This window comes from Seriola dumerili, unplaced genomic scaffold (genome assembly GCF_002260705.1).
Source record: "Seriola dumerili isolate Sdu_G_001 unplaced genomic scaffold, Sdu_1.0 BDQW01000161.1, whole genome shotgun sequence".
NCBI classification, from domain to species: domain Eukaryota; kingdom Metazoa; phylum Chordata; class Actinopteri; order Carangiformes; family Carangidae; genus Seriola; species Seriola dumerili.
This window is the reverse complement of record NW_019174416.1, coordinates 1,333,684-1,468,938: the sequence shown is the minus strand read 5'-3', so window position 1 is coordinate 1,468,938 and position 135,255 is coordinate 1,333,684. Positions and strand designations below refer to the sequence as shown.

Below are 135,255 nucleotides of genomic sequence, written 5' to 3'. Positions count from 1 at the left end.
TATTATTGGCAGCCTAAAAGGCAGTCAGTGCTTATTTGGGATGACATTTTGTTGTCACACAACTTGGTGTCAAATCAAAATGTTGGCAAGCTGATTATTTGCTAAAACCCTCCCCCAATCGCTGATTGTCCAGTCAGAGCTCAGCCGCTGTCTAGGCGCTGCAGATCTGTTCAGGTTGGGATTTCTCTACGTTTAGCTGGAGTGTGTCGAGCTGTAATGAGAGCAATGCTCGGCATCTTGACTTTGGAGGGAGGTGTCTTATTTCTAATCTTTCCAAAACCAAAAACACAAGATCAAAAGTGCAAGAAATGGATTAAACAGTGAGATTATCCACTCAAACATATGAGGAACAAATGTTAGCATATCCGCTAGCTATCTTACCGCAGTAGCCTCAAGATTCAATTTAATTATCATTCAATTATCATTATGCAGCACAAGATTGTATAACGAAATAACAGATGTTGTTCCCTTATGCTACTCACAAAAAACAAAAGGTAGATAAATTAATTAATACATAATCGAGTCATAAATATTATGAGTATTTATTCATTGATAACCCAACACCACTTATGGCTGAGTAGCATTTCAGTAGCTAACTACATGAGGATGCACATTATTAAAAAAAAAAAGGGGGGGGGGACTGTTCATAATAGCACATCCACTGTGTAATATTTCCCTCCTGCAAGCTGGTCCTGAATGCTACTCTATCATCATATAACAATAGAGGCCCTTTAAACAGGGTTATATTAGAATAAAATACCAGTCTGATTATATGATTTTTTTTTCTACAATAGTTATAATGCAAGGACAGGTCATAGCTAGTGTATAGCTCTATACTGCAATACAGGAACACATGGTAAGATAGTGATAAAATCTGTGAGCAACAGTTGTAATTTCAGCTGACAAAATGAAATGGGAAACCAGCTTTTTTCGTAATCTTTCTGAAACCAGTTGTTTATAAAATTACTGAGAATTTTGGATCTGCCACTGTTATCATGGGAATGAGAATGGGAAGCGTGACAGGCAATGGTAACTAAGGGGGGCAGTCAGTTTATTCAAACAATATTCAAACAAATATTCAAAGTGACAAACTTAAACAGATGTCAAGTTCTACCTGACAAGTAAGATTTTCTCTGGGGGAATTTCCGGTTATTACCTGAAAATCCAACATTTATGCTGAAGTAATGGATGGAGCTTAAGTTGTCAGAAGCAGATGGAAAGTCAATGCAGGCTAATAAAGATGCGCAAAAAAATCTAAAAATAATAAATCTCTGCCTGCACATTTCAGTGCAGACACACACACACAGACACACGCACACACACACAAACACGCTTTTTGCTTCCTGTTATGCCAGCTGTAGGTTTCAGTGTGTATTTCCACTGCTGTTTATTCCTTCATCCCTCTCACTTATCTAACGCCTTTCACTGCAGATGGTGCAACAAACAAACTGCAACCGTTTGAGTCATGTTTCATAAAGGCAAGCTAATTATTGAAAACATATTCTTTCACCCATTTGCTGTGAATGACTTAAATTAACGTGTTTTGGAGCCTAATTCACTTTGCATCATAGAAATTTCTGTCTCAGGGTCCAATTTGCAACTGGGAGTGCCGATGCAAGACTTTTAGGCTTCCTTGCCGCAGTAGGAGGGTGGTATCATGATTAATTTAGGCTTGTTTTGTCAGCGCAGGAAGCCACAAAGAAGCTCATTACAATCAGCTGGGTTTTGTCACAGTCCGGGCTGCCTCTAATCTCCCATAGAGAAGCAGAACGATGCAGCCACTCTGAATATGCATTGATGATGATTGCATGATTTATGCATGAGTCATGGCACCTTAAGACTATCCCGCCCAATAGAAGCCCTTGACGTTCTGAAATTAGAGCTTTTGTCACTGTTCTCAAAATGTTTGTTTTAGGCACTCGACCACATCACTCACAGGACCATTCTTGAATGCGTCAGAAACACAACTGTATGAGTGTTTAATGTGGAAGCATAAGATAACAGTGGCTTGTTTGTTTGAATATTTACCGAATGCTTGTACAAAGCCATTACGAAAAACATGTTGTCAGCTGTCATGTTTCCTTTCGGACTACACTCACTTTTCAGTTTGTTGCATGTCTCTGTTTGACTTTGGGCTTTCACTGACATTACCTGCAATTAGGCTGTCAGTAATTGCTCGACTTGTCAGTGACAGACTTGAATTAGGACGGTGATTGATGGTTATATGAGAGTCACAGGAGTGATGTGTGCATTGACCTTCCAGTGAGCTCATCTCTTGTGGGTGTTGACCCTGCGATAAACACAGACGAGGCCTCCCAGACAGCCCCGGTGTGTGCGGCTGTTGCAATGTGCACCAGAGTTTCCCTGTTAGCTCTGATAGATGATGATGCACTGGTCTGTTTTATCCACGTGTTGCTTTTTACTAGGAGAAGGATTCAGACCTTGTATTTAAAGTAGTAATACCACAGTGTCAAAGTTATTACAAATCCAATCTAATATTCAAAATTCTACCTGAATTAAAGCAATGTCACAATAAGCAAAAGCAAAAGTAATCATTTTGTCCACCATAGTAATAAGTAGTCAAGGTGCTATTGTAACAATTTTCTATACATTTGTGAAGTGTAACATATCTTTATTTTCAAAGTAACTATAATAGTGATAATATCTGCCAAATCTGAAGTATAGAAGAGTAGGCACAGTATAGAGGAGCACAAAATGGAAATACTTCAAGTAAAAGTGATGGATGTGGAAGGCTGTGACATCTCACCAGTTTTCCTATTAGTCTTGTTGCACCCGTTTGGATACAGATAAGTTACACTGCCATCATTCTTGTTGATTCGTTGATTAATCCCAGCTCCACAGCTACTACACCAGGGCAGGGGTGAAGAGGAATCACCTGTGTGAGTGTACAGGGCCTGTAAGTACAGTAGATAAGTAAATGCACTGTTCGTTTGTTAGTTAGTAAGTAAGGTTTTTGTCACTGTGTGTGTGTGTGTGTGTGTGTGTGTGTGTGTGTGTGTGTGTGTGTGTGTGTGTGTGTGTGTGTGTGGGTGTGTGAGCGAGAGAGAGAGAGAGAGAGAAGGAGAGAAAGAGCAAAAGAGAGAAAGAGAGAGAGAGAGAGAGAGAGAGAGAGAGACAGAGCTCTTGGTCTTTGGTCTAAATTGATATGTCTTAAATACTATTGGATTGACTGTCATGACATTTATGTCCCCCCTCAGGATGAATTGAATGACTTTGGTAATGCCTCGACTTTTCATCTAAACTCCTAAAATTTTAATTAGTGCGCAATTTAATTTATCTGCAAAACTAATTAAACTAACATTCACTAACTAAACTTTCACATCAGTCTCAGCTGTTTGTTGTGTTTAGTACTAATTAGCAAATGTTAGCATGCTTAGAATCTAAAGTAAGAGGGTGAACATGGTAAGCATTACACCTGCTAAACATCAGTATGTTAGAATTGCCAGCTTTTAGCTCAAAGCCCTGTGCCTACATAGTCATTTTAAAAAAATGAAAGAAGAGGCCTTATAACTAGATGTAGTACAAGCTATGTGGCTTGCAAGGCCTGTATGTTGCTGTCTTCTTCTTTTTTCTTTTTTTACCAGAACAAGTCTTTTGCTTTCAAGTCTCAAGTAAGTCAGGTTTCAAGCCTAATTCTCATTCTTATAACTAAAGTCTGACCAAGTTCAAGTTTCACGTGTCAGGTCTACAGCTCTGGTGAGAGTGTACACCTATTGGCTTCTGTCCGCTCTCTGTGGATGATTAAACCAGCAGACTCAGGTGGACAGACATATAAGTCACTGACAAATTACTGAATGTTGACTACAGCAATTGACATCTCACTCCCACGTCAGGATGAAAGATGAAGAGAGGCTTTCCTAACATCTTTAAGAAAGTTCTCTGGTAGTTTTCCCTCCATCATGAAGGAGGAGGCTGGTGTGTGCGCCGTTAGCCGATTAGCAGCAACACTATAAAAGTACAAACCAATCTTGAGCCTTTGATGTTCGTTTGCATATAGTTACTCTCACTCGCCTCTCACCGCAGACTTGTATTTTCCCTCTTGCCCGTTTATCCCCTCCCACTCTCACTTTGCTCTCCAACTTTCTTCTCTCCTCACTCTCTCATCTCCCTCTGTTGAGCCAGATCTCTTCCATATTCCTTTTGCTCAGGTCCGCAGGCTGATACAGACTTATTTTAACAAGCGCCTGGCAGGCTGGGCGGTGGATGTGGCAGCTGTTGAGAAGAGGCTGATGTGGCCCTCTCTACCACAGGAGAGTGAATCCCAGGCAGGGAGTCTCCAGATGGGCTCGGTTTGAAGCAGTTCACCCTTGGTTCCCCTAGGTGAGCTCCATACGGGATAAAACTGCATATCTGAATACTAAATGCAGATTGAGTGTAATTAATTACCTGACTGCATTTAGGTCTTTAATTACATACTGCATCTGATACTTAAAACATTTTTTTTTTTTTATATAGTTTCTTCTTCAGAAAGTGCAGTATTTAAACTACATTTCTCATACTCTACGCAACACCATTGCATAAAGTATGAGTGTGTTTTTTTATATTAATGCACACAAGAAACTGACCTTTGTCACCGTGCATTCACAATGTGTGACAGATGCTTTGATCTATTCCTGCTTCAATGCTTCTCTCTCCTCTGACTTGTACAGGCTGCTGGTATTCTCCCTGCGTGCCTCTGTGCTGACACTGCTTTCCTCTGCATCCCATTGATTCAGGAGCCCTGAGTGATAGATGGGTTTAATAAAGCAAGGTGCAGTCCCCCCAAATAAATGAGCAAACGCAGGATTTATTACCAACATCTGCATTTTAAGGGGAGTAAACAGGGCCTAAGCTGGGAAACACAGTTTCATGATACTCCCACAACCCAAAGTCTGGGCCAGAAACATTCATGCACATGCACAGCTGTGCACATAGACACAGATATGCTAACATGTCTATTACACACACACACACACACACACACATTGATCGCACACTTCCAATCACGGCCTTTTCTCATTCCGACTTTCATGCTCTCTGTCACTTAATTCTCACATCTTTTGCCATTCATCTTTCTCCTTCAACAAAAGGAGACCTTGGTTTGCTGAAGCTCCTTTTGGCATCGCTCTTCTTCTCAGTTACTCATGTTCGTCAGCATTTTCCTTTTTTTTAAAATTTTGTGTCCTCCACTTGTATTCTGACAGACATTCCTTCTTTTTGGAGCAGCAGAGAGGTTTCTCTTTGACCCAAAGTGCTCACTAGTTTGTCATCATATACAGTATAATAGTCTTTTTGTCATAAACAGCAGCGCATTTTATTTGCCCTCTCTTTTTTCTGCCGTGGCTGTGCTACAGGCTGCTTATTGGTGGTGATTTATCCATGTGCAGTGCCAGTGGAGCTAAATCTCTACTCCCCTTGGCACTGAAACAGTAGTATGCATGGTTTAATTTCAGGACTGAAAGAATGTCGTGCTGCACTGATAACGCAGGCCTGTTTGCCAGTGATTGGACTAATTAATAGGCTCACAGATGATCCGCGGCTGTCTTACCCAGTCACAGTGGAGGAGTGGAAAAAAAGGAGAGGGTAAAATAAAAAGTAGCTTGGCCTGTGAACTTTGGAGCCCCTTTAGAAACATCAAGTTCATCCATTTCATTTGCACGGAAAAAGAGACATAGGCTATAAAAAGCCACAGAATGGCAATCACAGGACCGCAATGTTTCCAAACAGAGTTTTTCTTATTAATGACAACATTTTGACAACTCAGTTGATAATTACAGACACATTTAACATCTCTTCCACAGGGCTCAAACACTTTTTCATTTTCCCCTGTGTACACCCCACTGCTACCTGCAAATCTGACACCCTGACAGGTTTGTCTAGGACTTTATCCCCCCTGCTCTCCCTTCTCCATCTCATTGCAGATGACCCACTAAAGCTTTATTCAGTGAGTGCTGTGTAATTACTGACTGAGCTGGGACTAAATGAAAGAAATGGTGTGTTTATCACACATGCATTAATGTTTCACAAGGGAGGAGTGCTATTTGTGCACAGATTGACTGCTGACAATGATGAATAACTATATGTTTTGGCAGTTTGTCCCCAAACCTTAAGTCAAGAATTTAAGTGCCAGCATAAATTTAACAGACACACACACACACACACACACACAAACACACTTTGAAACCTTTAACAAACGCGACACACTTGTCCTTGTTTGTCACACACATGCTCCCTGTCTGTTCTCATATGTGAAGCTCTGTACATCAAGTGCATAATAAAAACAGAAATGCATTTACTTCAAAGAATTACTATTTAAACAAAGCCAGCAGTGGGGTGATAGTGTTTTAACAGAGGGCGCCATACTGCAGCGAGAGAGATCCTGAAATGTGTGCTGCAAAGTGCTTCACACTCATTTGATTAACCCGGTTTATCTAGTGTAAAGGCTCAGCATGGTGCCAATGTGCAACAATGCAAGTACAGATGTATTCAATTTAAGCTTGGCTCGTGAGACACGTGTATCTCTGCAGTGCCTGGTGATGGTAGCAGATTTGTGAGGAGCATTTGCAGACTGGCTTTGGTAGTTGTTTTTTTTTTTTAGCAAGGCAGTGCTCACCTGACATACTGCACAAATTTAAGGAGGTCCTGGCCTGTATCTCCACAGGTACAGCCACTGGACTATTAATGAAGCTGTTTGCATAAATCATTACTGACCCCGCTGCCTCTTACTCGTGTTTTACTGCTATCTGTATTAGACGGGGCCATCTGTGTTTTAAATGAAATCCTCTCTATCCTGTTAGATCAAAAAAAGCTTCTCTATGTTCACAACTTACAATGAGGTCAGTCTAAAATTGAAACATTTTATTTTTTGTGAGGGTGAGGTGGGCCATTTTCATGCAATAATAATTTAACATATCTGTCTCATGCCTGAATAAACCCTAAAGTCACTTTTAGGAAGTCCTGACGGTTATCTTACTAGGTTGTACCAGGTAACACTTACAACATGGCTTAAATTTGAAGCCAATGAAGTCACCTTAACATCATCAAAACTGTTGAACACACTGTGACCAGAATACTTGGCCATGTTGCCTCTTTAACTTCTAAATTTTTCCTCAGCTGCGCTCCACAATAAGTAGCCTTTTGTAGCCTTTAGCTGCATATAGCGTTTCTATGTCTGAGCACAGTCACATTATGTTCTCCTTTATTTCTCTGCAGTTTTTCATCTAGTCAACTGCTAATGTCTTTCAGAAGTCTTTGCAGCTAGCGTAGCTCACTAAAAACAGTCATTGAGAGAAATGTCTTGAATAGCAATAACATTTAGAGAAATTTCCCTCTAACCACAGAGCACGCTCCGTCTTTTCCAGCGTACACTACATAAACCGCAGCTCTTTACATACCAGTCTTGTCATGTCTGATAAAAGCCATAACAATTACATAAATGTCACTCATGTGTGAATTACAAAAAGCAATCTCTTTAACAGACAGATGATGATGTTACATATTTCATATATGAAAGGTGTTAATGATAAATTTGAGCTTTCCGTCACTATACACCTTAATTTGGCAAATGTTTAACAAAAGGTAAACTTCCAAGCTGGTGACGCTGTGTCATGCAAGTACACATGGGAAATTCACAATTGTAAGTAACTCAAGCTTACTCAAATAAAACATATTACAAACACTGAAAAATATATCAAATGTAGTGAAAGAGAAGGAAATATTGAATAGGCAAAGCAGATCACTATGAAATTAGTTTCCAGATTTTCCAGTTTTGATAGCAATATTAAATTTGTTAATTAGGATTGTATTTGAATTTTGTCTTCCACAGTATTAGTATGTTCATTTTCTGTCTAACAAAGAAAAACATGGACATTTTTTGGAGTATTTTTTCAAACAGGATTTTCTCATCTTTGTTTTTACCTCTAACTCTCAAAAGGTCTCAGTCCATTTCCTGGGTTCACAAAGCACATCTGTAACAAGACCACCAAAGAACTTGCCGTGCATCTGTCCCAACCAACCGAGCCTAAACCAGGTCCTAAGCACCATCAGGAGATGAAGAGTGCAGTCAGCCCCAGCCCAACACTAAGCCCTCCCTATGGGGTGAACAGTGTGTAATGCTGCCTTAACTACATAACATTGCTTCTCTGCATGGACCTCAGGGGTCAAAATCATTGTGTATTCCTGAGCTGCTGGTTCAGGGTTGCTTGGGGGACTCTGAGAGCACAGCGGTGTGTTAGCAAGCTGTTGGAGCAAGGCTGTAAATGATTCATATTGTACAGACAGACACGTTCATGCAAGGGCTGATTTTAAAGCAGCAGCTGAATGATGTCCTCTAACTCAAGGTCTGGGGTCCCTGAGTGGATATTACGCCTCAGGTTAGTCCTAGTAATGAGGAGGAAGTGATTTCCCCCCCTCTCTTTAATGTTTTTCACATATGTTTCGGGAGACTTTTGATGAAATGTGGCATTGGAGGGTCTTTAGCCCAGGCATGCTCAAGTCACTGCAAAGCTGATGGTTATCTGCTCTGGGACAATCTGTGCAGGCACCATTCCCCCAGTGGAAATGTGTCAGTCTGCAAGCAGTGAAATTAACACCTCTCATACTTAACACTCCTCTCTTTCTGTCTTCTCTGGGGGCTCATTCTCTTGTCTGCCACTAATCTCAATCTCCCTTTCTTTCTTTCTTTCTTTCTTTCTTCTGCCTCCTTTCCCTCCATGAGCTTGTATTTTACCTCTGTCAATCCCCAAGAAGATGAAGAGGCACGATAAGGTCGCGGCATCTGTAAAGGCTCTCATTGGGGCATAATGAATACCATTAATTCAATCGGGGGAACTTGTTGGGATGGCCATGGCCTTTGTCCAGTCATGATTAAGCGATGCTATCAGTTATCAATCGTAATGAGCTTTTGTGGCCGTGGGAGACGGGCGCCGGCTGGTGAAATAATAACATCTTGGTTCTGATGATATAACAAGTAAGGCCAGACACCTATCTCATCCAGACCTAATGATATGATATGATGGCGTGTATGCGGGAAGTGGTATGGCTGTACAGTATCTTATGGCTTGATGGAAACATCAGCTCACTGATGCCTTTTGTAATGAGATAATGATTATGATATTTGATTTGACAGTCTTTCTTGTTGAAATCATCTGTGAGTTAATTTCCTTAAGGGGGCCATAATCAGTATTTATATGAAAAGTGGATCAAATGACAATGTGTATGTGACAGAGAAAGAGAATTAACACCCAGCCTTGCACTTCTCCTCATCTACCGAGCATTAGCGTGTCTTATAGCTCACTGGTTTGGTTTTAGGGCCTGCAGCTGTTTCGGTTTGCTCTCATGGCTCTCATCAGTGTCGCTTACATACTCAGCAGGTAACAATCTTAAAAGCTCTAAAAACCCACTGAACACTAGTTAGCAGCTAGCTGGTTGCTAACTTTGTTGCTAATGTTGTCTGTCTGAATGTAGTGGAGCATATGGTAGCTAAAGATCCAGATATTTCCCTCAGGAGTTGGTAGAGATCAAAAACCGAACTAAAAGAGAATGAATATTAGACTTTAGACACAAATGAATGCTAATGTTCCTCCATTACTGCTGAATGTGTATATAAGCAAGTTCATCATTTCATCTCAATATATCAATGTTGTGTTCATAGAGTATTTCATTTAGTTTTTACTTGTTTCATATTTTATGGTTAAAGTCTGTGTCATTTAATATAAGCCAATATAAAGGCAACAAGCTAACTGTTCCTGCTGACTTAGTTGCAACGATTGATACCACTCATGTCTGTATAACTAAATATGAAGGTCCTGCCATAAGCTCGTTAGCTTACCTTAGCGCAAAGACTGGAAACGGGGGAAACAGCTTGTATCTTATTTGGTTAATTTATAATATGAAATGTAAATGTGCTGGTTTTAGGGGGGTTTACATTTAGATAATACATGTAATTAAGCTTTAGAGGTTCTGGTAGGTGGATTTTGTTACCTTGCTGGATATAAGGCAAACTAAATAGCTTCATATTTACCTTACAGACATGAGAGTGGTATCAGTCTGTCCAAAGGTGTAAAAACTCTACCAGCACACTAATTATAAAAAGCTTACTAATTAACACATTAAATCTTATTTAATAAACTGTACAAGAGACACAGTGTAAAATAGGCCTAATGGAAAATTGTGGCTGGACTCCATCCTTTGTCTTCAAGCTGATTGTCTAATGGCTGGTAAATAGAGGGGTGGTATTGATCTTCTCATCTAACTCTTGGCAAGAAAGCGAATAAGCTTATTTCCCAAAATGTCAAGTAAGTACACAGTGGCATGAAGCATGTCCTAACTATATGTTTGAATTCTGTTTTAACAGTATCCTAGACTTCCAAAAACAGATTTAGCTCAATTTTAATATCCTAAACATTTTTTCACCTTTAACACAAAATCTTAACTAGGTTTTGACTGATCATTTCTGTAATTGCTGCATGCTTGTCATGTCAGCAATGATGTTCATGTCCACACATACTCATTGAGAATTCAGCATCTGTATGGTCTTTGGCCTCCAAATTTAAATAATTCACACAAAGCACAATCTCCATTCAGTTTTTATGAGCCCCCAGTGGCAGTTCAAGGCAGTTCCAGCCTGTTTATATCACAGTCTCCCTTATGTGCCCTCAAACCAGCCTTTTTTAATTTTGCATTTGGTTGCAGCCTGTGAAGCCTATAACCTTTATGTTCTCTTCTGGTTTTTAATAACAAACCCCACAACTATTATAAGGATTCTGTAGCCTCTACAAAGAACTACTGTGTTTCTAAACACTCAACACCACAATGATTCATGGCATTGGTTATTTAAGTGCACATATGACTTTAAAGCTAAACCCAAGGGCAAATTCCTCGATGGCTTATGGAAGCCTACCGACAAACAAAAACAAACAACCCATCATGCACAGGCACCAACAGCAATGGGAAGAGCCTATTGTACAGGACGGCAGAGTGTAGCCGCACCAGGCCTAGAGTGATGCACTATTCTCATCTCTCTCATAACGTTATTAAAAGTTTGAGCCTGGAGGCCATGAAGGTTTAGCAGAGGATTATTATTTCAAGCTCCCTGCAAAATAAATCAATCCTTTATCAAAGTCCGCAGTACCCATGAACTGCGTAATCAAATTGAACAGTGTTCTAGGCAAGTATCCCGTTACTGTTCTATTAAATTGAGCTATTGCTGAGGGAGATGGCTCAAATATAGCCTTCCACAAAAGACATGGGTGTTATGCGCAGACAATTGAAAAATCCCCTAAATTTGGCACTGTAAAACATTTTTTCCTAAAGGATTCTTTCTTTGAAGTTTTTCTTGATTACCTCTAGAGTGCAGAAAATGTTTTGTGTTAAGGAAGAGTCCACAAGGATAGCTGTAGTGGCTGTATGCGTTTATAATATGAGAGAGAATATGAATATATTTTACTCCATGTACTAGTGAAATCCTCATCTCTTCAAAACTCTTAACTTTGCATGAGCTAACCAAGAATGCCTTTCTGACATTTACAGAGTTGGAGAGAATATATTGGCCAGACCTGTTCCCATTGTTATATCACATATTCCTGTGATGCAATTTCTGAACAACAATGTCCCTCCCGCTGCTTTAGCTCTCTCTGTCTCTCTGTCTTTCTCTCTCTCTCTCTCTCTCTCTCAGCTCTCAGGCTGGTACACCTGTCTGCTCCCTGTGATTGGACGAGGCCTGTCTTGCAGGCTTCTTTCTATTCAGCTGGTCCCTGTTGAATAGCGCCCGTAAAGCGGCGGAGCAGATTAAGTGTTTTTGCTGTTACGGTCAATGAAGGAAATGACAGTGAATTTGAAAATATGCTGATGACTTCACTTGAAATAGCGATTCCTGTGAATTTAGAAGAGGCAGTGTTTCCATCACAGCCCCCACTGTTTCCCTCACATGGTTTCCCATAATTTTGGCAAGGATTTCACCTTGGACATGCGACAATGGATACAATGTCTGTCTGAGACCACACTACAGTAGTGTTTTTCAAACAAGACTGAATTTCAGGTTTTTTTTGTTTGTTCCAGTCAGTCCTCGACACAACAACAGAATACATAAACATTTGGATATAAATATTTTATGGAACAACAACATAATGTTCTTGTGTCAGCAACTGAACTGTACAGACTGAACCAGTTCTGAGGCTGAAAGAAAACCAAGTCATGCACATTTCCTGGCAAACACTGTCATCCTGACCTTATGGCTCCTTTGAGATATAAAACTATTATGCTTGTTTTTAGAGTTAAGAGCCACTTAACACCTTTACCTGTTAAAATTTTAGAATAAAACAGCACCTCATTACTTTTCAATTTAAAACGAGACAAATTTCAACATTATGCAACATCAGCGTTCACGCACGGCTAAAATATCTCATTATAAAACTACTAGTGTTCTTACAGTGCTGGAATAGTTTTGTAATGGTAGCAAAATAGATTCTTGAAACATATATATGTAGAAATTCTTTGTAAAAGATCTTTTTTTCCATGTGTGTGCTTGCAATGAGATTCATTAGTCACTGCTTTTTATGCAAAACACGCAGCACAGATGGCATTTGCACTTTACATCTCATCCAACCGCAACCTAGTGTGTGTCGTTCAAAGGGAGTGTAGAAAAGCAATTTAAAGTGAAGCTTTGATTGAACTTTTGAAGATTGCTCAAAGGTGTTTTGAGGTACATCCTCACTACATACCTGGACGACAAGAAAGAGCAGCTCTGCCTTTGGAGCTCTAATTAGGTTCTAGAGGAGCGACTGTGACAGGAACATCACTTCCTGTTCAAAGACCTGGACTATGTCGCTCATCCACTGTACATACGCGTTGTCTTTCCAGCAGTAATGAGCCGGGCACATCCTTTCTGTTTGCTTCATGCAGGTTTTGTTTTTACCACTCTCACATTCAGAGGGTACATCTTATTTATTTGCTGAAGGGCTTGTCAAATTTAAAAAGCACTTCTATTATCTTGTAACTGCTGTCAATTATGAAGAGAAACATCAAACAACCAGAATATTACCACATCTTTTCATCTACCTCTTACTCTCACTCGCAGACACACAAACGCACTCTGTTTTTGTCTTCTGATGCTTCAGTGAATGAATGAAATGACTTCTCTGGCTCTGCTCGTCCTTGTTATTCAAGTAATGTCTCTGGCTGTACCTCATTCGACTTTGTTGCCGGAGTTGTAGTGGAAGTCTGGTATTTTAAAACAATGATGGGACTTCATGCACTGTCAGCTACTGACAAAACCTTTTGCTTTTGATACACTGAGCTCCTAATGGACTGGCCCAACTCTAATACTGAGGAGAAGAGTCTGTATTAACAACGTCTAAGAGTGTGAAAATGTGCTTTGATCTCCTTATGGTAATGTTTAGAGTGCTTACTCACTAATTAAAATTCTGTATCAATACTTTCTCCTGCAGGAACCATAATGAAAAATTTAAAAAGGGATGTTATGAATAACAAGGGTCTCCAGAATTATTATGCTAGCTCAAATCATTCATAAGAAATATAATGGAATTTAATGTAATCTTATTTAAACATAAGACAGAGCAACAGTAAGACTGTTGTCCCTATCTTGGTCAGTCAGACACAGATAAGTCATCAGGAAGTGTAAGAGTATTTCTGCCTGAATGTCTCTCTGAATATGGTCATGCAGGATTTTTCCCTCAATTTACCACGATCTAATCAAATCAGTTATCGATTGAGTATCTTAAAGGAAATGTTTGGCATTTTTGGATATACGCTTATTTGCTTTATTGCATTATGCTATTCTTTTTAACTTTGGAGAAAGCCAAACGACTAGGCTTTATGCTAGGCAAGATTAACAATCTCATCTCTTGGCTCCAGCTTCATACTGAACCCACAAAGAGTGGTATCAACCTTCTCATTTAAAGGATTTCTATGCAAAGTACTTACATCTACTACCACAATGTCAGTTTAAGTTTAAGTTATCTCAACAGCATTTTGCTCCATGAAACTAAAGTTAAGATTGATGCCACAGAATTTGAATATGTCTTAGAGCTGTGCCTGTTATTGAAAATATATGCGCCACTGGACAAAGGAGAGCCTAGCCTAGAGCCGTTAGGAGGGTTTATGGCCTCTGGTTTGGTGAAGAAGATGAATCTAGTCTACAGTCATAAAATCCACAGAGGCATTGGCAAACCAACAGCTGTTCGAATTTTAAATAATATGAATAGTCACAGGGTAGGGTAGGCTACATATGGTAGATACGTACAGTTTATGTCAGTGGCATACGGTGACTTTTACAGACAAGCACAGCCTAACTCCCCACTCCCCCTCCTCACACACTTTGATTAACAGAAAGGAAAAGACGCCACACGTTTACCAAGGGTGATTAGTAAGACCAGAGCCAGTCCCGACCTCCCTGGGGCCTAAAGCCAAATTCTGCTTAGGGGCCCTCCTACCTGACCTGTGGGCCATATAAACCATTTGCCATTGCCACAGTCAAACCTGACGCCCCAGTGCTCCCACTACAACCCTCCCTCCTTTAGATTAGTTCCATCTGTTGATCTAGACCTACACAGAATGATATAAACAAACAATATTTACTGAAGAGAATATTTTCTATAGAATGTTAAGATAAGTGAATATTAACATTAACATAAATGAAAATTGTAGAAAACATAATATAGGCTAGAAAAATAATAAAATATAACACTGAGCTTTGGCTCTGCTGCCTGGTCATCAGTCCAGTCCTCACAATATTCTACAATTAGCATTGGCCTTACCATGATACAAACATAGGCCTAAAGGCTATGGCTGCAGCTTTTAAAATAAAAGCTATACAGATGTGTGATTAGCTTTGACTATACAATGTAAACAAAAATTTCATTTTGTGCATGTGCATATCAATGCATCTTCATGTACGTTGGCATTTATCAAACATAATGAATAGCTGTATTTTACTCTTACTTTTGTCAGGCACGAAGTCATAGAACAGCCCTGGTAAGCAAGACACAAACACACCAAGAGATGCTCTGCCCAGCTTGGTTAGCGAGACTGACAGACTCAGCCAGAGATGCACATCACATTATTTGCTGACATCAATCTTGGAGGAGAGCTGCCTGGCTCTGGGTAAGAGAAATTAAATTATTATTATTCATTATTTATTTAACTCCCCCCCTCCCCTCCTTTCATGCTCTCAGTCAGCAAGTTGTTTTGGAGCACAGTGCAACTAAACACTAAACACACAACAAGAAGCACAACTGAATGAAGTTACCGTGTACACGAGAACCAAAAACAACAACCAGTAGCCCACGCTTGCATTGCCGTGATATGCTCCACAGCAATGGTGACAGTTAGCCAGCCAGCAATAGCAGCATTTGCCTTACAAATTCAAAATAAGGGTAACAGCAAATTAGCTAACATTATCATGCATACTATAGCTGCACAAATGAAAAAAAAGACATGTAACATTATTTAGCCATCAAGTTACTTACACATGGAGGAGAAGAACAGCTAGTTCTGAGTCAAGCTGGAGCCGTTTAGCAGCTCATAGGGCTCTCCATCTTGGTAAAGCAAGACTAGTATTGGCTCCACAGTTGTGCTGGGGAAGAAATGCAGCCTTGGACTTATCTGCTGGGACTGCAGTCATATGAATGACGGAACTGGTAAAGACAGTGATGGAGCCAGTAAAGACATTGACAGAGCCGGTAAAAACGTTTTGGTTGTTTTGACAGTCCACCAGCCAAACGGTGCTCTGGTCATATCTCTTTATTTGTTGGAGGGCTTGTTAGCCAAAAAAGTGGTTTCTTCAGTGGAGGAAATTCTGGAAAGTTGCCGTGGAGTACTCGCTGTGTACTCTGTGACATCTCACGTGTGGGTGGTGCCTGGTGGTTTATAAATGTGGGGAGGACCAACATTTAACAGACTCACATGCATGAACATGCACATGTACGTGCACTGACATGCATGCTGTACCAGACTGGCTACCAAAACAAACAGAGAAGCTCAGACTTTGTTCTCTGGTCATTACTCCACTATACCTAACATAGAAAATAGTTGTTTGCTGCTATATTATTGTTTTGAATCTTATTTACAGAACTTTTAACGCTCAGCGTGAAAGCACATAAATGTATCTTCCAAAACACTGAACTGTTCCTTCAAGGCCGGGATAATCTTGGTATAATTGTAAGTCTATGTGCTACCATCATCTAAGCTTCAAGATGCTTTTGGGAAACTCAGATCAGTCTCAAGTATTATTGGATATGACTCAGGGATGAGTCAACAAATTATGTATTGACCTTTCTATGGGCTGATCTGTTTATTTATGAAAATGTGAGACGTTATCATTCCCCACAGTTAAGTAAATTCCATTACATAGTGTCCCAACAGGACAAACAGTGTGATTTAGAAAATGCTGCTGTTGAGCAACAATATACAATTGAACTTTCATCAAAAGCCAATCAGTGGTTTCTAAAGGGATGGACCACAGCTGACTCATATTCCCTTTTGCTTTTGTGGGGAGCAATTATAACATCATAGAACTGTTATGATGTTTGGATCACACATTACACTGTAAAATCCAAAGCTGAAGACCAGTGACTGGCACAACCCTTAACAGTTAACAAAGCAATTTCCTTTTGTGAGAAATAAAACAGCTTGCTGCGTGTGACAGCTGATGACTGATGACCATATCTCTTCATAAATGTAGACTGAACTATGCAATATATTTAGGTCAACATGCAGTCAGCATTCAGCTGCATGCCAAATCTTTTTACTGAATAAAAGCCTACACAGAGCAGAAGAGTAGTGAAGAAGTGCTATGTCCAGATGTGAAATCACACTGAGCTACTTGTCAGTTCTAATGGGCCGTATTAATGAAGCTCTGCAGGAGATTAGCTCCTGCTACTTTTTGTTCATTCCTTTCTGATACAGTATTGCCAACCCTTTCAGTACCATCCTCTGCTCTCCACAGATTAAGTGACACTACAAAATTGCATAAATGAACACCCAAATCTGCTATAAATCAATGCAATATTCTTGATACCTCTGGTAAACTTTTCCGGTACGTGGTTTTACCATTAGAACCTCTGAATTCATCAAGATATGTATTCAGCAAGCTGCTAGAAATGCTCCACAGGGATTTTGGTCCATGCTGATTTGCAGCTGTCATGCAGTACCTGCAGATTTTTTTCTTTCCCTTGTAAAACCATAACGTTTTCATGCTTTGGTTTTGTGTGTAGCTTATTATGATAGAATTTATTCAAGAACCCCTTCCAATGAAAATCAAATTTTTAACCTTGTTAAAATGTCCATATGATGTATTTTATATAATAGAAGACATATCATGAGCGAAATAAGCAGTCAACGCCATGACGCCATGCGCATTTCCACCTTGGAACTGCAGTGAACCACTGAGTCTCAAAAAAACGGATTCAGACAGCTAGGGATTCATGCATCACATAACTAAGGAACCAATCCCATCAACCAGTGGAGAGGGGGCGGGCCAAATCAACCCGAAAGTACAGAGAGCAACAGTTTGCATTAGCACAACCACTAACACTGTGTCAGCCACTGCAGTTGTGAGCTAACAAACAGCATAAACAAATAAAAGATGCTAAGTGCGATAGATATTTAAAAATATTTCTTAACTCTCCATGACAACTGAGCAAACTCCATGAAAGCCAAGAGATGTGGCTGAAAGCTCCGGGAAAAAAAAATCAGAGAACTCAAGAGTAAACCTTCGAGCCTCATGTCCTCAAAAGTGTGGAACACATTTATGAACAGTTTTAAACCTACCTGTTAATGAGTTGCACCTGTGAATAGTGTTAAAGGGGATATTTGTAAGTTTCCTCTGTTGCCAAACGTGGTTTCTTGGGGGTGATAGTTACTTGATAAGCGCTTCGGTCATCATTGCATGATTGCATTGCAAGACAAGAGGTTATAATATGCCCTCTGAGCAGCACTACGTCTTCAGGGCAGATTGGAGGCTAGGTAGTTGCTATGGGAACGTGACGAGACGGGCAGAAGCTAGCTGGTTAGCATGCTAACTTCAGTAGAAGAAAAGGAGTGAGAGACAAACGTTAGCAGAAGTTTGATGCTGAACTTTGATGTTTTCTCAAGACTGGTTAGTAGGAATAGCTGTTAATGCTAACACTGGCTATGTAGCAGTAGCAAAATTTACAAATAGCCCCAAATAGTTTAAGGATAAGTGGCAAATTTAGATGATAGGACCTGACAGTACAGCTACAATAGTGTTTAACATAAGCATCATGTTTTAGTGTCTGTCCCTCAGAATCAAAGAATGCTTCTTATACTCAATATGTTGCACCAGTACTGAGAAATATCATCAGTGTAGAGGAAGAGACACCAATTTCTCCACAAAGCGTCAACAATCAATAATGTAATGCTGCCGCAAGGTATTTTGTGTTTTGAGCAAGGGGTTTAACATCTCCTAGGCCTATAAAGCTTCCCTGAGCATGTTTCCCTTTTCTGGATGGAAATGAGAGAAAAGTAGGAAATCATGACCTGGGGTATCATTAAGGCTTTTTAAAAGACAGTGAAGAGTCTTGAATGTGGGCTTTTTGTTTAGTCCACTGATACATTTATGAACATAGAGATACTGTGTGCTTTGTGACAAGGCACTGATTCTGTTATTTTTTTTATTTATTTTTTTTACAGTTTTAGGAACACAGTGTCTACACAATGTTCAAGTGTACACAACTGTATGGCAAATTTTAATGCTTTATCCAGCCATTGGCATGTTGCAGCAGGACGCTGTATTTGTTGTACATTCTGAACTGTTACTTGTATACACATGGCCTGCTCTGCCACCCTCACCTTTGAGGTTTTCCTGCTTTCCGAACTGCAGTTGACTGTATGTGTTTTGTATATCACAGCATTCATTCTCTATTAACTCTTAGACCCAGAGTCTGAAGTGCAAAAAAAATTCCCATGAGGGCAGCTGTCTCTGCAGATGCTGGAACTGGCGCATCTATTGCCAGCAATCACACTGTGTTCAAAGTCATCACCCTCTTGCTATCTGCATGGTTTCTATGAGTCACACCTGTATCATTCACTGTCTGGAGAAGTGAGATTTTGCATAAACAAAACATGGCAAACGTAAATCTTTTATGTATCTGTTATCATGATGAACTGTGTAAATCATGATCTATTACTCAGTGCAGGATGCTAATGGTGTTTCTGTGCTAATATTTGTTTTTTTCATATCTCATTGTTTCAGTCAAGCCCTGCAGGCTTCGCATATGAATTCCATGTGTCATATCTCTACATCTCTGTTGTCTTTGTATCATTAAAATGCGCTTCAAAGAGCATGATCAACAGCTAAATGAGTTTTGAAATGTTCTAAAAAGCAGATGAGGGAAGTATGACAAACAGATTAAATAGCTATAAATGTGAAAAACTGCTTATGACAAAAGTCAGTCCAAAAAAATTGCTTTATTTGTAATAATGCCTTTGAACTATTTTTTTTTAATAATAGGATATATGTTTGGGAAGCTGATCAATGTCAACTGAGCTTTAATTCAAGTGCAGGTCTCTTCAAGTGCATTTAAGATAGCTGAAGAGCTAAAGTGGAGAAAAGAAGGAAATGGAACAACTGAGTTGGAATGTGATTTATTCATTGTGTCCTTGGAGAGAGAGAGACAGGGAGAAAGACTGCAGTACACTGCAAAGTGAGGGAGCTAGTGAACCAGAAAGTTTTTTTTTTTCTCTGTGGCGGTAATCAAAGTATCTTCCCCATGACACGTCCTCCTTCAGCTGTCTGAGTATCCTCTTCTCTCTCTCTTTCTCACACGCACACTCTTTCTCTTCTTCTCTCACGCACACACACATATAACCTCCTTCCCCTCAGTGACAGAGCCCATGTTAGATCAGATTAACTTTCACAGCCACAGGCCCAAAGAGGCAGCAAGCACGAGAAGACAGCCCTATAGTCACACAGCTCAACACATGCAAGAAGTGTGCTGCGACACAGAGGGGGGTGATTAGCTGTCCTCTGCTGGAAAGGAAAATGTGCTCCCCTGCTCCTGTGATTAGACAGTTCTGTTCCCCGTGTCACTGTCTGAATGAAAGGCCTCATCCTAATTGCTTGTTGCCTCTTGTTTTTCTCCCATTCTTTGCAGGACAAACGCTGCCACTGTGACGCCCTCTTTGATAGGTGAGTAAACTAATTCCAGACAATGGTCTCATGAGCATCATGTACTGCAGTGCAGTACAATCCTCGCGCACCACTCCCCCATATTGTCTTGTTCCTGTTTGAAAGTCCAGGCATAACAAAGAATAAAAAAAAACAAAGGAGAGGCAGTGAAGCAAAGGAAGAACAAAAAAGCAATATCCTTTCATGCTTTGTCAGAAATGGGTTGTTTGGATCGTACAGTAGCATTTCATACAGACTGAGTCTGTTCCACAGGACTGGCGCAGTGAATAAATCCTGAATCATAGTGTCTGCATCCAAAAATGAAAGAAAAAAAAAAAAAAAAACCACACTGGTCTTTTGCCATGTTTGTTGGATTTGTTATTTGAGCTGTGGCAGGCTGGATCTCTGGAAGGAGGAATTCATTTAACCACACAATGCAGACCCAGAGACCAGTAAAATGACACAGGCTGTCTGGGCAATCTATTGAGCATTGTGCTGATTTACTGTATATGTGAGAATTTACACTGTGGGAATAGGGTTTAAATGATTAATTGTCTCTTTTATTTGTGCAGATCCTGATGAAAATGTCCTCCCTAAAATACAGTTTTTTAGCTCAAAACCACGGCAAAACAACATCCGTGTGCAGTTTGCTTTGTAAGCAGTTGCTGGTTATAATAATACATTATTGATTGTGTCACAAAGCATCTTATAAAGAGAGAGCGGGAGAAAGATCACATGCCAGATAAAGCTGTCAATGGAGCCCTCAATCAGTGGATGCACAGCAGGAGAGCGAGAGTGAAGCAGATGGTGCTTACTATTGATCCAAAACATGCACACATACTTCCACAGACTAACGGCTCAATATTGGACTATTACAGGGAAAAATTTTCTCTTTGTGCATTTGTCTGCAGGGGGCTGCTCAGGCTACAGATACTCCATTGGCAACATACTGGAGTAAAAGTATGCAGTGTGTTTAACCTGAGCTGAGATGAGCTCCTGAAATTCCTGCAGGCCACAAAAAAAAAAAAAAAAAGTAGTAGAAATGACATTAACACAGACACAGGACCCTTTCTGTACATTTTATTTACAAAATGTATTAAAATTCTCTGTACAGCGCCTCACTAATGAGGTTCAGCAAATTATGCATGCATCTCTTGCTCTTTTGTACCCACTACTATGCCCGGCGATTTTTGTCTTTGCAGAAGGTGAGGTGTACAAAAAAGAAGGAGGTGAAACGGAGTTACAAAAGAAGAACCAGGGCTGGATTTCTAACATTAAACCTAAGGTCAGTTTGTGAGTAGCAGAGCTCATCAAGCATCACTGATTTCACATGCAATTTCTTAGAAAAAAACCCAAAACCAAAACCAAAACAAAAACAAACAAAAAAAAGAAGAAAAAGGGGAAACCAATCTTTCATCATGTAATATAAATAGTTCTCATTTATCTAAATGTACACATTTCTCAAGTTATTCTTTCTTTTTCTTCACATATCAGTTTCTTTTTTCATATAAAACTATCTGCCCATAGTTTCAGGTGATTAGATAAGTATCTTCCTAAATCCTATGGAATCACAGTCTTTTTGAAAGAAAAGAAATTATTACAGCAATATGGAAATGTGCTAAGCTTCAGGTCTTTCCCTGGTATAACCTTGTATAAATCTATTTTCTGTTGTATTCATATATTTTTCATTTTCATTTACTAAGTGAAGTCACCAAACACGGTAATGCTCATTAAAGGAAATCAAATTAAAAGCAAACCACAGCTCATCGTAAAATGTGCAATTGTGAAAGAAAACAGTAAGGTAATCCAAAATACTACAGTTTAAAAGCCATTACTGTTATCCTTTAATTGGATTGCAGTTAATCTACAATTGAATTACCCTTTTTGTTTGGTTTTACTTTCATGTACAGAAGACTTGAATGACTCTAAACTCCAGGGAAAGACTGTTTGGAGCAGCAAACCTTCGCGAGTCAGTGCTCCTTTGATATTTTACAAACTGTAAATCACAAACAGTGTTTTTTTTTCTTTTTTTTTTTTCTTTTTTTTTTAAATCAAGCATGAATTCTTTGCTTTACACACTTTTTGTCATACAAAACACACTCTTGGCAGTATTGGAAGTGCGAATTATGACCTGGTTCTGTAGTGCGTAGGAGCCAAACCAGATCATCTTCTCATCTTCTCGAGTCCCATCAAACGTTCAGAAGACAGTGGCAGCAGCACCAGAGTTTAGAGTACAAACATCACACTCATCATTGTTTTGGGCTGAATGGCATTTTACTCCAATAAGATCAATCTGTCTTTTAAAACAAGTCCAAGGTCACCATAAGTGACTTACAGCAGTATAAAAGCTATTCTCTAATAACCAGTGTCTTACACTGCACAGCGTAGATCTAATAAACTTATTTGAACACATAGAACCAGTGAAAACCTGGCAGAAGAAGGATGAAGAGTAATCTGATCATACTGATTACAAGAAAACCAATTAGACACTTGTCATATAAGATTTGTCGTCTGTCTGGCACTTCAAAATGTGCTTAGGGTTGCAAATGATGGCTTTAGTTCTCTCATTCATTGTAACATGTCAAATGTATTATATGTAGAGATATATATTCTTTTTTTTATCACTGCACCATTCTTCTGTTTTGTATGAGTTTCAAGCAAAAAGCAATATCATTGTGAATGAGTTGCATTGATTGGACTCAGAGTTCCATAAGGCACTGAGAGGAGGGAACCGCATCGGTTCTTCCCATGACCAGTCCAGTTCAGTCGTGTCGTCTTTGCAGATTATCGTGCCGTGTCCGCGCCAGAGGATTTGGCTTGGAGCTCAATCCCCGTGATCCTGTCTTTTCATAGTCACAGTTGTAAGGGACAATGCAAATGTTTCCTAAACCTGTGTCAACATACAGAGCAAAAGCAAACACGGGAAGAATTGAGGTTTATGCGACTGCCAGGAAGAACTCACATCTTCATACTGGGTGATTCATGTCGGGTGAAAATATGTGACTGTGAATTAAAAAAGTCAGTGTAAAAACGAATAAAGAACAGTGAATGTGGTGATTCTGTTCGGCTTAAGTTGAGGGACAACATATTTTTACTCTTTTATCTTTTTAAAGTGCCTGAAAGCATGGTCTCAAATCTTGACTTTTTCTAAGTAACACAATTATTTAAGATTAAATTCGCAACAATCAAATTAACGTTCAGTACTGTATTTAATAAAAGTTTAACACGCAAAAACTCAGCTAATCTGCTTCATCAGAACTGTGTGGGTGTGATTTGATTAGATTTGATTGATAGCAACATAAGCAAACAACCAACCCACTGTCATCAGATTCTGACTATTTATGTGACATTACTTTTTTCCAACCGCGCCCCGCCCACTTCAAACCCGTGAGAAGAGCACAAATAACACAAACACAGAAGTCTCTCATGTCAATAATAAAAACTTTTCTACTTTGGCACAAAATCGCGTGTCAGAAGTTAATTGAGAAAATATGTTTTCAGGGCCTTTAAATTCTATTGCTGTTGTACAGCTGTACTTCTGTAAACAGACTTGTCGCACTTTGAGTTTAACGGGAAGCAGCAGCACAAACATGCAATCAATCCAATCAAACACAAGACTAGCAGTTTATTTATTGATGGTATGCGCCCCTTTGTGTAGTGCAAAGTTGTAGTAGAATTGCTGTATAAAGCTATTTTGCGAATTCCCAGTTAACTAGTGGTATTAAGTGGTAAATGAGCTTCCTGTGGAACTACTACAGAATAAATAGTCCCTGGGCTCTGTAGCAATGCTGTGTTTACAGCTTGTTCCGCTGCCACCAAGCGGCCACAAAAAAAACAAAACAAAAAACAAAAAACAAAATTAATGCTGCTTAAAATGTCACTTTTAATGAGGTGAGCACCACTGAATTCTTTCTTTTATAATTTGGGAGAGCAGACCTTTTAAAAAGTCTTATTTTACACAACATGCTAAATGCTAAATTCTTCCGCTATATAAAATAGCCCTGCACAGCAGTTTGTTGACACTGCACAAAGCAAGAGCTTCAAGATCAAGCGTTCTTGCCCTCATGTAGCCTGAAGCACTATCCATGAAGCCATACCTTACAAGGCACAAACAACATCTCCTAGTTTTGTGTTTGAGTGGGCATGCGTGTTCTGTTGAGTCCAACATGACAACCATAAACAATTTCACAAGCAACAGCCGCTACGCAGCAACACATACAAATGAATAATTTACTCTTTAACTGATATGACAGGAAGCTAAATGATTAATCTCTCGCGGTGCTCGGGGAATTGTGTGGACAGAAGAAGAGAAGCGCCGTACCTCTAGATCTTAACACTCTCGGTTCCGTATACGTTGTAGCCTTCTCTGTATGTGGCAAAGTTCTGGGTGTTGGTCGGGGGAGCCGGCTTAAAATTCTGGGCATTCTTGGCCAATTTCAGCCGTTTGGTTTCTTGTCGTGATTTATAACAGAACTCTATCAGAGCCACCATCATGGCCAGCCCCAGCCCTCCAACCAGAATATAGAAGACACCAGCCACATTGCTTAGGCTGAGAGCACTTGTCTTGTCCTGGGGGAAAGTGAATAACATAGTTAAGAGTTTTGCAGTGGAGGAAGGACAACAGAACAAAATGCAGCCTGTATCCTTCAAACTGAGCCTTACATAGCCTTGACGTTCAACAGTATAACTGCTTTAGTAAATCATCATACTCTATCTTACTGAGGCTATAGGTTATGGATACTAACAGCTACAAGCAACGAAAAAAATTTACGATGTCATGAGTTGCTAAGGCTATAATTTTGACTGAACTGATTTTCCTATGGTTGTCACAAAGTTACGAGGAACTTCAGACTGCCATAGTCAAACCATTCTCCACTAAGGAGAAAGAAGCCAACTCTTAATGCTCTATCTGCTGGTGAATGTAGAGGTTAACGCTTCCCTACGCTACATCTATGTCAAATGGCTTCTGCTCTTGACCATGTTAGGAAGCTGGTCAGTATCGCATAGGTCGACAGCTCTGAAAGTCCCTATCTTTTTTCATCCTCTTAGAGACATGTACGTATAACTCTCATGGCAACATTGTCATACAGTACAGTCAAATTCATAGTAGATGAATGATAGCTCCATTAAAGTTAAAAAAAGCACTAAAGATCAAACCATTTTGCTGCTGCTTACCTACCAAACATATTCATTAAAAATTTGTTCATTAGAGTTTTACTATTTGCAGTTTAACCCTATGAGCATGGCGATATCATAAAGCTATCTACGACCCTAACCTGTGATCTGAGGCTTTGACTATATCTCAGAGGGTTAAATAGTGGGTTTATTACATTCCTCAACTTCTTGTAATGTGCAAACAGAGCCTCTAACCTCAACTCCGAGCAGCCACAAGATTTGGAGGACACCCTACGGCGCTCTCGCCGCTTAGAGAAGTTGAATTTGAGTAACTCATCACAATAAGAGGCTTTGCTTGTTCGTCACACCACAGGAGGCCAAAGAATCTAATAGACACATCTTGATGCAAACTAGTAACAACACAAATAAATCAAATTTTCATTAACAGTTTGGTAAATAGAAACAGCAGCATAATGGTCAGAGTATCATGAATGTCAAGAGTGAAAATGAGCAAAAATAGCATTTATCAACAACTGTTAACTGCTGTGATTCAGCTGAAATTGTGTAACTGAAAGGCACTTTGGCAATTTCCCCTCAGCATTATCATTACAGTTGTCACAAAAAAGAGTTTCTACATTTTATATTGCATTAAAAAGTGACTCATTTCTATGGCATAAAAGAAAAAAAATGAATTTGGGGAAGCAGTGCCATGTGTTAACGCCACATAGAAACTGTGTTACAGTCGGTGGCAGAAAAACTCAAATACTAAAAAAAGAAAAAATATGTGTAGCAAATAAACAAAATGTACACTATAGATGTTAGAGAAGTTTTGTCTTGCATATGAACAGTACGTCAAAATGCAATTTGGAATCAGTACAAAAGACCTGCAGCGACTGACCTTACTTCCAGAGTCCTTGGTTCCACATTCACCCTTATCGTACCACCATTTGTTTTTCAGCTTGTCTAAGATGCCTTGTTCACTGAGTTTCAATACTGCAAGGTTTACAGGAGTTCTTCACGTGGGAAATAACATAAATAACATTATATTATGTTATTTTATGTTATTCAACTTTTAAACTACTACATACTTTACAAAGCGATAAAGCAGGGCTCCTGGCTATGTCAACATCACAGAGAGCAGGCATTCTACCTATTACCTTTATAACCCCTAGTCTAAAGCCAGGGCCTACCCATATCGCTTTGAGTAATCGGCAGACGCTGTTAGCAGGGCGACGAGCAGGTACTCAAAAGTACAATCTGCAAGTCTATCAACACCAAAAGGTACAGGTTACATTGGTTTGGGGGCAGGTACTGGATCACAGGGGCGTTCCGAACAGCATTTAACAAGTTCAGTCCAACAGGAGCTTCGTCTTAACAAACAGAAAACACTACCTTTAAGTTTCCACAATATCAGCTTAATCCTGCGATTGCTAATACTTCTGGCACTACAATGACAACAATGAATTTTTGGAGGCATTAGAACCAATTTCATATTTGCCCAAAAGTGAGAGTGTAATTAATTCCTAAGTGTTCTATCCCGACATATTGCTAAGAAAACCTTATCTCCCAATTATGCCAGATTAGTGTCAGATGAGTGTGTCCAAACCAAACTGCACAGAGCTGCAGGACTGAGCTCAAAAGTATCAGCGGAATAATTCCTCTCATATTTGCCCCTCGTTGCACAACCAAGTCTGACACAGCTGTTTCCTTCTGTTTGATATGTGTAAGAGTTATATCACGACCTCCAAATACTGCATGTCAACATAAATGATCATAATATTCTATTGCACTACATTACTTCAAAAAGAAAAAAGAAAAAAAAGAAAGAAACACAATTGTAAAGCTGGACAAAGATGATTCGTAGTCATAATGTAATAGTGGATCATTTGCGGTTCAGGTCAATCCCTCTGTGAAAGTGAAAAGCAAATTGGAAGCAAAGAAAAATAGAGCATCAATAAATGAGTGACCTGACTACTCCCTAGGAACAATGTCCCCCAAGGGGATCCATGCAATGCATAATGCACTGAGAGAAGATTACACCACTGTATATCCCTCATAGCCAATCTGGAGAAACGGACTGTGAAGACCAGACCATTGTCTTGGCTCAGAGAGACATTGATTAACAATGCAATTACCCTGTAACATGCTCTGTGTCTGAAACTCAATCTGGGCTGCACTGTGTTGTGCCTGGGGGCAAGAAAGAGCTGTGTTAACTGTGTGTGAGTGGGTGTGTATGCAGCCATGTGCATGATAATGTGCATCTCCTGTTGTCTGTTGGAGCATGGAGCTGTGAGCCGGACGGGGCCAAGTGATGCACTGTTTGGAACAAGAGCGCTCCAGGCAGCTTTAGTCCACCAAATCGGGCCTTTCCACTGAGTCCTGGAGAGCCAAGACAAGCCAGGAAACAGACAGACAGTACATACCTGTGCGTGATGGCAGCACAAGAGACAGATACTTTCAAATGGCTCCTGAGCATGCTCTGAGTAGCACAGGGAGGCCTCCTGAACTCAGTGTCTACAGAACATGGACAATGTTAGCAATGCAAACAGAAAAAAATTCCTTTTAAGAAATGAACCCCAGGCATTTAGTGGGACATTATTTGGTCTGTGCCTCGTGTAGCCTCTCATGGTGATGCTATTTTAACAAAGTCACTGCAGCTTAACTGTTCACTGTGATCCAGGCCAATCTATGACAAATGACACTAAGGGTGTAATTATATAATCTGCGGTCCACGGGACCTTGCAGCTTGTGTGTAATCTAGCCAGTTATCTGACCTATATCATCACATGTGTGCTGACAGCGTCATTTGTCATTAAACTGACCTGCAATGTAAAGAATATAATGCTACTGCCTTATACGTTCTTTAGTGAAAATAGCACAATGCTTCATGTCACATAATCTAAGTAACATTACACTAAGTTGTCACGGGTGAGTGGGGTTTCACACTCGGAACCATTAGCTCCCATAATGGAAAAATCATTCATCATCTAACCAGAGAAGAAGAGGGAGAGATCTGGTCAAAAGGGTCACAGCAGGGTTATTAATGGGGTAGGAAGTGCATGTAGTGGAATCAAACCACAGGTGGTTTATCAGATGACCCATTATAAATGAATCATGAGTCTTTTGTTTAATTAGAATTCTCACGTTTGCCTGCAATGCTTAGTCCCCTCAAGACGCCGCTGTTCCCCTTGCTTTCCTGTCGGCCTCGGCTGAGCAGCCATTTTGAGGTTATTGCCGTTAAGGAGAATTTATCGTGTTGGCTTTAGAGCTCATGGGTTCTGGGCCAGTGTCATGGATGTGAAGCAGCTGTGCGGCGAAGTACTGCAAAGCCATCTCTTACAGGATTAGCAAACTTCACCTTCATGAGGGACGGCTGGAGGTTTTCGGTCTTTTCCATGCATGAAACATTCTCTGCCAAACTACGTTGAATCACATGTGTGTGACTTTATTAAGTAATATCTCACACTACCAAAGGTGCCTTACAACTGAGACTAGGTGATCTGCCCTACAGGTGTGTAAGGATGGATAAACAAAGCTCAACCTTTCACAACTGCAGGGCAGCCACATTCCCTTTACCATCAAACACTAAAAAAAAACTCCCTTATTAATTCTTATTTGCACTAAATCTACGTCTATGAACATTACAATCTCTATAACCACAAATAATAGTTTTCTGTTGGCTAAGCGAGGGCTCCTTAGTTCGATCTGAGCTGTTAAACCGTCTGGTCGGACTATCAGTTAATTTGGTAATCTGCCTTGAGGCAGCAGCAGGTTGGCTGGGACGGACAGTTGGTTTGGTTATGGTTGGGTTGTTGTAACAGCCTTGCCGATTACTCTGCACTATGGTACCCGATTGTGGTGACATCGAGGCTGACCTTGGAGTCACCTCCCCCGCTGCCGCACTCTCCCTTGTCGTACCACCATTTGTTTTTCAATTTGTCCAAGAGGCCTTGCTCATTCAGTTTTAAAACTGCCAGGTTAACAGCATTTCTTGAAACGATAAAACATAACTTGTAAGAAAATGCACAGGTCCGTGAGAAATCTAATGCAAAGTAATAATTATACTAAGCATCATAATGATAGGTAATGGTAGTGAGACTACCACTGTCAAAGCAGGGGCTTATGCACAGAATACTATCTGTTAATCAGAATGGTCCAGGAAAGGACAAATTGTTTAAGAATTTAAGGAATATGGAGAGATAAGAAAGGCTCATATAAGGTAAAGACAGTGTTAAATCTTGGAAAAGGTGGCATGAAGGGTTACGTAGTTTAGAACTGAAGTGTGCGGGATGGGGACACTTGTCATTGAGAAGAAAAGTAACAACAACAAACATCATGCAATTAACATTCGTCACAAGTGACAGCGCAGCTTTTAAAGGCTAAATTGAAAAACCATTGAACTGTTAAATTAAAAGTGACAACACAACAGTCAGGTAGGACAGCACACGGGACAGAAGGAGAGATCGAAGGAGAGAGAGAAGCAACAGTAAGAGAGACATAAATATGAAATGATTGTTAGCTTTAGCCTTATTATCTGGATTTGATTCCTCTACTGTAAAAATAGCAACTCTTAACACATATATAAAAATATTTCTAAAAACATGAACTATCATTATATAACCTTGGTATCCAAGTGCACTGAAAGGCATACTACCGTTACCTCTGTGTCCATTAAAAAAAAACAAGAAGAGGAAGAGAAGAGAATGACAACAGGGGGACATCAGGGTAGGTGGAATACTATAACAACATGGAGGATATTGTTATATTATTCCACCCACCTTAATGCTGAGCCTTTGGGCGTCGCCACACCGTAGCCTTTCGAGTCGAGGTTCCCGCCCACTTTCATGGTGTCGCACGGCTTCCGTTGCTCGATGTACTCGTTCATGGTGGACTCGAGGAGAAAGGCGAACTTGCCCTTTGACTTTCGTACCCGGGCTACGCCATCGGGTGTGGTCTTAACAAACACTGAGGGTTCAGCGGATTTCATGTATGACCACATCTTCTCATATACTGCTATTTTGGATCGCTGTGCAGAGAAGAAAAAGAGAGAAGTAGTTTAGTAACCCAAATGTTATAATTGTTCAATGGAGTCTGTAGGATTTTTGTGCTTAATGATCACTTCATTTAAATTGGCATCATGAAGTATTTATAGACATCTTCGGAAGCAGTACTGTGATATCTTTAAATACTTCCACAAAATATAGCTGGTGGACTTTTATAAGATCATGAAGTACAAGAATTTACAAAATCCATTTCTCTTCATCAGTATAAATGTGCACTTTGAATATTATGTTGCAGCTTGAAGCTCAAATTCAGTGTAAATGAGGATCACACATCACCTATACAGCAAGTAATGCCATGCAAACTGGATTTTAGCAGAAATACTGGCATTTGTGGACTTGATTATGCAAAAATATGTTCAATAATTTAACTTCAGTGACAGTGAATTGCAGGTAATGGCATTTACAGGGAAAAAGTTTTGGATCGGTTTGTTGAAAATTCAGTCTCAGTGAATTTGAGCCTTGGTTTATAGGCCTAATTTAACTTGTAGAACTTATTACAGACATTCATTTCAACAACACTGTCCTTAATGTAACATCTCAACTGAGACTCAGAGGCAATGTGCAGAAGAAGCAATAGAAGTGAACAAGAAAGCGGGTTACACATCCACAAGGCGACGCATCACAAAGTGACACAGATGAGCATTTTCCCAGCGCCTGGGGTCAGGCTTAGTCAGCCTGTGAAATCAGGGGGAGTTGAGCCCTATCTATAATAAGCATCAATTAAATTATTCAATGCCGCTGGATTTATTTTGGCATAGGCATTTCATACTCTGAACAGATCCTGGTCCAAGCAGTGATGAGCCAGTTCCTGAGTGGCACTGTGCGGACTACTGAAGACTGGATCCCACATAAAAAAAAATATGCTTCCTTTTAGTAAAGGCCAGAGAAAGACGAAGGGGTTGGATGGTTTTCAAGAACCGGCTGAATCAAAAGATCTACTGTCAGGCAAAGGGTTTGTGAATGGAATATGGACGAGCTGTTGATATACCAACATCTGTCTGAGATACTTCCCTATGGCTTCTTTTTTTTAATCTCACATGGTCACAAGTCATGTAGCAATAGTGCTGAAATGATTGTTTGATACAACTTTGATGTTCAAATAATTGTTTGAGCCATTTATCAGGCAACAAGACTGTCTACAGCCCTGCTAGTGGCTCTGTAAGGCTTTACTTAGTGGTGCTTTGAGTTAAATGCTGATGGCAGCACGCTAAGATAATAATGTTTAGAAGGTATAATGTACTATTTTTTACCATCTTAGAATGTCACTCATTTGGCAGGTATTTGTTCATAACTCAAGTATTGGAAAAAAATAAAAATTTAACCTGCTTTTTAGTCACACCACTGGTATTTTTAGCTAGCGAGTGTGGCTAAAATTTGGTGCCTTCAGCTTCTCAGATGTTTTCTCTGTGATTCTCCATATCATAACAGAGTACATGTTATGTCTCTGGATTTTGTGGATGTTTGTTGGTTTGTTGGTAGCTTGGCCTCTGGAAAATTGGAATGGTTATTTTTCACCGTGTTCTGACATTTTATAAATTGTGTTCAAGTATAAATATAAATGCCGAGCCCTGTGGCTTTGAATGTCCAAACATACTGATTAGTAAACAGACTCATCACTCCCTTGAATGGGTGAAAGCCCCCTCAATAAGAACATATCCATCTCTAATGCTTTTCTATTAATATACAAATGAATTAACCTTGACCTAGTGAAAGTGCTTCACTGGCTTTATGTAATCATATACAATTTGTTGGTAGGCATCTGTCACAGAGCATCAGGCCAAGGGTGAGGATGAGATAAGACAGCTGCATAAAAAAATTAAAAAGTCTGCATGATGAATGTTCCCGGCTCAGATGAAAAATCCTTGAAGTTGGGGCGATGGTTGTTCCATTTTAATGCTAATACAACGGACAGGATGGAGGAAGGGGACAGTTAGAGATAGATGTGATGTTTTTGTTTACAATCTTGTTAAATGTGTTCATCATGGAAAGGACACTAGTTTGGAGGACAATTCCCCTAAAGGCCTGTGGCTCATCTGCTCGGCTGTGGGAAAGCTCTAGACGCCTCCTCAAATGAAGAGAAAAGAATGGATCTGGGCATTGATTACTGACGACAGAGTGTGCTGCCTCAGTGCTTTATGAAGTCAATTGATCAATATCAGAGCGGGGACGAAGTGCGACCAAAACCTAAATAGGCCGATTCTAGTGCAACTAAAGTCACCGGCGAGATGCTTAAAGCAGATTCTGACAAAGAGAGAGAAAAAAACAAGATACAGAGAGAAAGCCCAGCAGGGGAAAAGATATATTTGATTATTGACCGCCAGCACACAAATGTGCATACTCACAGAAATACAGACACACACACGCCTACAGTACACACACACGGACACCCCATAATGTATTGAAAGTCTACTCTCATCTCTTTTAAAATGTAATCATTCACATTCTGGTCTGTGGTGGTCATTTAAAATTCAATTACGGAATAATGACTGGGAAAGTCCATCATCAATGAAAAGACAATTTGTTGAGTGATTATATACTGCCATAAACACAGCTTCATACATGTGGCTCTCCTTCACACCATATAACGGCCCTGTTAGCACAGGCTGCTGTATTCTAAATGAGCTTCCAGACAATTATCAAGGAGCAGTTTCATTTATAAAAGGCAAACACGACTTTATGCTGGGGAACTTGAAAACGGCATAGCCCTCCTCCTCTAAGTGTCTTCACATTATACTAAAGCAGTCATAATGTTGCTCTATTCATAATGAAGTACCCAAATAGCTGATCTCAGCCAAGCCTCCTACCTAGGCGACACAGTTACATCATCTGTGTAGGTGTTCCTCCTGCAAATCTGTCTGAAGCAGAGAGCTTCCTGCTGTCTCGTAATAGTCATAAAGACAAACACAGGTCTCTTGTTCCAGCCTGGTGACCTAAGATGAGGAATGAAGAGAACAGGACTTGCCTTCAGCAAGAGGACGTTTACGCCAGAGGAAAACTGGTGGGGGTTTATTATTCTTCCAGGGAGAAGTCTTTGAATCACCACATCCAAATCACACGCAGATATGAATAGACGTGCACTCAGGCACACTAATGCGCGAAGATACAGATGAAGGTTCCCTTAGAGCAGGGGTCAGTTGGAGAAACCTGCAACAACTGATTTTCTTTTGGCTACTTGGGGCAGCATACTGTAAACTCGCTGTGAACACAACTCTGACATATTATTTATCACCTTTAAAATTGATATGGCTAACGTGTTAGCTAACAGTGGGCTATTTAAACATCCAGCAGACATGGAGCAGCATTATAGAGTGTATTTTATTATCAATATGAGTTTAATATTCACTCTCTTTTAGCTCTGCTTAAGTCTCCACCAACTCCTGAGGGAAACATTGCGCTCTTTAGCTGTGAAATGAAATGTGTTACCACCCCACCAGCTAGAAGCTAATCTTTTGTTAGAGCTTTTGCCCTGAAAACAGCTGCCTGCAGCCGTTGAAAATGACACTATGAGAGTAAAATTTATTTATACAAGTATTAGGATTCTGTGTGCGGGCAGATGTCATCCGTCACAGTAGAATTTAAGCGCCAACGCTCGCGATTTACTTGCTAGCTTACCAAAGACACAATTAGTCGTGGTCTGCTTTAGTTATGTTTTTTTTTTTTGTTAAGCCTCGGAACAAAAAAATGATCAGCATGTCATTTCTTTTAGACTGACACCTACAGTATTTGTGTTGTGAGGCACAAATCTGTTATCGTCAAATATGCTAAAGCCATGAAATTTAAAGAGTTTGAACTCAGCTACTGGCTACTGCTGCCTTAGCATTACTCTCTGACAGGCAACCTCTGGCATGCAGGCGATCTATCGGCAATCTAAAGATGAAATGCTTATATTAAAATTATTAATCTTGTGAGACACTAATGGGGATAGAAGGAGATGGACATGAGGGATTTGCTTGTGTATTTTCAAAGATCATTAGTAAATGTATCGTTTGGAGATTTTGTTGTTCCAGTAATCAACAACGCCATTAAAATGTCTGAGAAGGGACAAGTGATTAAAGTCCAAAGTCAAAGAAATTGCCCTCTCCATTCTAAATAACCACTTAATCCGTATTGATTCAGAGTTGCGCAGCATTTCTAGGCCTCTGTCCACTGCCCTTCGAACTGCAGTCTGTTTTTTTTTTTTTTTATTCTTCCTTTGGCATCATGGGCTGCTTTCATTATGGCCGCTCCACTGCTTGTACATCTAAATGCCATCTCCAAACACCCACCACTACATTTCCTTCCTTCCTTTACTTCCCTTGCATTTTGTTTGTGGACATCACCACTTTCCCCCCCAATATCCTGTATGCCAGGGCTACCTGTATCTCAAGTATGCAGAAATGAAAGTTGAGGCTCTGTGGGTGTACTTTGTCATTGAAGTGTCACATGCTACGCCCTGCATACCAATTGCTCCTCTTTGATGCTTTTGCTGGACTCCAATAGCTCCTCTCGCACCTGCTGTTGCTACTCATCTAAAGTTCGACAAGGCCCTCTGAGGACAGTGCTTTCCCTCAGAGGTTACGCCTATCTCGCACAATTCTATCATCACTTTTGTCAGCTTTCCCTTTTATGCAAACAGGCTCTAATCTTTATAGGAGCCTCCCCTTCGCACAGCACTGTACCGAAACACAAAGTGACAAGAGCTCGGGGAGTTGTGCCACAATGTGTTGCATATGATTGCAGGGCGACCTAAAGATTTCTTGTATAAATCTCCTTGCTGCCCCCTCTTCGTGCTACCCTGGCTAAATGCAGGTCTTCTCCGCATAAAAAAAGCTACTTAATAAACCTTGTGCTGGACCATGCCGAAGCTATAGAGTGTCTGAGCCGCAATAGCTGAGACATGAAATTGATTTTCATGCATAGTAAAATGCACTGGTGACTGCACTCAAGCTGTTGTTCCGAGTCTCCACCACACCTGCAGATCACTAAGATGCATGATGTTTGCTGCTGAGGCTCTGGGTAATGTATAATCTTCTGAGGGGAAGAGAAAACAATGCTGTGGTCTCATTTCTCTGCGCAATTATCATTCCTTCATTGTTACGCTGTTAAATGAGGTGCATGAAGGGACAGCAGTGTGGTTGTCTTTGATGGTCTCACCCCAGTCTTTACACGTAATTAAACAGCCACATCAGCCCATTTTATCATCTCAGCCATTATTATGATCCGACTTCTCCTTCGATGTATATTCTAAAATGTAACTGAGCCAAGCCTTTTGATGGAATAAAACCTCATCAAGAGGATAAACATGGCCTCTCTGGTTCAACTCATCATTTTCTAATCATACAAAACACAAATATTCAACTGACTGCGTGAAAAGATCCATGACAGGTATTAAAATGATGAAACAAACCACAGTGGTGCAGTGGTGCATGACAGCTGCTATGCTGAGGAAGAGCAACACAAAGCTTGAAGCTATCCCACATTGTCTCAAGGTAAAGCAACAGACAGGCTGGAGACAGAGGAGAGAAGAGGGTGCCCAAACAAGCAGGGTAGTCTGGGGAAGAGGAGCCAAGAGCGGGCAGAGCCGCACTGCCAAGCGCCTAGAGCCATACAGGCTTCCGCTGGGCACGTCAACGGGCTCCCAGGCCAGCTGTCCTAGTTGGTTGTGAACAGCAGATTCGGGGCTTTCTGAGGGATTTGAACTAACACCACTGTCTTTGAAAATTCCTCTACAGCTTCTCTTCATTCCCACCCCCAAATGAAGACACACATGGTGATGTGAATACTGTCACTGTCAGGTAATAAGCCATATGTCCAAACTGTCAGTTTTTTCAGCAGAGAAGAAAAACAGCCTCGGAAGAATGTCTTCACAGAAGACAATCAGATAATTTACCCGATTTCAAAACATGAAAACCAAGGTGAGGGTTTTGTAGCTCATTATTACAAGCCTTAGACTTTATCTTATTTTTTCCCCGTCTGTGCAGAAAGGGAGCAAAACCTTTTTTTTTTTTCCAAATGCACATCCTTACTGAGCTTGTTCTTCTTGTCAGGTAGCTTTGTAAAATAAACCAGGTGAAATCATGAAAAATTAAAGACCAAGGGTGTCAGAGATGATGGCATATGTCTTGTCTGAAACATTGGACTTGATTTAAAATTTCCAGCTGGCTGATGCCGTATGGGTCTAATTAAGCCTGAATGTATTTCCTGAAAAACAGATCTGAAATAGAACTTGAACTCCTATTAATCAGTGTGTTTTTTTCCTTGTCAGCCCTCTACAGCTTTAATTAAAAGTCCCTTGGAATAGCGGTTCACACATGTCATTTCCTATTTGAAGACTTGGGGATGTAAGTAGGACACTCATTACACAGAATACAGGAAAACTGAGACTCCCTGACCACCTCTTAGATTGTTCTACCAGCAGACCTTAGGTGGCTCCTTTGTCAGACTGGAAACCTGGAAATCTGTAATTGGCATCCATCATGTCTGTGACACAAAGATATACACTGTATATATACCTGCGCAGCAACTCTGATGAAAGGGAAAGTGATGACAGGCTTTGTGAGGTGTTCTATGGAGAAGAGAAGTGTTGCTGTCATGTGTCATGTGCCATGTTTCCCGGGATGTATGATCCTCTCAGTATACAGCCTTTTACAACCAGCTCCTAACAGTTTACAGACTTCGAAACAAAAGGGTTTTTAATATCAAGCTTTGAAGACACTATCTTGTCCTTCTTTGTCTAAAAAAAACATGGATTTGATTTTGCGTTTTGTTGTTCTGAGCGACTCAACCCAGGGGTAATACAAATGAATTGCTCTTTCTGCCAACAGGCTGCAGCTGTGAAACATATGAATTGTTTCTCTCCTGCTGATGAGTAATGAGGGAGCGTAAGATAAAAAGACTGTCATATTGCCTTTTCGTCATCACAGGCAGAGTGCAGTTTCATTAATTTCTTTTTCAACTTATTGCTCTGCAAATGCAAAGGATTGGACTGTCGATGTATCCACGCCACAAGCCGCATTTCACAGCGGAAGGTTGATCTGCATTAAAGATATGCAGCGCTGTTTAACTCCTGCATGCGGTCGCCTTTCAGAGACTAATATACTTTCGCTTCAGATTTTAGTTAATTTATGACTTAATTGCCAAGCTAGTCCCTCATGCCGACGGACATATTGCATATTCCATCTGAACCATCTTTCAGACTGCTCTGTTTGACCTACAGGGCTCTTCCTCATCAGGTCCAATTTGCCAGCTATGGCCGGCTAGCTAATTATATTTCATGAGCTGACCCTTCTGAGTTTGAGCCTGATGTGGGCGCTTTGATTAGCCTCCTGTTTTTATCACCTCTGAGTCTTCCACGTTGTTATCGCACTTTCTGCTGACAGCCCCGGTGCCTCAAGGTTGCACACTGCAGTACTGCAGCATAAATTTCACGTTCATGTCATAAGAGTTCAAGATCTGCTTCTCTGTCAACATGCCTCATTTGGAGCAATCTTGTGCAGGTCAGGAGTGCTGCACTAAAGGTACACAATGGAAAAGCTGCAAGGCGGAGTTTATCAAGGACACAGAGCGGTTCTTATGATTCAACATGCCTGAGTGCAAAAATGTTTAGGCTTTTGCATTGTTTGCCATTTGAACTGAAAGCACAGGAGCCACTGGCTGATTAGTCAGGTTGCTGAGTGTGTGAAACAGTATGTTGGCACCACTCACCCTAAAAAACTCTTTTGTGGAGCCTGAGTCCAGAGTGCCATATGCTATCTCTGTCTGCTTGGCCAGGTCTTCGGCACTTTCTATAGGAGAGACCATCCTCTCCACTGTCAAGAAGGCAGCCAGGTTGGCTGTGTAGGAGGAGATGATGATGAGGGTGAAGAACCACCACACACCACCGACGATACGGCCCGACAGAGACCTGCCAGAAAGACGTTGATGACAGGGAAAACGCAGAATGTAATTACACAGTGACATGTGGCGCCTATCAAACCGCTAAGATCTACCAGTTGTGTTTACCTAATTGCATCAGTCATCAGAATTTCCTTGTAAATCGTTAAAACAACCTGATACTGTGTCAGCACTCTCAAACAGCTCATTTCCGAGGAAAATAGCAGCAGTTGTTTAAAATGTACTCTAACCCAAGTCTGTAATTGGCTGTGAAACAATGAGGGTCAAAGATCATTTCATAGCCTGAAGATAGTATTGATGAAACCATTTTGTTGATGATAATTTCAGCATTGAAACTGACAAACTCAATTACACATACAATATAATAGCTGCACTAAATGTGAAATGATTATAGCTTCAAATAACGAACACCTAAAGGAAGAGGATAATTAATGTTGCTTGAGTGATTGAGTGAATCTGTGTACTTTTAACTTCATCTCATCAAATCTCTTTCTATTAATTCAGTATTAACTTCTTTCTCTGTTCTGCTCTGCTGTCCAATCCTGGTTTCTATTGGAGCTGACCCACCTGGGGGAGATGTCACAGCCCTGCTGCATGAAGGCGCCCAGTGAGAACCAGAGGGAATTGAAGATGCCAAAGTCATTGGGAGGATCGGGGGGAGTCTGGGGGTCTTTGGTCTCGTCCTGTTCCTCGAGATTCCACTCGTAAGGACTGAACCGACTGACCAGGAACAGGACCACGCTCACCCCAATATAGGCAAACACTATACACATCCAGATCTCATAGGCCAGCGGGTCCAGGAAGGAGAAAACGCCGGGCTTGGACTTTTGGGGCTTCTTTATCATAATGGAGATGCCCAAGCTCATAAATGGCTTGGAAAAGTCTATCACCTCCTCTCGAACCAGAGTAATGGTGAGAGGTGCAACAGCTATATCTGCTCTCTGGAAACAGGGACATGCACAGTGAGCATTAGTTACGACCTGCATTAAGAAAAAGTCATTTTAAATGTATGTGTGAATAACTGGAGCTGGAGAGGGAGCTTAAAACAATGTTATCATCACACATTTTACATATGATCATAAGAAATAAGCCTCTGACTATGATGCTTGAGGGCAGCCTGAAAAGAAAACACACACGCAGGAAAAAAGCAGAGTAGCATTTGCACAGTGTTATGACCTGGGATGGCAGCTAATACATCTGAGATTCACACAGTAAAATTAATCGGATTTTCCAGTGGAACGTGGCCACATTGGGAGGTAAGGAGGAGGAGAAAGCTCACGAGGGCACTGTGAGACTTTGAGAGAGACAGCTTGGAAAAAATCCACCGAGGCAGATGGGAGTTTGAGTCATGTTTGACCAAATGCTTCCTTAATCAGGACCAAAGGAGACACAGTGAGGGAAAAAAAAAAACTTTTCAGTTGTCCAAGTTTACATTAAAAACTGCAAAGTAAGGAGTTGTCTGACTCAGCCATTCAATAAATGCCTTGTAACTTAAAGCTGGGGTAGGAACCAATTTTTTGGCATCAATGGGCAAAAATTTCATAATCACCTTTCAGCATATTGTAACTGAAGCGGTCTGAGAGCAAACAAGACGTTTGCAACTCCCCTTGGCTCCGTTTTCAGATTTCAGAAAACCTAGGCCGTGACAGGAGACTTTGGCCAATCACAGGTCTTTTCAGTGTCAATGTGTCAGTATGTGTGAAGCATTTCAGAGACGGAGAGAACTTGTTGTTCTTCACCTGGACAGGTAACGGGCTTCTAACTTCACTTTCCTGTAATATCTAAATGTGTTGCAGTAGTTGGTTGTGTCGGTAGATTCACCATGAAAGCAGGTGATAAGTGGCTATGTTGAATGTTGCTAATAGCTTAGCCCTCTGCTACCAGCTGTGGCTCGGTTGCTTGTGTTTCATGCACGTATGAAGTGTGTGCATATGCTCGTCAGGGGAGAGCTGCAAGAGGGCGGTTGTATTTCAAAACTTTTTTTTCCTTTCTTTTCTAGATTTCTGCCTACCCCAGCTTTAAACTTCAGAAGAAAAAAAAACAAAAAAACAAGCAAGCCCTGGCTGTGTGAACTTCATCACATGCCATTCAGTAGGCTGGATTTCCCAAACACAGCTTATTCTGGCATTAGCGTTCGTTTTAATTTTTTTTTCTCAAGCTGTTTCTCTTTATCTCCCTCCTTTGCTCTGCTGCTTCAATCACATTATGTTATCAAAACACATCCATGGAGGTGGTGCTGCCTTTTTAGAAATCACAATGGGTTTCTTTGTAAAAGCAGAAGAAAATAATTAATCACATTAGACAGTGTTACTGCAGCCAGTGTGTTGATGTGATTAATTAAATAACTGCTCCTCTTCAAAGGAGCCACTCTGTAAAGGACAGTTCTTTAGATTGTGCTGCATTGTCGTTTTTTATGTCCAAAATCCAGAAAACACTGGATTGAAGCAGCACGAGGCAGAAAATGTTTCTTACAAGGTCAAACTAGGAGCAACACAAATAGACCCAATAAACACGACTGTTTTCTTTGCGCTGTCAACAAAACATTGTGAAGGGCTATAACCATTTAATCCTCGTGCAGGCGTAAGCAGCGCTCAATCAATGGTGAGGGAAACAAAGCAATAAAGAGCGGCCTCGGGCCTAACCTTTAAAAGACAACTAAAATCAAATTAATTTACTGATCAAAAGGTCAAAATGTACAAAACTATTAGTCCCGGCCCACCTGCTGTAAAATTACAGGCCTGGAAAGACTTGACAGCGACATGATTGGGGTATTTTTTTCATCTTCCATCTGCAGGGAGTGGACTTTTCCCATTTGAAAGATAATTTGGTGGCGATAGCACATCAAACCAGGCAATCTCTCAGGCTGATAGTTGGGAAATTGAACAGATGAGGAAGCCTTACCCTCATGCATTTTGTATTTGGCCCCTGTTCAACTATTGTGGCCTCAGAGAAAGGCGAGAAAGGAGTTGAGGGGAGGGCGGCGTGGGGGGTGGGGGCGGGGTTAATTTTGGAATGCTTGAGGTGTTGCGAGAGCCCGAGAGCTCTGTCAGATGTAAAACACGGCATGACCCTCCGCTAATGTGAGAGGTTCAACCTTTATGGAGCACAACACATATGGATCTTGTTGTTGCAAACCGCAAACCACCATTTAGCTGTTGATTCTAAAGCAGATTTTCTCAGCTGTGAATTTACAATGTGGCATATTCATCATACACATCAAACATTGAACATAATTACACAATCACTTCAAAGGCATACAATCTTTCATTCATCAAAGTGATTACAGTGTGTTTGCCATATGGACTCATTGTTTTCATGTACCTACCTCTGTTTCGACTGTAAGAGAGAGAGAGAGAGAGAGAGAGAGAGAGAGCTTTCTAGGCTAAGCAAGGAGGATTAATTGCAATGAACAGCACTGAGAAATGATTTCATTTTCTCCGTCTCAAGATGATCATCAACTCCCCAATGCTTGAGGCTGCATTTGACAAATTCACTCACAGCTGTGCTTCCTGAGACAGCATTAGACTTTGAACTGTGGGCAAGAGCTGATGAGTTCACAATGGGTTGGTGATAACCTTAAGACAGAAAAATGAGATCTCCTCTCATGTTGAAGTTCCTTGCAAACTGTCATGTAATCAGCGAAATCAAGGCTCCCAGTACTCACCCCATAGACCAGTTCACCCACCATCCCGTTCCACGTCTTGGTCTCGGGGTCTCGGGCTCCGTACTTCCCATCCATTACTATAGACAGTTTGTACTTAATTCCAACATGTTTGGCAATCTCAGATGCTAAATCGACGCAGTAGCCTTCATATCTGTCATTCCCCTCCAGATGCATATAATTTTTCTTGTACATCACATAAGGAGCTTCCTGTTGATTCAAACACACGCTGGTTTATTCACTCCCATGCCCTAGCACACATTCAGTTATACAGAAATATGCATACATGCACTCATATGTGCCCGTGCACGCGCACACACGCACGCACGCACGCACACACACACACACACACACACACACACACACACACACACACACACACACACACACACACACACACACACACACGCGCGCTCATCCACACCCACACCCACACAAAAAGATTCAACATATTATAAGCTGCTATAACCACACCCATGCAGTCATGCGTACAAAGATGATGCCCTGCGAATGCACAAATATGCACTGATAACAGCAGCATGATCATATGGTCACCCTGCTTTCATCAAGCCGTGGCAGCCAGCAGACACCAAGCCCAATGCACCCAACCCATTTTTAGCCCAAGGGTGCAACTCTGTGGCATAATAAAGGAAGGTTAGAGGAGGGGAGAACAAAGTTTTTCATTTGTGTAGGAGAAAACAGAAGGCCAGAATGAGTTTTAGTAGGGCTGGGAGTCATTGACAGGCAAGGTGTGGGTCAGCTCAGAGGTGGGTGGGGATGGGAATGGGAATGGGTTTCATAAGTAAATGCCAGTGACAGGAGAGGGATCAGAGAGTGCCCATAGTATCTCAACATATTCAAGCACATTGCACCAATGCGCAGTTAAAGGCTGTTTCATTCCAAAAAATAAAAAATAAAATAAAATAAAATGATATAAAATAAATAAATAAATAAAAAACGAGCCGTTATTTGCTATCCAGAAAAATGCAAAAAATACTCCATAAATAAAATAATTACATCAGGAGATCAGGAGCGTGCTAGTTTTCCTCTCCTTTTCAAAACGCTGGTGCAGCTCGTCTTTTCTCTTACTGAGCACATCATCATTATCAAACAATAGGACTGCTCAGGAGAGCAGGCATCGTCATTACAGCCACACACAATTAGAGTGCAAGTAGGAGAGCAATGGTTTGTTTGTTCTGTGCTGAACGTATCCCCTCACCTCGGATTCCACTGAGTGTTTCCCTCCAGTTAACACGTGTTTACCTCCTGACTGTATTTCTCATCCAGAGATGTTAAATGTTTCCGCTTGCTATTGAGTGACACTCCCTTACGCCTTGGAATATAAATGAAATCTAACAGTGGATAAACACCAAAGATCCTTATCGTTTTCCAAACATTTTTCTTTATCATTTTAGCATGTTTGCTTCCGGAGAATCTGGATCTGCATCAGTTAATTATACAGTCAGTAAATACATTTGCAACTAAAAAAACGTTTAGTTGAGTACATACATTTAAAAGTAAATAAATCTATAAGATTTACATGTTTAGCATATTTTGGTCTGGGAAAATGCCCAGAAAAATATCCTTGTCTATAGCGCTGAATGGAAGTTATACTTCAACACAGAACACATGGAGGGGCAATACAAAATAGATTGAAGAGGTGATAACAAGGGAAAATACCGCACCTTCTTATTCCTACTCCAATACTGTTTATTTTGCTTTGCCCAGCTTGAAAAACCATTGCAGTATCGTCCTCTAGTCATTCTTCGGCCAGTCTATCCCAAGTGTCATTGAACATTTACTTGATGAGGACAGACAGGTCTACTTACGTATGCGTTTGTATGCGTTTTATAATTGATGGAGTCAACCATTATCATATATACCATTATTGTGATGTCACTGCTACGACAGGCCACTGAAGTATGGAAAATCAAAATGCTTTGACACCCACACGGATACAGTTGAAACACTCCCCCGTTTCGGATCGACTGTTTCAACATGTAGTGAGTGGATGGAAAGCAACGCAAAAAAGATGTGGTTCTACCCGCCCAGGACAGAATGTATCACTCATTGGAATCAACACCATGACCTTGAGTGGCAGAATACGTGAAACATTTAAAACTGCATGGAAAGTGTACCATAATAGTAGTGACCACAATCGTTCGGTTTTCCACTGAGGAGTCGTTGGAGACCTGCGGGTCCATAATATTTACAAATCGCGTGTACTCGTTCCAGTACCCAATCTGCAAAGAGAAAACAGTGGTTAGTGGTGCATTCCAACTTGCTGACAACACTGATGTCAGTGAACATACAGCAGGCACACTTCAATGCATTGCAGGGAACTGCCATGATGCAGGGGCTCATTAAAGCAACACTGCATTTCCCAGAGGCCTGCTGCTTCTGCGCTAAAGTTTGAGCAACGTAGCAGCAGCCAGTGAGCAGAATACTAAAACGGCAATCCGCTCATGGAATATAGAAAGAGTTTATACTATATTATTCTGCATTCAACAGGCAGTAAGGCCCATGATCAAAGATACTATGAGAATATGCTACGGGTTTTTATGATCGCCAGTTCAAGTAGCCAAACATGCAGGAACGGAGCTGCGTGAGCATTCGGCAGACAACTTCAATCCCTCCTACCTTCAGCTTCTCAGGTTTTATGGTAAATAATTGATATTCAGGCCTATGAACTGCATACATGTTTAATAATTTAGCATAATATCCCAGTGGCTCTTACAGTTTCTTCTACACAGTCTTGCCATTGCAGTTACTCTGTATTCTGCTGTACAGATGCTTAAGTCAAACCAATGTCAAGTGTTTGTTTGCCCATCTGAAATAATGGCTGCTCTGGCTCACGATGAAACGTGTTGCATATGTTGCTGCCAATAGTCTAACTGTTGCTGGCTAGGATTTTCCCCTTCACATCTGGTCCACATTTCTTTTTTCTTTTTTCTTTTTTTTTTTTTTGCCTCAGATCTTTAAATGTTTGGGCCAGACAGGTGTACAACAGTGCAGAGTTTTTAAACACCAAATGGAGGCGCTAGAAAGCAGCAAACTTCTCAAACTTGACTTCCAAACTGTGGTTACAGTTGCGGTTGTAGTTGTTGCACTTGCCAGACAGGAGAAAGCCCCAAATGTTTATTCCCAGCTCTTGTTCGACAGTGATATTTGAGAAACGCTTCTCGGGGGATGAGACTGTGGGGAGCTGTGTCATGGAGTGCCGATCCAGAGGCAAAGTCCTGATCTCACCCTGAGCAGCTGGGACAGATATCAGCCCATACATCACTGGTGACAGTCACAGCTAAGACCCTTCATCCTCTAACTGTCACCGGGGTGACTGGGGGCTCCAGGTCCTGACAAACTGCTGCCCGGCTTGTCTCATCTTCCCTCTCTCCCTCACTCTCTCCCCCTGACCTCCTTTCTCCCACTCGCTCCATCCCTCGCACCGCTCTCTCCTCCTCTGTCTGACTGTGCGGGGATGGCTGTAAGGGCTGTGTGATGCTAATTGAAGTGTGGGAGGCATGCGGCATAATCACATGTCATATCAGACTGAGCCCACACTTATCCAGCTAACGAGAAATTCACAGCTGTCTCTTGGAACCCGGTGAGGTTATGAAATAAAACCAGAGGTCATCATATGGTACCGCTTATAATGTGAATGTACCGCTGGGAATTACCGTTTTGAAGAGGAGCCAGAGGAATTCTTGGATCCCCTTTGCAGTAATTGGTTATTTGAATGGTAATTACTGTCAGGAGAGGACCAAAAATCATTTCTGCACTATCCCACGGCACAGAAATAGTCTTATATCATTCTTTTGATAGGACAGTTTTAGCTATCAGATCGGAGGCTGTGTGTGATTTGTGGGGCTTGTAATGCTTGGCATAGCTCATCAGTGCTGCTACCTAACAGAGGCAGGGAAAGGCAATCAGCATTACTCTACACTGTCCTTTCAGCCCTGCTGGTCCCACATGACTGAAGAAGCCCTCAGTGCTTTAATAAATGGAGGAAGAGGCTTGTCTGAAAATCTTTCCTACTGTCACACAGTCACACACTTCCTTCAAAATGGTTGAAACTGATCGCACGGCATGGTTTTTTGGCACGCCTAAACATGTGGCTAACATTCAAGGAGTTTTGTTCTCGAGCACAGATGATCAATAAATCATTTAATATTACAAGTTGGCCAAATTCCACGGTTTTGACAAGTAATGAACCAAACTTTGATCTGTGCCAGCTGTTAGCTGTGTTTTGATAAAGACTGAAATTTTTGGTTTGTTTTTTTTTTTTTTTAAATCCTGTCTGGATTTGACAGTTGATGGATGAGAGCTGATAGAGGTCACCGCTCCGTCTTACCTTCCTCGGCCCACCTGTTTTCATCTCATAAACATCTATAGTGTAGTTGGTCCTGCGGCCGTAGTTGTCAAACTGGATGTTCCCGGTCATACCCTGCACTTGGACCTGCCATGAGGGACAGACAGACACAGGGGGATGTGTAATAGCCATCACTTTGCATATATAGCTGGTATTAAGGTGCTCGTGTCCATGGAGCAACTGGAGTGTGCACAGCCTGTTAATCAAATGATGAACTGGATACGCTTTAATAAAAGATGTAGTTTTATGGTAATGAGGGCCTGGATTTGAGTGAGCTCTGTGCAGAGATATCTGGAGGCAGAGGGAGGAGAACAGCTCTGCGCTCTCTTCCCTTCTCTCTGTCACTTTCCATCTTTATCACAGTCTCAGTCCCTATCTCTGCCTTACTTCTTCTAGCCTTTTCTTTAGTTATCTGCTTGCCACTCTCTCCCTCTCTTTTTTCCCCCTTCTCCCTCCCTACCGTTTTGAGAGCTCTCTCGATGTCGATGCCTTGGCTCCAAGGAACAGCGGGATTGGCTAGACAGTCTCCAGCGCTGCCCCGGCGAGACACATCCACACGTTGGCGCCGCAGGTACCTGAAGGCCTCTGCTATCACCAGGATGGCATCGTGGGTCAGAGCTGAAGTGTACTGTACAAAACCAAAAAAAAAAACAAACAAAAAAACAGCAGAACACAGGAAAACATGGTGGGAGGCAGAAGATAAGATTACTATTTCTGTAGTGAAGCCTTTACAGGTAAATATATAACTTTATACTGTCCAGTGACTACGTAATGCTCTGTAAGACTAAACATAAGTAGTTTAAACCACTATGGATGGAGTGTTTATATGAATACATCATCTTTTCAAATGAATCTGTTCACAGCAGTGTTTGTTTGCAGTAAAAACAACCGCAGAGAAAATTGGGGCAGCCTATTATGTCGCTTTTAGCCCATGCATCTCAGTGCCACCAGGTCAGATCAGTGTGGGTGGGTTGGGTGTAAACTCTCATTCCCGGCTTATGATAAAAATAGTTTGATCAGACAGATCTGATAAGAAAAGCCAGGATGAGTCTGATGGATCATGGACCGCTTTCAAAACTTTTAGTGCAGAGTTGGAGAGAGACAAGAGCATTAATGTGTGATTTTATCTCCCACGCACTTCCCCTCCAACTTCACATGACCTTTTCACCACTGTGGGTTGAGCCACTTGTTTGTTGACCACTGCACCATGACAAAATCTAATTAAATGCCATTCAAAATCAATTTCTTTCTTGATCATTGTTTAATTAGATGTAAATTGAAGCTGCGATATAACCTTGCCTTGCACCGCCTATCAATATATCGATCGCTGGGAGGGATGCAAAGCAAAGAGGAGGAAGCGAGGGGCGGGAGGAAGACAGAATGACAAAGGCAAACAGAGGATGAGAGGTGGAGAGGAACCGATAGAGAGCACTTCAGATGGGATGATCGTTGTATTCTGCATGCGCAATGAAAGGCCTTGTAAGGGAAGTACCTTCAGAGGAGTGTTTCGGGCTTCTGGGAATTCTCTTTCATCTAGCCGCTCCCAGCGCTGCATAAACTGCTGCACAATCGGGTTCTCAGGGTTGACTATCTGAAACCCTGAAATGTTGGCTCCACCGGCGAAGACTTTGTCCAGGCTCACATTAGAGAATCCCTGAGAGGAGAGCAAGAGAAGGGAGGAAGGAAAAGAGTCATCCACCTTGTTTTTCTTGGAGGGTTTTTTTTTCTTTTTTCTTTTTTTCCTTTTTTTTTTTTAATATAGCCTGTGGCAGAGGCACCACAAAATATTAGCAGCTATTCTGGCAGTGTGCTAGGTGCATTTTATTATGAACTCTGTGCTGTATGAGAAAGCGACATGTGTTTGCCATTAGACTGAGGCAAATGTTTCCCTTCACGCTTTGTGGTGCAACCTGAATTCATTTACAGATAAACAACCTGCAAGTAGATACGTTACAGTTTGTTTCAGATCATGTAGAAGACAAAATATTTCACTTGAACCAGCTAACCTACTTTCATTCAGAAAGCTTTGCCATGGCAAAAAAAACAAAAAACCAAAAAAAACCAAAACATTTTCTAATGCATTTCAAAACCTCTGCTACTCCAGCTGCTTTTAAATTTCCTTTTTCACCTCAGAGCCATGACATGAAGTTTCTTTTTATGGTCAAATTGCTTTTTTTTAAGTTTAGGATTGTGTCATGGCGTGCTAGGACATGTGTCTGGCTGCTGCATAATCACATCTTCTAACGTCAGGGAAACACCAGCAGGGGATCTGCAAGTGGGAGCAGGGCAGGCCTCCACTTTAAAACTTTCATCCTAATATCAAGGCAAAATGAACATTTCCTACCCCAGAGTGGGGGTGGAAAGATGGCTGCCCTTCAAAGATAGTTTAAAAGGTTAAATGCTGGGAGATGATCTTATACTTAAGTATATTCATTTAAGCAAATGTTGTCCGACTGCCAGATTGTAATTGATAAGAGCATGAGCAACAAATATAATAAGCCATATATATATATATATATATATATACACAGAGAAAAAACAAAACATACTCTATATTGTCTTTTTTTTTAATTTCATACAAAAGCCTATAATCCACTTATTGTGCATGCACATTTGCGCCCATGGCTGAGACTAAGCCCTATCACATGCAGCAAAAAGCAGGTTCCACTCCCTCCCCGGGGAGCGGCTCGGTTATTACTCACAAGATTGGCCAGAATGTAGTGGTAACCACGGCTGTTCTTCCCCAGGGTCACAACCTATGGGAGAAAAACATCAATACAGTAAACCACCCATGAGATGAGAGCCAAGAGCCATGGCTCGTATAAGTGGCTACAACAATCTCAGTAAACGCGAGCACGCAGGATGCCACTGAAGTTGAAACAAAGCAACGTCGCCTGTGGAGTAACGAGAGAGAGAGAGAGAGAGAGTAGTTAGCGGAGGCGTTCGTTAAGGAGGAGCTGATAATAAGAGAGAAACAGGAAGAATGAGGAACATCCTTGGATATTCTCCTCACTTTGAAGTCACTCACGGTGCAGGGATGCGAGTCCTTAGCAACTGCTGGACAGAAGGTAGAAATAGGAAAAAATATTTCAAAGGAATTTACAGTGAGACAGTACGATGTAGATCTTGCTCTGCTTTGAAAATATCACACCTTTGGAGCATAACAGCATGTTTCAACCCACGCAGCCTGTCTGAAAATAGTAAGTGGTGTTCTAAGCCATTCCATCACTGTGGTACTAACCATATGTTGCCTTTTATTCTCAAGTTTATTCTTCCTTTTGTTCAGGGCCTGCAGATAAATTCAATCATGAAACTCTAAATTGTCCTGGCTTTTTTTTTTTTTTTTCTTTTGGGCATTACATGCTGGACATGGTTTTGGACTGGGCCTCATGAGGTCTGTTATTTATGAGTTTTTGGAGTCTGTTGCGGATGGACTTCTGAGTGGCTGCCATGCAGAAACCTGTCAACCATGTCTCAGTTTTCATCAGCGTACTACAAACACAGCGACACAAGTTTACAGCAAAATCAGCATGTTTGCACATGTTCTGGCTCCGTCACAAAAACAAACTGTCAGTTCATCATCTGTTTGTGTGTGCATGTTAGGCCGGGGACGTTGGATATTTGTTACTGTGGATCGTTTACAACATTCCCGCTGAGTAGGAGAGAGTGATGAAAAGCAAACTTGTATCTTCACATCTCAGGCAGCAAAAAGAAAAAAAAAAAAAGAAAAAAAAAGTCTCTGAAGGACGTTTTCAGTTTCACCGTTTCATCGTCTAAAATGACAGCATTTCACTTAGCTATTCTGAACTTTAACTGACCCGAGCAGACTCCTATACAGTAGCAAAAAACAATAAAACAATCATCCTTGCTTGGACTGACTACCCTTCCAAATTAAATAAACCACTTGTCTCCTTGTTTTGTGGACACCTGAAGGTTGTCCACGAAGGGGAGAGAAGTTGGTGGTGTTTTTCAAAAAGAGCACTCAAGGGAGCACAAAGCCTTTCACTCATGCTATCAAGCTGCTTGGGTGGGTCAGCCTCCTCCTACAGCTTCCCCATCATTAAAGGTTTAAACTTCCAGCACTGCAGGATGTCAGACAGAGGGGAACAAACCAAGAAAGTGAAATAGAAACAAAAGGAAAATGAGCTGATTATAATGCAGAAATAGCAGGAGTTGGCTTTTTAGAATCCATCAATCTGCGTCTAATGAGCAAGTGACAGAAAGCTCCATGAAAAGAAATCTCTGCAACATTTCTACTGCATTGATAAGAGAGCTGGACAGATCATGGCTGCTTCCTCTGTAATTGTTCACAGGTCTGACTTTCAGACGTTTAGCCCTGCTGCGTTTTCTTGGACAAACCCCACAGCTACACACTCCCTCACCGTGCGCTAACCTTGACTCTGGCTGTAAGCCCTCCTCCTCACACCTGCGCTGGAACTAGGCAGAGAAAGGTCTTACCCCCCACCTGCAGCCCGCAGCTCACAGCCAGCCTGGCAACCGCTACAAGCAGCAACCTTGGGATGGAGCACAGCAAGACACTGATGACACATCACATACACAGAACCTCCGGCCAGACCACACCAACCTCTCCCCTCAACCCCTTTAATTAGGCAGACGGCAAGATCCGACTCCAGTTGAGACTGACAGATTTTATTATTACTAGTTGTGATGCACCGCTGACTGGCCTGTCCGTAAAACCCTCAGACACAGCAGATGGTGATAACTATCCCTTAATAGTGTTGATAAGACATGATTGTCTTGTATTTCCTTTTAAATCCAATATTATTTGTGCAATACAACAGATTAGACACAGGAAAATAAATTCAAGCTTAATTGTGGATAAGCAGCTGGTAAAAGCGCTGTTAAGTTACAGACCTTTAGTTCTGGGAAATACACTAATTTGCTTTCTTTTCAAGATTAAAATACTGTAAGAACATCGATGCTAATCACAGCTGTAGTTGGGACGTGATTAGCTTAGCATTGCATAATGACTGGGAATGGGGAAACAGCTAGTTTGGTTCTGTTCATAGTCCAAAAATACACCGACCTACAAACACATAAAGCTCACTGATTAACACATGGTGTCTTCTTTATTTACACACAAAGATAAATATCAACATTAAGGCTCGATGTTTCCCTCCAGTAAGACGAAAAGATAGCTGCCCTGCAATATTATTCATTTGTGTAGGACATTCATTTATACTTAAATATGAATATATTAATTTAAGCAACTAATCAATGTAGTCTCACTGCCAGATACTACACTTGCACTTGCACTTGTACATTTGCATATACATTATATATACACATGTGGTCAGCTGCATCCTGTTTGCTTTCATTATCCTTGAGATGTGTGCAGAACTTGACTGGAGTTGTTCTGTGGTAAACAAAATTAATTGGACCTATTTCAAAGAGACACACACGTGTGTATATAACGCCGCTCAATTCACACCGCGACGCAGGAGAAAAACCAAGTCATGAAGTGCAAGGAGCTCTGTGAACCTCCACAATAAAACTGTGGTGAGACACAGATCAGAGCAAGGGTATAAAACGATTTCTAAAGCTTTGACTGTCCCAGCAGCACAGTGGCCTCAATAATTGTGAAATGGAAAAAGTTTGGAAACATCAGGACTCTTCACTCTAACAGAGCTTCAGAAGTCCTCTGCAGAGACGGGAGAACCTGCCAGAAGGACAACCATCTCAGCAGCACTCCATCTATCAGGCCCTTGTTGTAGAGTGGCTGGACACAATCCGCTTCTAGTAAAAAGGCATAAGACAGCCAGTTCGGTGTTTGCCAAATGGTATTTAGAGGACTCAGAGCGCAAGGAAAGAGATTATCTGATCTGATGAGAAACAAATCACAACAGATGCACAACTCCAAACATGATGTCTGACGAACATCAGGCACTGTTCATCACCTGGCAAATAGCGTCTCTATGGTGAAGCCTGGTGGTGGCAGCATCACGCTATGGGGCTGTTTCTCGGCAGCAGGGACAAGGAGACTGGTCAGAGCTGAGGGAACGGTGAATTCAGCCAAATACAGAGAGGTCCTTGAAGAAAACCTGCTCCATTGTGCATGCAACCTGAGACAGGAGCGGTTAACCTTCCAGCATGACAATGACCCAAAGTATACAGCCAAGACAACACTGGAGTGGTTTTGGGACAAGTCTCTGATTCTCTTTCAGTAGCCCAACCAAAGCCCAGACTTATACCCCATAAGCATTTGTGGAGAGACATGAGAGGGTAATTCACAGACGCTTCCCATCCAATCTGAAGGAGCTTGAGAGGATCTGCCTGGAAGAATGGGATAAACTGCTAAAATCCAGGTGTGCAGAGCTTGTAGAGACTTACCCAAGAAGACTCGAGCCTGTAATTGCTGCCAAAGGGGCTTCTACAAAGCACTGTAAAGGGTCTGAATAGTTTTTTTGTTAATGATAGATTTCGGTGTCTGACCTTTAATAAATTTGTAACATTTTTTTGTCATTATGGATTATTGAGTGTAGATTTATAGGCTAAAATGGCAATTTTATCCATTTATAATTATCTACAACACAATAAAGTGTACAAAAAGTGAGCCACTGTACATACAAACACCAGCCCACCAACCAATTCTTTCTTTTCCACAGTGACACCCAAAAGAAGAAATGTGTTAAGTGTGTCTACACCTTCAATAATGTGATTCCTCTTTTTCATACAGTGTGCCCTCCTGCAAATCGATCCACTAGCTGGCTCCACCGCCTTTTGTTCTGCTGCTTAAGGAGAGCCTGTGTTTTGCAGACTGGGGTTTTCTTTAACGCCTGATGGGGACAGACAACCGGGATGACCTTGACTTCACCCTCATCCAGACTCGCCTCGCTTCGCCCTCACCAGACAGAGAGCTTTAAATGTAAAACTACAGCTACACATTTCCAATAAACGCCAGACCATTTTCCTCCGAGTCTGACCTTTTTACTGTGGAGTTTGCCACAGCACAGGAAGAGGCAGACTGAAAATGATAGATTCCCCAGGGTTTGTAAATATCATTCACCGAGGCATATAAAAGAGCAAAAAATGATGCAATTATTTTTAGCATCTCCCTGAACTATGAAAACTTAAAACACACAAACTCTTAACTAAACTGGTAAGGTGCAGTGTTGACATTAGGGCTGCATGTAACAGCTATTCTCATTACTGAATAATGAGTCGACTGTATTTGTGATTAACTGATTAATAGTTAAATCTATAAAATATCAAAAAATGTACTTCATAATTTTCCAGTGTCTGACTGTTTTGCTTCTATTTCTATCACATTTCTTCTTGTGAAGTTAGCATGCTAACCTGCTAACCCCAGACGATCTCATCACTTTGTAGTGAATCACTGTAACGACCCATCCGTCCTGAGGAGGCAGCGCTGCTCAGAGGGCGTACTATAACCTCTTGTCTAGTAAATACAACAATGGCTGAAGCTGTGGCCAACACTGGTTGCTGTTAATGCTAACGTTAGCTATGTAGCAATAGCAAAACTTACAAATAGCTCCTTTAAAAATGGGCTGTCTGAAGCAATGGGGCACTCTGGCTCAAAACGTTTGAGCCAAACATATAAATCATTATTAATCAGGATATGAATAACAAGCTATATGAACCGCTACATATAATTTCATGATAACAAGTGTTATCACCAGTAGATCAGTAGCAGTGAAGTGCTGCACTTCACTCAGGATTGGACACAAGGGTGAATTTGACCTCTACAAGCTTTGATACAGGAGGACTTTCCTCTTCTGCGGTCTCCATTTCTGCTTCAAGGCTCTTGGTAGAAGTGCTCTTGGTGGAGCACGCTCTAATTAACAGCCAGCAGTGACTGTGGCTGAGATGATTTTCTTGGCAGCAGCCATATATGCCCCTGAAGATAGCACAAGTGTTGGCCTCCCCCCAACTGCAGAACATTTTAGACGCACCTGACTCATATTCAGATGATTACATCTATCACTGCTCTGAGACACGAGAACAATTTGCGACTTGATACCTCGGGAGGAAGGTCTCACTGACGCCGCAGCTGAGACGTTCCCATGTTTGTGCCAAAACTTTGAAATGCTAAGATGTCCTCCTCTGCTTTCACTGAAAACAATCAGGGTCATTTTACGTGATTGATAATAGGAAAAAAAAAAAAAAAAAGTTCCTCTGGTTTAAAGACCGACGTGCAAATTGTCACAGTCGCAGTACACAGGTCTCACCCTCTCGTTCAGCCGTGAACTCAGCAGGTCACATTCTCCTTAATGATAACACTTTAATCCCATTTAATTCTATAATCGCAGTTAGTAAATGGCCCTCAACAGCCCAGGTTGGTGCCAGGGATTTGAAAGCATTGGGTCCCCCCCCCCCAGCTTTACATTGGGCAGGAACGGATCGGCTATATTTCTGTCAGCCTCTCCTCTCAGCAGCCCGGGGACAATAAGCTGATGTTGAGATCAGGAGCACCTTTCATATCAGTAGAGACATAAGCTCACTATCTTTCCACGTTTTTTCGTCCGTCTTTTAGAACAAACTGAGAGACGTGCCAGGTAGTGTTCCCGGAAGACAGAGTGAGAGTAATCCAGAAGCTTTGAATGCCTGAGTGTTTTATGTGGAAAAAATTGTGTCGTGAATTTGTGAAATTTGGATCATTTAGATTTTATTTTACATCTGTGTTTGTGTTACAATAATATGTTACAATGTGTCTTCCTCTGGTTTACAGAATGCTAGAAGGCTGCTATCGCTCCCTTCTTTTCACCGTGTCATCCACAACATTCATTGAGGTCCTTCGTTTTTATTGCTGACATTTTTCTATCAGCTGCTCGCAATCTATCGTCCATTCTCTCCCTCTCTCAAGACTTCTTATCTTCCCCTTTCTTGAATTTGATATAACCCAAAGATTCAGATTCTCTAATACATCCAACTGCGGATTTTCTCAGAGTTCCCCATTCAGGAGCAAAAAGAGGGATATGGAGGATCTTCAATTCTCCATGGTGAGGCAATATGGCCACCCTTCATGCCTCTACAGGCGGCAGAATGTTGTCCTAACAAATCCCCAGATGCATCTCTTATTTTTTTCCTCTCTTTCTGTGAATCCTTTTCACTTCTTATTGTTTTTTTTTTTTTTTCTCCTGCATGAAAATGCAGCTTTGCGACTGGCAGAGCGCTCGCTGCCTGCCTTTCTTTGAACAGCTTGCGTGCCCTGGGCCTGTCCCAGACGTTGTTCTTTTTTCTTTTTCTTCTTCTTCTTTTTTTTTTTTATTTTTTATTTTTTTGCCTGCCTCTCTTTAACTAGTGATGAGCAGGTTGTTGCCTCTGAGCAGTCTCCAGCACAGGAATCCCGGGAGGGAAGACGGCCAGGAAGGCAGGAGCATAAAGGCAGATATGAGGCTATATGTGCAATCTCATGGATGGATCAGATTAGGCAGGAGCATATGCTATACGCAGTCTAACTAATGCACATATACTCTGAGAAAAATCATCATTACGGCAAGTGGTATCAATACAAACATGATTAACTTATACTCAATCATAGTTCTTATTTAAACAGCCCTTCTTTAATGGCACAAACATTCCTCTCAGCATATACTATCATAAACCCAGATGGTTCAATGAAACACATTTGTTGGATATGATTCAGAGAGCAGAGCTGGCAGAGGCTCTCCCATTTTTGTCGTAAGGGAAGGATTGCCATTGGGTTAATTTATCTGCAGTGCAGTGTATTGATGGAAAAGTCCTATGGGCGATAAATCCTGAGTGGTTGTTACAGCATAAAATGATAATGGCCCGGGTGTAGCATTCTCCTCAGCATCCCAAAACAAATTTGTAGGGAGACTCACTCTTCTCTTATATGAGTAAACAAAACTGCGCCTGATGCAGCAGTATGCAAATACTTGCCTTCCCGTGTTTCTACATCATGTCAAGTGATAAATGAAGCTAATAAATGTGACATTCAGCTGAGTGTGCTTATGATTGAAAGAAGAGGCATATTCACTATTTTGTGTATGTGTTAAGAACCCTTCGTCTGTAAGGACTGAGACTGGGGCGAAAACAGTGAGTCCATTCCACTAACCATCGGTTAGTTGATCAACTGAAAATGAATCAGCAACCATTTTATTAATCATATATATATATATATATATATAAATATATATAGTTTTTTCATAAACTAAATGATTAATCAATTTATTGAAAATATAATCACTGATTAATCAATAATTTAAAAGGTTAGGATAACTCCAGATCATTCAGTAAAAGTACTACATTTCACATTAAAATACTATATAGTAGTCCTTAATGAATACTTCAGAATGTGCAGTGGATAATTGGACTATTATTATTATGATTATTATTATTATTGATGCATTAACATTTAAGCAGCTTAATGCTGTAGCTGGTGGAAGTGGAACTAATTGTATTACCTGTTTAATATAGTTAGGGTTGTTTCACAGTTTATTTGTTTTGAAAGAAAAATGTTGATAAACAGAAAAGAGGTAAATATTTCTGAAAATGTTGGTGATAAAATAGTAAAACCCTCCCCTGTGAAATCCAGTGACAGAGAAGTATAAAGTAGAATACAATGGAAATATTACAAATATCTAAATTGTACTTGAGTAAATATACCACCACTGGATGTCCTTTCTGCCATTTAGGAAGATTATTGAAACATTCAAAAATTCCGTTCAGTGAACTTGCAGAGCAACAAAGGCCCAAATGACCAAAGCATTAGCAATGACCGGATGAAGAGTGGTGCTGTGCTTTTATTCTTTTTTTTTGTGCAAAAATTGTACCAAATTGTGGAAGCTCAGCTTGCCTGTTCCAAGATAACTCTACACTCCATGAACTTCATTGCCTGGTATAAAGACATTCATTCTGCGGTGGGATTGTGCCGACTGAAATAATAAAACTAAGCTACTGAGCTGATTCCCATTTCCCCCAGCAATCAGCTAGCTGGATCTGTCCTGCCTCATGATCCTCTCTCAACAGGCAGTGACCTTGACGGATTGAAGCGACATGTCGACATTGCGACACACAGACACACCGGCCCTGTTCAAACTCTCCCTCCTGTCCTCCAGAGATGAAACTCTATCTGTCTACAATCATTGGTTAATAGAACTACAACAGCAGGTAGAAGCAGCGGGTTTCCACATAGCTGCCACCGGGTGCCATTTTTAGCGTGATTGCCCTCATGGGAGACAGTCCATCCCTGTTTCAATGTATAATGGTATAACCCAGTAGGGGGCAGCTGCAGAGTGAAGTCCAACAGCTTTCCTGAATGCCTCTGACTCATCCATATTGGCAGAGCTGACCCGATTATTTCAATTAACTCAAAAAAAAAAAAAAAAATCCCCATACTGAGGTTGTCATTAAAACAAGGGGCAAAATTGAGCACACTGCTGCTTTCAAGGTTAGCGTAAAAGCTTTTCCCTCCCCATCTGCAACTAAAACAAAGTTTAGACAGAAAAATGTATGATGGAGATGGGTAGAGGTGGAGGGGGGGAAAGAGCTCCCTCTGAAAGAAAAAGAAATAATTCATTGATGGGAACAAAGACAGAAACAGGAGAACATCAAACAGATTAGTGCCCTGCATCCTTATTATTGTTTGCAAGGGGGGGGGGGAGACACGCAATTAAAGCCACAACAGTGAATACGCCTCACATGTGATTTGTTATGAATATTCTAAGCTTTTCCTAAAAGCTGATGCATATTCTTAACACAAAAAGGAAGTAGATTTCAGTGTAGCCTCCGAATTGTAAAAGGAAAGAAATTTGCAGCACAAGAATTAAATTAGACACAGCAAATTAATACTAAAAGCAATTCTGCTTTAAACTATGACTCTGGGATCAAATTAGATTCATAAAAAACAAGTGAAACTAACAGTCATTGAGGGGATATTGTGAGGCAGAGAGAAGCCAATATCTAAATGAATGTTAACGAGCAGAATCCAATTCGGGAGCTGATTGCCTTATAAGCAGGCAGCAGCAAACAGAGGGATGTAGTAGGGTGGTGCGGGGCAGGCGAACAGAGGAGATGCATGGCATAATAGCCACTCATCTATTCATGGTAATTGTGTTTCCCCTACTACAAGGACTGGTGGACCTTTCATTTCCTCCTCAGGCAGTGGACGTGATAGAGGAACGGAGGGGTTTGGGGTTGTTAAAAGAGGATTAAAAAGGCTGCATCATCAGTGGTCTCTCCAAATGGCTGCTCACGCTCAGACCTCTCAATCTCAGGCTCTTGGGCAGTTTCAACACACACGCTGATTTTCAAACAAGCCGGCCTCAAACTTAGCAACCAAACAACGGCAAACTGAGCTCCTCCAACAGGTGGGATTACCGCTATGCCTCACATTCGATTTAGCACACTGTTATGACCTGAGGATGTTACACAAAGTCAACTTGTTTTCAGGAAAAAAATATTCAGGTCTAAAATTACTTGTAAAACCCGTCATACACAACGAGCACTAGTGCAAAGGATACTAACATCTTCATTGACAATATCAACTATATTCTAACATACTGAGTCACTGAATGATTAAAGGGCCACTCCAGCAATGTAGTATTGCACTTCCATACATGAGACAAATGCATGAACTGATTTCTTTTGGCCACTTGGGGGAAGAAATCTGACATATTATCATTTTCAAAAGTGATATGCAAACAGAGGGATTTACACACCGAGTAGCCAAGGCATGGTGTAACGTTATCATTCATTTGCAGACGTGTTTCAGTGGACGCATTTTGATACGTCTTTAAAACGGGAATGGTCAGAATTGACGCAGCAGAAGCTGAAATATCTAGAGCTTTGGTTTCTTATTATGGATTAAGCTCTAGAGATGTGGATCCTTCCCTTTCCATATTGCATTGCATATTCCATTCTTCACGTGCCCAGTTTTTGTCTCCCAGCCCAACTCAGGGTAAGTTAGTGATGTCATTAGATAAATTTTTCTTACATTTGTCAAATCGGTGGAGAGCCCCTTTAATATTTGTTATTTTGTAAATTATATTTTCTTTGCAGTTATGTTAGTGAAGCAGAAAGCATCAAAAGGGCTAGACAGACAGTGTAGATGTTTGGTTATATAATCTACATTTCGTCTGGGTCTGTGGCTCACCTGTTCTAATATGGTGTTGATCCTGTCCACCTCGCAGTCAATCACATAGCGCTTCTCCTGCCTCCTGTCCATCTCCTCAATGATGCGCTTGAACTCTGCCGCGTCGGTTGTGCTGCTAACAGAGCGAGCGGTCACCTGCCAGTTGTTAGCTACCGCTGCCTCCATGATGGCCTGCAGTATAGAGAAACCTAAAGAGAGGGAGAGAGACACAGAAAGAGAGAGAGACCCCGAGGATTAGACACAAAAGAGACTGGCACACAGTAGTGCAAGAACTGAGTGGCTGCTAATTTATTCTAGGGAGGTTTTTGCTTGAATCCAAAGGTTAAAGGCCATCTCATTACAATCTAAAATAGCATTGTGAAGTCTGCAGGCCCACTAAAATATTGTCTAGAGTCTAGACTTTGTGTGCTAGTGTGTAAGTGTGTGTGCATTCACATTTGCATATTGAAAAGGCAATATCATAATGAAGTTAAAGGACAGGAATTGTATCTCCATATTATTAAAAGATCAGTGGGTGATGTTATTGTGCTTGGCATCAATTAAATTATGGCATTTAGCTCAGCCACATGTTAACTTTGACGGTGCGGTAAAACACATTGCGCCCCGTGTCTCCTTGGAGGACGGTGCCAACTCATTTAAAGATAAAGACAATGAAACATTCATCCAGGCCAGTGGTAGAAAGAGATCATTATGCTACCAAGAATGGAGAATGAGCCCTTCTAATGATTAATTCACACGTGAAATATTTTCATTTAACAGAGCGCTCAGAAACACTATGGTCAAATCACATACCACAGAATGAATAATGTAGTCCTATTTCTGGAGGGATAGATTGCACGTAGCACAAGCTGATATAAAAATGGCTTAACTCTACTCCAATGTACAATGGGCGAAAGAGAACATGAAGGTTATTAATGAAAATCAAGCACACTGCTGGTATCTCATTAAGCCATGGACAATGCAATTGCAAACTGTATGTACAATAAGCTCCTTTTCCATATCTCTATTCATTTTTCATCATCCGTCGTGTGGTTAACCGATACAGAAAGGGGGAAAAAAAAAAAACTTCCAGCTGCAACAAATTCTGGCTGGCTGACATACTGATTTTATATGACGATTAAAATAGTTGCATGTGATTGAGTATTATGTAAATTGACTGACAGTCTGAACAGCTGTGGGCAAATTAAACATACATATATATATATATATATATATATATAAATATTTATATATATATATATTATATATATAAATTTAATTTTTTTTTTTTTACCGTGAGCCATTTCTCTGTAGAGCCTTATCTCCATGAACCGGCTGCAGACAACCAACAAAGCCAGCACAGACAGCAAAGAAACAACAACAGCTGTAACAAGAAAACCACTTTGTGACTCTCTTCATTTCTCTGTTCTTGCATTTCCCTTCTTTTCCATTCCATCTGAATGGTCAAACAGTTTTTCCTTTTTCTATTTCCTTTCTTTTTTTCTCTTGACTTGTAAATGCTCTGAGGCTGCTGCACCGTGTGTGTGCCTGCCCTCCCGGTGTGATGCTGCCACTGCAGCACGCAGCCACATTTCCAGTGGATGACCTTTGGGCGAGTTGCACAGCGAGTAGCAGAGACCGGCGCACAGCGTGTCATCTGTCCAGAGGAGCAATGGCTTACTGCCTAGAGACATCAACATGCCAGACCTCAAGGTTATCTGGCGACCCGGTTATCAGGTCACATCTCCAAGGAGTTCAGCTTATAGTTTATGAATGTAACTTGTAGCACAACACGGAGTTCAGATGATTTGTTGAGGGCATGTACAGGTAACACATGCAGTTCCTTTGTGGCTTCTGGGTCGCGGAGCTGTTCAAAAGTAGCTGCACTTGTACTTCTGATGTAAAACACCATGGGGCAATAAGAATATGAAGGTAGTGTGGTCTAAAGACATAAAACTGCCTATTGTAGTTGGACTTTTTACTTCGACAAAAGCCAGTCTCCTCTAAAAAAAAAAAAAATCTAAAAGTGAGGTGAAAACATTTGAAGCTTTTCTCAGGTATCATTTTTTTTTTTTTTTTAAATGAGCACCCTCTCCTGTGCACTATACCTTCTCACATCTCCCCTACCTAAAGCAAGAGTTACAGGATGAAGGTTTGAATAACATGGATGCATTATTCATTTTCCTGAGGCATATGCTCAGAACCTCACCAACCACAAACCAGCTGGATAGCTAGCATGGCAGTCTTCCCGGCAATAAAAGCTTCTTACTTTGAGAGATGCCATGCAGATTAAGTGGGTCAAAATGGTCTCTGTTGGTTTGCAAAGGGTTGAGAGTACGGCTGGTAAAGCTAGAAATGCCGATGAACCATTTAACACACGGTCATCACAGTGGGTGTGCGACATGCCATGCATATGGGATAAAATTATAGGGTGGATATTTGTTTAAGGCCTGCAAGTATCTTTTTGTTTACTGTGGTAAAATAACTGATTCCTGTGCTGCTTGACAGACACAATAACATGTCTCAGAAGATTTTAAATAGCAAAACAAACGCTGACGGGGGAAAGCTCCAGGGATTTGAGCTTCATACATGTAAGTATCTGTAGTGTTCTGTCAAAAAAAAAAAAAAAAAAGAAGTGCATTTCTTATTTCCATTTCTGAGGTGCAAGAAAAACACGAATTATGCTAACTCTTATGTGAGAGAAGGAAACAATGTCCTATCAATCAGATTAGAATCACAGAAGGGCTTTTATTTTGAAATTGCTGATTTGTGCGGCGTTCCTCTCACCGTGCCTCCGGCAAACCCTGAACTGTGTGGGAACAATTGGATTCATTTAAGATTCACAGAAGATTCCATGCCTGCCTAGTTTTACATTTGTATGGAAATTAAGAGATGGAATCTGGTGGTGGTAAATAGTCTGTCCAGAAATGGATTACTTCTGCTCCTGTTTTTTTATTTATTTATTTATTTATTTTTTATGAACATCAGCAGAAAAGTTTATGTTCTGTGATTTAGACTTCAGAATAGAAATGAACAAAATCCTTTGAGCGCAACTTAATCTGACAGCAGCAGCAACACTGATAGTTCCTTCTTCATCTCCGCCAGCAAGTAAAAATACAAAAAAACATAATTTTGTTATTCCCTGCTTCTCTGCATACATTTACATCTGCCAGTTACCTTTTTTCAGACCAGAATCCAATTCAGCTTCACCCAATCGATGGATTCAACCACCACAACAGCACTGGAGACCCTCATAAATGCTTTTGCTCGTGATCTTTATTTCCAAGATTGCGAGAAGCTATAAATCCCATTCACCTCTTCGCCTTCAGGAGCCCCTCAGCTGTGTTGTGTCTAAAAATGTATTACAGTCAACTACATAAATTATGGAAGACAACAACAACATTTCCTTATCACCGCCTATAAATCCCCTTGATATGAATCCAGCCGCACCATGCAGCGGCTTCTGCTGATCATGCTCCTCAGTGCTAATCATGCCATCGAGACAGGGAGTGGTTTAACATGCTGTAATGCTGGCAGCCACCACTCACGTTGTGTGATGTATAAACATATGAACAAACAAACAGTGTAGCATGGTAATTTGCAATTTGTACACATTTAGTGTATATACAGTTTCTTCACATAGGATAAACAGGACCTGATAGTCATGGTAAATATTCACCTTGTTCCTATTACATAGTACAGTCACTTCATTATACTGTTAATTGATTTGAGTCGCCGTTGCTGTAGTGGCTGTTTGACACTTCAGTGATGAACCTATGATGCAGCCTTGTACTCCACACTCCCGAAGCACAAGGCAACATCACGGTCACCACCACCCTCACACGCTGTGAACGCTGCATCAGAGTAATGTTGCAGTTTTTATTCTAGTGGTGGAATATTGCGCATGTAAATAAAGATGCAGCAGCGTTGCTGTCAAAGTTGAAGGTCAAAGTTGAACAAAGCGTTAACTTTTATGTGTGTTGTGTTTTTTCGTTTCATTTGGAGCCCGTGCGACCTCTGGTTACCCATAACTTCCTTCTCTGTGTTCAGCCCGAGGAGATGTTTTTGTCTTTTGTCTTCACAGAAACGTTCTTCCAGCCTGTACTCTGGACAAACTCTGCTTGTGGGGTAACTGTGAGGGCAGGGGGGTGGGGGGGGGGGCTGTGTGTCCAGGTCTGGATCCAGTGTTTGAACATGTGGAAAGGGTTCCAGCTAAAACAGGGCATTAAGTCGCTCTTTAATCTCAAAACACACACACTTGAAACAACTGTGCCGTTTCTGGAGCAGTGTATGAACGGCTGCGATGGGTGAAAACTCAATTATTTCTGCATTTTCCTTTAAATCTATATCAGAACATGGCAGAGTCTGCTATCAAATCCCGACGGAGCCTGATGACGCCCCGTGTGCTTATAAATCAGAGCTGTTGCGAATGAGATGTTGTGGCAGTGTAGCGTACCAGCGGCTGAGTGAGAGCTGCAGTCCTCTTCTTCGTCTGGGAACCGGATCTTAACAGGATGAGTTTTGAAGCGTCACCCGTGGCGGCTCAGCAGTAATTGAATTGAGTTGCATCTAATCTCATTGCCCAGCTCCTTTGGTTCCCTGCCTCTCATTAGGGTTCGGTGCAGAGTGTCACAGGCCTCTCTCTCTCTCTGTCTCTCTCTCTCTCACTCACAACCCTCTCTCATATCTCGCAGCTGATCCAGGCTAACCAGACAAATCAGAAAAACCATATTGCAAATTTCTCTCGACATACAACTCGGCATTAGCCCCAACTGACTGAGACCCAGCTCTAATACTTGCTCGTATTACATTCCTGTATCATTACACTGTGTCATCACTGGCATTACACTAATCCACATCAATCCAAAATCTAATCTACCAATCTGATCAAATAATGACATGGTAATAAATAAGTCACCCTTAACCACACTACAGTACGCAAAATAAATAAAGGGAACCACAAGCAACTGAGGCTACCAGCGAACAGCGAAGAGCGAGAAATGAATGGCACCAAGAACATGATCTGAACTCATCTGCGAGGGATCAAAATCTAAAGTGCACACATGAAAAAGAGGCGGTTTTGCTGAGCCAACAGTAAAAATGCGGCTGCTCTCCCCCCTAACTTGCCAATCCTCTGGTAAATGAGGGTCTTTGGCAGGCCGAAACGCCCTGCTGGGTACTGTCCAGGGTCTCAGAGGGCATCAGAAACAACTGAGCTGAAACCACAAAGATAATGGCTTCGACTCATAATTGTGAGGTTTGGCTTGATACCAAGTTTGAACATCTGAAGACAAAGACAGAAAGTGAACTCTACAGATATTAACGTGAAGGGCCAGTTCGACCGAATTACAGAGAAGAATTAACACGCTGTATGTTCAATAAATGCACAGTATATTCTTTACCTCTCTTGGTATGAAGCCATGCAAAAGATTTTGGCTTTATTCGTCCAGGGGTTTTTTTTAAAACCCGTCTCCCAGATTTCAAAGAAGTCATTCCATTCACCTCCACTGTGCATCGTGGTGGAGGCAGGAATCTCATAGACGGACATCACAAACAAAAGGCAAGGCAAAAAAAAAAAAAAACAATCTGCGTGGCAGGAGGAATGTGTGAGAATATTAAACATGTTTCCTTTTGTAATTTGGGAAATTCATCCTAGCAACACTGCAATAAAGAATTTATTATCATGACAGTTCCTGAGGTTTGTTTGTACTTTTATGACAGTGAATCATATCCAGTTTAGATGAAGGGTGTAAGAGCAAACTTGAGCACATATTTGTATTTGGTGAATTGTTTATGTTTATCACATGTTATGTATGTTCTGATATCACTGGAGTTCATATGATTGTATTATAGGCTGACTACGCTCAAGTTCTGTTTAGATTTGTTACTTTTTCCCTCCGTGCTAGAATACAAGTACACGCATTTTTATTATTTATGTAAAAAAAAAAAAACATGAAGAAAAACCTTCAAACTTGAATCAAAACAAGATTTTGACTGTGTTCTATTGTGTTAACAGTGTTAACGATGTGGTGATTTTCCGTCCATCCTGGACTTGTAAAGTGCACTGGATTGATTCACAAAAAAAGTTGGATTCACTAAAGTTGGATTTACTTACTTTTTAACTAAATACAAGTCATAACCAATAAATCCTGGCAGACTAAGTGGCCTTGGACAAAGTGGGGATGTCGGTGAAACAAAACCCAAGGGCGGCCTTCACCGTGAGGACGCTACATACTGCATGTCTATTTAAAATTCTCAAGCTGTCAAAAATCTCACTCTTCATTAACTACATCTCTATGTATGTACAAAGTCATACATATTCCCAGAGATGATTTGTCTTTTGAGGAAGCCAAAATAAATACTTACAGTATTTAGGGCCTGGTGAGTGTTTGCCTCTGGGCTAAGTATGCTCACAGGGCTCTGAGGATCCCTCCAGTGTTTGTGCAGTGGAGATCAAAATCTTGGGCTGGGAGAGAGAGAAGGCTTTATATTTCCTCTCATTAGTCATCTGGCATAGGCCCACAATTAGTATAAAATAGGCTGTGGTTTGCTTGTGTTATATGACCTGTACTCTTGATTCCTCCAGCAAACGATATAAAGTAACATCAAAGCAGGAAAAGTCAAATCAATGTCTGATGCTAGTCTGTGGAGGGAATCTGTAAGCAGCTGCAGAGACAATGTAATTGAGGTGCCTTTGAAAGAGGTTTTAAACACCTGACAATTAATCGAGGAAAAAATACACTAGAAACAGACACTTATGCAATTTAGAGGAAGAAAACTGTTATAAGCGATGTGAAATCAGCTAGAGCTACAGAATGAGCTCCTCCACTTCTCCCTGCCCACGAGGAAAGTGGAAGCTTTAGACGTTTACCCCGATGGTGGAAACGTAGCATTCACCGTGAAGCCAGTGCCAAAGCAGCCCAAAAGTGTGTAGCCAAGGCTTTGATGTGGGGTTTACAGTAGGCCTTTAACCAAAACAGTCTCACTGCCAAGTGTTGTCCTAATCAAAAAGGCAGCGCATGTCAAATCAAACAGAAGCAGCATGCTGTCTATATCTTTAGAAGTGCATACATGCAGGAGGGAGGAGAGCGACGCTTTTCCACTGTGAAAATCCACCCACAGACTTTTCAGAGCTTCTGCATCTCTTCCTGCCTGTCTTTGTTCTCTTGTCGCTCACACTCACTACATACTGTGACATACCAGCACATATACATGGATTGGCATGTATAGATGTAGTGTGTGTTTGTGTGTGTGTGTGTGTGTGTGTGTGTGTGTGTGTAGGGACTGATGAAGTCTCTGGGCAGCTTCGGCTAATCAGCTGAAAGAAAACAAAATGAAAAAAAGTCCAAATATTATTCCACTCTTGTGTTTACTCTTGAGGATGACATATACACATTTTATGTGTTGTTTCGAGCAAACAAATCAAATTGGCCTTGTGACATAGTGTAACATCGAAGCAATCAGGCTCTACTAAGGCTGCTTGAAGCAAAGGCCAGGGCATTTTGTTGTAATGAAAAAAAAAAAGAAGAAGCTCCCAGCAGTAATTTCATGGCTGCTGAAGCTAGCATTGGGTAGGTGGTAAAATGGCTTTATTCCAGGTTCAGTTAAAATAGGACACTGAGAGAGCATAGAGGTTTATTGTGTGCTTATTGTGACAGACGATGGCTCTCATATCGCTTTTTTTTTTTTTTTTCTTTAAAAAAGGCACAGGTGCTTGACATGTTAGTTTCTCAAGGGGTTACTGAATTACAGAGGCTGCCACTGCAGGCTGGACTATCTGTTTATTGGGATGTCACTGTGGCAGTGATACCTGTTTATGTGCGCAAGGTAAAAAGAGAGAGAGAAAATGCCAGTGATGCATAGCTTCATCCAAATTTCTTTAATATTATTTTTCTTGTGCGTTTTATGGCTTCTCTGATGTGCCCTTTCTTGTCAGCGTGTCCAAGCTGATTTATTCTCCTGATGCATGCATAATTTAGTTGTTATGAAGCCGGCATGAAGGAGAGGACCACTAAAGCACAAGAGGCATATGTGTGTGTTTGTGTGTGTGTGAGTGTGTGTGTGTATAAAGTCTCAGCTGGGTGCAGCTGATGTGCCATTATAGTGGCTGTGATGAGACCACAAAGCCTGGCAAACAAGATGCGGTCTATGATATAGACATGGTTGCGGTGGGGAGATGGCATTCACACTTATTATCTCACATTGCGAGCAGAGACTATAAATCAACAATTGTGGGTGACAATATTGCACTTGACTAGACATTATTTGTGTGAAATGTGTCAGAATGACATAAAAATTACTTATATAACAAATTGAAATGGGAAAAAAAAAAAGCAGCTGATGATTTGTAGCAGCACTTGGAAAAGACAGTGCTTTGGTTTAACGTGGTGGTTAAAATGCAAACTACACAGCCACTGCACATGAAAACATGTCACCACACGTCCTTAATGACTGGTGATACTGAAGCAAAAAAGCAATAGCCATCTCAAGTCTGTGTGCAATAACTGGAGTATGGACTATCTTTAATGCATGTGGCAGTGTATCACTCCACGTGATTTGTTTTGTTGTTTATAACAGTAAGAGCGAGGCCAAACCACCACAATCAAATTAAAGGACGGACCTGATTTTGGTTTGCCATCAAAGGCATCCAGAAGAAGCAGCAGGAGGCATTTATTGTTTGACTCTTTTAGGGAACAAAGGCAACTGTCTCTGGGTAGCCAATTAGAGGGATTGCTGAAGAATGGGGAGCAAGGTTCGCTTTAGTTGCAGTGTATCTGACGCTGCCTGATTGCCCCCCCACCCCCCCACCCCCACACACCATCACCCCCAAGCTACACCACCCCCACCTCCTCATAAATGTCTCTCTATCTACAGTAGCTTGGCAGAATTAAATGAGATGAGGCTAACTATGCAGGGTCATCCAATTCTCCCATTCACAAGCCTCTTGGCCATGTTGGCACATCACTCTGCCAATTGTGCCAGACTGCAGTTATCTTGTCTGCCTGTTTAACAGCTGATCAACAGTGTCTGTGGTGAGTTATGAGGGTTTAATACAAAGCCAAGTAGTCTTTGATTAATGCAGCCTTCAATCTGATGCTTGCAAATCATTTCATTACCCAACCACTGGCATTAGCAGCCCCGCCAGATGCATTCACGAGTTCAGAGTTCTCCACTCACCTCCACATAATTACTAACTAACTAACTAACTACTTACATATCAAGTACATTTCCAAAAATACACATGATGCATATCCTTCAGAATTTCCTGTATGCTTATATTTAAAGGAAGCTTTAATCTGGTCTGCACTCTGCTTATTAAATAAAAAGACTGTGTCTACATGTAACATGCTATTTAGCATAAAAATTACAACCATCTTGACTCAGACAAGAAGCATATAATCAGTGGCTGAACTGAAATAGTTTAGCCAATAGATTGAAACTGAAATAAGAAGCTTGGGATGCCAGTTTGACCCCTTCAACCACTTGTAAAATGAAGATTAACTAAAATGAAAGACTGACTGTAAAGACCCCTTCTGTCTAACACCTGATAAATAAAAAGAGAAATTGAACACACTTGAATGAGTCAGTTAGGACAGTGTTGAGTGATTCACAGTAGCTGCACATTAGCCTGTCAAAACAGTAATGAACTCTATAGCTGTCTATTGTTCCGAACGTGCCGAGAAGCTCCAATCAGTTCTACTGTGTGAGATGCAGGCTACACTGATATTACATGTGACTGGAGTTCTGTACATCGCACAAGCAGCATGTCAGCAATGTGCGCATGCCGTCCGTCAGTGTCAGGCTGGTTCCACTCAGTCATTTTTGTCACATGCAGTTAAGATCTTCTGACTCAGCCAACAGCACCTAAATACACGATATAGGATCTTAATTTCTTTTTTGTTTTAAAGCCACTAAGTGGTTTTGTTGTTGCAAACTGTAGATTACAACACAGTGGCTGACCACAAGCTGGCAAAGTCATTTGTCTGCCTGAAGAATGTAATGTGTCTGGTTATAATTAGCCTATTAAAATGGCTAAAGAGTGTACTTTAGTTATTTAAATGGAAGGTTAATTTAAGATAATTTTCTGTACTTGATGGTTTCAGTTGCTTTGGAGCACATGTCAAACAGAAAAACTGCAAATAATGAACCACATATTTGTATATATTCATTTGTTTTATCATTGCTTTCATTATGGGAAACCAAAATTGGCGTGTTTGATTTAGGTTTAGGTTCAGACTGTTGTCTGGGAGATAGCTGCCTGAGTGATAATGAGTATGCAAGTAGTAAGTTTTTTTTTTTTAGAAAGTAAATATATTTCTCTAGGGGACAGCTTTGGTGTAGTTCAGCTTCTTCACAGCAGGAGTGCAAGGGCTTGAATGTGAGATTTTCTATTTTTTTTCTGTTGTAAATATATATTTCTACTATAATATACATTACATTTTAATTCAATATTGACATTTTAAGACCTTTAACAATAACTGTGCTTGCAAACACTTTGGAGACCATATAGTAGGTCACAGTTTGCACATATTTGCATGTTTTATAATAAGCCATTCCCACTGTGGTCAAAAATACTCCAACAACCTCGACTGATCAATACTGTACCTTATTGTTCCAGATAAGTTTGCTGAGTAGATTCAGCTGCAGCTGAGGTCACTGAAAATATTGACAGAGTGAATAAAAGAAGTGCCCTGGAGGTATTTTTGGACTGAATGTCGGACTACAGCTTCTACCTGGCAGATTTTTGTTCAAAGCACATTTGACTTCCTGGTGCAATAATGATGGTTTTAATATCGAACTCTATTTCAACTGTAGTTTCAACTGTCAGCAGTTAAATGATAAAAGCAAATAGCTGTGTGCTCTCTGTGCAGCAGCTACGTGTTGGATCGTTTTCCTCCTAACTGTATCACATTCAGGATATTGATCGGCGGAGGAAATGATGGAAGGAGACGACAGGAGGCCCAGCATTGTTCTTAATATGTCATCAACGCCTTGGTGTGGCGATGGATATTGTGTGACAGGCTAAAATCCTGTGTCTCACAAAACCATCATAGATTTAAAGAGGAGCAGCTCCAGGCCTTACCACAAAATATCGCTGGTATTGCTCTCTGCAGATTGGTATTCACGAAATGTCACTGGAAAATAGTTCTTTTACGGCATCAGAAGAGTCCATCAGTTATATTTACGTCTTCATTCAGGTTTTATTTTTTTGTGATGTTGCTCAGTTCAAGGTGAAATGTTTGTTTTTTTTCTCAAAACTAACAAAATCAAAGTAATGCAGAGAGGCAAGGGAGCGACGTAAACACTGAAGGCGCAGAGCAAGACAGCCATGATGAGGGAAGGATAGACATACAATTCACCCTTTGCTAAACCCCTCCCCCAAACAGTGATTGTGACAAGGCACAGCGGACCTGTCAAGCTTTGAATTTAAAGCCATACTTTGCATTTAAATTGTTTGGATAGAGGTGTCCTTTATAACCTTTCCAAAGCCAGAAACACAAGAGCAAACATGGAACAAATGGATTACCTGCTCTATCATGAACTGCAATTATTAGCATGTCTGGCTAAGTAGCTTGCTAGCTGCAGTAGTAACCAAGCATTAGGATTTATGTTGGTCTATATACACACAGACTGTTAACTAGTTTGTGAGATTTGTAGGTTAAAAATAACCCATCCACAACTAGTGTTCACCCTCGTACAACTGGATGCTATCATGTTTTATCAATCAATGGTGGCCAGCGTACTTTTTCATGCTGCAGTCTGCTGGGGCAGCAGTATGTCCGACATGAACACAAGGAGACTGGACAAGCTGGTAAAAAAGGCTGGATCTGTGCTTGGCAGGAATCTGGACTCACTCAGGACTGTTGTGGAGAAACGCATGCAATGTAAGATGGAGGCCATCTTGGACAATACCAACCATCCTCTCCACAACATTCTGGCAGGACAGAGAAGCAGCTACAGCAGCAGCAAACATCTCATCTCACTGCGCTGCAGAACAGAGAGGTTCAGGAGATCCTTTGTTCCCACTGCCATCAGGCTATACAACACCTCAGCCAAAGGAAGTGGACTAACGTAATTATTATTGTTTATTTATTATTAACTGTTTTATTATTATCAACAATGAGTTAATGGAAAAATGAATTTCCCCTAGGGGATTAATAAAGTATCTATCTATCTATCTATCTATCTATCAATCAATCAATCAATCAATCAATCAATCAGAGTTTAGGCTAATATTAGCAGGTCTATCAGGGGGCGGGGCCAAAATACATAAGGCATGCACTGTTTGCAGTGTACTACTACAGGACAGCTCTTCTAACACAGCACTGACTCAAATTGGTTTTCAGTTTCAAACAGACCTGTTTTTGGAGCACTTGGGGTTTTGTTTTGCAATTCATTTTTTTCGTGACCACCTCAGATTCAGATTCATTTGCTACATTTAAGAAAAGAATGGTTGTGACTGCTGCAATACTTCAGTCACAGTGAGCTGAAAAGTGGACTCTCAGGGAGAAGGGCCAGGAGAGAAACCTAAAAGCATATAGAAAAAGGTATAGAGGGTGTGAGAAAGAGAGAGAGTGACTCATAAATCAAGTAGAGGTGAGATTGCTGAATCAGGGTTGATTGTGCCTGGGAGAGACAATAAAGCCTGTAATCATCTGTCTCTGCTGCACAGACCTGGCAATTATCTGCCCATACCTGACCGCCAGAACAGAAAGGGCAAGATCCATCTACCTTCAGCCTATACACACCCTATTTTTTTAAGCGGCGAAATTCAGCTGCTGATGCAAACTGAAAAAAAGAATATTCACTTAGAGAGGTGCGAATTGGAGGAAACGGAGGATATGGTTGAAGGAGTGTTGCAGGGCTTGTCAGTTTTTCCTGGTTATCCATACTGTATGCAAGGTTTGGGGTGACTCAAAAGAAAGAGTGGTGATATCTGTTTGGATCTTTCATCTCTCACTACCCACACATGTATTAACGCGCGCACAGACACACAGACACACAGCCACACAGACACACACACACATCAAGTAGCCTGCCAATATATTACCTCAGATAAAAGAAGAGTAGCCACTCATTTTTCTGGTATAACACTGCCTACGGAGGCTCCATTTGCGGTTCCTTCATCATAACGTCTGCTTTCAAACAGCTGTCTGAAATTGGCATTTAGGGCACAAATTTACCTCCATTTCCATCCAATACATTGGAGCCTGAAGCATATGGACCATCACTCTCCGACTGAAAGCACTGCACTATGGCCTAAAAGCATTTTTTGCCAGTCCAATAACAGAGCCAAATGAATAGTGTGGTTGTAATTAATCTTTTCTATTGACTGGATAAAACCTCGTGGTGGGACTCAGCTAGTGAATGCTTTTTTTCCCCCGTAGCGCTGTTTTCCCTCCCTAATAGGAGAGTTTGGAGTATAATTGCGAAGTAACCTCGGGTATTGTGGATGATCGATGCTTTTATCAAACACAAATTAAAAGGCAAAAAGGCACCCAAGAAAATAATATGTTGCAACAGGTGCTTTGCATTGCCTGAGCAGTGAGTCGTTTCTCATCGGGTATATTTGTTTATTCACTGCGCACGTACTGCAAAATCAGAAATCCGTCACAGCCACCTGTATGCATGCAGGGTTGTATGTTAAATATTTTAGATTTTTCTGACTTGCTTGTGAGGTGAGCATTTATATTAAAAGGTCAGAGATCCCTTTTCTCAGCAGATCAGTTCTGCTTTTTAGACAATGCTAACACATGAAAATCACAGCAGAGCAGTGAAACAGTGTATTGCCGAGACAATGCTCTTTCATTGATCTTCAGTTAGGTGATCCAGAGCATCACCAAGACTGAACAAAGAGATCAGTGAATCCCAGCCAGAGGCACTTGCACCCCAGGGGATACTTCTGCAACCGCAAAGAGGTAAGTGACTGTGAAGCAGGCTAGCTCAGCTAATTTGAAAAACAAAAAAAACCAACAGAAATTATGATATATAGATAATATATATTTATAATATTTGCTAACAGGAGGAAAATAAGAATCCAAAAGGAATTGTAAATCGATGTGATGTTAATCTTCAGCTTAAGTTTCTGTCACAAAAACCAGTCAGTTGTGAAACGTTGAGAAAGTTAGCAAGCAAACAGAGAAGTCCAAATAGTGATAGTAACGGATAAAATGTAATTAGTTAAAAGCAGTGGATAGTGACTTCAAATCATACGTACCGTTATAAGTTAGTAATAAATAGGTACTTAGTAACTGAAGTAATTTGGACCAGTTGAAATAATGAGCTAATGATTAAACAGTTGAAATAGTTGTTTGAATGTAAACAGTTATAACATTTAGATAAAAGTAATCAATTGAAATAGCTAAAAGTAATGTATATACAGTTTAAATGGTTAGACTGACAATTATATTGTACATTTTGGAAAGGACCATATGCGACAGATGCTATTGATGACGGGCTACTGGAGCTCATCAGACGAGGGTTGTGGCTGTATGACGGGCAGGAAAGTTTGGAACCACTAAATAAATAAATAACTCAAAATAATACAGACAAGCAAGTTGTCTGTCAATTTTTCATTTGCTTCAGAGCCAGAAGATGGGGAAAAAAAAAACACCCTTAAAGACTATTTTCCCTTGTCACTCCTCTTGGTTTAGCCAGCAGTCAGTGTCCATATTGCCAGGGGAGCTGCACTACCTGATAAGCGGAGGTAGAGGCTCTCTGACACATCTGTCTGCTTGATGAGCCAAGTGTCAAAGCCCCCCAAAGTGCTGGATGGAGTGCATCAATAAACGACTTTAATCCCCTCCTGGGGCCAATGTCCTCCCACTAATAAGGGATCGTCTTATACCACTGGCAGTAAGCAGAGAGGTAAAAGTGGCTTGGCATGGGCCTCAGCACGGGGATGTACAGTACACAGGGAATTGTCTGTACACAGGTAACAGGCTGTAAATCACACGCGCCTGCTGTTGCCTTAATTGCTCTGGACTGAATTGGTGTTTTGCTTCCTCCTCCCTCTCACTTTCCCTCCCACTTTTGCCCTCTGTCACTGTTTTTACTCTTTAAAGTTTGTCTGTTTGTCATCACTCTCTCTCTCTGCAACACCTCCTCTCTTTTTGTATTGCAGGCTCTTTTCCCCACCTCCACAATGTATCCAACTTTGCCCCAGACCGTCTCACTTGCCAGACAGAAGAGGAAAAGCAGAGGCATGGGGACCGGTAGCTGGGCAGTATTGGTTGTTCTGAAGGACGTGTGGGTTGCTAGCATCCCCAGGGAAGATCTGATGAGTGTTCTAGTCAGAGTGACCCTAATTAACCACATATTATCTGCAGGCTGTGTGGAGGATTAAGGCCCTCAGCTCTGGACCCTACAGGCCTGGAGACCCAAAGACAGAGGACTCTGCACTGAAGCACACTTCATATTCTGCCTCAAAGCATAACAGAGAGAGGAGGGGGAGTGAAGCTGGATCATAAAAAGAACCAAACACAGAGCAGAGAGCACACTGCAGAGAAGACAGGTTGCTTGAAGCATATCTGCAGGTCAGGACCTTTCTATAATGAGCAAATAAACATAGCAAAACCCAAGCTGCTGTGTACAGTGTGGGAGGAATATGTAGCCATCCTTTTTGGCACCCTCACAAACAAGAAGACATATCGTCTCTTTGTCTGTCACATGTTCCAACACATCTTTCCCCCTCTGCCCAGGTGTTGTTTGAGCAAATTGAGCTTTCTGTAGGAGGAGGGGACCGTTATTCTATTGAGAGATAATGAGCTCATTTTCTCGTTTGACATTAGAAATCCCAGAAATGAACGCTCCGCCATGTTGACAGGTCGTCATACGCACGGCGCGCTGCTACATTAAACCAGCGTTTATTGTCAACTAGGCAATACAATCCACACACACACACACACACACACACACACACACACACACAAAAAAAAACAACCCATATAGATGCAACACAATGATCAGCCCCCACAGGCAGGCAGAGACTGTGGCTTCTGTAGAAAACATTTTAGTAGCAGCTGTGACATACCTCATTTCAGATGAAAGATGTGCAAATATCAACAACATGATTAAACACAAGATTAACTGACGCCAACCAGCCAACTGTTAGAAGAACCCAAAGGTTATAGCTCATAAGATGTGATGTTTCTTTAAGTGTCATGTGTTATCACAAGCATTACGAGCTGCTAGTGAATATATTTCACATTTACATATCACCATACCACTGTATAAAATAGTGCAGTGTAAACAGTTTTACAGGGCTTTCATAAAGTATTACAGGGTAAATCTTTCCGTTGCTAACCCCGGTGCGCAGCTGCTATTCTGAGTCACTGAAACATTTCCTGCGGTTCCAGGCTGTAATTCAGGCTTCAAAGACCTGCGCCGTCACCTACCTCGGTCAGTGTCGTAGAGGTAGACGAACTTCTGCCACTTGTAGTGAGAGAGCAGGCTGAGGACAGCACCCCGGAGGGCGGGGCGCATCTGGATGACAAACTGCACCTCATTATCGGTGGGGTAACTGGGTGTGACGAAGGAGGTGTGCAGAGCGCCGCAGAACGAGGTCAAGGTGTTCATGGACTTCTTGTCGTAGAATCCGAAGATGGCGTACACCCCGCGGGAGAACTGGGAGCAAACTGCAGGGACAGCAGAGGGCAAGAGGACACGAGTGTTAAGATATTAGTCAGCAAAAAAATGTCTATGCACATTCACAAATGTGAGCCTCATCCCTTTAGGCAGCAACAGATCGATTGAGTCGTTTGACCCACCACTAACAGCAAATTAAGGGTCGACTCTAAATGACCCCCAATGCAACTGATTGAAGCATTACACATATCATGGAAAATCAAATAATAAAAATACATAATAATATATAACTATATGTAAAAATCCTGATGTGTTCTGTATAGTCAGATTCATGGTTTTGTTTTCTTACTCTTTGATCAGAACTGACAATTTAGGCGATGTACAGCTACTAGTCTGAGACCTTTTACATTTGAGAGCTTGTTATATATATACACACACACAAAAAGTAACATTTTTATAGATATACCAGAACTTGAAACTTGGATTTAAGCAAAAATGTAAAAGAAATTGCAAAAATGCTTCTTTATAGAAGGGAAGTGCTGCTTTTCTTTGTCTTTTGTGACAGTAAACTATCAGGCTGAGGACAGCGCAAGGACAAAATGAGCATAATGATAATGTCACCTTGGGCTTTAGGAGATTGCGACGGGCGTTTTTCACTGTTTTCTGACATTTTACAGACCAAATTAGTCAGTTCAGGGGCATTCCACAGATTTTACACTTCAACTTCAGTCATTAGGGCTACTACTCAGCCTGTGTGATGGCCTCTAGGGCTCGAGAGAGAGATTTCCATCGTCTGAAAAAATAACCCTAATGATGTCATCAGGGTTATCTCAGCTTGGGCTTGGAGACTACAACCCCCTTTGAATGAGTAATCAATCATGGAAATAATTGCTAGTTGCAGCCCTAAAGCCTGATACCCATCCCCAGTGATCACAACATAGAAATTTATACTTGGTATTAATGTTCAGTCTCAGATACGTTATTTGGATAACATATGTGAAGAAAGATGCATGTTACATAAAATACACAATGGTGAAAAAGCAGCATGCACTGCATCAGAATGTGAACTGGCAATAGTCTGGCTCACATTGTGACAGGATGTCAGCAGGAATCCCGTAGGTGTAAATGCAAGCGGTGCAGTGTGTTTATGTGTGTTTGCGATGGAAGGAAAGCGGCAGCCAAAGGACAAAAACATCAAGCCGTTCACCAAAGGTCTCCAGCTCCTACCAGGAGCTCCCACCAGTTATCGCTCAGTTCCCTCATACACAGTGAAGGAGTCACTGCAGCATTCACAGCAGCTGCGAGAGCCACTGCTGCCTGCCGCCGCTTCTGTTACCTCCCACGATAGAGCTGAAAAAGACAGCTCTCTCTGCCTCAAGTGAAAAGGGAACACAGCTTCACTGTCAATGACCTCAGGTATACCCACAATGTCTTTGTTGGCGAAACAATGTCAGCTACCGCTACACACAGCTATACAGCTATACACAGGCTTCCTGTTACTTTTAGAACTGGTTTTAAGGTTCTACTCCTTATATACAAAAACTTTTATGAGTGAGCACCAAGCTACCTTGCTAACTCCCCAATTAATTACAAAAACTATTGAACGTTCCCAGCAACACCCATAGGAAAACTAGGGACGCAGCTTTTGTCAATTACGGCCCAAAGGTATGTAACACACTACCTATAGATATCAGAGAAGCCAGCTCACTAAGTATTTTTCAAAGAAAGATAAAAACTTATCTCTTCACTTTAGACTTTAACTATAGCTCTGAAATTCTGCACTTTGCTCTGCACTTATACACTGCAGCACTTCTTTTAAATACTGTTATAAATATTGATGTGGGTGGTTGGTTAAGAAATTTGCAAGAAAAAGACTGTGGTCGTGTGTGTGTATGTTACCCCCCCACAGCACCACCAAAGAGGGTGCTCTTCTGGTATTCTGGGGCAGCTGAAAGAGGCTGACTCCGGTGTAATCAAAACCTGTGGTATATTTGTGTCCGTCGGGAAAAGAGGTTTTTAGTACTGTTTGCCTCACAGCCGAGGTGCCATTTAATAGGAGTGTACAGAGAAAAGTTTTTTGTTTAAAGAAAAAGTTTCCAATTTTATTATTATTACATGTCATTTCATGTGAAGCTCTTAGTGCATGTAATTTTTTTGTTGTAGAGCACACAATACAAATACAAAAATGATTACTATCATTATTATCATTATTACTGTTATTATATACATATATACTATATACATTATATCTTAATATATCAAATTATAAAATTTGATCTGTTCAGAAAGAGGGCAGAATGTAAACGAAAAGGCAAAAACATGCCTTAAGGTATACACACACACAGACATAGTGTGTACATATGACAGTATCAAAAACAAACATCTTATACGACAAGCTGTAGAAAAACCAGACACTGTTCAGTGAAATTGCTACCTGAGATGAGCAAAGGTAAAAGAAAATAAACAGTCACATAATCATTTGAATGTCTTCACTGTAACAAATCTATAACAACTACTTCGGGGGAGTGAACTTGTCAGTGATACAAACAGTTTTGTTTTCTTTAATCAGCATGCGCATCAGATGACATTTCTTGAGAGGATCAAAAAAACAAAAGAATGTTTCCGTTTGCTTGTGTATTCATCACGCACTCTAGTGGGACAGCATAAATTGTGAGACAGGAGCGACTTCCATTCAGTCAGGAGCCATTAATGTGTAAACTAATATTCAGAGCTACAGGTGTGTTTTGCTTTTATTACCATATCATGAATGGCTGTTCACTTATTCCAACTGACTCTCGAGTGTTCCCGCTGAGTAATCAAGCATTCTCAACATCCGTAAACACTGTGAATATTCCTGTACAATGGGTTTGGACATTGACGAAGGCTCTATCCGGTCTTATGCAATGCCAATGTTAAATATCTGCTTCTGATTGGCTAATGGATATCCATTCAAGCTGTATGCTGGGATATATCAGACGTAGCGTGAGCTCAATTCATCACCAACATGACAGTTTGTACTTTGTGCCTCCATCCTAATCAAGCACAAGATGTAATCACACACAGATACACACACACACACACACACGCAATAAACATTTTTCTCTCTTTTTCTGCCCGTGACAGCGTTACAGTATGTACGAACCTTTCTGATGCTCAGAGGACGACATGACATAGGCTCTTAAGCACAATTGTCGTGTGAATGAGAGATCTAGTCACTGCTGGGATTTTCCTCCTCCTTTTTAATTCTATTTCCTCCCTATCTCTCCTGGTACAGACACCTCTCCCAAGGTATAAGCATCCATTGTCAGCAACACACATACACACACACACACGCACAGATGCAGGCATACAAGCATGTACACACACACACACACACACACACATACAACACAGCTTCTTGATAAGTGAATCAACAGATGGACAGCAGTATTGTGGGTAAGTGCTGCAGGGTGAATGGTGCAATCTCCCTCACTGAATGGGAGCCAGTAGGAGTTCCAGACCTCGTCGAGGCCCAGTTTCCTCTGCACTCTCTCTTAATTTGGGCCAGTACTGACACAGAACCTATCCTAGGGGACCAGATCTGGCAGCCTCTTTCTCTCTGCTCAGCTGTCCTCTGCTTATTAGGTTGAGCTTTGAGCAAGCCCATGCTTCAATAACAGATATGTCCACAACACACACACACACGCACGCACGCACACACACCCTCTCTCCCTATACCCTTTTCTTTTATGCCCTCTTCTTGCCCCCGTTAGTGATACAATGTCTTTGTGTTTCCTCCTCCTCAGGGTCGCCACCTTATAGTGGCGGAAAGGTTTGCGTGCTGCAGGGATCCCATGAGCGACGCCATCGAGAGCGACCCGAGCTGCATACACAAAGGTTCTCCCGTGGCGGTGAGGATGTTCTAGACAAAGAATGACCTGTTCTGTTTTTTTTGGGTTTTTTTTTTTTGGGGCAGGGGTGGGGGGGGGGCATGGGCCAGCCAGTCTCACTGCACCAGATCTGCCAGCCTCCTTGCAGCTCTGCGGCTCAGACACAACTCGTGCTCAACTCTGTTCGCCTCAAGAGCTGCACACTCCTTTCTTTGCGATTCAACACCTTTCGCCAGAGTCTGCCCTCATGAGCGTCACTTGTGACAGGTTATACATGGCTTTATTGCGCTGCCCTCCACAGCCAAATGCAGGCATTGCCATAAACAGAGGCGACTACAGGTAGTGTAACACAACATACAATTAACGGTAGCAGTGTTATTGATTTTCAAATGGAGTGCCGTAAGCTGTGCTGTGCAGAAACCTCTGACCCATTTCCATGGTCAGAGGCTAACAAGCCGCACCACATGTGGAGACGTCATACGTTCTGAAGGTGTTTATACATTGTGTGCTGGGGTTGACAGTAGATAAGGTGGAGCTACATTAGCTGTGCGGTTAATCGTACTTGATTAACCGAACGTGTCATCGCATCAGTACAAATTACCCTTCCTCTGGCTGCCAGCTACAACCGTCTACAACCAACTACAACAAACTGCTGTTAAGGAAATAGCAGAAATCAATTTGCTGTTTCACACAGTGAGGGGAGAAAAACAAAGAAGCGTGCACGGCTCTTATCACCAACAGCTGGGATCATCTGTGAGGAATGAGCACGTGGTTTTTTTTTTTTTTTCTCCAAATTTCGTCTTTAATTTGCATATTTTTGTATAACATTATAGCTTTCTAATTAATCTACATTTCTGTTAGAAGCTGCACCAGTTTGCTACCTCGCTAATTTGCCGTGCATGTAAATTTCTTAACCTTTCAAATTTTTTAATAAATTCTAATTCTTTCAGTCAAAGGTGAATAACAAGGCAGCGGAGCAAATGAGCAAGAGCGTATACACTGACAAGTTTATTAATAGGAAATAGCAAACAAACAACAAAAAAAGCAATCAGCACAAACATATTGACAAAGCCCAACTGAGGCATTTCAAGTTTTAAAGTCGATCGGACAGATTCCACTCAGAGCCGACAGTGCATCTGAAAAGTTCCAAAAAGTTCTGGATTAAGAGTCACACTCCCTATATGTATGTATTCCCTCACTCACTTTCTCCCAGAGATGTCTCTCCATGCAGTACTGATCCCTTCCTACTTCAATGCCTCACCGTCTCTCTCCACTCTCCTCTCCTCCCTCCTCACCACTCTATTTGACCTCTCCTTTTGTTGCCTGTCTTTTGCCTCAGCCATCTGGTCATCCCCCAAAGCATACATCCTCTTCAAGCGTGGCAGTATCTCTCTCCACCTGAGTGCCCCTCTCTCTTTCGCCTCTCACATTGTTTCCCCCATAATATCGCCCCGCTCCATCAGTGGAGCAGAGACTGGTGTTGGACTTCAGTTAAAAAATAAATAAATAAAAAGTATATAGTGCTGTAGAGTCAGGGGAGGAGCTGCTGTGGAGAAAAGCCCCGGCCGCGGCTTCATCCCTCTCAGTAATTAAATAAAAATCAAATAAATGTTGTGCTGTAGGTGGAAATGAGGCGGCCGAACCTGTCTCCAACTCTGAGGAAATAACACATCAGTTAATATAATTCAATGAGTCTGTGAGTGTCACCTTGAATTTTTGTAAAGCTAATTTACTCACAAGTCCTCAAACAACCATGTGCATGTACACAGAGTCATTAGAGGAGCCTGCATGACGCCTGAGTGGTAAACAACACAAAGATAATTCTTTCTCATAAGCTCTTTCTCTTTTCCTTCTTTTTTTTCTTCCTCTGCAGCTAACCGTGCCTGTGCCTCCTCCTCCTCCTCCTCCTCCTTCTCCTCTTTCTCCTCCTCCCCCTCCCTGCTGCAGGGAACCATGCATCCCATCTCCAGTTCACTGGTCAAACACACACAGTGTGCCGCCCTCATTCCCTTCTATAATCAGGACACTCGGCAGTGCTACAGGGATGTTACATTTCTGATGCATCACTTGAGATGGCTGGCCTGGAATGCTAGTTCAGAGGGATATGTGTTATCCTGCAGGCAAGCTAGGCTAATTCATTAAAAAAAAAAGAAAAGAAACCTTTTCATGCACTCAAAGTATGTGGATTTCCATGCTCTTTCGCGGCCCGTGAGCCAGAGCCTTGCACAGCCTTGGGAAGGGGGCCGGGAACAGTAAATGTCAACGATGATTGTATCTCTTTAGCTGTTTTCCTCGTCGTCTTTCAACAAAACCCACACTCGCATTCTCTCTTTGGCTCTGTTGTTTCTCCTCACATGTCCTCCTTTTCCCGCCTGCGTCTCGGTCTCCGTCTCCCTCCAGTCCCCGTAGCTCCTCTTGCTGGTACCCACCCACCCCCACCCCCTCCCTTCACCAGCCGACATCAGGACCAGCCTCTCCTGCTCTGAAGAAGGGATGCTGTCACGGGGAGATAGCTCGTAAGTGCCCTGGGGGATTGCATCAGCTCTTGTCATATAGAGATGTGAAGTGCTTCAAACTGTTAACTCAAATGGCAGACCTAGATTCAAGATCAACTCAACTGCAATGGTGCCGTGAAACGTTGAAAGGAAGCCGTTACTCATCCTGCTGCATCAACATCTACAATCGAGTTGCACTTCAAATTATCTGTGGGGTTAAATGACACCGGAGCACACGCTGTGGAAGGAGAGCAAACAAAAAAAAAAAAAAAACCCACACATTTACTGCATTCAGTAAATTTATCTCCGAGTTGTCACAGAGTCACTGATCCGGTCATCGTTTTATGAAACGTCTAATTTAAAGTTCCCAGGAAAATTAAAAACAAACAGGATGTTCAGCACAGAGTCTCTCTGGTGTTATATCTAACAGTGCAAAACAGTCCACAGTCTGTAATTAATTTCTTATGCAAGTTTTGCCTGCATTCGTCATATATATTATGATGCATATTAACACTGGTAAAATATTTGTTATTGTGATATTTAATTCAGCCGTATCACGTCACGGGCTTTAACACTACATATCATTTAGAATTTAATTAATAGAATTGAATCTAGAACAAAGCCGTTGTTTTACATGTGATAACAGGAATGACATTTTTTTTTTTTATAGCCAGATTGGGAATCCTCACCATGAATTACCTCATCTGCAGTACAAGCAATCCACTGGCGAGTTCAGGGGTGCATCTGCGTGTGCGTCTTTATGCATGTACATGTGTGTTTGACTGCTGGAGTGTATGATGGATGATAGGGGGCCCAGGGACGCTCTGTCACCGAGGCCTGTTAGCCTGGAGCTCAGCATCCCTACATGACGGAGACAGGTTTATAACTTCCTCAGTCAATTTTGATTTGAAAACTTTGTTGATGGCTGAATAAACCCTGTACTCGCATCAAGACATGTCTTGTGTGTGTGTGTACTATTCTACAACCCTCATATAAAGATTCATACATTACGCTGTAGCCAGGTAAAGCTGCAACAGAGCATGAATGTGTAAGTTTTATTGTATCTATATAGTGTATACAGCTGCAGATTGTGAGCACCCAGTACATTTCCTTCTCTGCTTTTACATTAGTAAAAGTCACATCAAAAAAGGTTACTGCCCAGTAACTTTAATGGTCAGATTAGTGTGTCTCTATCAGAGAGGATGCTGAATGGCTGCCTGTGATGCTACTGGCTCGACACAAAGAGGAAGCATATCGGCCTGTGTTTCCATGGTGCTTAGGCAGAAAACATGTCAAATATTAGAGGAAACACAATTTTATTCCAACATGGCAATCGCACGTGTGCGATTTTTGTCAAGTTTCTTATTCACAGTTACATTTTTGATCCAAATGTTATGTGAGAAATAACACACAGTTTACTTTTCTAAAAATGTATGGAAATGTTTGATTAAAGAAACTGGTGTAAAGTACACTTCTGACACCCCTGCTGCTCATATTTTTAGTATAACACATGAAGCCCACCACATACAGTAGCAGAGAACTTTAAAATATGACAGGAGTCGTTTGTGAGAATGAGCAAACTGAAATGTTATGCTGTATAAATACTGACTAAGACTGCATTGGATAAGCGTTATTAGGATGGCACAGGGATTAAGTTTTAATTAAACACAAGTTAGAAAATTAACTTGGTTTGCGTTTGTGGGTCCCACACACTGGCTCACCGAATACATGAAAAAATGTTCACAGAGCAGGATAGTTATCAGGTAATATCCTGATCAAACTAACATATTGTTATTTCTAATGGAATTAATGGAAATTTTTGTGAAAATATACAATTCAAATTTCAGTTTAGGGTGTGCCCCCCCCCCCGAGCTCTATGCAAAGCAGTGTATCCAATTGAAAAGGACATTATGGAAATCTGTGTGAAAGCATAAAATTCAAACTCTGGTTAGCATGATTTACATTCTCTTTGAAGCTTCAAGAATTGCACCTAAAACTCATCTATAAGAAAACCACTTATTCTATACAATACAGCATTCTATACCACTCTATACCGCCCGAGCATTCAGATCGAAGGCTCACGCACTACTTGAAACCCCCAGTCAGTCTTTATAAGATGTCACTGGACTTCTGCTCTGTTAGCAAGAAAGACAGAATTAAAAAATGAGAAATCACATCTGAATTAAGTGATACGATTTTTGGTTTGTCAAATCACTGCAGGTTTGCCAAAGCGAGCCGAGGGAGGATTACTTCTATGCAAACTAGAAATTGTCTGCTTTTTTAATCAACCCAATATTCATTGAAATAAGGTTGCAGAACAATTCTGAGATGTGAGTGAATTATAATTGCTGGCTAAAATCCATAGTTTACATAATTATTTGAAGTCTTTTTAAATAAGAAGGCTAAAATTGAAAAACTAATAAAACTGGGGCACAGGTGAAAGACTGTAGTGAAAATACTCCTTGAATTAAAGGGTTGGTGAAGATATCCACTATCTGCTAGTAACTGTACTATGTGCTAGGATTTTGAACACTTAAATGCTAAAATATTCAGTGTTAATGATTAATAAAATGTTATTTAATAAGACTTATCCTTTCAATAAAGATCATATAAGGCTTGAATCAGTGACTCCCTTTTGTGAATTGCAACTAAAGAGATAAAAAATTCACAGGATTCAGTCTCATCCATTGTCTGCATTGAACTTAGCATTCAAAACCTTTGTAACATTAATAATGCCCGACACATCGAAGGTTTGACTGCTGCAAATTACCATGTATATGGTGCAGTGAAGATGAGAAAGTGACCCGAGGAGCAGAGTTACTGAGGTCAGATGTGCCCCACAAGCACGTACTTCCCCATCACCGAACCGCATTAACTATTCTCTTTCCTCTGTTGTTACTCTCTACAGCCCTTCAACCACCAGCTCCTTCTCATCTCCACCTGCCATCTTCATGATATAGTCCTGCTCTTGTGTGAGTGGCTGGTGAGCGATCCCCAAGGGAGTCGATGACTCTCAACTCCATCTCCTTCTGACAGATATTTTCACCTTCAAGGTCTCACCATCATGCTTTTGTTTGAACACAGTGACAAACAGACTGGGCTGCAAGCACTTTGCAGGTCAAACAGACCTCCAGTGCCACAGAGGAGCCGCACATGTGGCGATGTCTGCATTATCATGGAAATGCCCTGTGTTTGACCAGCAAAAATCATTATGCAGAGCAAAAGAACAGGAGGTTTGAACAAGAGTGCTCTTCAAATGTTCAACACGTTGGCCGTTTGAAAAGTTCAGATAACGCCGTTGTGAGGGGTAAGTTGCGAGACTGGACGGCTTGCTGAATAATTCTGGGGGGAAATCAGTTTGCTAGCACTCGACCAATGCATGCAGAAATCTCACTTCGCATGCCCACCACCATCCCCCACCCTCGTCCGCGGCATGCCATTTCCTTGACATATGCAATTAAGGACTATCTATGCAAGCAGATAACAGACCTAAACCCTTGGCCCTTGCGTCACCTCGAGAGCCGTGCTCCGAGATCATCACGTTGAACAAATAACAATCCCTTCTTCGGCAGGCTCATGCAGTCCACCATTTGCTGCAATGCAGAGGTGAGAGGAGCACTACAGGACGTGTCTTATCCTTTCAGAGATCCTCTCACCTTCAGGGAGACGTCAGCACGGTAACACAGCAAGGACAGCTGCTAAACACTGACCCTTTGAGTACGGCTGTATGCATTTTTTAAGGAGGATTCAGCAGAGTATGAAACATGTAAGGCTTATGATATTCTGTAATTGGATTTCCCAGAAAGCTGGTGACAAAGTCCCTCACACACCACTAATCCTCCCAATCAGCACTGCAGGCCTAAAGCGTGCTCCTCTTCGCAGATGAATGCGGAGCAAAGGCAGGAGAATGGAGCATGAATCGAGGAAGAACCCAGGGATGGCAAGATGAAGAAGGGCGTGAGCCGCGGCACGGCCGCATGAGGACAAACGGCCGCGGAATGCGCGCCAACGTGTCCCAACAAGCACGCGCACGCGGCCTGATCGCCATCTCCGTGCTGGGAGTGAGGCGAGTTAGAGGAGGCAGGACGCCCGGGACAGCTGCGAAAAAGGAACGAGGGAGACAGAGTTCAACGTGTCACACCACAACAGCAAACATTCAGACTGTTGCTGTCAGAAGTGGTCTGCGGCTCTGCCTTCACAACAAGCTAAGCAGATTAGCTTTGCTGAATCACAGGAAACAGTTCACTTTAGGACTCCATGACAGATGCCTTTAAGAAAAGAAGACAGAAGGAGAAAAACTCTCAGCTCCATCAGAGAGATTACAGTTAGTTTGAGAGGACGCCTCTAAAATATTCGACTTGACTATAGGAGAGCTGGGCTCGCCTGGGTAAAGACTTGTGGTGATATTTCAGGTGCAGAGCACTGCACCTGACTGAATTGTTTTGAATCCAATTCTACACAGCAGGGGGAAATACCTGGCAGCTGAAAACCTCTGTTCCTGCTCTTATTTGGATGATTGGAGAAAAAATAAAAAAATAAAAAATAAAAAAAACCAAGCAGAATAAAAGTGGTAGATGTCTGGCAGGCGCATATATTTTTCCATCAATGTCAAAACACTGGATTGTTTTTTCCTGCCCCCCTGAATACTGTACATCAATTGTATCTGTTCTTCAGTCATGCTTGATAAACTAGTTTGTGTTTGTCATTTTTTCTTTCGCAAGACAGGACAGCGAGACACCTTGAAATTTCCATATTCCAGTTAGTTGAGTGTAATGCTTTCTGACTGGTTGTTTCTGTCCTTTAGGGGGGATTTCAGATCTGTGTCTCGTGTAAGGGTTATACACACACACAAACACACGCACGCACGTACGCATGCACGCAAAGCCAGGAGTGTGTCACACAGAGGAGATGACTATCTGCCACTCTCACGAGGTCCACTTCCTGCGTGTGCCCCCGGTGTCACTAATCAAATTACGCGTCACAATTCATATTCTATGGTGATGAAACAAACCGAGACAAGCCGTTGAGGGATTTGCATTGTGAAGCCTGATTACAGGGCTGCATTTTAACAACGGCACCTCTCCAGGACCAGTCTCTCCCAGCTCTTTGCCTTTCTGTGAAGAATAATAGAATAAGTCAACGAGGACAGGAGATGGGAGTAGTTGTTTAACCTTGAAGACATCACTTAAAGAATTCCCTCTCCTTCTCAGCCTCAATCCGGGCCTGGTTAAGTATGTAGAGTCCTGCACCACTTTTCATCTTATTAGTGCCCTTGCTGAGACGGTGCTCCATCCCTGAATGATAATGCTGGAGGTGGCACAGAGGGTGTGCGTGAGAGAGCGAGAGAGAGAGAGAGAGAGAGAGATGGAGAGATGGAAAACAGAGGGCTCTGATAGTGAGCTATAATCCTATATATTTCAGGGCTCTGTCATACAGACCCTTAAAATATGCCTCTCTAACCTCACTTTTCTAAAACATATGTCCCCAAAAAAAACCAATGACGGTTCTCAGCAAGGCGCTCCACTTTAGACCCACTTCATGTAGCCACTTTGGAGAGAAGAGAGCAAGAAGTTTTCTCGCATTAGATGAAAAGATGTGCTTCATTTGACTCTCAGCGTACCTTTCATCGTCTGGACATATGCCGGGGCGCTGACCCCAATGAGAGGAATTCTGTGTAATTTGGTTGGAGTCTGATACCTTGTCTGCTGTGGTCACTATTCAGTCACAGGCTTTAAAATATGTGTCACGACAAAGACGCACTGTAACAGATGGGACATATGTGGTCAACTCATCAGCAAAAACGAAATACGAGAAAATTCATTTTAAAGCGAAATTGTTGCAATTAAAATATGGTATTTTTGTTTAAAGCGTCAGTTCGCCCAAATTACAAGAATATTGTTTCACTGATTTCTAATGGTAACTAGGTAGGGCTGGGCAATATTGGATTAATAAACGGTCACTATGGCGCTTATCGGTCTCTCTCTTTTTTTTTTTTTTGAGCCATGCACTCTTTATATTCAAGGCAGTGTGACTGTGCTCCAAGTGACTAAACAAATTGATGGTGTTACCTTTGGTTGCTATTCATGTCGCACTGCACCACTGTCTGCTAGTTATGACTGATAAGACCCCCTCAGGAGGCGAGGCGAGTGTCTGCGTCATCGTTTCCAAAACACTCAGTTTCTGCCCGTCCAGACCATCCAAAACAGTGGCTCCAAAGCTCCGGAGTAGTGGACGCCAGACGTGAAATGTAGCAAAAGTGATTCGTTTTAAAACTAGAACAAATTAGTGTGGACGTAGCCTGAGGCTCTGTGTTTGCACTTGTGTCATCCAAATCACCAGCTTTGCTTAGTTGGACTGGGGAGGCAGCACAAGGTCGTTTTTTTAAGGGGACAGTTCATGAACGCAGGCATTGTGGGAAGTTTTAACCAAATTAACCCACATGAGTAAGATTAAGTCAGTGAGAGGCTGTAAATGTCGGCCATAATGCTTTTTCGGATAATTACTCTGCCCTGTATCTGGGCCCTGGAGATGGTTTTGGTTTTTATTTGCCAATATTTTCAGATGTCGTCCACCATTCACCCAATACAATGGAGGTGAATGAAATTTAGTTTGTGGTGCTCACAACACTAAAAATGTCCAATGACATGTTTCCAGAAACAATGTCTTAGTCACTCAGGATAATCCACAGACCTCGCTGTAAGCATTCATCATTGGAACTTATTTCCATCAAGGAAATATTTCCTATAAAAATAGGGAAATACAGTTTATTACAATTTAGCTTTTATTTTTGTGGCTCTGGTCTTGTTGAGACCGCAAGCACAGCATCACTGCTGAAAATGGATCCAGCTGCAACTTTATTATTAAAACCAAAAGTTGAGTGCACTTGCCCTGTTGGGAATAATAAATAATGATAATAAAAATCACAATGGTTATTTCAATACTATCTCAAATTAAAGCAATCTGCATGACTACCTGAGATACTACTTCTAATAAAGTGAGGCGGGTAAACTGACGCTTTACGATTCAGATTGTGATACATAAATTGTTCCCGCTTTTTGAACTAATCACAGACTTTGGTGGAATGTGGAAAAAAAAAAACAACCTAAAAACAACCTGGCTGCTACACAAATTCTACAACAGGAAACTCCTCATGCAACAAGTCTTCATTACTGCTAAATATTTAATTCAGTTAAAGGACATCCAAGAGCTAAAAAGCTTTACTCTGAGACAAACCCCTGAAATTGGGATTGAAATGTTTACTGACTTTTCACAAACTTCGGCCACTTGAGAGCAATTTCCAAACTTAAGCTTCTTTATGCATAAAAAGACTCAAAGTCTATCCCCTTACAGCTTAGGGACGGGACGTGTTGTAGCAGCAGCAGCAGCAGCAGCAGCAGCAGCAGCAGCAGCAGCAGCAATGGACAGGAGGAATATACATTGCGCAAAGTCTTGAGAACATAAAGCCAGTCTGACTTTTCTGTGCCACTGATAAATTTAAGAGAGGTACATTATTCAGACTAACTGTCCATTTACTGTAACCTACACTATAAGAGTAAGGTCCCATTTCCCCTCAACCACACGTATTTTAAGTTTCTTTATGGTAAGTTAATGTCAAAGTGGACACCATGCTATTTTTGGCTGCTGTCCACTTCACAGCCATTGTGGGTCTGCTCCTGAATGTGTGCAGCTCATCCCCGGAAGCGTATCAAACCTCACACATCGACTGACAGCAGGTTCTGGACATTTAACTTGCTTCAGTTCAGTGTAGGAGACAGGGGAGATTGAAGAGGGCGCAACTGTATCTACTTACAATCCAGTTCACATCACACACACATGCACACACGGGCATACACAAACACAGTGGTTAGTCACTTCATCTCTCCATCCTCATACTGTGCCTCTCTACTGCACTATTCCCTTCTCTCATAAACATAGCTAAGCCACTGAACTCTCCCAAGTCCTTTTTCATCATATTCTAGCAGTGTCAGGGCTGCAAAGGGCACCGGCATCTGAGAGAAGCTTTCTATTGAGGCCTTTGGAATGGATTCACTCCAAACGGCCTTTTCATTCTGCAGCTGCGATGGATTAGCTCTGTCATGGGTCCAGATGAAGTTTGCCTTCCTGATCTGCACGCCACGCCGTGGAAAATAAAGCCATGCCACCGAGATAAAGAAGGGAGGAAAAAATAAAATTAAGGGACAGGAATCACGCCGGCGGCTACCCAACGGTCGATGATAGAACACTTCAATATTTCATCACACAGTCATGCATGGACACACAAACATTAACAGCGGCCTGGGAGCAACCGCCCACAGGTTTTACGTAGCCATGTGTGAAATGGCAAGGGCCACACAACAGCACTCTCCGAATTAACCATTGGAGGAAGAAACAGAGGAGGGTCATGGTTGAGCGAGCACATCATGTTCACTTAATTCTCACTCATGGGGATAGTGAGCTCTAAGAACAGGAGAACCGTGGAAAGAGTAAAGTAAGACGACACCGCTGTGTCAATGTTTTCTCCCTTTTTGCGCCCATAAATACGTCTTCTTAAAACAAGTTTGACAAACTGATGGGCAGTGATGGCAACCCCCCCCCTTTGACGTCTGAGCAGCGGATGAGTCAAAGCACCTTGGAGCTTTTTAGTCGCCTACAACCAAGCAAATAATTCATATTATTCATGGCAATTTGATTAACATTCTACTCTTTGACAGCGTTCGTGCAGATTTGATTAAATTTGTGAGTTCAATGTGAATCAGTGAATGTTCAGAGACACATTGGCGCTTGTTATGGTGACAACACAGCTAAAGTGGTTTGAGTGGCGTGGGTTTGCTCCTCAGGCCTGCCAGGAGATATCTGTGATTCAGTGTCATCAGTATTTCCTTCCAACACATTAACAGACCCTGCTCTGACATCGCTGGACTCTTCAATCTTCAACTGCAATCATAGTTGCAGTGATTGTCTATAAATTCATCCTGCCTCCAGAGGTGTTGGTCTGCATTATGTCTTTCATTACATAAGATGTGTTTAATATTAACCACAGAACCTATTCATGGCACGACATGGCTTATTTGCATCTCTGTATCACTGCAAGGAATATGCTAATATCTTTTTTTTTTTTCCCCTCTTCTTCCTCCTCTCCTTCAGCCTCTATGCTAGAGTGCCCATACACTAGTTTCACAAGGTTATGATGCTTCAGTGGCCCGGCGACTGTGAACTGTCACAAGCAATCAGTTATGATGGAGCCCTTGTTTCTGCACAGACATGCAGCTTTGGCAGGGCTCTGCTAGCGACTGCCTCTTTTGAAACAAGCCAAAAACGTGCGGATCAATCTGCTCATTCGGCAGACGGAGAGTTGGAAGCTGGAAGGAACCTTCGCACTGTGATCCAATATTTACTAGTTGGGAGAGTACATCATGACACTCCCTAGTGGTGTTTTGTATTCATCACAACACCGCCCTGATGTCCCCTTCATTTTTTGACTGTCTTTAGCAGAGAAATTGTACTCCACCACACACACACACACACACACACACACACACACACACACACACACACACACACACACATTGCGATAAACAGCTGATAATGCAGTCCAAATGGACTGACAAGATTAGGCAGCACATAGGTGCCAATTAATGCTTTTCTCTGGGTTCTTGAGGAATAATAAAAGGCTCAGAAGTATTTTCTTTCACAAACCGTGTGACCTTGGTTAGGACAATGCAGTCAGCAGCTCCTATTGAGGAAGACTACAGAGTTTCTTTTTCTCTTGGACCCAGTGAAGCCAGACCAATGCAGCAACTTCCGATGAGGCACGATGTGCTATTCCAGCTCAAGTAGAGGATTACTGATTCAGTGATTACGGGTATTGTAGGGGAGTGTAGTGAATGGCCAATAGCCAGCTGAGTGTGACTGCAACGGCTGCGGGAACATAGCTGTAATGGGCTTTGTGGGAGAGATTAAATATATATAAAGAGAGAGAGAGAGAGAAAGAGAGAAATGAGAAAGACAGAGAAGGGGAGTAGAGGTAAAAAATGCTGACTGCGATGTCAGAGATCTTTAATAGTGACAAGTTTTGAAAATGTGCCTCCTCTCTTGTTCTTTACTCCACCCCTGCCTTTTCACAACTGGTGAATGAGGATAAATGACATTTTGAAATGAAAAATAATCTCTGCCACAAATAACGTGCCCCACTCTCCTTGAGAGGTTTTGCTCATTGAGAAAACAAAATGGAAAGCAGCCATTACATGGAGCTGGGCTGCTGGCAGACATATCCCTGATGCACCTGAGATGAATAGTTCACAATAGCAGCTTGCCCCCTGTTCATTTTACTTAACATGCACCACATGTACGGGGGTTTTTCTCATCATGAACAGTTTTTCCTTCCACACAGCACAGCAGCAAATGGGTTTAAAGCACCTCTAACATTTTTGTGTGCCTCCTTGTGTGCGGTCCCTCATAGTGTTTATCACTGTTTTTTATATGGTCAGCCTGCTCCTCCTGTTCATCACAACGCACAGCTGATATCATCTTCAATAAGGGAACACAGACTTAGCCTGTCATTGTTGAATTATAGTTCAAAATCCACCCTATCATTTGAACAGTGGTGAACAGATGTGCGGCGCATAGATGGGCTGTCATGTTGCATCATGTCTGCTGATGAAAAAAGGGGCTTGATCTACGCCTTGCATTCAAGACTTTGCCATAAAGCTCACATATGAGTCAGTGTTTCACAAATTATTCTCAAAACCTACTCTAGTTAATGGCAACATCAGGGTTTTCATTGCTCAACAGTGGCGTAAATTGTTTTTACAGATGTGGAAATGTTATTGACAACAACATCCATCAAAATGTTCAAGTTTTATGAACAACCCCATATGTCCTCCCATATGTTTAAAGCACAGAGTTACTACGGCATGCATGATGAAAAAAAATAAATAAAAATAAAAATAAAGGCATCAACCAACATGGTTTTTTCAGGGCTGATACGGATTATCGGTGATCAAGGAGACCGATAACTGATATTTGGAACCGGTATGCCAACAAAAAACTACTGCTGTATGAGGACACTCACCATGGCGACATTTCTATTATTTTGTCCATTCCATTTATATCAGTGAAAGTGGAAACACCTCTATATAATCTAAAACAGCTTCAAACACTAAATCCTCCATAATGATAATCAACAACTGTCTAAAACTATTTTAATAACAACTGAACATTATAACCTTCATGCGGGAGGATTTAGTGCAGGACTGTTGTATTAAACTACATTAGTGTTAGCTAGATGTTCCTAATAAACTGACAATTGAGAGTATATTAGTAATTATCAGTTGTATGCACAGGCTGCATAGTGCCCGACTGGAATTAATTGGTTGATTTCCCTGCTGTTCTCAGCTGTGAACTGATTCACTTGGCAGCCTAAAGATGCTCTTTAATTTAATACTTTTATCTAATATTATTATTATCACCAATTAAGATGTTTTACACCTCTCCTTTTAAAATGTAATGCAGGAACACATTTACTCAGGAAATATTTTATGGGTTAAAAAAACATAACGATACCGATAATCAGAAAATGCTGAATATTACCACCGATTGTCGGCCAGGCCGATCCCTAATAAAAAAGCATCAGTTACCACGTAAATGCAGCACGATGTATATTGGTTCTATGTTGCCTGTGACTATGAGGCCTATTTGAAATAACTGTGGATTGTGGGGTGAGAATATCGTCAGGTTGCCATGACAGTCCATCTATACTCATTTCACCTCCAATCCCTCTTCTCACTTGCAATTCATCACATTTGCCCCAGAAAATTGAGCAGATAGATGAAGGAAATCAATGGGAAATTCAAAGACCCTAACATCCCCACAGTGTGTCTGAGCACAGCACAAAAGACTGACTGGATAGAGAAATGTTTAAAAGTAGCAATGTAAGTCCACGATGTCAGTTACTGATCTCACCGACACTATGTGCCTTTTTTTTTTTTATATTCCATAGCTGCTGAAATGGCCAAATGCCCAGTGTTTGTAAAAGATATATGGAGATTTGAAGGAACCACAGCAGCCAGGGAGGAAAGCTGTTGTTTTATCAAACAACATCTGCCAGCGTCATTGATTCCAAGACAAATAACACTCCGACAGCAACACTTCTCCTCAGGTTGGGTTTAAGAGGATCTTTTGATATTCTGATTAAAAATTCATTGTGTTGAATCTGCCTTGGAGTGTGTTCTCTGTTTTCTATTCTGAATCTCATTACAGCTTCAGATATGTGCCTGAATTAAAAATAAAAATAAAAATAAAAAAATACAGTGGACGGCATCTCATGGCCAGAAAATTAGGTCAAAACAATGTTCCCTTTGGAGGTTTGGCCTTTGGAGTGTTTCCAGCATTTTATGTGTTTGAAGTATGAGAATGCTTTAACCTCATGTGACCACAACAAACAGTACCAGTCACTGCAATCATTCCAGCAAGACTTCAAGAAAATTGTATAAAATGTAGTATGTCATCAGCATTAAATTTCAGCAAGTGTGTTTCTGTAATGTTGTAGCAATTACTATAACACTTGTAGTAACAATTAATAAGAGTTTTATGGAAATTTTTTACTATGTAGTTGTAGTGTTCCCAAAAAAGTTATGATAATAATTCTGCCAGACATTTTCAAACCTCAGTCAGATCATAAAATGTGACAAATGCTCCACCCGTTCTCTGCCTCATCCTCTGCTATCTGAACTGTGCTGTCAGTCACCCTGCTTCTGCTGTTGTCCTGCTCCCTTCTCAGAGACCTTGCAGCTCCCACAGCATGTAACCTCATCCAGAGCCGTTACTGTACCACTCATCTGACTGAGACCCATATCCAGCCACCTCAGCAGGCCTCTGAGACCGCCTGTCCTGCTGGCCTACAAATCACACCATTATGTTACTGTACTGCGGCTCATGTTTCTCGGAGAGACTTGTGCGCAGTCATGATGCTTATCACATAAACTTGACACATGTTTATTTTTTTCACATAAATCCCAGCCGGCGTATCTTTCCAAAGTTGTATTTTCTAAAATTGTATTAGTTTTTTTTTTTTTTTTTGCACAAACAGACGCAGGATGTACAAGTAATATTTTTACTGTGACCTTTACTTTGGTTGAACGATGGAGTGGATCAAGGAAGAACAAAACAGTGAGATTTACTCAGTAACAAATTCAAAAGGGGAGACAAGATGTGCCCGTCAATGCATATGTGCCTGCACACGCCCACTGTGTCTGTGTGTGTGGCTCTGTGCATATGTGCGCACACATGCGTACATATGAACATGCCTGAGCATCCATAAACAAACCTCCATCTGTGCCTCAAACACAGCTGGACTGCGATGGCATGTCCCGGTACGACCCCCGTAGCCTGAAGATGTCTCTCTCTCCAACACGCACAGAAACACAAACACACTCATACATACGCATACTCTCTAAGATAAGCAACATCTAAAGCATTCTTTAATCAAATTCCTTTTCCTTGTGCTTTCTCTTACTGCAGCCTCCATCTCTGTCCTCCCACCACTCAGTTTCCCCCTCGCTTTCCCAGCTTCCCCCTGCCACGTTTCCCCGGTCACACCTTTCAAGCTGAGTTACAGCCTGCAAGGAGAAGAAGTGTGGCACCACTACAATCACCTGAGGAGCTTCTCTCGACCATAGCCTGTCTCTGTCAGGCCATGTGCTGCAAAAACATGTCTCCCTGTCTCTTTGTTTACCATCCATTCACACACAACCAATGCCAACAACAGCCCCAAAAGCTATACACGACAATACATGCAAGGATGGGGTAAGGGCTTTTACATCTGGGCCTCACAACATATGCCATTTGCCACATGTGCTCAGTCATAGTGTGGGCCGCCAGTGTAAAGAGACTGTTGGTGTTTCTGGGCAACATGTGCAGAGCTAGCACCGCCTGGGTGGGCGTAAAGGTCAGTGAAGAAGATGCTTTTAAGGATGTGCTGTGTCTAGACAAAAAATTGACTGTGCTAGTGAGTCTTTATGATAACCTTGAGCAATGATGTTGATGTCCCACGTCCATGTAAAAAAACAAGCATCAGCTGGATTTTCTGCTACATTAATGCTACCGTCTGAATTCCCTCCACACATGTTTTGGTCATGATACTGAAGTCACAACAACATTGCTCACATATTATCACCAAAGATCATCCTGCATTATGTGCAAAACCACATCCAGCCAAAGTGCAGCACATAAATAATGTGCCATAATCCATTTTTCTGACGATGCTAATACTATAGTAAGAACTGCTAGCATCACATAAATGAACTGCTATTCACTTGGAGCCAGGTTAAAAGAATATTTCACCATTTTTTGGAGATACATTTATTTTCTTTCTTTTAGTATGTAGCTAGAGCTAGCAGCAGAGCTAGCTTAGCTAGCTCAGCTAAGTCTTACTGTCAAAATACACCTACCAGCACCTTAAAGGCTCAATAATTAACACACTATACTTTCTTTGTTTAATCTGTAAAAACAACAATATGCTATTCCAAGTTGTTAGCCTATTGGACAGATATGAGAGTGGTATCAATCTTCTGATCTAAGCCTTGGCAGGAAAATGAATAAGCATGTTTCCCCAGATGTCAGACTATTTCTTTAACCTCATCTTCCCTCCATTAAAAAAAAAAAAGTCATAATGCACCTCTCAGTCACTGCTTTTCTCTCTTGTCCCTCTGATCTTTCTTGCCTTTCGAGCAAACAAATGCAATCACAGTGACTCTTGTTTTATCCTGCATTCTTTTTTCCATGCTCTTGGGGCGAGGCAGTGTTGGTATGCAGTTTTGGTATACAGTAGCTAACAGCGATGGGAAGGTGAACGGCACAGCCAAAGAAGCATCTGCTACTGCCAGGCTTTAAGGACCTGGAGGATTCAATAAAAGAGGGGTAGGCACATGTAAAAAGGCTGGCAGAGGGGACACAGACCATTAGCTTAATGACAGAATGAGGAATGAGGATCAGGGAGATGAGATTCAAAAGCCAAGCATTGCAAAATTTGCCTTTAACAGGAATCAAGGCAAGTAATCTAATAAATAGTGTGGCACAGAGAAGGCAGAGGGGGGCTTGATGGTTTTTTTTTTCTTTTTGCCTCAGGTAAAGGAAGAAGAAGAGGAAGGGTAAACAGGAGAGAAAAGGATGGCGGTATCATTAAGTTGCCTGGCCGTGACCATCAGGAACATTAATGCTGTCTGCTCTGCTTTCTTCAGACTGGTACCCTTTGCTTTGAACTACTCCTCTGTGAGCATACCTGACTCCTAGCTTCCACAGCTATTATGGACCCTGCACTGGTAATTACACATTTCACAATTTCTGATGTCACTTCAAAGCAACAACAGTCTTGCCACGAAAGCACATACCATGCCTCTGCAGTACAAAGCCAAGCCTTAAGGATTACTGAAGCCACACATTGTTTTGCTGCCGGTCACTAATTCAATTAATATCATAAGGCTTTAAACTGACTTGAAAGAAATTGTTCTGACACAAGACTGTGCCTTCATTATACCTAAGGATTTCCATATTTTGTTTCTCAAAAGAGAAAAATAAACTCCAGCAAGTTTAATTTGAATTACTGTATGCACATCCTATTGTTCCTCTCCCTCTGTTATGTTACTTTTAAAGGATGTACAGCAAATGAGGGGGAGTGATCTACATGATGAGTCAGAGTAGACGGCTTTGGCACTCTCTCTCCCTCTCTCTCTCTCTCTCTCTCTCTCTCTCTCTCCCTCTGAGTAAAGAGAGAAAACACACTAAAGCAAAATAACATCAGCTGCAAGAAAAGAGTTGTCCGAACAAAACAAAACAAAACAAAAATAAATAAATAAATAAATAAAAAAAGTCGTCATTTCAACCACTCTGCAAGGCCTAAAGCAGCCAGATCTCATCTTTGTCAAAGCAATGAAGCTTAACTCAAAATAGATTTACTCCCCGAACCCGCATAAACGCCACTTTTATAAAACCTTGTTTCAGATTGTTCGATCATAAAGTAGATGTGAGCTATGTGTGCGAAGGTCTGAGTCATCCACATGGGGCCGTTGATGACAAAGGGAATTTGAATGTCCACTAAATAACTATGACAGCCCGCAGTACAAACAACAGCGCTGACAAATGTAAAACTTAGAACACAGGAGGTCTTCACTCACTACAGGCAAAGCCTCAAAGGCCTGGAAGTCAGCAGATAAGTGATATTTAATAACCGTCATCTCTATTTTGTTCACTACATTTGTCGAGACAATCTGAGGTGCTTGTGGACTGTTGTGAGCTCAGCATGAGCTGTCTGAGGTTTGCGAGCTCAGCTTGACAAGAGTCTCAGGGCACTATCTTGAAAAAACACACTTCGTATGTTTCACAAATCAGATTCTAAAGAGTACCGCAACTGAGACTGTTTTAAGAACAGAGCACTCTGAGTGTGTTAAGTATAAAACTTTGCTCTGTATAATGGAGCTGGCTTAACACTCAGCGAGGAGTAGAAATTTCAAGCTGAGCACATTATTAATAGGCACATCAAAGCGAAAGAGATGCTCTCACCATTTCTCAACATTTTAATGACATTTGACAATCACCCTCTTAATTTTGCATCACTAACAATACATGTCTTTTAAGCATTGGTTTCTTTGCATCATTAAAGGTTCATAGCTTTTCTGTATCTGAAGTTCAAGGCAGTCCTGAGACGGTGCTCTGATGGAGATGCTAAGACGTGGCAGCGAGAAACGGGGCCATGGCTCCCACAGGAACCCCTTCCTCTCACTAAAGCTCTGTCTGCCCCTGAATTTAATTAGATTTTGATATCAAGCCTTTTTCTCCTATGCTTCCCTTCCTCTTCAACATGCGTGAAATTGCACAGCACTATCTATTATTTATTCTCTCTCATTTGCTTATTGTTTCTTATGGATGCCTTCGTTAGGGCACTTGCAGCTCTGCTTCTTGTGATATGACGCTCTGCTTCATCTCCCTCCCTGTTCAGACCCACCTCCTCTGCAGGTCTGAGCCCAACTCATTTGCTGGCATTGGTTGGGGAGCTATGGATTTTTTTTCCCCCCCTTTCACCCAATGACAGCACGGTGAGGTGCTATGAGGGCTGGGTGCTAATGAGCTGACTCTGCAATGCTGGGGGAGATGCTCTGTAACACAGGGGGAGTCAGAGGACGGAGCAGGCGGGGATGCTCTGGCACATGGAGAGTCAGAGGGGCCATTATGACCGTGCCACACAGGGGTTAGACGGACTGAACCGCACCGGTCACACAGAGCTGTGTGTCTCCAAAGTCAGCCATTCAGCCAAACTGAAGCCATCATTTAAAATGACACCACAAAATGGCATTCTCGACTCCATTTCTTCCCTTTTCGCCCACTCTGTTTCTGCTGATTTCAACAAACTGCTGCCAAAGGGGTGCGTACAGAGAGGAAGTTATCTGTTGGACCAGCTACAAATCAAAATGGCTCTGTGCACCAGTTGCACCATGGGATGTCCATACCTACATAGATTACCCATAAAAAAAAAAAAAGGGGGAAAAAAAAAAAAAAAACCCAAGGTACCATTTTATATTCATTGATATTTCTTCTTGAATCATTCATGTGATGAAAATTAAAGATGATGATAAAACACTTAACGCCTCCATCCAATTTCTTTCCATACTAAAAAATACAAACTCCTCCAGCACTGAGTCCTTGACACAGGGTTTGTGTAATTGGCTGCATTCTCTCCTCAAGGCCGGCATGTATGTTGCCAGGGGAACTTTTTTTTTTCATTGTGGAATTCATGTATTTGTAAAATATCACCTGTCAAGCTCAACACAGGCAAAATATACGTTGTCCGCTGTGGTTTAAAAAAAAAAAAAAAAACCAAAAAACCCAAGAATACTATGTAAAATGAACTGCAACACTGTGTACATTAGAGACACTCTGTGTTTGTAAATGTTTCTGTAATCCCCACTGAGACTTCATGAACCAAAGGGAAGTGAGATGAACTTGACTGCTTCCCCTGGATTGAGCCATAGCCTCCATAAGCTCCATATGAGTCCGACATAAATAATTCTGCTCTTTCTGCGTGGACAAGAAGTGGTGAGAATCTGGACATGGCTGAAATGGAAGCACACTTACACGCATGGGTGACTGAAAAGCTGTTGGACGACTCGAGGTTGTCGACATTGTAGTTGAGGTGGAAAGGCTTTTCAGTGGTGTTTTGGTTGGTGTTGTAGAGTTGGACAGCGAACCTGAACGCGCTGTGCTCCTGCACCGTGGAACGCATGAACAGTCCCCCTTAAAGACAAAAAAAAACAAAAAAAAACAAGATCAGACAACGCTTTCACTCATATCTGTGTGTTTTAGTCCAGGGTCAGCTCTGGACACTATTTTATTCAGCTAGGGGGAACTCCATACATCCCATAGTGATACAAAGCAGGTTCATTTTCATGTGAAAGAATAACTCCCATGCATTTCTGACCAGTGCGCCTAACTCTTCAGACCAAGCTGACCGTCTCCCCGCTTCCTTATTACACACTCCACTTATTTTCAGACAGTGATCACAATGACACCGTGTACGCCAGATGTAGCTTTAGTCTAGTTTTCAACAATCAGCGGCTTTAAGCTCGCAGCACACGTAAAATCAAGTTAGTCTCTATCATTGCGCAGAGCTCCGCGCTCCGTACACATCTTTCCGGTCTAAAAATTGCAATGTTGCAGTTGATCTATCCACATGCGAACCACAATCCGCAGCCCTTTCTAAACACAGCAGAAACACTTACCGATATTAATCTGATTGGGAAATCCTGCGAATGATCTGTCAAAGAGCCACAGTAGAAACAAAACCACGCGTTGTGCCATTTTCTTCGACCTATCTGTTCAACTCCTTAAAAGGCTCTGTGTAAGCAAATTCATATGTTCTGGATGGAAGCCGGGCGCGATGGAAATCCAGAGGAGAGATGATGGTCGCTCACAGTGCACCAATTAGGTTCATTGAGGTGCAGCCCAGCTGCAGAGCATTTTTTGCAACTAAGGGAGAGAGACAGGGGGAGAGAGAGAGTGAGAGGGAGAGAAACAGGGAGAGAGAGAGTGAGGGGGGGAGAGAGAGGAAGAGGAAGAGAGAGAGAGACAGAGAGAGAGAGAGAGAGAGAGAGAGAGAGAGAGAGAGAAAGAGAAAGGAGGGGTGGGCTGGTGGAGGGAAGAAGGAGCTGATCTGAACTCCGATTGGAGGCGTCGCTGCGCGGGCCAGTGTTGGTCAAACTTGATCTGACGTTAAATTAAAAAGCGTAAAAAGCGTCAGCCCGCTAGATTACGGCAGCTCGGAATATGCGCGGGACTTGTCAATATTAGCCCACTGCTGGCCGAATCAATCGAAACACTGCAGTCTCAGGTGGCCAGTGATTCTGAATAGCCTGGCCACTTCCAGCTGCGGCAGCTGCTGCAAATCCCGAGGATCAGCGGAGCCGCTGCGTTTGCACCATTTGAGGTGAACACAGTGAACTGCAGTTATTTCCCACAGTGGGGACACGAGTGAAAAGTTTGTGTCCATGTTGGGTCCCTTTCACTCATTTCGCGCGGCTGAGAAAACAACAGTGACATTTTAAGGTTAGCAAGAGGCACAGCAGCAAGAGATGGAAAGCTGAAAAGACATCATGCCTGGATACCCACACCCACTCATACACGTATGATATGCTGGCAGAGGGAAACAGGGACTCAGAGTCAACAGAACTGTCTATGGTCCTGAAAATGATCATGGAAACAACTTAACATTGGCGCAGTGTATTTTCTATCTAGGCTACATCTCTGGAAATTTTAACATATAAAACACATAAGAAACACATTTAGGCTTTTTATTTTTGGGAGGTTTATTGATTAAAGCAATAAACTGACTGATGTCAATAAAATCAGCATCTCATTTTATTTACTTAAAGTTTGCCTCAGTCTCTAATGAAACATCTATCATTCCAGTGATTCTGCCTAAGAGAGAACAATTAAGGGATTACTGGCCCATTTATCACCCTCAGCAAAGCCTTTGAAAATGGAGTTTTTAATTGCATTGCAAATGGCTGAGGCTTCGGCTATTGATACTGCAATGCACTGAGTTGCCTTTAACATAGCAAAGACTGTTTTTTTTTTTTAGCATGTGCAGTGACACTTTGAAACCCAATTTAGGAAAAAAATTGGAATAACTGGTAACCACTGTGAATTAGCCAGTGGTAAGAATCATTAGCAAATACACAACACATAAATTAATATGGAGCAGTGTTTGCCTGTGCATATGTCTAAGTGAACAGATTAGGACGTCACACTCAAAATCTGAGAAGTGACCTACTGTGTTAAAGATTTACGATGATGAGCTGGATCATTTTTCATATTTATATTCCAATAATATCAATATAACTGGGATCATGTGTTTGAAGGTGTGCTGTTAATCATTCGCGTCAATCAAGTAATAATGTGTTATGACCTAGTCATCAGAGAGGGAGATTTCCTCTCCAAACCGGGTCAAAGTTGATAACTGTTCCCACAACTCACTGGGCCTCTGGGGATGAATCTGGAGTGACATCACATTGATCCCCTGGTCTCCGCCGCCTCTGTGTCAAAGTCGTAGGATGCCGGTTGCGTGACCTTAATGGCTGAAGTCATAATGACCAATGCCAAACTGCTGACCTGCTGACTCCTCTGGTCTGCCCATTGCCGCAAACTCGCATCACATCATACCTGAATGTGAGACGTTGATGGTTATTTTAGTGGAAACAAGAGGCTATACCTGCTATGTTGGTTCGCTAAAAGGTTGTATAAAATAATTAACTGTAAGAATAACAAAGGAGCCATTTAATTGCTCATTTACACTGCATGTTGGTTCTCAGTGTGAACTGAGCTAATCGTGCATCATTTCAAACAATCCCCATAAAGAAAAAACATTATTCGCTACAAGGGGAGCCCAAATAGTTGAGATAAGACATTGATATAATTGATATTAAATGGTGATGTTTGTGCTGCATTATTTGCAATTAGGACATTTGTGGCCATGCTGCATTATCCTCTAGGCTCAACCTCTGCTGGAATTCAATTATGTCAGGAGTGTAAAAATTCACAGATATGATCTATGTGAAAACAAATAATTATATGATATGCCTTTTTGGATTTGAAAACACTCACAGGAGTGTTACTCGAGCAGGCGAAATGAAAGGCCTGAAAAATAGATGAAAAGATGTTGCCTTTTATCTCATGATGATGATGATGATTCACAGGCTATAGCTCAGAGCAGTGCGAGCCTCACCAGCAAGAATTATTCATTTGCTCCCTGCCTTCCCCTCCTAACACAACAGGATGAGATCTTCATCTTTGCCTCTTTGAGGATATGTGAGCAAATAAGTTAGAGACCGTAACATTTATTTAAAAAAATGACATTGTCTGTCTCTATGGGAATCCAGGGACAAGGGGTGTACTTACTTCTACATCTGATTTGCTGATGATGACTGAATAATCCTTCTGTTGTCCTGAAAAAAACTTTTCTCATGATCAAACTCAAGAACAGTCTTGTTGTGATCATGTGATGAAAACGTGACGTTTCTATTGTCAGCCGTGTTTCCCAACCTTTACCTGTGAATATATCCAGACTGACACTGACTTTTTGAGGCTCATACAATATTCATATTATATTTTAAATAAGGATCCATTCGGTTATTGAAGAATTTTGACCATGGTATGTTCTGAGCTGGACATGTTGCACTTGAAAAATAATCTTGTTGCTGAAATGGCACCACAGTTTCTAATTTTTGGCATTTATATGGCCGCCGATACCAATATATGAGCAATAAGCTAATGCTGGCCTACTCATCGGCTCTAGATGTGACCCTTTAAAGTGAAAGAACGAATGACCTATCAAATATTTTGGGTGTTAACATGAACATGAGGGCGACACTGTGGTAACAACATAACCACAGCGTTCATGGCTCGAAGCTTGTGTCGAATGTCATACCCCACTCCCCATGTTTCCCTTCTCTCCCTCTCTCTTTCTACACTGCGACTGTCAAAGAAAAGCAAAACTCCAAAAGATAAATATATGAAAAATAACAACCACGCATCATCTTTTCTTTCTCAGACTGTTTGAGTTGAAGGATTTTCAGTGGTTGAAAGAAGTCAAAAAAAATCCAGTGTTTCAGAAGAAAAAAAAAAAAAAACTGGTGAACTATTGTATAAAATAGAAATGACTTTGTGTAACAACCATATTTGCTTTTGACCCATCGTTTTACTCAAGCGATCAGTGTGTAAAACACATGCACATCTTTCCAAAAGTACAAAAACTTTATAGTGACTGCTCAACTTCTTGATACCTCTGGACCAGACAAAGAGCCAATATTGAGCTCAAAATGTTCCATTTTATCTACATGTAATGAAGTTAAAAATAAATAAATAAATAAGGGAAGTGTTGTGAGTCCTTAGGGAGCATGTTATTGGCTAAACTTAGCACTGGCAAGTGGTGCAGAGTTAAAATGCTCACCAAGCACTGCTGTGCTCAGGTTCAATTAATCGTTTCAATGTTTCCAGTTCTATAAAACCCATTTGGCAGTGTTTCTTGTAGCTGCACTGGTGACTCCTACTGGCTGGTCAGGGAGTCTGTGAGGAGTTGGGTTAAGATCTGCAGGAGGTTCTTTGAACCTCTGCGTGTGCTACACCCTCCTAGTGGAGTTCCTCGCTATCAGGTGAAAAGAAGCAGCTGGTGACTCCATGTGTATCGGAGGAAGCATACGGCTATCTACACCCTCCCCAGGTGAACAGTGGGAGTTAGCACAGCCGGTTCTGTGGTACATAGGGATTTGGCCTTTATCAATGGGATAAAAAGGGATGGAACATGCCAAAAAGAAAACCAATAAGAAAAAGGAACATAACAGATAACACTGTTAGAGCTGGCTGCGGCTGCAAAAAAAAGTTTCTGTCATGTAAGTAGGCAGTTTTGGTGATTATGATGTGAATTAATTATTTCATGATTGCAAGAAAACAAAATGTGTTATGTAGAAATAAGACAATAATTCTTCTGTGCTAAAGAGAAAACAACATGAATATAACCGGCTGGTCCCTCCTGCCCATGTCATACTGTTGCGACAAGACCAAAACTTGCTCAGTGTGACACATCTGCTCAAACTCAGGCTCAGCATCCAGTGACTTGCTGATACAGAACCAGGTGTTTGGATAAATTCTTATATCTGCCGCAGATTACCTTAGAGCTTTAATCTAATGAGTTGCAATGCACCAAGGCCGTGTGCTTTAAATCGACGATGATGACTCCAATTTAGCAAGACTCATTCTCTGCTAAACTTTTGTGCATATCGGAGAAAATTGCTTTTCATGATTTAAACACTTACCAGCCAGAAAATTCAATATATTTTCTGGCTTGTAATGTATGATCGCGACTGGTCACATATGACTTTTTCCATTTTACCATTTGGTGCACTGCCTCACATCAGTCGCACCTTGCCGAGGAACTAAATTCAGTAATCATAGAAATGGCTTCCCCTGGTGAAAGACACATAATGAGAGGGGGTGAATTAGTATTGTAGGGAAGATGCAGTTAAATAAGCATTATGCAGCTCAAATTCAATGATATTTGAAGAGCCATTCCAAGAGCCCATCAGTCTTGGCCAGATGTTGGAGGCTGATAAGAGACTCTGCTCTCAAGGAGCTCTTCTTTATTCTGTCAGTGCCTCTTCCCATGAAAGAGACTGTGGAAAGGCAACGGCCTAAGGAGATAGAGAAGCACTTGCCATTGTGGCAGAGTCACACAGATGTAAAGAAACAACAAATCTAGCTGAATAAAACATTTTGTGCAAACACCGAACAATGTGAAATCACATTTGGTTAACAAAGTGTAAAAAAAAAAAAAAAATTTCCAATGGAATAAAATTCGGCATATGTCAAGTGGTAGAACATTCTGATGGAAAAGATGCTCAGGAGGAGTTGTCGTGAACTCCCCATGAGGAAAATGAAAACGCATCATGTGGCATAAGATAAATGACGTGACACAGTTCAAGGGATGAGGAAAAAGTGCCTACCCCGGTTCCTCTATTTGAATGCCACTGTGTGCTGCGTCACAAACCCATCACGCGCTTTGGCTCCACAAACACTCTTTGGCCTGAGTGTGACAGAGGCGGTGTTATCAGCTGCACAGGCTGACACACTTCACTCTCCTGCCTCGGGCTTTGCACAGTCACAACCGTGCGACCGCAGCAGTCAGCACAGCGTGGCAGGAAGACATCTTCACCACATGAGGTTTGAGCTAAATGGGCAGAAGGGTACCCCCTCGTTAACAAACAAATATGTACTGGACAAACATGTTTATGCACGCAGGCATGTGTGCACGAGGTAAATCACAGGGCTTTTCTGGGTAATCGTGCTACGAGTGCACACGTGTGGGCGGTCAGAAGGTTATATGTGCTCTTGTGCTTACATGATTAACTGATTACACAGTTAATGGGTCAACAGAAATAAATATGGACAGCAATGTGATAATTGATAAACACTGAAATCATTCAAGAAACCACAAATGCCAAAAATAAATGCTAATTTTCAAAAAAAAAATGCAAGTTGTGGCTTAAAATTAAGGTTTTAGCTTCTAAAATTGTTGATTTTATGCTAATGCTAATTGAAGATAATGAAAATGTTAATATTGGTGAATAATATTTTAGTTTTAGCTTCTCATATTTGAGGGCTTGCTGATTTCCTTTTTTCCCCATCATTATAAATGAAATATTTTTGGGGTTTGGCTTATTAGTTGGGCAAAACGTTAATATGTATGTCAGAGGATATCCAAGGACAGTTTTCCACTGGACAGTTTGACTGTTTCTTACATCCTATGCCATTATTCATTAACTGATAAATTGTGTACTTAAAAAAATTATCAACTGATTAAACAATAACAAAAGAAAATGTTGTCTTTGCAGCCCTAAGGTGTTCACTACAGAGGACCATGGAATGCTTGAACATATCATCAGGAGGTAACAGGATAAAAACTAAATCTCAGATCCTGTCTGTGGCTATTAAAGACCTGTCTGATAATGTAAATGTCCAGGACCATTATCCAAACAGAGCTTCCTAGCTATGGCTAAAGGACCATGTCAGATCCCACTTGTCTATTAGGGGGTGGCAGAGGTATAATGGTGGAGGCAAGTTATAGCGGAGAGAATAAAGAAATGAAATGCAGCCAAGAAAATGCTCAAAACAATCCCTCAGCAGCAGCGGTGGTAGCAACAACAGCAGCCTGCTATTTTCCCTTCCCCCATGGCCTCTGTTGCCATATCCCAGTAACAGGAGATGGGTGTTGCTCACTGCCTTCGTGCCTAATTGAGAGGAAAACAAACTGTTTGCCACAGATAATGGGAAAGGTGAGGCAAAATGCCATTAATAGTCACTGATCCTTTTAAATTATTACCAGTGTCCACTGTGTGACGTTTCCAGCACTGTTCCTGTGATTGATGTTCCAGCTATTACGGGCATTAAGACAAACCTGCTCATGTAAAGAGGAATCAATCATTCTTATTATATATAGTGTATGATAAATATTCTCTGAGTAAATACTACAATTTGAGGTGATTTAACAACAGTGTTACATAAGGTTTTATGTAGGCTGAACAGCAAACATGATGAGCAGCAGTAAATGTACATGTTCATAATTTGTGGCAAATAACGATAACCACGGGCATATTAGAAAAGCAAGGAAAATATTTATCTTTGTACAGCAGACATACAGGATTTCAGACACATTAAGTGCACAATACAAACCTAATGGCACTCCCCTATGCTTTGATTTCCAACATATTGGAGAGCATGAAAGCAGCATTCAAGGTCATAGAAAGCATTTTACAGGAAGCGCACACTAAGCCAACAGCACATGATAAATGATAAACATACTGTAGATAGTTTGTGCCATACTTCTTAATAATGCACTCCACATCTCTGCAGTTATAATGAAACATTCAGGAGCTGGGAATATGAATATTTCATGTCATTAATGGATCAAAGCAGCAAGAGGTCAGGAGCCGATGTATGCTTTTTTTTTTTTTCCAAAGTGTGCTTGTGTGTAGGTGAGTGTCCGTGCTGGTATGATGTTTGTGTCTGCTTGTGTGTGTGTGTGTGTGTTCGAATGCTGTTTGTCAGGAGGGAGGCTCCTGCTGTTTGTTGGTCCCCTCACAGACTGTAATGCTTCAGTTATCCCATTGTTAGCCAGTTCTACTGTACCTGCAATTAAATTTCCAAAGTCAGAGGAGCTTAACTAATTACTCCCAGCAAATGCCCGTCTTTCCAATGCAAATAACACCGCAACGGGCTCTAATAGTGCAGGAAGCCATAACATGGCCTTGGTGAATCTCGCGCTGTCAATCAATACCAAATTGGATTTGCAACATAATGTTATGTCAGCTATTTCTGCGCATTCATTTGACAGATAAAACTGTAATCAAGCTAATGCAATGCTCTCAATAGAATAGTTTAGCAGTGCAAGTTGAAATGAAGCCACTTTTTCCTTTTTGCCTGACTGAACAGAACCCAACAAGTCTCAACTGCAACATTTCTCATGTATGATACTGACGAGTGCTTGACAAGGCCAAGACCAGGCAGCTTGTCTGCACACGAATGAGAATGAAGCATTTTTCAAACACAAATCACCCTAGAAATATCACCTTGGAATATTAAGTCTAATGTAAATTTTCTCCTTTTTGACGCACATTTGCATATTCTCATGTAGTGTGCTGTCAGTGGCGGCAGCGGGTGGCGGTGGAGCGCAGAGAAGCCTCAGTGTTTGTTCAGTTTGGCAGACAACTATTGCTATAATTATATTAGGACATCTGCAAGGCCACTGTCGGCCTATAAACAACACCTGCGGAATACAAGGTCTTCAAAACCACCTCTGCCCGCTTACGAGACTGTAAAATACTGTGGAGCAGAACCTGCGCTGGAGTCTTCTCAGAGAGGCTCCCATCAATGGTGACTCATACGAGATAAAATAATGTGAACGAGAAAAAGAAGCTAGAGTGTAGCAACCAAAACAAAAACAGTAAATACTAGAAATACTGCCTTAAAAATTCTTAATGTGCATTTCACAATTTATTCTGTATTGTAAGATTTTATGAAAAAATGAGAGATGGTTAAAAGAGGTGAGTGATGATAATGGTTTTATTGACAAAACACACACAAAAAAAAAACTTAGCAGAAAGCATCTTAAAGAGCAAATAAAGTCAGTACCAACATATTGTGGTAGGTTTTTATGCAGTGCTCCCATCTCCACTGTGAATGGCACAAGGGCTGCCTCACTGCATACGTTGTGTGAATTATATATTAAGTCAGGCTGCAGATGCACAGGAGTGCATTATTTACTGATGCCAGCAGAGAAAACGCAGATGCTCCACTGTATGTCTAGAACATACAGTATACACCTGACAGCTGGAGGGGCTATTCTATAAGCACTTTAGTCACTTTATGAAGATTAAGAGTATACTGCTTTGCTGATTAAATGATTTCCACAGAGATTAGATGAGAGTATGGATGGGTGTTTTGTTTTTTTTTTTAATAAAAAAAAGATCTGATTGCAATTTTGAGCTATGATATTAACCTGAAATCAAAATATGTACACTGGCCATGCTAAAATAAGATATTTAAACACAATTTCTGTTTTATTTTTAACATCGTGTACTTGTGACATTTCTTTGACATGCTGCAGTTTATCACATCTCTCACATCACCTTTCCTGAACACCACATTCCTCTTAGAGTCATTAAATTTTCACATATTTTTCTCTTTTTCATCTGGAGGTAAAATGCACTAAATGTATCATCCGTGTGATCTAATTCACCGTGACAGAAGCCTTTATTGCTCGGCCACGTTTACTCCACATGTATGTATGTCCTTGCAAAATAACCCTTATTCATTTCCATTTATTTGACCAGTGGAGGAGCTGCGGCAACAGTGGCAATAAAACAGCTCATTTATTTGACATGAAAGCTGATGATTACTAAAGACAGCTCGAGTGGTGACAACAAAGGCAGAGGAAATCCAGAGAAGATAGAGTTGGATTGATCTGCCTTAGAGCAAACAAATAGCCCTGTCACTGAGGGAAATAGTTATACTTTATCCTCTATTGCCCATCAAGTAAAGTCAGAGTTTTGTTTAATGTTATGTTGAAATAAAGCCCACTATTGCGCACAACCCAAATATGACAAATTTCCTAAGTTCTTATAAAGTATGGACAGGTGGCTGTTATGCAACCCCAGAGACTGCCAGTCCAGGTCAGTGGGAGTTCTGCTTTAAAAAAGGGGTTTCCAGGAACATATCTGAACTATAACAAATTGCTCTAAGCTGTAAGATTCATCACTGTCAGACCTTCTTTTTGCCACACTTCTATAGGTCATGACGAGCCCCCTGAAACAGGAATTTTCAGGAAATATGGAACACTTACTTTAAAACCTCTTCACCTGACATTTGAAAAGGTTAAGCTCCCTGGAAAGGCCAAGCTAATTAAATAATTTCTTCTCAAAGAGAAAAGATATCAGCTAATCACAGTGGAGAAACATATCTCACAAATATTAGATCATCATTTCGAAGCACTTTGGAGGAAGCAGTGGCAGCACCAGACTGATGATGCAGTAGTAAAAGGGGGAAATACTGTTGGTCAGCCAAATGTGTGTTTATTTTTACAGTTTAACCATCATTAGTGAAATGATCCAATCCAATTTCCATTCCAAGCTTTGGTTTTCTACACACGGAGCAGTAGAGACGAGCAATACTATAGTTGGAAAGTGGTTTTCTTCCTTTACCCTCTCCAAAACCAAGAATGCAACAGCAAAACTATAAGGCATGTGTTTCTCTGCTCTTACATAAGCTGCAAACAGAAGTAATCCAACGTTAGTTCCACGGATAAGGCCATTTCATACTTTATTATGTTGCGGGGTTTCTCCAGCAACCCTAGCAAAAGTCCTTATCCGAGCTAGCCAAACGTGCTAAAATAATTTTTCCTCTAAGGTTGTTTCTATAGGTACTTGTTTGAGAATTTAAATAACAACACAGAAATCTAACCATAACTCTAACTCTATAAATCTAACTTACAACAGTAGGACACTGCAATACAAGAAAAATGCTGTGTCTTGTCTTTTCCGCCGATCATCAGCTGGTGAGGATGCTAACTTCTTGCATGGGACATGTAGCTTTAGCCTCAGTCTTTAAGCATTGTATTAATTATGTCGTTTCAAAGATTAACATAAGAGTTTTGAGAAGTTAAATATGCCCCTGTTGTCATCGTAAACTGCATATGTACTGTGCAACAATAAAAAGTTTGGCAAGGTGCAACAATAATTTGAACTTGACTGAACCCGCATGGTGTTTAGAAAAAACGTCTGTATCAACACAGAGCTCCTGGCTTCAAGATACCATATATCATCCCTACAGCTGCAGAGGATCTAATTGAAGCAGTGAGATCTTACATAATAATCACCTCACTGACAAAACACCCCCACAATGCAGTGAAGTGACAGGTTCAAGAGGTGTGTTCGGCTGATTGCTCGGATATTAGATGTTAGTTCTTGACAAAATGAAAAACTCATCACATGTAACAATGTGTCCTCGTGCCCTCTACCCAGACACCAACACAAACAAAACCCACTAATCACGGCCCCCGAGCCTCTGACTGTCACACATGCGGCATCATTATAGTAAATTGGTATATTTTCATGTTCTTTCTCTCGTGGTCAATCAGGAGGAGAGCCAGACTCCACTCAATTTAAGGTAAATAGTGATTTTGAGAACTAAGGTTCATGTTGCTGCTGTCTGGACAAGAGGAACACTGACCAGCTGCAGATGCAGTGATTTATCAGGATCCTCATCTATGACCGTCATCTTGATATTTTCACAGAGACATTATGTCCTCGCCTTTGCATAAAAGAATGCATTAGTGTGATTAGGATCAGTGCAGAGGCGATAATGCTTGGTGCAGTCTATGTGATTTCAGATTTGACACAGCGGGTTATGATATAAGACTGTATCCTATCAGACAGGCTGAAATGGACGGACGGGACCGGTGGACTAATGCAGAGTGACACTCGCTCTCTCAGCGACTCCGCGAATAGCCCTCAGATAGACACACAAAACTGGGTGGCATGAAGGGCACTGGGTTACAGGTTTATTCAACCACTTTTCTATCTAGTCAAATGTATTTTATTACTGTAGTGTTCACATTTAGATACCAAGGGAAGGGGAGATCCTATGGGGACATCCTACCATCATTTAGAATAAAACCATTCAAAGATAAGTTTTCATTTTTTTCTTTTTTTTGTGTGTGAGGATTCTGAGTAAGGTTAGGGTTTCTATGAGAAAGAAACATCTGATCCTTGCAGGTTTGAAAAAGACCTTATTACCAGTCAAAACTTTTGAAATGGCTGTAATCTCCCTGGTCTCAGCCAAGAAGACAGTGATTTAAAATTCAGATTTAAAGCTTTTTAGAAGAAGTTTAGAAGAAGTACAGATTGAAGAACAGCAAATGCCTCTGGGCCTGACAGCTGTGTTTACCTATGCACTGGAGAATGAAGAACTCCCACAAACAATGTACGAGGAAATCATAACTGAGGCAAAGACCCTCAAGACGTGGGTTCTTTGCTTAACTTAGATGCACACATATTTGCCAAGGTCCTGGTCCTGGAGTCAAGTTATTAGTAATATCACTCACCCTGATTCATCACAGGATTCATTCTAAATTGGCACTCTTTTTTTTTTTTNGACGTGGGTTCTTTGCTTAACTTAGATGCACACATATTTGCCAAGGTCCTGGTCCTGGAGTCAAGTTATTAGTAATATCACTCACCCTGATTCATCACAGGATTCATTCTAAATTGGCACTCTTTTTTTTTTTTTTTTTTTTTTTTTACTTGAGGGGTCTCTTTAATGAATTATAAATCCACACGAGCGCCTGATGAAGACCTGATCATTGGTGCACAGAAAAAGCATTTGACCATGTCGAGTGAAATTATCTTTTTGGTGTGCTCCATAAATTCAAATTAGGTGAATATTTTATCAAACGGAGCAAACTACTTTAGAAAAGCCAGGATTTGACAAATCATTTGCATTGCATGGGACATGACTCGGTTGCCCACTCTTGCCTCTTCTATTTGCAATAAAAATAGAATCTCTTATGACACAGAAACGACACAATACCTCTATATGCAGATGATACATATAATAATATAAGTAATCCAGAGACGAGTATCACACAGATATAAGACTTATTTAAGGGCTATTTGTTTTATAAGTTTTCTTTGCTGCCTAGCAAGGTTTCTTGTCAGGAGTGGATGGTGGTGATTGTTGCTTGACAATAGCTTTGGCCATCGTTGTCTTGATGATACAGAAGTTATAATACACACTCTGAGCAGCGCTCAAAGATTGGAGGCTACAATTAGTCAATATCAGTGACCAGACGGGCCTGGGCTAGCTGGTTAGCATGCTAACTTTAGGAGAAGAAGAAATGATAGAAATGAGAGTTATTGGTGTTACTTTCCACCTCTGGAGACAGATCTTGGCGAGTATGTATGAAGTTGTACTAGAATGATGTTGAATTTGCAATGTTTCTTCTATACTGGTAAGTATACAGCTGTTAATGCTAACATTGGCTATGTAGTGATAGCAAAACCTAGAAATAGATCCTTCAAAGAAAATCTTACAATCGGATTGACAGAGATTTTGCTTCATTTTAACAACTGGCTGACAAATTCAAACTATCTAGATATAACCTTTTCAGACACTGTCAGGTAAGAGATTATGTTCCATGGTTCATACCAGCTTATAAGAACTGACTCCACACGTAGATCTATTGTCAAACTTTCACCATATATCCCTTGCCTTCTCCCACCAGAGAGAAATGGGGAAAGAAAATGAAATATCCAGATTGCAGAGGAACAATGGAATCATAGTTTAAAACAGATGAATGCATGCTCTATTAATGTCAGACACTGTCTAATGCAATTTAAAATACTATATAAGTTACACATCACCAAATCCAAATAAATAAATGGTTCAAAAATTCTTGATTCAAGAACTGAGCCTGAGCTGCAAACTATTCGTTTTTATACCTCAGAATCATTGAACGACCTCATACTGCCTCACAGACGATTTATCAACTATCGCCTTATGTCAGCTAAGAAATGCCTGCTGATGTTGTGGAAGCCACCTGGCAACCTCTCTTTCAGTATAAGGAGAAGATGATAAACAGAGTTTAATGCTCTACACAGATTTTTTTTTGTTACCACCATAATGTACGATCCTTCAGTTTGGGGTGTCTAGGTTGGGTGATGTGGTTGTTTTTCTTTTTTCCTGTCCTTTTCTTCTACCATATTATTTTTTATAAGTCTTAAAAAGAGATTTGTGTCTATATTAGTTCTGTATATTCACCAATTATCTTTATATTGCATTTGTATATTCACTAATTATTTGTGCATACTAGACCCCACACTCAAAATGTTAAAAAAAAAAAAAACAACTAAATCTCAGTGTTATTTTAAGAATCACACACACGCACGCGCACGCACACACACACACACACACACACACACACGCACACACACACACACACACACACACACACGCACACACACACACACACACACACACACACGCACACACACACACACACACACACACACACGCACACACACACACACACACACACACACACGACAAAACACTGAACAGTACATAACTGTAATAAAAGTGCAGGCTGGTTTTTAGCAAAGTGACAGTATTCATTTGTCATCCTGCAGACTGCTGGTGGTTGACTATTTGGAGCTTAGGAGTAGAGGGTATGTGTGGTTGTTTATCTGTTTTTTTTTGTGTGTGTCTTTCCAGGGAAAAGTGCTGGAGGTAGGGACACTACAAACACAAACCCTACTCTGCAGGAAGACTCAGTGGTTGGAAATAAAGAATCAGATGGTTTCACCGATGGCCCTGACCTGCAGCCATCTATAGTAAATATGAGAAAATACATTGTTCAGCACAATTAATTAAATTCAAAAGCAACATAACGTTACTGCAAGCAGTGTAGGCATCTTGGTTCTTTTGAATTTTTTGGCTGTCCCTTGTTTGTCTAGCTTTATTAGTTATCGTGTTGTACCTACGTAAAGAAGTAAACAGGCACCGTCACTGAGAGACTTCATCTGCCCCGCTCTACAGTGTTATGACGTTATATAATCTGCCCATGCAGTGGCCCTCAGCACCATCGAGGCTGCTGTTGCAACTTCAGAGTGGGCACCTGCCTGCAGAAAATGTCCTGAAATTGAAAGCAGACAGTTTTTGCTCAGCTTAGCCTTCTGATGTTGTCGAGAGACCGTGGGAAGGCTGCGGGCTGCTTCGAGCCACGAGCGAACGTTAGCTGTACTCAGTGAAGACATTATATTTATATGTTTTTGTAACTTTTTCGAAGATATAAACAAGGATTCTTTCAAAAAAATGTACTTCTTCTCAGCATTTAAGATGATTTTAGATAAATGTGAGGCTGCTTTCCACTTCATCAGTAGATGGGTGTACTCGCTCTCTGCACTGAAACACGCCGGCGGATCACTGCTGTAATAAGAAAATAGACTCTACTGAGACATGATGGCACATCTTCTTCATAAAAGCCCTCTCAGACAAAGTTACATAACATGCAATGTGATTACATAGCAAATATCAAAGTAAATCCTCGTTTGATCAGCACATTTTTACCTAAATTTCTTTACGTAAAAAAGGTGCAAGAATCTACCACTCTTAATCTGTGTAACTTCAAAATGCAGTATCAAGATAAAACAAATATCAACAGGTGTTGCTATGTGGGGGAAAAATGGCACAGCAATATTACATTACTTTTGGCTGTTAACTGGATCACGCAATTTTATATATATTTTTGTTGACAGTTCTGTGAAGTTGTAATGAATGCCAAATCCTTTCATTCTGGGCCTTCTGGGCTCATTTAACAGATTTTAATTTTACAACTGGTGAAAAAGTTGGTAACTACAACTTGAATCTTTAAATTGTGTTTGAAGTAAAAAAGATGATGTCCCCTGCAGATCTGTGAAGACTTTTTTTTCTTCCCTGTATGGGCTCCTTGAATCAAGGACTCCTTTAACATGTGATTAACTCAAGGGAGTACGCGTTTCATACAGTTCATGATCCAGCCTTGTGTTTCATTCGGGCTTGTAAAAAACGGTTAAATGTGAGGATATTTTGGTCTGTGCTGTTGCTTTTCAGGCCTGACTAAGGTTTTTTTTCTCTCTCTCTCACTGCTATAAATACACAGCTTGTCACAGAAAATCTGTCTATCTGGATGAAATCTGAAGCAGGTAGAGCAGAATATACCACGCTGGCAATTACCTCTCAGTCACAGGCTTTCTCAGAGATGGACCACAGTATGTGTACAGTATTTACACAGTGAAACTATGTGAAGCTTGGCAAAGAACAATCTAAAAAGGCATGAAACACCATAGTATCGTCAGACCTTTCTATAATTCTTTAATCATAATAATCAGTGTCATAGTGTCTCCTTATTTAGCTTGGTGGTTGGTTTTCTATACTGAGACACACAAGTGTTTACAAATACAAATGTATAGTATCCAGCACTGGAGGCTATAATGAACATCCTAAATATGCCTTGTGGCATTCAAGTCAAGCAAAACACTTCAGCGTTGAGACAATGTTTGAATTCAAAAAGCTTAGAATTATCTTCCTCTGAAATTGTACACTACTATAATAAGATAATGAGATACTGAAGAGTTGGAGTGTGTTTTTATTTACCCCTTTACTCAAAATGCCACATCAGAGCTGTCGGTGGTTCGGGGGCAACAGATTCCATCAGTTTACAGCAGCTACTCAACATAATATCTAATCAGCACATAATCACAACTGTTTGCATTTGCTGTTCAAACATCGGCTGTTGTTTATGTGATTCTTTCCTCCACAAAGCCAATAAGTCATATAAATTGTATACGTATAACAAAGGCTTCACTCTCATGAGGTAACTTGTCACACTGCTACAATAATTGGTAATGGAATTTTTGCCAAGCTCTGATGGCAGAGTCAAAACATCAGCATTCTATAAAATTATTCATTTCTACATGGGCCCAAATGGCAACACCTTTGTTATTCCACAGAATTAACCTAGCACCAAACCACATAACACCAGTCGCCCGCCGCTGTGCACTGAAATAACATGGGATTGTACATGACCAGATTTGAGGCCATTAAATCAGTAGTAGTTTTCTTTTTTTTTTTTTTAATTACCACAAATTTCGACATATACATTATAATCAATTTATTTATTATATCAATATATTTATTTCAATAAGCCAATGTTTTATTTTGGCCATATCTTGATGTAATCTTCATGAACCCTTTACTTATGTAAAGCTAATAATTTATCTGGCAAATGGGTGAAAATTTATTGTCTGGTCACATAATCCGATCAGCTTTAGACAAATGTGTAGGGTTCACACAACAAACAAGGCTAATCTAGGTTTGTGCTCTTTCCATGAAAAATGAAGAAGACCCATGTCTATGTCTATTTTACATAAACCTTTAAATGGTGATGCGGTGTAGCACTGTCACCATCAGGCCTAGCTCCCCCCTGAGGTTTCACACAGCGGAAACTGTGTCCAGTGGGGCCTCGGTGTCTTTAGGAGATCACAGTTCATTGACATGAGCGTGTCTAAAGTGAACAGCTTTCATTCCCTGGGCACTGATCCCTCTTTCTGCAACGCTCCTCAGTGTGTTATGCTCTGTTTGGGATTGTCACCCAAAGCTGCTGTGAACAAGGTGAATGAGTAAAGACAAGGCAATAGCACAGAAGCATTGCAGCCTGGAATACAGATTACACTCTGCTTTCACTCAAGGAAATGTTGAAATCACATTTAAGTTTTTGCAATAAAGACAGTCTAATCACTATTCCTACAGCTGTCCTTTTATAGAACGCTATGTTAGATAAACATAGTGGATAGATTTAGTGAGAAAAGGCACTGTTTGTTTGAAGCAGATATTTTGTTTTTCCAATGATTTGTGATGTACGGAGCACCTGAGGGCAAACTTTTACATTATCATTAGCTGAGAAATGCGTGTTCAAACTGTCTTCTGCTGGCAGCTTTGTCCTTCTATGCCTGGATTTTTGCCATTTTGATTTTTTTTTTCTATTACCGCTCTTTAAAGCTTCCCTCCTGATTAGGCAGAAGTAGTCATTTGGTATTGTGAGGAAACTGGTGCCTGTTATTGTTGAACTTGACTATTGTGCGTGTTTATCTTGCCGAAACATTTGTTTCTGCAAAGGTTTCTGCAAAGTTCCTGGTCATGCTGTAGAAAGCATTACACTCAGCTGAATTGCAGCATTTTTTTAAAATACTGGTGTTCCACTATTCTACAGAATTAAAAACCTAGCAGACTTCAGCCTGCATGAGGAGAGATAAGATAAACTGTTGAAGGATCAGAGTCTTCTCTATGGTCCATATGAGTGGTCCAAAGTTTGTCAGATGATTTTTGTTGTTTGCTGTTGCTGTTTGTTTGTTTCTTTAGGTCACTCGTTTTAAAATGTCTACATTTATGATGCAATTGTAACCTGAAAGTCAAAATAACAAATTCCTTTCTATATAATTTATTTACATGCCATTTCTCTGTTAAAATGTCCCCCCAGCATTTATATAGGAGAGTAAAAGGTCCTGGAGTTTATGAATCTCAGGAGAACTGTGACACTGCTACAGCAGCTTTAATTAAAGTAGACCTTATGGACGTGTGGTGAATATTGTTTTTACATTAGCTGAATTAATGTTGCTATGTGTATACAGTTTATATATATATATATATATATACTGTATATATATTTATTTATATATATATACACACATACACATACACACACAGTAGGGCTTCATTAAATTTGTTGTCATGGTTTAAGAGAACAAAGCTATGGCAGGTTTATTGCAATATAGTGAAAACATTGAATGCAAAAATATAGTAATATAGTATATAGTAGTTCTTCTTTTAGGTTTTTTTTTGGTACATATATGATGTTTTATTATGGGGTAAACTATTAAAAGAGCTATTTGTAAGCTTTGCTTTTGCTACATAGCCAATACATACTACATAGCAAACAGCCAAATATTATAATATATAATATCATGACCTAGGGTCCATTCTGCATAAGGAGTATTTTTAATTTTGATACTTGAAGTACATTTCGCTTTGTACTTTTGTAGAGGTAGCAATACTACATTATACTTCCTCCACTGTCCTACTACTACCTCCTACTCCTCCACCTTTATGCCTTTTGTGTGAGTTAAACTCCAGTTGTAAAATAGTTGGACATAAACAAATCTATTAGAATCATACCTGCCTTTCTTTCTCCCATGTTCAACATTTAATTTTTCTTATTTTGCACTGTGTTTGAATGTGGCAAAAAAACAGCTCCTCTGCAGGTTTTTGACAGTCTCCACTGTATGTTTTTTGAAATTGGCAAAATATGAACGAAAACAGCCTTGTAGCATATGTATATTTAACAAGAAGCATGACATGAGCCTTGGATATGCCCTTCCAGAGTCAATAACTGTTAACAGAAAAGTGAGCTTGAAACCGACCTCTACCATTAGTACGATTACATACTGAGAAAACGCATTTAAGGAAAACACCAGACGGCATTTTGATCAGTTATGGAAGCAGCAGCATAAATTGATGGTGCTTCCTTTGACAGAGCTGTCTTGAACACTTCTGTTTACAACAGGAGCAACAGCAGATTAGGGTGTTTCTATGTCAAAATCCAGCCATTAAACAGACAGTCACTTTTTTATCCCTGTCCACAGCTTTTAAACCACTTACTGTACTGTCGGAATCTAGACTGCTCTGTTAAAAGGATTCTCTCTCTAATTCCTGTTTGAAATGGAAAATAGCAACTCTATCAACATAGGAACCAAAATGTGTGGAGCAAATTTACATTTCCTGGATGTGAAACGTGGTGAAAAAAAAAAGAAGAAGAGAAAAAAAAAAAAAACAGAGAGCTCAGCAGCATAGTCTGTCCTCCTGCTGGTTAGTGCAAGTGTTTCAGTACGAGTTGTGTGATATGTTGTGTCTACCTGCATTGAATACTTTATGTTTTATGACACTGAATAGCTTAGTGAACAGACATGTTGAACAGTCATTAAGACAAAGAGAGGCCATCTCTCATTCTTCCACTACTTGTTGTTAGCACTAGTGTGACTAACAGCAGGGCTGAATGTCTTTTGTCAGTAAATGAGAGTTTAATATGTTGCACCATGGAGATGGGACGAAGAGTGTGTAGCCCCTGCTGTTTCCTTCATCAATGCCTTGCCTTGTCACAGACTGCACCACATGAACCCACTCTCATCTTCAGCAACAGGAGTCTGAAAGAGCACAAACCTGAGACCTTTGTTACAGCTTCCTGAATTGCTTTCTGATGTACATTCATCAAATCTGCTGGACTCAAAGTTACCTAAAGGTATAAATCTCCATTAATATTCTCACAGACTGGAGAGGTCATTTGTCTTTTTTCCATTACTGTCCTCAAAAAATTAATGACTTACAGTTATCTCCAGCTGTTTTGGTGTGTTGAAAGCACAGATGCACAGAAGATTAGCAGTTTAGAAGAGGATTTGCAAAAGATTTGCAGTTTGGTTGTGGTTGATTTTATAGTTCAGGGTGTAAAATAGCAGTAAGGCTGTACTCCTATTTCCCCCCACATTTTTCTGAAGATTGTAAGCCTGTAGGGTATCCTGTGATTAATGTAAGATTATAAGATTTAATCTGAACTGTAATTTAAATCTTTTTTTTTTTTTTCCCCAAGAAATCTGTGGTGTTCGTTTTGACTTGTTTACTGATTTGGTCAAAATTTAAGAAATTCATTCTTAAGTTAGCTTAGCCTAGCTTGCTAGTTTCCACTTTCCAGTTTCCAAAAGCACAATTGGTCCTTCCAAAGGGGAAAGCGAAAGCTGTCTTAAATCACAAACAGGAGGCTACATGACCATTGTGGGCTTTATATGAAAAAGGGAAAGAAAAACAACTTTTATCAACATTCATAGGTTATACAGGGCTTTGAAATGCTCCAGTCTGTAGCGCACCATGGCAGTTGACAGCAAGACACCCATTTTCAAATGTCAGTAAGCTGCTGCCATGGGAGATGCCCACTCAGAGGCTTGGAGCCTAGACGCTGTTTCAACAATATGTCCGAAAGTTTTCATCCTCTTTTGAAAATGGAAAATTATGCACAATAGCTGCGGTGTAATTATAGTTCATACTTCTTTACACAGCAAGTAAGGATAATTCAGATTTCAGTTTTACAAACTGAATAACCATGACAAATTTGTTTTATGCAAAACATACACATCCAAGACCTGTCTTGCTCATTTGCATAATTTAAAAAATGGTTTTGTTTTTGATCTTTTACCAATTTAAACTTGTGATCACATGCTTGGGAAATGTATTTGAAATATTCAGTTTTCACAATGCTTAATTCAGAGAAGATGGTTGTTTACATCTTTGGGCTTGGGTCGGGTTCTGGTTTGGTTATTTTCAAATCCAGAAATTAGTCTCTCTGTCTTTCAGTCTGCGCCATTGGTCTGCAGCAGAGTACATCATGTATTGCGAGTAGGATGTGCAATGCCCAGTGGAAAACAAGAGGAGAGACAGAGCGTAGCCTACACACTGCATAGGCTGACTGCATTCATTTCACACTTTCTCATCAATAACAATAAGATATGACCTAATAATCTTAACAAAATCATTCTTTATTGTACTGATCAGATTAATCTAATCATTCACCTGATGCCAGTGTATAGTAAAATGTTCCATATTACCCATTTTTTTAAAAAATGGTCATGATTTTAAGGATTAACGATATCTACGAGACCGCTTCCTTTTTTTTTGATAAAGATTTTTTTTTTTTTGAACCAAACATGCCACAGAATTATTGTATTATTACCTTATTATTATTATTCACTATTAACAATGAGCATCATGGTCTCCATCTGACCATCGATCACTTTAGCCAACAAAACGCTCATGCCTATTTAACAGTAAAATAAACAGCTGTGTTCCCCTCCGCGCCTTTTGTTGCCCTTGGCAGCTCTAAGCCTGTGTACACATCAGAGCCCTGGTAACAAGAATTCTTTCAGCGTGCAGAGCGTGTTAATTTGGATTGTATTAGGTTAAAACAGCACAATAGTTTTGACAAGGGACTGTGATGAGTAGGGAACCTTAAGTGAGAAGAAGTATCATTATCAGTCAAGTGAGTTTTACATAGCTTTAAAGCCTCTTACAAACGGAGCTATCAGATAAAGCCGGAGACATATCAAATGGAGCTGACGTGGTTTCTTTGAACTTAATGATGAAAGGTCTTAGAAGAGTCACATTTTCTTTGATGGATTATATAATGATAATTATAGATGTCAGAGTTGATCATGAACATCCATAGTTTATAATCACAGCTTAAACACTTTGCGCATTACAATGTCCACGGATACCAGGGGGCACATATAGCATTTTGTATCTTGTGTCAGGAAATGATTCTTTTATCCTCAGTAAAATCATGCAGCACATTGCATGTGTGTAGAGTAGGAGGGGAAAAAAAATCAAATAAAGCTCTAGCAAAACACTGTTATTTTATTTAAATAGGGTGCCATCCTACATATGCAACTCAGTCATGATGGATGTTCTGTATGAGGCTTGATCTCCAGTGACATATACAGATCAGCCTACATGCACAACATATGTTAATACACCCCAATGACACTGCCAGGGCTATTTTTAAACTTGAATGTTTAGCTTCAAATGTAGCATCTCAATTAGGCAGTATACATATTCATTCTCACACTGTGTCCTAAGTGTAAGAGTCTTCTTTGTTAAAAGGTCCACTATGTAAGTATTTTAGTTTAAAACATTCAAAAATTAACTAAAATGATCAACAGCACAAGAAGAAATAACAATTTTGACGTTATGTCAAACACATCTATGCAGAGGTATCTACTGAAGTTAGCACGCTAACCAGTTAGCCCCTGCCCATCTTGTAATACCACTATATACCTCATGAGGGAATAGAGAATAAGTCACTGTAGCAACCAGTCTGCCCTCAGTCCAACAGGATGAAGAAGCAGCGCTGCGCAGAGGGCAAGAAGCCATGTTTGGTAGCAAAGAAAAGATGAGATTGAAATAGAAGCAAAATGAGTTAACATTAGTGGTAAGTAAAAAGCTGCTGATGCTACCGTTGGCTATGTAGTGATGGCAAATACTTACATATAGCTCTTTATATCTTGGGACTTTCTCCAAGTATGCTTTGGAGCTTGTGTTCAATAGGCAAAGTTAGCTGCTTTTATGTTGGACCCAAACTGCCATGTAAGATCAGTGAAGCAAAACTCACCTAAAATAAGGAAATGCTTTACCGTGCGCAGAGAGTGACATCATTTTTGAATTTGAACCAAGCTTGAGCTGGTCCAACTTCTCAAATGTATTCTTGCCATTTCCTTGGGGATGTGGAACACAAAAGGCCCCCGTGAAGAAAATTAACATTTTTCACAGTTCGTTGAGCTCATTTAAATAAATCAAAAGATGCAACTGACTCATTTTCATATACTATGGCAAAGCTGATGCCAAGCAATGCTCAGCATTAGGCCCAACTGCATTTACATTGTTATGAAAAATGTGGTTTCAAGGGTTTTTTGTTTAACTAAGTGTTAAACATTTGGCTTAAAATTGAGGTTTGGCCTGCTGACTCTAAACACAGAGGTCTCAAGTTACAACGATACCCATAATACATTATAAATCCCACATTGTGCATGTACCATATCTTCCCACTAATGTGTTTTTCTTCTTCAGTGATCATTATAATACTGAAAATGTAGCTTGAATGTAACTGAAAATACCACAACCATATATATTCAAGACCTGTACCATTCCTCACAAATGAAGTCTACTTTCAGCTTGTCTAGACTGTAAAAAACAAAATCTTTTTTCATTCTATCTGTACATATTCACCCAAGATTTTGCCAAGAACTACATATATGCCAGGATTTTCTAGACTAGACAGTATATAAACATGAAGAGTTTAATAATTTAGCATAGGGCCCTTTCTCGATTATAAGTACATGTCCCTCGTGAGTTGTACTTGATGCTCATTTTGGTAATTTCTGTTTATTATGAAAATTATCTGCAGTAATCTAAAGTTCTTTGAAAGCACTGGAAAAGAAGCAGCTTGTTTAATTCTCTTGGAAGTTTATGTCGGCGTCTGATTTACAGCATATTTGGGGTATTTTGCATAGTCTCAGAATATTGCCACCAAACCATCCCATGAAAAGTTATTTCCCTTGGAGGACCATTTATTTAGTCAAGGCTGGAGCAGTTTAGCGGGATGGCTTTCATTTCACGGTTCATACTCTCAATGTGATTAATAAGCAAAATGCTGTTGAAGAGAGAGAAAAGCCGTCATTCAATCCTATCTTCCTGGAATGGTAGGAGCACAGAATATCCGAGGGCATTAGGGGCTGTTGTCAATCACGGCACGGAAAATCGGGCCTATTTGGATCTGGTCTGACAAGTCCCCATCTGTTTTGACTATTTCCACAGCTAGCTAAATAAGATAGGAAATACAAGGGATGGTATAAGTTCATCAGTGAAGAACATCAGTGTAGCACTGAACACCAGTGCTGCAATGAGAGTGACCATATAGCCCACCGGATTATCTGCTGGGATTTTTTTCTTTTTTTTTTTTTAATTTGATTTCAAATCTGATGATGAATTAATTTGATATGTGATATTTTTTAATTGATTTGGTAATAAGCCACTGGTTCCTCGGAGAACTCATTTAGCTCGCATATTCTTTCATTTTCTGTTTAACCTTGCAAGCTGTGGGACTGGTCCCTGCAAAGTGTTGAAAATGATCATAAATTGTGAATTTATGAGGACAAATGGGAATTAAAAAACATTTAAAAACAGTGAGTGTTATTTTTTTTATTCTCATCACTGGAATCAGGCTAAAACTGATGATCAAACTGTTCACAATTTGCCCCACGTTCACCACAGTCAACACCAACTACACAACTGATCGGATTGCTTGCTTGTTTCACACACAAAGACAGAGCACCGCACACTACAAAACCACCTCAGTTTTGTGTTTACTGGAAACTCTATCAGGCCATTCAGTGACCTCTGGGGACATGTGTGGAAGCAATTGTTATGGTTCCCCACTCATTTATTGAGTTTCTTTTCTTTAATTTGGCATCCCTCTCTATGTGCACTCATTGTAGTTTAAACATTATATCAAACAGCATGTCCTACCATGTACACACTCATCTTTCACAGGCTGGGCACACACACGGATTGTGTATTTTGTATTGTGTGTTAACTATGGACCTAGAATAAAAACTAGTAGGAAGATGTTCCGAATATAAAATACAATAGTTCGCTCCCTACCAACACATACAGTAGACTACAATTGTCTACTTACATTGCTATGACAATAAAAGCACTTAATTTACCAAATAAAGGCTATAATGTTAGTTTTCCAGGTCACAAAAACGTGCTTACTACAGGAGACAATAAACAATTTCTAAGATAAAGTATGTCAGAAATTGTTGATGTATTTCATATTTTATATCACAGTGATTCACTTGGTTGCTGTCTGCTGCTTTGAAGCCAACCTTTTCTTTTATAGCTCCCTCCCACAGTGCTTCCTCTCTGCCTCTGTCGCCTCTTTAGAGGGCACGTCACTGTACTGGAAGCTTCATTTGTAAAACTACTTGAACCTCAAACAACCACAGTCAACAATGAACCCAGTACAATGTTAAGCTCTTATTAACCCTGTGATGTTGAATGCAATGTAATGAAATCCATTTGCAAAGTATTGGCACGAAAAACAAACTCATTCAAAGTTTGATTTTTGATCCAGTTTCACCAAATCTCATTGAGGTTCATGTTCCAACAGTTAAAACATACTGAACACATTACTAAATACAAATACAGCTTCAGCATCGTGTGCATCATGCTAATTAACTGATGCATGAGAACCAGCACTGAACACTGCCAACACTGCAGACGAGGGCGTCATCACTCATTGATTGGGAGCTTGGCAGGCTTTCTCAGAATAGAAAAAATATTAAAATAGCAGAAGTGGCGGCAACGACGACAATAATAATACCTGCAATTATTATAATTAGTATGGATTTGGTCCAGAAAAGCACTTCACTTTATGTCATCATCATTATCACATTTAACCTTTACACATTTTTTAAAAGTATAATTTAAAGTATTTTTTTCTTGCTTAAAAAAACCATCAGTTTTCATTTTCATAGTTGTGTTATTAATGATAAAAATGTAGGTGACAAACATCATCACACACATTATACACCTAATTATTATTTATCCAATTTATACAATTATACAACAGTAGTTACGGCACATTCACAAGTATTTGCAAATGCATGCTCGATGCTACTTCAGCAGCTGCACAGCTTACAGGATTATTCAGAGTTTCCTATATGTCGCACCTCTGGCCCTGCAAAGTGTTTATCATCAGGAAGATAGAGTTCAGCTGAAAACTCCATATACCCCCTATGGGAATGTATGCATGATTAATACCGCCTGTGTGTACACAGTACAGTCACCATGTAACCAATGTCTGCCATGACTCATTCAGCCTTTGGCAGGTGGGACAATATCCATCTAATTCCTGAGGAGTGTGTTGGTGCCATCCTCTGCTTTGTCGTTTTTAACAGTGTACGATCACCTGTCATTTTGATTAAGTAAGCTCTTGAATCATCTCTGGTGTTATTAACTTTTTTCCATTTTTTCATACATATACAAACAAGGTGGCAAAAAAGGAAGAGCAAAGAAACCTGTGACCTGCTTTGAAGTCTGGCCTCTAATGACTGTGCTTGGGTATCGCTTTAAATATTGCACTAACATCACACACTTTCATGGCTGAATGATGACAATTAGCTACAATGAAAAAGAGTAATATTGATAGTGCAGGTTAAAACCCATATATTATAATATATATTGTAACCCATACAATGCTGTGTGTGTGTGTGTGTGTGTGTGTGTGTGTGTGTGTGGGTGTGTGTCTGGGCATATGTGTGCAATGTGGTGTGTGTGTGTGAGAGAGAGAGAGAGAGAGAGAGTGACTGTAGCCGAACACAAATGTTGGATTCAGGGACTTTGTGCAAATGTCAGCAGGCCTCCCAGCACCTCCCAAGCAGTCTAACTGGAAATGGCACTGAGTCGCTGCTGACCATATGGCTCTTGTAATTAATCGTGCCGATTAATTTTTGGCTCGCCCTCAATGTCTGCACAGTCACTTATGTAATACCAGAACACTATGAGCAAGCACTTCCCCTAGTCTCTCATAATGACTGTTGAAATGAATAGAAGGTCATGTGGAACTAAGGTTAACACCACGGCCGAGAGCTCAGTTTCATTCAGAAAAACCTAGAGGTAATTTAGATCAGTCTAATTATTTTATACTTCCTAATTCATAACATTAATGGAATGAAGAACATAAATGATGAATAAATTACTTCCCTTCATTCAAAACAAGCCAAATTTGAAACTCTTTTTTTTTTTTTTTTCTTTCTTGAGAAAACTACTTGAGTGTACTGTTAGTAACCTTCACTCCTTTGAAAGAAGATCATAATAAAGCTACAGGACAAAATTCAATTTCACCTTAAACTACATACAGTAGCAACCTTTTAATCTGGGGAATTCAGTTGTAGGGACTCTTTAGGAATAATTGAACCACTTACAGGAGAATTCCACTGATTTTTCACAGGTCTGTTTGCAGATCTATTACTGCACATACAGTATCAACAATAGGCACTTAGAATGCCTTCCTGTCACAATCTTCATGACAGAAGAACTCATATGCTCACAGTAGTTGGCCAGCTTGTCATCAAAAATGTTGACGGACGTTTTAAATAAAAAACAATTTTACCCTATTAATTTGCAAATTTATGCAGAAAGGCAAAACAAAATCTGACCACATCACCTAGTTCTAGCATAACAAACCTGAATCTCTGATCAGACTGTCAGCAGTTGAATTGCATTGTGGGTAAAGTAGGTACCCGGATTTAACAAGAAAGAAGAATGTATGGAATAAAACCATGAAAAATAAAAACAATAAATAAAATGTACTACCTTTCTGTGTGACAGTTTAAAACTCATCATCATTCAACAATTATAAATGACAAGATCACTGCTACAACTCTACATCCTGGAATATGTCATTTTATATCACGATATTGATACATAGTATATAGTACATATATATGATAGTGTGATACAATCACTTCTCTGGAAACAATTCTGAAACTGTTTATGGCTAAAAATAACCAAAAATATATGTTATTGGTAAATCTAGCGATTTAAATACCTTACCTAACAAATCAAGATCAAATGAATGCAACAACCATGTCCACAATGGTCTAATTAAACTCATCCAGATAGCTGCCACAGTGTTGTGTAAACTGTATGCCGAATCTCCGATGGTAGACAAATTCATATAATCTCAGAATATATCATCACACAAATTTTTGAAGAAAGAAAGAGGACCCTGCAGCAGCAACTCAAACACAAATACTGGCTTGCCTTGGTTCACTGTCATCCCACATAGCTTGTGACATACAACAATTGCAAGTACACATGGCCGTGATATAGGCCAAAACACTTCAGAGTACAAGAGTTATCTATTATGTATTGTTTACCGCTCAGCTGAAGTAATGTATCCATGAGAAAGGTGAAGAATAGCCTGGGGGCATTTACCAGATGTTCATTTATAAAACAAAATGTATTCACTCTAAACGTGTCTCGTGAATGCAGCCACACCTCTGCTGAATTTTTTAACAACTCACAGTGACTGTGAACAATATACAATGCTGTCTTGTATTTTTGGTCTAAGATAACCAAGGTGATGTTATCTTTGAGATAGAACTAACAAAGTCATATTCTGAAGATGATGCATGTCTGTATCAGTCTCTCTGTATCTTTTCTCTCTCTCTCTCTGTTGATGCTGGAAATGTTTCACAGTTTTTAAGTGCTTTATTTTTCAGCCCAGAGATGACCTATAGTTGAAGTGAACAGTTTGTCTACCTTGTACAGTGAAAGCCCTAATTTGTATGCACTGAGCCGTCAGGGTCTGTGTCACCTGCTGTGTCGTAGGGCACCGTACTAATCGTCCTTGGATGACTAAAGAGCTCGGATTATGAAGCTGTTTTTTCCCTGTTTCTTTCCTCATAGGAATGCAAAGGTTGGCCCTTCAGAATATTAGTTGGACTATCTGCATATGGGGAGTCAGAGGGTGTCACTGGGGGGGGGGGCCTGAAGGGCTCATGCTAGTTGGTTTCCGAGTCTCCTCTTTCTGATGTTCTCTCACCTTAACTCTGGGATTGATAAGACTTCTGCTCCTGCAGCTGTGCTGCTCTGGAGCGTTGCACAGTGATAACAGACCAGCGAGACATCAAGCTGTTATCTCCTTGATGCTGACATTCACCTCATATACTTGGTAACATGTGCCCAAAAGGTACAGTGCTCTCACTGAGGAAGCTGCAGGGAACCGAGGAGGCAAAACACAGTGAAGGAAGACTGCGCCTGCTAACAATTGAACACGAAATGCAGTCTCAAATAGAGGAACTTTATCCACCTGAAGCACAGATTTCTGTTTCTGACTAAGCCGTATAATATTAGTACAAATTACTTCCACCACTACTTATTATTGTTATCTGCTGGTGTGTTATAAAAAGCAGCAAAACCATCTCAGAGGAGTTATTCTGAAGAGATCTGAACTCAGGTCCTATAGGTGACTTGGTTTTTAGGATATTTAGACCGAATGAGTTAGAAGACTGTTTTATATTTTACATAAATCCTGATGACACGCACACTTGAATTAAAGATGCAATTAGACCTAGTTCTACCAAAACAATTGCACAGAAGCCGTCCATGTCATCAAACTATCTCCAGAAAAGAAAACGACACAATACACGCTTTGAAGACATCATTCCTTTTTGTTTCAAACATCACACAAGTTGGACAGAACCTGTTGAGAGACAATGTGCTTTGAGACACTTTGTTCTTCAGAATTAAATTAAGTTTTACATCAAAAAGAGGTTTGTACTTCATAAGCGCCGGCAATAAGGGGAAGGATGTACCTTATCTCTGCCTGTACTCTCGCTTGCTTTTATTACAGAGGTAATTTGCATTTTAATTTGGAGCTTGAACCTGTGTTTAATAGAATTAAACCGAGAGACACATTGACATGGTTTTCTGACCTCTCCAAGGCCTGCAAGTACAGAAGAGGCAGACTCACTCGAGTTGTAGCGAGGCATGGGGTTGACCCCAGCTGAGATAAGCCTTGAAGGTAAACACTGGCTCCTTAAATGCCAATTATTGCCATCATCTTCAACAAAGTCCCTGCAGAAGCAGTGTGTTAACCTGTAAAATTGTGTGTTATTGAGAAATCACAAATGAACTAGATATTCTGATGTAGCTCTCCCCATAAAATATTACCTCTTTGACGTAGAAGATTGGAAGACCTTGCACAGAAAGCATAACAGTATTGTCTTTTTCTCTTTAATGCACAGCATGATTGCGGTTTGTTTTGCCATAATAACTCCCAGCCCTGAATCTGGGAAATTGGAAGTGGGCTTGTCAGACATTTGAATGTTTACAGCAGCTTTGAATTTCCTATTCCAGTCAATATTAGGTTAGGCTATGGGGGAAATAGCTTGAGAGGGGGAAGTGCTATGAAGCATGAACAGCCTAGCTGTCGACCTACAAGAAAGGGAACCAGACAGAATGAAGTTTGGCATTTTATAATTAGAGATGAGGGGCTGGAGAAGCAAACAATGCATTTCAACTGGCACACGTCAATGTTTTATACTGTAAGTACAATAGCAGGAGTGAGATGTAGCATGAGCTGCCTGCCTGAAATAATAACAGCACAACTTCACCAAACTAGATGATTATTCATTTTATTATAGGATCAGTTTCACTGCTTTCAATGCTCCAGACTTGACTAAAAGAGGCTTTATTGCCTCCAATACTGATGTCTCGTTAGCTCTCTATATGCTCTGTTCCTCCATCCGCATCAGTGTGAGTCATCCAGTCACAGACAGACAAGTATAAACACCATGTTCTTCCAATAGTTGTCAGCCTTGACCTTTAAGGTGGTTTTAATAAAAGGTATAATTGACATTGAAAAGACTGTTGCCGCAGAAATACAAAATGCTAGAAAAGGTCTAAATGAGACATAATTTGCACTAAAGCCAAATTAGTGAGATCTGAATCGTCTATAGCCATACTGAGTACAGTCAACTATACTGCTCCATACATTATAGAAAGCTTTGCTCAGCAATGTATATGGCAATGTCTGCCCACACACCTTAATATCCAGCATACCTATCCTATCCAGCAAACATGAGTTACTATAAGAGCTCAACAATATAACAGCAACAAATAGGGATTATTCAGTATTGCAGCAATGTAAAAATGTGACAAGCCTTCTTTCACATACATGAATACAGGATTTAATCAAAAAGATTAACTTCAAAGAAGAGACGATTGCTTGTCTTCATCTGTGCAGAAGCATCCACCACCATACTGGGCACCATAAAGACTTGGCTGAGTTGGCTCATTTCAGGTAATATATCCACAACTTGGAAAACAAGGCTCACGGGGGAGCAGTAGTTATGTTGGCTGTTTGCACAGGTCAGTTGATTCTTTCATTAAGGGCTACTTCCCGTAGCAGAAGTTTGCACCAGAGTCAGCTGTATCACAGCATCACTGTTTTCCTCCAGATCTGTCCTTTCTTCGGCATCATTTGTGTAGCTGTCTGTTTCTTCATTTGCTTCTTATAAAATGTCAATTCTGTAGCCTGTTCTCACCACTGACGGTTTATATTTGGTTTGCCTGCCATCTGAAACTGTGCTTACTGTCTGTGCTAATAGAGCCAACCTGTGGCAGTGACACTAAAATAACGGGGATGTAGCTGTGTCTCTACAGAAAATAATAATACACATCATCTATGTGTTTTGTTATCTGCCTTTCTCTGAATGTGGTTCAACATTCAAATGCCGTCAGCGTCTTAGCATTCATCCTCTTCTGACTGACTGACACTTTCATTAGGATAGATGGAGGTATTCCAGGGTGGCCACAGCTAATGCAAGCCTCCCCCTACTGCCTCCTATTTCTGCACCATTGATAGATTTGGCAGTTATAACCATTTTCCAGGACTCTTTTGTACATCATACTGTATATCACTGCAGTTCTGCTTCTGCAAAATAATGAAAATGTGTTTGTTTCCCTTCAGTGTAAAGGTGGTGCAACTCCTTAGAAGCATTTCGAGAACAAAAGTGAATGTTATCACGAGAAACTTTGTAAATTTGAATTATTCTAGAGAAAGATTCTTTTTTTTTTCTTTGCTTTGCCATATACAGACGAACATCTTGGCCTTTAGCACATCATGCTGTATGTACTATGTGGTCTTATCTACCATTTCCAATAGTGTTGCCATGAATTGCCAATGCATGCTTGAAGCCTTAAAGCTATTACCACAAGAAAAGAATGATTAGTCATAGCAGAGGTGTTGCTGTGGCATTAGGCTGCTGGCATCACTAGGGAGATCCGCAGTGCAATGCCTATTAATTCAGAGAGATGAACTGTGCAGTTAATTTGATCTTCTCTTTAACCCATGAAATAAAGCGTTGCTTTTGGTGACATTGTTCGCTTCATCGTAGCATTGTTCGACACTTCATCAATGAAACATACCATCACTATTGAAAAATACATATTTCCTACTGCTGCACTCAAACAGCAGTCACCCAAAATCACTGCATGTCTATTCCCACCCAAACTTATTAGGCAACCGAATAAAGTGAAGATAGGCAATGAAGCCTTTAAATTAATAAATGAACATTTGAAGACGCTGCATATCAATGGACACATTATACTGAATATCAAGGAGCCATTCATCTCAAAGGGAAAAGGCCCTGCAGTAAATGCAGCTGACCTTCCAGAGGAACGTTTGCAAGTGGGAGGAAAGTTTCTTGAGATGGTTCAACAATGACACGCTGTGATTCAACTTAACAGTAAGTAAGTCTTTATTCTTATACTGCTGGCAACATACTGTCCTTCTGGTGAACTGTAAATCACTTTGTACACCACACACATTTGCTTCTGTTTGCTTTATATCACTTATACCATTCATAAACACAATATACATACACCCCCTCTCTCTCTCTCTCTCTCTATATATATATATNAGATGGTTCAACAATGACACGCTGTGATTCAACTTAACAGTAAGTAAGTCTTTATTCTTATACCGCTGGCAACATACTGTCCTTCTGGTGAACTGTAAATCACTTTGTACACCACACACATTTGCTTCTGTTTGCTTTATATCACTTATACCATTCATAAACACAATATACATACACCCCCTCTCTCTCTCTCTCTCATATATATATATATATATATATATATATATGCACACATACATACACACACACACACACACACACATATATATATATATGTATATATATATGTGTGTGTGTGTATGTATGTATGTGTGTATGTATGTATGTATGTGTTTATATAGGGGTGTGTGTGTTGCCCCGGTGCAAATATTATAATATAATAATATTCACGCACACACACACAAGCGCACGTTCAATAGCTACGTCACTGCAACTCCCATCCTGCAAACTAGCCTTTGATCGGCACATCAACATCCAGCCTGCCCTGGACTCAAACGGATTTCTCCAACTATCAAACATCCGAAAAAGCCTTAGCCAGCCAACCCACTACTAACTAACTAACTAACACCAATAATCATCAATGGCACAGCCGCTACATGTTAAGACACACATAGATCACAAGCTGCACATTTTCCAACATATGAGAGGTAACAACATTGCAATAGATCTTAATTCCTGATCCTCCTCCATAAACACAGAAAAGTGAACTCACCTATTAGAGGTTCTTCAGCCGTTGATCCCCTTGCGCTCAGCAAAGACATCAATAACACTGCACAAGTCCGAATTCCTGGCTCTGCTCTTTTCTATTAAGAGTCTAGCCAATCCAGCTAACGTTAGCCTCCGGCTGCACGTAAACATTGCTAGCGTTCGATGAACTTGCAGCATGGTGAGTGAAAAACGTGTCAGATTTCGTCACTTTGGTACTATCTCACCCAGTTCTCTTTTATCCGTCGTCTTTTGGGCGCTAAGTTGATCGTCCATTTGCTAAAGGCTGCAACACTTGCTTCTTGCTAGAAAGTTCAAGAAAAAAATTGACCTTCACTCACGCAGGTTATCGCATGACAGGGAGCAAGCTCATTGGTCAAATTGGGATTTCCCAGCAAGCACTACTTAAAGTAACCAATTTAAAGAAGTGGTGGGTAGAAATTATATTTATTTTTCATTAAAAATTTAGGTTTGGAACATTTTAATGACAGCAACTAAAATAAGTAAAAAAAAAAAAAATAAATAAAAAAAAAAAATAATAATAATAATAATAATAATAATAATAATAAAAAAAATAATAATAATAATAATAATAATAATAATAATAATAATAATAATAATAATAATAATAACAATAATAAAAATAAGACTCAAAATCGTAAGTGTAGAGTGAATGGTTGTCTGTCTCTGTGTGTTTGCCCGGCGATGGACTGGCGACCTGTCCAGGGTGTACCCCGCCTCTCGCCCGAAAGGATGCTGGGATAGGCTCCAGCCCCCCCGCGACCCTACTAGAGGATAAGCGGTAGAAAATGAATGAATGAACCGTAAGTGTGATGGGCCTGGACTACCTCCCGGCTCCGCCTGCCCACTGACCCGGATACAATGTGCCATACTTGGGGGTTATAGGCGAAACCAATGGGGTTCTTTGAAAATGGCGATAATGCACCTGTATGCTACCAAAGAAGAAGACTCTATAGCTGAGGTCAGTGAACTTAGGAAAAAAAGGATATCCAAAGTCGG

The 135,255-nt window shown here is 40.8% G+C and overlaps 1 protein-coding gene across 1 annotated transcript; it reads right to left on the bottom strand.

The window, feature by feature from the left end:
* Positions 1 to 22,859: 22,859 nt before the first annotated feature.
* Positions 22,860 to 101,101, bottom strand: LOC111226504 (glutamate receptor 3). Its single transcript, XM_022751690.1, has 16 exons — positions 101,023 to 101,101; positions 100,379 to 100,537; positions 75,702 to 75,941; positions 59,326 to 59,513; positions 48,929 to 48,982; positions 47,719 to 47,880; positions 46,687 to 46,854; positions 46,209 to 46,313; positions 43,996 to 44,100; positions 41,861 to 42,067; positions 38,764 to 39,137; positions 38,008 to 38,206; positions 30,040 to 30,287; positions 29,137 to 29,251; positions 24,468 to 24,715; positions 22,860 to 23,036 (listed from the first exon to the last, which is right to left on the bottom strand). The coding sequence occupies exons 1-15, from the start codon at positions 101,099 to 101,101 to the stop codon at positions 24,470 to 24,472; spliced, it is 2,649 nt and encodes an 882-aa protein (XP_022607411.1). The 3' UTR covers positions 22,860 to 23,036; positions 24,468 to 24,469.
* Positions 101,102 to 135,255: the final 34,154 nt, after the last annotated feature.

What these genes read in the sequence shown, in the direction of transcription:
- LOC111226504 (XM_022751690.1), bottom strand. Translation starts at nt 101,101, where the DNA reads ATGGCACAACGCGTGGTTTTGTTTCTACTGTGGCTCTTTGACAGATCA. An exon ending in GGCTGTGACATCTCCCCCAG is followed by an intron (nt 38,207 to 38,763) that starts GTGGGTCAGCTC and finishes TCTTTCTGGCAG; the next exon opens with GTCTCTGTCGGGCCGTATCG. An exon ending in GCGGGGGAGGTGACTCCAAG is followed by an intron (nt 24,716 to 29,136) that starts GTCAGCCTCGAT and finishes ACTTTCCCCCAG; the next exon opens with GACAAGACAAGTGCTCTCAG.